The sequence below is a fragment of the Physella acuta genome, unplaced genomic scaffold, assembly GCF_028476545.2.
Source record: "Physella acuta isolate Inbredline_101_S28 unplaced genomic scaffold, ASM2847654v3 ptg002201l, whole genome shotgun sequence".
In the NCBI taxonomy this organism is placed as follows: Eukaryota; Metazoa; Mollusca; class Gastropoda; family Physidae; genus Physella; species Physella acuta.
The window spans coordinates 9752-153930 of record NW_026733701.1 but is presented as its reverse complement, the minus strand read 5'-3'; the positions used below and the strand labels follow the sequence as shown (position 1 = coordinate 153930).

Below are 144179 nucleotides of genomic sequence, written 5' to 3'. Positions count from 1 at the left end.
GTGTTGGTAACAAATTGCATCACGTTTTAAAACACATGTTGGATTCTGATAACAAAATCCAACCCCTCACTCCACCATAACTCTACTCACCTACTCACCCTTCATCCTACTATAAAACTACTTCACCTACCCTCATTCCATTAATATTATACCACCTATACTATACAGAGGCGTAGCGAGGGGGGGGGCGGGGGTGCGGACCGCACCGGGTGACACCATTTAGGGGGGTGACACCAAGGCAAAAAATAGCAAAATATATAGAGAAAAACTTGACGGGGGGTGCAAATCGAAAGTTTGGGGGGGGGGGTCGCAAATCGAAAATTTGAATGTTTGTCCCCGGAAAGGGTCGCTACGCCTCTGGGGGGTGACACCATTAAGTGCCGCACCGGGTGACACCCGACCTCGCTACGCCACTGATACTATACTACCCCCTTTCGAGGCGGGGGCAGGAGTTGCGGACCGCACCAGGTGACACCATTTATATTGTGGGGGGGGGGGGTATCAAGAAAAAAAAATTGCAAGAGATAAAGAAAAATGATTTTTTTTTGCCAGTTCAATGAATGATTAAATAGAGTTTAAAAATATTTTAAGTACATAATGACGATCCCGACAATGGTGGGGGGAGGGGGAGGGGGAGGGGCTAACAGCATCACGTAAACATGTAGACTATAGAGAAAACAATGCTAAACCCAGCTGTATTAGCAACCGACTGTAGATAAACAATATCAACAGTATTAAATGTGACCACTTCAAAAGCTTTTACCGGATGGGAGGAATGCAACTGCAAAATGTACACAGAAAAAAGAAGGGGGGGGGGGGGGTAGGGTGACACCATGAGTTGCCACACCGGGTGATACCCGCTCTAGCGTCTGCCTAACACCTCTAATCCCACTATAAATAACATCCCCCCACCCCCCACCCCTTCCCCACACACACACGAGCGCATACCTCCTAACCTTACTATAAAACTACTACACCCACTCTAACCCCACTATAACTATATTCACCCAACCATCCATTATCCCTCTATTACTCTACTCTACTCCACCCACCTCACCTCCCCCCTCTCCACTATACTTCTCTTAGCGGCAAATGAATTCTCCAACTCTCAAAGAAAAACTCGACCATTTCGCGATTGATTGCGTGAAATAGCCTGAAAGCTAGCATCAGTCAAGCCAAATCGCGAATTATTGTTGACTGATAACCGTTGAGGCAGGGGATTAATTTGGTTGAAACCTAACTCAACCTAAACACGGTTAGGTCACGTGGATTTGAAATCCTGGATTCTGATTGGCCAGGGTGTTTAAAAATCGCATTTCACACTTCACTGAGATTTAAACCACACCAAAAAAAAAAAAAAGTTAAAACCGAATTGAACTTCTACGATTACTTTGGGGTTTGACGAAAAAAAAGGTTTATTTTGTGAAAGTAGGCGGGGACTATTTAAGACATGTAGAGTTACCAAAGAAATGTGGTTAAAAAAATGACTGAAAAAAAAAGAAGAGATTAAGAGGATATTTAAAAATAAGAAAGAAAAAGTGAAATTAAAAGTGAAAGGGAGAAAAAAAAAGGGTGAATATAGATAAAAGAGGTTGTATTACTTAAATTGTGAACTACCTTTATTGACAAGTTTTTGATGGTATTAGGGTCTGAGCAGTTGGGTCACAAACCCGGGGGGAAGGGGGGGGGGGTGACGTCCGCACCAAGTAAAGCTCAGGTTCCGAAACCGAAAAGTCGCACTTTCGATTCCTCGGAAAGATGAAGTTAGATACCTTGGAAAGATGAAGTTCGATACCTCGGAAAGATGAAGTTCGATACCTTGGAAAGATGAAGTTCGATACCTCGGAAAGATGAAGTTCGATACCCTGGAAAGATGAAGTTCGATACCTCGGAAAGATGAAGTTTGATTCCTCGGAAAGATGAAGTTCGATACCTTTGGAACAGCAACCCATCTTGGAGAGAAAACTCCAAAATTAAACAACCTAGGATTGGCAATTTCATGGAAGCTAATGCAAGCAAAAAACATGGCTTAAAACAGAATCAGTGGCCTATATGGCGCCAACAAGTTGGCACGGAGTATTTAATTATCGTGGAGGGATTACGGTTTGGCGTAAACAGTAAATTAAAATAAAAGTAAGAATGAAACAGCGTTAAATGTATTGGAAGAAACAGCAATATAACACATAGCACTAGGAACAGTTCTCGATAGCAGTTTATTGTCTGGTGTATGTACGACGGTGCAGAGTCTACCCAGCTCTGTTTGGTACCTGACATGACTTGGGGAAAGTTAGAAAGAAAAAAACGGATCAACTCTTCTTCATCTGCCCCAATGGGAAGTCAGGTTTCAAATGGTACTTTTTTTAAAAGGATACAATTTTGATAATATAAACATCTGTGTTACGTCATTGTTATTAATTTAACTTAAGAATAGAGATGACACGCACATACGATGTAATTTTAGAACATGACTATTGATCAATTCTTTAAACACAAATTAGCTGTTAGCTATAACCGCTCAAGGGTTAATGTTTCATCCCCTAGGGGTAGGGGGATGGAAGCCATACCAGCGTGCCATTGTGACGGAAGTAGAGTCACGTGATACGGGAAACGACAAGAGCTGTTAGGTTGACAAGTTAGTCACAGTCCAAGACACGACCAAAATGGTACTAGATCGCGTGGTAGTGTTAACAAGCAGAAAGGAAAACCTGTTCGAATATTTCGGTGGTTGAACTCATGTTGACCTTTAATTCAGATTTGGAGATTTGACCTGGAAGAAGACACCAAGAAGATTGACACAACTGGGGACAGTTGGAGAGGCTATCCCAGAATGGTGATGCTAGTCAGCATTTTGTCCCAGGAGGGGCGACAGGCTAAACTAACCTAACATTACATTGATCAAGATTTAGGATGAGATTCGATGTCTCTTTTGAAAATGTTTGGTTCGATTGTAAAATAAGGGTTAGAGATTATGTTTGGATTTCGTTTACTCACGATCTAATGTTGGTAAATTTTACAGAAAAAAAAATATTATTATGTTCGATTGATTAGTAAGCAGGATCGTGGTTGTACGAATGTGAGCGTATGTATGCTTATGTTTATGTGCGCGTGTTAATGAGCATGTGTGAGAATATATGCTTGTTTTTAATTAATGTAGCCGGATAAATTTGACTTGGAAATTAAATTTAAAAAACTCGCTGGATTTGTAAAAACAAACACTTCCTCTAGATGGAGTTATCTCCCCTACCAACAACACGACCAGCCATTTTGACACCACCCTCTATGCTAGAGCCAAATAAAATCACACCTTTAAATGTACTCTTGTTTCAACAACTATCCTCTCCCGTGATATACTTGCCCCATCTTCTCTAGATACAATTTGACTACTCAAACATCGATTATCAAACAGAGAAGACTGTTATTACTCAACAAGACATTGATACAGGCATAAGTCTAGAACTGATTTGCATCAGGACTGAGAAACTATACTAACAATCAACTGTGCTCCAAAGCCGAAGCGATGGGGGGGGGGGGGCAGGGGGGTGGACATATGTCCCCGGGCGCAGAGCTTAGGGGGCGCCAAAATGGGTTGGAAAAAGTAATCGAAAGTTTGAAGGGGGGGGGGTGCAAATCAAAAGTTTGAGGGGTGGGGGTGCAAATCGAAAGTTTGAGGGGGGTGCAAATCAAACGTTTGAGGGAGGCGCAAATCGCCTCTGCTGTACTCATGTCTAATCTAGGTGCAATCTACAAAAAGGTCTATGCAAATTAATGTAAAATTGATTTTAGAAAATGGCCACCATTGCCAATTCAGAAAAGGTCGGTGTGATGACGTCACGATTTGCAGTCATGCGCGCTAATCTACTTCCGGATGCGACTCCCGCCTGCGGGGCTAACTGTAAAAAAACGTGTTGAGAATGTCGTCTCCAGGTTTTAAACAAAATATGCCAGGACATAAAGACGTACAAGACTGACGGTCGCCGTGTTAACATAAAATGGCCTTGTGTTCTTGATGTCGTGTTATTTATATTCAAAAGACATGGGTTTCGTTTAAATTAGAACATTCTTCTCAAGTTTATTAATATAAAAAGTAAACTCATATGATTGATGAGATAAACTTTTAAAAAATGTTTTTGGTTATTGTTTTTAATTTTGAAATTCAGAATACTTTTTATATTATAGAAAGATAATAAAGCTGTTTTTTATTTTACATTACCTTTTTTGAAGAAACGATTTTTTTTTTAAGTAGCCTATAAAACGTATGTAAATTCAGGGCCGGCGCTACCTATAAGGCGAGCTATGAGGTCGCCTAGGGCGCCATCCCTAGGGGGGGGGGCGCAAAGGTTTAATCGCTATTATCAAAAAGTACCTACTAATTAATAACTTTTATAAAGGATTAGCGATCTATTAGCGCCAAGGACGAACTATCAATTTTGCACCCCCACCCCAAAATTAGGTCTATATAGGCCTATATTTATTCGCGTTAGTGAAAATGCAACCCCACCTCCCTAATTTGGAAAGGTCGGGGCGCTTTTTACCAGTCCCTTTGCATTTTAATTTGGTGTTACATAATTGATGTAGAAAAGATTAAATAAGTTCTTAATTTAAATTTCGAACATTTCAAACGGTTATCAAATTTTAATAAGCCTTGTAAGTCTCGTTTTCTCTGATTTTGAATTAGAAATCTGTCATGTTGTATAGAGTTTTGCAATGACGCGGTGTTTAAAGTATTGAAATTTTTTGGTAAGTTTTGATGAATCGTTTAGATTTGGGAGTAACGGCGGAAGGCACTGATATGGTTTCGTATGTATAAAGTATCGAAGTGTTAAAGTGTCATAATTTTTTTCAGCTGTTTTGTAGATGAAGGTCTACTGGAATCTGATTGGTAATAGAGAAATGAGAATGCAAGTGATGAAGTATCGCAGTTCTGGAGATCGGGACTATTGATTCTTTTGGTATTAAGGTATCGCATTATATTGAGTGTTAATGTGTAGTAGTAGGTCCAGTGAAATCGTTGTTGATTTGGAGTATCGTTTGTAGAGCTTGGTGAAGTTAAGCGAGGGAGTGTCGTAGTTCTGGAGCATCGAGTCTAGTTATGTTTAGGTATCGAAGCTTGATATGTGTTTTGAAGTTTGTAGAGTTTATCGAGTAGTTGAGTTTATCGTAAGTTGGACAATTTCAATTCAGTATGGAACACACTGTAAAGAAAGGTGGGCGTTCTCTAGTTGTACAATCTTTAGTTTTTTAGGAATCTATATTACCACTCTTAAAGTATTAATAATATATAATAATAAATAGGATGGAATTTATAACTAACCGTAATCTTTGTTTTTTCTCAAATTATATATTTTTATATTTAATCAATAATTATAGCAATGTCTAAAACAGTTACCCGTGTTTGAATTTTTACTTTCTCATACAGAGTATAGAGAAAGTATTGTAATCGTGCAAAAAAAAAATTGAGATTTTTTCAAATCTCTACGTTTTACACCTCCCTGAGTCGGAAAAACATAATTTCGCAATCATGTCTGTATGTCTGTCTGTGTGTATGTGTGTGTGTATATATGTATGTGTCTGTAAACACGATACTTGAGTACCGTTACAGCTAAGTTGATAAAATTTCATATATAAGTATTATATCAAATTAGTAGATCCGTATCAATTTTGAGCGATTTCCGATAACCGGAATTTCTACTTTCAATTTTTCAAAAGCCTATAACTTGAGTACTATTTCAGATAGATAAATGAAATTTCACATGTAAGTAAAAGATCTAATTGTCTGCCTTCAGCCAAATTTTGAGTAATTTCCTTTGACCGGAAGTAGTTATTTAAGCTATTTCCGATTTCTCAAAAAACGCTTGTGAATTTATAAAGTTCTAATAATATCCCGCACTATTATGCACATTTTGTTTTGCATTCACTTGGTGTGCAATTCTTTTTTTCTACGAGATTCTATTCTATTTTAAAAAGTTTAAGTAATTAAAAATGGATTAAAAATCATGTCTATATCCCGAGTTGCAATCCTTTGTTTTTTTTTATTTAAGAATATTCGAGAAAGTTTAGGGGAGATCACTTCCTGTTTATTTTGATAGTCGTCCCTGTTTAGGGGATCCAAAATATTGACAAGAAAACAGGGTGCACAACAGAAGTTAATGCGTATGTCATCAAAATTGAATAGAAATATGTTATAATAAAGCTACAGTTTTTAGACTTTCAAACAAAAACTTCAGTTAAGTATTCAATAGGTAAAATATATTATTTTTACAAGATTACATAGGTAATACCAAAGATTCATTATAATTATTATGTAATGAAATTTAACGCGTTGTACTGTGTTTTTCAATCATATCATAGTTACACTTTGTTAATTTAGATATTCTTGTGAAAGTTGTTTCCCTTGAATTAAATTTTAGTATTTGGATTTTCAAATGGGAGATGATTCGTTGCTTTACTTAACATTCATTTCAAATTCCTGCACCTTAGGTTGACAGCTTACGTATAAATACAACTTTAAGGTATTATTTGCTATAGTAAAAAAATTATATAGGGGCTTAAGTTCTAAACAAAATAGTTTGGTAGTTTTTTTTAGCATTAATAAGTTGAAAAACAAATACATCAGTAGCCGATGTAGATTGCAATACTTAATGTTAGTATACATACAGTCTTAGTCGTAAATTAAACATCTAATTAATTGTCTTTTCATATTTTTCACCCTCTCCTAAAGGATTCATATATAACAATTTTAGGCTGGAATCTTAAACATTTATAACCTTTTATTTTTCATAAACAAAAAATCGTTACATAATCACACAATATAAACACTTTATAATTATAACTAAAGACAGTCAAGCCTAAAACAGGTAAGTTCCGTTTCGGAACTCACCTTGGGAGGGCTGCAGAGAGCCCAACACTACAAGAGTTATTTTTTTCAGTGTTTTTTTTCCAGACTTTTTTTTCTCCCGTTAGGGGTAGGGGAGCACTTAAAACTTTCTAGGGGGATGGAGGGCAATGGGCTATGCAGTGGCGTAGCCATGATCGTCTCTACGGGAGGGGGGGGGGGTTCCAATTTTTACCCGGGGACAAACTTTCGATTTGCACCCCCCCCCCCACAAACTTTCGATTTGCCCCCCCCCCCCCCCCCCCCCCCCCACAAACTTTCGATTTGCACCCCCCCCCCACAAACTTTCGATTTGCACCCCCCCCCCCTCATACTTTATATATATATATATATATATCGAGCGGTCTATGGGGGGGGGGGGGTTATGACGCCCCCCCCCCCCCCTTGTCTACGCCACTGGGGCTATGTCGTAAATTACAAAGTAGACTCCTGGATCTAGCAACAATTTCAATAAAATGAGATTACGCTTGCAAACTGGAATTGAAGGAATTAGTACAAACTTTTGGGACGAAGGAGGCAAGTAAAATTTGAATGTGATGCAATTGATAATAAATTAATACGTCACTTTTAATTAATTGTTTTCTTTCCAAATATGTTTTAGTAATTAATTTGTGTGAATGGGGGCGTTTTAAGAAGTTTTGCCGAGGGCGCTAAATAACCTTGCGCCGGCACTGTGTAAATTAAATCTCCCTAGCTGACGTTACTAAATATAACTTTAGGTGTAGGTCACTAACCTCATAGATATCAATATGACAGGGGCATCGAGCCTGGGATAATATGTGTACAGCAGTAGATCCATGTTAAGGTTTTCTCGAAGTGAAAACAAAACACAGTTTTCGTGGTGCTGGAATAAGCAGTGGCATGAGAATCAAAGCTAAAGCATGTATTTTTTAATCGCATTACGAAATAAAGATCACTATGTTTGATGTTTGTTATGATGCTGTGTGAGGAGGGTTGCGGTTTAGAGATCAGTGTTTCTTCCAGACTTTTTTCTCCGGGGGGGGGGGGGGGTGAGGCGAAAATTTAGGGGAGGCGGACTAAAATTTCCCGGGGGGCGGTCACTATTAAAAGTATATATTTTCTATATAAAATCCATTTCGTCCGGGGGGGGGGGCGGAAGAGATGGCTGAAAGAAACTCTGTTAGAGATAAATAAAGTTGGGGGAGGGAAGAACAAAATTCAGCTGAAATGGAGTCCGAAATTAGGGTGATTCGGTATGTTAAGATCAGTGGCGTAGGGGGGGGGGGATTCCAATTTTTACCCGGGGACATACTTTCGATTTGCACCCCCCCCCCTCAGACTTTTGATTTGCACCCCCACCCCCCTCAAACTTTCGATTTGCATCCTCCTCATACTTTATATATACGCCGAGGGGTCTATGGGGAGGGTTATAACCCCCCCCCTAACCCCTTGTCTACGCCACTGGTTGAGATCAACTAAAAGTATTGTGTTGTATTTTGTTCTAGAATTTTTTGCTATTTCTGTCTTTCCGCTTAATCCAGTTTTAACTTTATCTGTTGTTTAACTAGAACTTTGGTGTGTGTGTCACTGTAATACGATTCTAGCACACGGAGTATGGGGTCGTGTGGTTTAGCTGTAAAGCGCTGGACTATTAACCCGAAAATCTTGATTTCGAATCCGTTCAAAGAGACATAATTTACATACATTATATAGGCTACTTTAAAAAAAAATATTCTTAAAAGCGTAACTAAGTAAGCACACCGAAATCTGAAGAGTACCTAAATCACGTTAGGGAAAATAAAGGCGGCTGGGCATAGTGCTGAACACCCTCTCCCTTCATATGAAGGGATCACATACAAAGGTGAACTCTACTTCTCTTGACCTATTGATAGTCAATTTCAAGAAAGGAACTCTACTTTTTACGTATTTCTTTTAAAGATCGCGTACCAACTCTAACAAAGCCACCCACTGCGTAGCTTCTATGCATGCATTCATTGGTTGCTTACAACCGGAAGTTGAAATATCTTGGCGTAGAATGTCACGCCCAGCGCCCATAAGCCCTGGACGCACCTCATTGTTTTGTAAGTGTCGTCTGACTGTAAACACTAACAAAGGCGTGTCGAAAACACCGGAAACACTAACAAAAACGGTGTCGACATGACAGGAAATTTGAACCCGGTTACAGATGGGTTGAAAAATAAACATTAGGTCAAAGGTCACGTGGTGAAGTGGGTTTAATTGTGAGATCGATTGGTTTTGGCGGTGGGTGGCTTGTCATGTGACTACAACGACCTTTCAGCTTTGGAATAATACACAATATAGGCTACAGATATGTTAAATATAGTTTTTCGTTCTTTTTTTTTTTTTTTTCGCCTACGTATTTAATATCACTCACATGACATTTAATACCAAGTGAACAGCAAATGAATTTTAATACATGACATTGGGAATGTCAATACACATTGGGAATGTCAATGAACATTGGGAATGTCAATAAACATTGTTAATGTCTATAAACATTTGGAATGTGAAAAAAATCTCACCATCACTTTACTAACTTTCTCACCGAGTTAAATTGTTTTATAAAGACTTAGACCTAAACCTTACACTCTCGTATTTCATTGCTGCTGGCTTAAGGGTATATACAGTACATTTTACTAAGTTAGCTGTATAGTTTGACAGAGGGGATAGATCTGTTTTGTCAAAACAAATCCCATTGACAGTATCCTGGATAGTGTTTGACAACTGTCTTTAGATACTGTTTGATGACAAAGAAAATAATTATTCAGATATTTTTTCGTTACATTCCCTTCAATACATGGCAGATCTGAAATCGAGAGTGTGAATATTTTTTAAAAAAAATCTATTATCAATGCGTATCTTTGATTCAGACGAGACAGCGACATGAATGGCGTACTTGAAAAAACACCTTCAAGCTATGTTTGATGAAAAACTAACAGACTGTGCCCGTGACAAAAGACGGGAAATTTACTAGTAATTTCATCCTAATAAATTAGATTTGAGCCAACTTGACAGAGATCAGAAACACCGATATGTATCCAAATTTCAGCCAATCGCAAGCCAGGATTGGAGCGCGCGGATTACTCCTCGAGTGCGCATGTTTTTCTTGTCGCGAAGGGCTGTTACTCTAGGACGGGATCCGTGTTCTGAACGACGGTGGCACAGAAATCGGACATCGATACCCTAGACTGGGGGTAACAGAAGCCGCATTAGCACCGCGTCGATTGTATGGTGAGAGCGATCGCACACGATTCGGCTTTTATTGATAAATCGAGTTAAGAGAGGACGGAGCGAGGCTGTTTCAAGGGTTGGCGGTGAAATTAAAAACAAACAAGCAACAAAGGCTAGGGTTTAGAAAATAATTTTTTGTCAATAGAAGAAGGGAATATCTGATACGATTTTTTAAAAGGGAATTTATATCAGTTCCAAGTTAAAAGATGGAAAAACTAAACTAAAGGTTTATAGAAAGTAACAGGGGTAGAGGGCGTGCGGAATGGTTATTTGATAAAGATTTACTACATCTATACATTATTATCATTAGAAAAGAATTGCTATTTAGACAAAGAAAAAGAAATAAATAAATATTAAGGTTTATGAAAAGTATTAAAGAAAAAAAAAGGATTAGAGTTCAAATGACATAATTTTCAGTTTGGCGTACGCTTTATATTTTTCAAAATTTCTTCTTGTAGCATTACTATAGCTAAAATATCATTCTTGGGTGTTTTTTTTTTTTTTTTTTTTTTTTTTTTTTATTTCTAGGAATACATACAATTTGAGTGTAGTTATTACAATTCGATTTTTGCCTCGAAAATAAACGACGCTCTTTGCTTAACTCTAACAACGTGTAACCATTGCACTAGATGTAAAATTGCCTGTTTTACAAGTACATGTTGAAAATAGAAGATTAAATCGTGTATAGGGGTCGTTGACCTCACGATTCAGACAATCGAGCAACCCACGTGATTTTGTGTCCTGATTTGTTTACCTACAAAAAAAAAAATGTTTGAAGGAATGTGAGTAGTGATTTGACATTTTGAAAAGTTTATTTTCGTTTCCCACGCTGCGAGTATGTCACGAAGTCAATAGATATTTTTAGATTCTATTTTTAGATCAACACGAAAAACGTTCTTGGTCGAAATAATAAAAAAAATAACTTATTTAACAAGAACAGCTTGCTGATTAACAAAATTAAATTCACCAATAAAAAAACATGATGATTAAAGAATAATTTATGACCAGCAAATGTAATGTATTTATTGACCAAATAAGGTCTACTATTTTAGTGGATACAGTATGACTTCCGGTTAAAAAGCCAAATCGAAAGTAGAATCAAGAGCAACAGAAATGGACGGTAGAAAAAATGACTTACACATCACAGGGCAGCGATTGATCTATTATATGACCAAAAGGTGTGGTCTAAGTTCAGGTAGGTTTGTATTGATAACTTTTCACCTGAGTGCCTTCACAACCTTACATGAAAGAATAGTTTTATCAAAAGGGGAAACGAGGCGTGGGTAGGAATCTATAATGGTGTATGCTTTATTAAATAACCTTCCAAATTAAAGAAACCCAAAGATTGTTTTTAAGGCCTATTCTAGCCGAAAACAAACTTCCATCTGAAGGTTCAACTTGAATCTAAGGGGTCATCCATAAATGACGTCACACTCGTAGGGGGGAGGGGGGTCCGTAATTTTGTGACGGTGTGTGATGAGGGGGAGGGGGGTTCACATTGTGCGACATCACACTTTTGCATTATAAAAAATAAATAAACCGGGAGTAATCTCCCCTAAACTTTCTCGAATATTCTAATATAACACTACGTGGGATGTCAACTCGGAATATAGACATGATTTTTGTTTACTTAAACTTTTAAAAATAGAATAAAATCTAGTAGAAAAAAAAATGCACACCAAGCTAGCACCAAAACCAAATGTGCGTAATAGTGCGCAATATTATTAGTACTTTAAAAATTTACATTAGTTTTTTGAGAAATCGGAAGTAGCGTAAATTACTACTTCCGGTCAACGGAAATTACTCAAAATTTAAAAGAAGGTAGAGAATTAGATCTTTTACTTACATGTGAAATTTCATTTATCTATCTGAAATAGTACTCAAGTTATAGGCTTTTGAAAAATTCAAAGTAGAAAAAGTACCACTTCCGGTTGTCGGAAATCGCTCAAAAGTTGATACGGATCTACGATTTTGATATAATACTTATATATGAAATTTCATCAACCTAGCTGTAACGGTACTCAAGTTATCGTGTTTACACACGGACACACACACAGACACACAGACACACAGACACACACACACACAGACATACGGACAAGATTGCAAAATTATGTTTTTCCGTATCAGTGGGGTGTAAAACGTCGAGATCTGTAAAAATCTCGATTTTTTTTTTTTGCACGATTACAATACTTTCTCTATACTTCGTATATACGAGAAAGTAAAAAGCAAGTTTAGAAAACGTATTTTAGACGTTATTTCGCGTTTTAGATAAATGTTTTAATAGGAATTGATTAAAATACTCTATTTTGACATAGTTCAGACAAGATTTTGGAAAAATATCGATGTTTTAAGAAAAATTAAACTGCAATTTTGAGGGGAGGGGGGGGGGGTGTAGGTTGAGGGGTGACGTCATTTTAGGGGGTGGGGTCTGGCTTTTTGTGACGATGTGTGACGAAGGGGAGGGGAGGGAGGTAAAAATCGTCCAAAAAAGCGTGATGTCATTTATGGATGACCCCTAAAGGTGTTTTATCAACAATGTTGAGTCTCAAATTAACAACTACTAGCTCTATGCAAGTTAAAGGGACAGCGAAGGAGTCAAGTCCTTCAGCTAATGTTGAGAGTAAACCTAAAGAGCAGCAACCTGAAGCTAATGGTAAAAAAAAACGGTAAATGCTGGAGGGAAATAAAGCTAAGACTGAAGAAAATAAAGAGAACACTAGAGAAGGTTCTGGAGGCAGACGTGTAGCGGCCCTTCCCGACAGCCGGGGTCAAACTTTAGTTTTGCACCCCCCCCCCTTTTCAAACTTTCGATTTGCACCCCCCCCCCCTCCTCAAACTTTCGAATTGATTTGCGTCCCCCTCTCAAAATTTCCATTGGTTTTTCCAACCCATTTTGGCGCCCCCTAACGTCGGCGCCCGGGGACATATGTCCCCCCCCCCCTCGCTACGCCTCTGGCTGGAGGTGAGAGTAGTTCCAAGAAAAAAAAAACTGTAACTTCTGAGGGCGAGCCAGCAGACAGTGCCATTGATATCTCCAGGCTAGACTTGAGGGTGGGGAAGATGGTAGCTGTTGAAAAAAATCCTGTTGCTGATTCCTTGTATGTTGAACAAGTGGATTTTGGCGAAGGGGCGAAACAAAACGCGTTTTTTAAAACAAATTTTAACATATTTTACAGTAACAGAATTTACATTCAAGTGATAAGTTAATAATACTTTACATAATGGCAAATATGTGATTGAGTTACTTTTGATATGTACAAAAACCAAAAGAAAAATCCCAAAAGGGGAACAATTATAAGGCGTTAAATACAACAAATGACCCCAATTTACAAAGAATCTGAAGCTGGATTGAGTCCAAAGATGTGTATCATTCAACAATGACAACATATGAATTTATGTACAACAGAAATTCAGTTATAACCTAAAGATATCAAATTACATCTTCTTGAAGTATTCAAATTTGAAAAAAAAGGACAAAATTAATTTTGTGTCCTTGACTCAAATTTAAAGTCATGTGGCTCTAAAAAGCTGACAATAGTGAAGCTAATGGTTGCTGACTTACATATTAAATAACTGAAGAGTAAAGCGCATCCCACATAGTGGTATGCAACTTTTACTTAAGATTATGAATGAATGAGATGAAATGGTGAAAAACAACATTTCCAGATTACAGTTTAACTTTTTGATCACTTTACTTCCCTTGTAACAAAGGGTTCCGAAATTAAGACATAATTTAGATAACTTCATAATAAATATTCTAATTGAATATTACTCATTTTAATTTGGGGGTTAGAAAACTTATTGGTATTAGTTTTCTAATATATTAAATTTTTTGTTAAAAATTTTCATATAATTTTAATTTTGTTAATCGCTTTTCACTATCAATTTAATTGTTTTAAAGTTTATTAGTTTTTATCAAATTCGTTATTGCATTTATGTTTTAAATATTTTTTTTATTTACATTAGTTTTCAAATTTAAAGTTATGTCCCATGACCATCATTTTAAAACAAATTGATTATGAAAGGGAGCTAATTAATAGACATTCGCTACTTCTGCCATTTACAAATCCTCACACTCAAAGGGGGAGAACATTTGTGAAGTTGAGTAAACAGAGAGAGATGGTTCGGTTCATTAACTCTGAGAAATTTTAAGCATAATTTTAAATAAAAATTCCATTTCCTATTTTTAAAAAGCAAATTTTAATAATTAAAATTATTTAATACACAATATCATTTTTACTTTATTGTATACGAAGTATAGAGGAAGTATTGTAATCGTGCAAAAAAAAATATCCACTTTTTACATGTCCCTGAGTCGGAAAAACATAATTTTGCAAGTTTGCCCGTATGTATGTGTGTGTGTATGTATGTGTATGTGTGCGTCTGTCAACTCGATAACTTCAGTACCGTTACAGCTAGTTTGATGAAATTTCAAATATGAGTATTCTATCAAATTTGTAGTTTTGTATCAACTTTTCAGCGATTTCCGATAGCCGGAAACGGAAATTATTTTACTTTTAGTTTTTCAAAAGCCTATTACTTGAGTACTATTTCGGGTGGATAAACGAAATTTCACACATAGGTAAGAGATCTAATTTTCTGCCCTTTGTCAAATTTACGCTATTACCAAATTCTAAAAAAAAAAGCATATGAATCTATAACACGGGTTCCCAACCTGGGGGTCGCGACCCCCCTGGGGGTCGCAAAGGTCTTTCTGGGGGGTCGCCAACTGGTATACTAAACCTTAGTAATTTGAAACAAAACATAAATATTTAGAAGAATTTTTAAAAATTCGGCTTCATTAACATCACTGGAAATGTAATAGAGAAAAAACAAAGCGCACCGTACAAAGTTGTTCTCAGATACGAATCTATGAAATCTTCAAAACTAAAACGTCATTTGAGACGAGTCATTCGCAACACACCAAACAATATATGGAGTTCTTTCGTCGTTAAGAAGCTAGTTGCAAACGCCAGAGACTTGATCGAACAGGAAGTTTTCACCAGCATTAGTGCAAGCATCAAATGAAGTCGCGATAGAAAATGCAATGCAAAAAAATAGAAACAATAGGAGAAAATCTCATCAAACGCTGCATGTACGTAAATGTTAAATAACACATTTTTATCGAAATTAAGCTTTTACCCCTTTTCAAGTTGATAAATCAACAGACGTGAGTTCGTGTTCGAAGTTGCTGGTCTGTGTCTATATCGATGCGGATGATAGCAAAGAAGAGTTGCTCTTTTGTGAAGATAGCATGGAGAAAATAAATACCTTTTTTGAAACTGGATGATTAAAATGGGTTAGAACGGCTGTGGGGGTTTGTACGGATGGTGCGCCATCTATGTTTAGCTCAAAATCAGGCTTTCAGAAAACAGAAAAGATTTAGCTCCCTAACCACTGCCCTAACCAATCGACATCAAGAGTCCATTGCTAGTATAAGTCGTAAATTATATAAAATCTGGAGCCTTCAAAGAATTGAGCAAAAACATTAATATAGATCACGAGGTTCTGCTCTTCTACACTACAGTACGCTGGCTGTCAAAAGAAATGTTATTTATTGTGTTTTTGAATTGAAATCTGAAATAAATTTTTCTTGGAAGTGCAAAGGAAACAAGACTTTTTGGTATACTTAAAACGACATAGAGTGGTAGGAGAGAGTATCATGCCTAGCAGATGTGTTCGAACATCAAGATAAGCTTAACCTGAAGCTTCAGGGAAAATGAACGAATGTTATAACTTTCCATGATAATCTCGGGGCATTTTTATCAAAACTGCTAAATCGGTAAAGAAAATAAATCTTGGAAATATTGTAAATTTGAAAAACTCTGCGGTGTGGTAGATGAATCTTATTGTGAGATAAATAAAATTTTGAAAGAAGCGATTTCTGGGCAGCTTGAATCTCTTGAAAACGAACTGCATCGCTATTTCTCTGAGCTGAAAAAAGAAGAATCTGCATTTACGCATTACCCATTCTCTTCTTCCCTTGATGTTGCCTGCATTCCCGATGAATTACAAGATTAATTCTTTGATTTGCAGAATGATTCCGAGTAAGATGAAAAACTGCAGACACAATTTTGGTGTAGTATTCACCATTCATACCCAAACGTAAAATTGATTGACTTTTCGAGAATATATTTTCAACACTATTCTTCGATTAAAAACAAAATTAAGATAATTATAATGACATAGGTTGGCGTTAACAAAAAAATATTAATTAAAAAGTTAACCACAAAGGTTTAGTGAATAGTATGCAAGTTTACTCATGCTATTAAAACAGTTATCAAGAGTAGTTCATGTTGAAAGTCTACTAGAAAATCTTATTTTAGTGCTTATTAACTTCCATACTAATTTCGGCTTTTTAATTCTATGGGGGTCGCGGGTCACTTACTTTTTATAAAAGGGGGTCGCCACTCGAAAAAGGTTGGGAACCACTGATCTATAAAGTCTAAGTACTAATAAAATCCCGCATTATTATTATTATTATTAGGGGACAGACCCCCCCCCCCCCCAGAAATAAAATCTTTGCGCAGCTAAATGTTAACATTTCACAACATCCGCTTTTAGATAAAACAACTAATTTGTTGTTGTTTTTTTTTCGTCATCGACCTCTGCTAACTACCCCGCAGACGTCATCACTGTACCCCTATCTGTTACCGCGCTATCTGACCTCGACACCCCGCGTATTGAGAAATTGCGTGTTTTTGTTTCTGCCTTCACTAGCCTCAGTCATTAGCAATCCATTTTAAAAATTAGCCCTATTATTTTTCCAAAAACTGTAACATTAATTCATGCTCCTGGAATTTTCATCCCTGATTTAAAAAAAAAAATACACTTTTTAAAATATTTTATTATCCCGTCTTTAAAGCTGAAGAGCAAAGCTTGAGAATTACCGCCCCTGTCTAAAATAATATGCTTCATTGTAATTTACTGCCCCTTTCTTAAATATTGTCTTGATTTAAAATTACTGCCCCCCCTCCCCCCGACAAAACTATTGTCTTTACTGAAAACTGCTGCCCTTGACTAACATGTTTTCTTTCTTTAAAGTCATTGCACTGCCTCCAGTTTCTATGTTAAAGATTACTTTGTCTGTATAGGTAATGTATTACAGTGGCGTAGCGAGGTCGGGTGTCACCCGGTGCGGCACTTAATGGTGTCACCCCCCAGAGGCTAAGTGACCCTTCCCGGGGACAAACTTTCTAGTTTTCGATTTGCACCCCCCCCCCCTCAAACTTTCGATTTGCACCCCCCCCCCCCTTCAAACTTTCGATTTGCACCCCCCCCTCAAGTTTTTCTCTTTATATTTTGCTAATTTTTTTTGCCTTGGTGTCACCCCTCTAAATGGTGTCACCCGGTGCGGTCCGCACCTCCCGCCCCCCCCCCCCCCCCCTCGCTACGCCCCTGATGTATTATATTGCTTGTAAATAACAGTTCGTGTTAAAATATTTTTTTTCTTGAAAGTTATAACCCGTCTAGGATCTCAACTTTTAAAAAAATAAATACGGTGCCTATAGGGATTATTATGTTGCTTGAAATTTACTACCCCTGTTTAAAATATTTTCTTTAGTGAAAGTTATTGCCCCTTATCTCTCTGTAAAAATTACTGTGTCTGTATGACTTTATGGGTTTTCATGTTGTCTAAAATATTCGCTCCCTTGGAAATAACTACACTTAAATATAAACTTTCCTGAGAAATCCTGCCTATAGGGGTCGGTGTGGTCTAGTCGGTAAAGTTTAAGGCTGAGAAATCAAAAAGTCTCTGAGAAGTCTTGCCTATAGGAGTCGGCGTGGTCTAGTTGGTAAAGCTCATGGTTTCTAAACCAAAAAGTCTCGAGTTCGAAACCTCGGCGGATGAGGACAGCCACTTTTCTATGAGAGTCAATGGCCACAATGGCGCATCACCAGTTGACGCGTACACTTAATTGTGTTGGTGGCGTGGTCGAGTCGGTAAAGCTCATGGTTGTTAAAATTCGTAAAAGTCTCGAGTTCAAACCCTCTGGCAGATAAGGCTCGATCCCTTCAAATACTAAGACTGCCTATAAATCTAAAATATTCCCTTCCTGAAAATGTTCACCTAAAACATTTCCGCCCTTGAAGATATCCCCCCCCCCCCTCCCCCTGTGCTGAAAATATTATCTCTCATGAAAATAATCTGTCTAAACCATTTTCTCATTTGAAAATTATTATAGCTCTTATCTCGTTTTTTTTCTCTTTACCATCAAAATTGAGGCTATTAATACGCCATTCATATTTTTACACTTTTTTCATCCCAATTGAATAGGAATTCACTTTTAGGCTTTTATTTCACTTAATTACTGTGATTTTTTTCATGTTAATAATGTTAATTAATTTTATGACGTTTCAATTTGTGAATCAATACAATCTGACCGAAGCTCGTGGTACAATATGTGGCAGTGGTAAAATCAGATGAACTACCGTTTTGAGTTTTAGCTTTACCTTTACGACGCCATTAAACCGACGCTTCGTTCTTCTTCGCCCCTTATCATAACATAGCCTTTAGATGAAGTATAGTTTACTTGCTGATGTCACCTTTCTTTGACTCCAGTACCCTATAAGCCGGTGACCTCTTGAAAATTATCGGCCAGCTGATGTTGACTTTGTTTTGTCTCAACACCTTAACTCGCGTTTAATTAAGCGTAGTGTTTATTTCTCTCCACGAAAAGTGAGAAATATCAATATCATTTCTTCTTTTTTTTTTCATTTTTTATGTCGCTTTAAGGCTCGAATTTTAGAAAACAAAATTGATTTTAAGTTGCGTAATGCGGACAGTTAAATCATGTCAGCAACTTCCGGTTCTAAACACCGTTTCCGGTGTTACCCACGTGATCCCGTGAGAAATCTCCGAGAGGGGAGCACGGCGCGAGCCAATGAAAGAGAAATTGATTTCAAAACGAGGCTGTGTGTGTTTTTTTTTCCTGGGGACGTGGCCAGGACGCGCTGATGGGCCCGAGTCTCACGCCAATTTGGCCCCACGATTTAAACGAAACAAATTGAAACGTTTCGAGTGGAATATATTTTCTTTTTTTTTTCTTTTTTTCCGCTGTGAGACTGTTGTTTCTTTCATAATTCTGTTTGCGCCAGCTAATTTAGTTATTGCGATTCATGGGAGGGAATCAGCGATTCAAGGGAGAGCAGCACACAAAAAATGGGTCTGGAAGAATGAATCAGCACTAAAAGAAAAATGCATTGTATATTAATAAAAGTAATGGGCGTGCTATTTTAATTTGATTATATCTTAAAAACAAAAGGTTCATAAGGTAACTATACACTTCCATAATATAATAATGAAAGTATAGCGAAGTGCGTGTTTTGATGAGGGAATCAAAGAATAAGCAAGACCACAATAATCACTGCATAACATAAGAATGTGTATATTGAATACGATCTGATGTAGATGTGGACCTGACAGAGATATGTAGTTCCGGCTTTTTTATTTTATTTATATATATATATATATATATATATATATATATATATATATATATATATATATATATATATATATATATATATATATGTGTGTGTGTGTGTGTGTGCGTGTGTGTGCTTGTGTGTGTGTGTGTGACAATGCTAACCCCGCTGTATTGTCTTGAACGTCTCTGTGTCATGTGTTGTTGTGGATTTTTTTTTGCCTACACCCCATATATGATTGGAGAAAACAATTATACATATTGAAATTATTACTCTTAAATGAAAAATATACATAGTAAAGTATGCAAGAATTAATCACTATTTTTCGAAAGCTTGACAGTTGATTCCGGAATCGGAATTTTTAGCATGGCCCAAAAGCACTTAAACGTTCTCTTTTTGTTTACACTGAATCTATTTACAGATGACTATTTTAGTCCCTTAGGAATCAATATCAAATGATCGATATTGCACAGTGACTACAGCAATCATAGAACAAGATGTCCTGTCTGTATGTCAGTTGTGTTAGTGTGAGAGACGTCTGGTACTTTTAAAGACGTCTACATTGAGACTGTATAACAAATCGACACAGAAGAGTCGTCAAAACATGAACAGTCTTTTAACGTCGCGTCATGGTAATGAGATGCAAAGTTTAAAGCTTTTGATTAATTTAGTGAAAAGTAGCTCAAAAATATAAGACGAAATTCGTCCCCTTTTCATTTTTTTTTTACAAAAGTAATTTATTTTATTGAAATTTATTTTTACTTTGGTGGCAGAAAAAAAAAAAAGAATTGTATTATATCACGGTAGAGAGAGCAAAAAAATTCAATCAATTAGTTGAATGAATTTTCTTTAAAAAATGGAAAGCAATAATAAAATGTATATGACCAATACTGACTAAAACATTGTGGGTTACCGAATGGTACGTGTGATTTTTAAAAAAAAATCGTTTTAGAATTGTTCTAGAGGTGGTCTTTATCGTTGCTCATTGGAGATTGATGTGGGTATTAGAAACTATGCAAAATATGAGGTGTAGTGGTCTGTGTAAATGCTATACAACGATGTATGATAAAAAAAAACAAGTAATTAAAAAAAGTCTAGTGACAATTTTAGCGCAATTTCCTTATGTTATCTAAAAATAGCTCTGTCGTAGCGTAAATCAAGAGTAGGGTTAGTAAAACCATTGGTTAGTTATTAAAACTTTTTTTATTAATTTTTTTTCCAGTATTTTACATGTTTTATTTACAATAGAGTTACATGACTAAAAAACCATTGCGCGCCTAGCTACCGAACGTGATGTCGCAGCCATTGAACGTGATGGCGCAGCTATTGAACGTGTGGTGTGGTTGGATAAACATGCTACTAATTCGGTCCAAATTTTAATTAATTCAGAAAATTTTTTGTGACCGAACGAAATGATATTTTTGAAAACTTTCTTCGGCAATATTGTTCTAAATTATGGCAGGAATCGATTGGTAAATGTTTCAAGTCGCTAAGTGGTCTGGTTGCCGAGATATGGGCCAAAAACTGCTTTTTTTCGAGGTTTTTTGGCTTTTCCGGGAAATCCATGAAAGAAACCCGTAATTTTTTTTGGCCTATGAACATCCTCGTAACTTGCTTAACACAATTGCTTTGGAACTAGTCATCGATATTGCTTTGTTGAGGAGGAGATACGACTTAAAGCCCGGACACACATTCCCAGAAAAGACGAGTTAATAAACGCAATTCTCCAGAATGGAAATTGCGCTAAACTGTTAAAATTCTGTGCAAATTTCGTATTGGAAGGCTTATAAAAATTGGATCATATAATTTACCATTCGCAATTTACCATTTCTAATAAATTTTTACGCCGATGTACAAATCTTCTTAAACGATTGGAATTCAAACTGGCACTATTAGCCGGGGTCACCACTAATATACGGCCTAACAATCGACATAGATTTACCTCTTACCATAATCTAAACTGCTAATTCCATTAGCAAACATTAGTTCCATTTCTAAACACCTGTTGAAATAATCCGAAAACTTCCAACGCTTTTCTGCAGGCTTTGTTTTTCATTTAATCTATAACAACTTCCGTGATTAACCTATCAATTTCACTTGGCGATTAAATCTCTCATTTTCACCTAAGGCTTAACCTGTCGCTGTTACAAATCTAGCTTTTAGTGTTCAAGTTTAAAATCATAAAATGAAGTTTTAAAAATTTCATTTCGATCGCCCAAGCCGATCCAAATCTTGCCATAAATTAATCCTGGTTAAAAGTCTCCCTCTCTCCGGTCCATTTAACTTGCTTTTTCACGGGCAGATAACTCTCACTCCCCCGTGACCCCAGGACAAATCCACCGTCGTGTCAACGCTAGCCAGGGGACATCACTCTCGTGCCCCGCTTCGCACGTGCACGCTAATCCGGGCAATCAGGGAGCTCAACTAATGGCTGTTGAATGTTTATCAACACTCGAGCGCGCGCTGTTGACCTAAATGTGTTTCTAGAAATTAAGCGACACTTGCGACTAATTGTGACTAATTGTGACTAAATTAACGCATTGTTCAACGGGAAATGGTTTCTCTATGTTCTAGTTTTTACGTTCCACTTGTGATGACTACTCTAGCTATTTTCATCTCATCTAAGTTCATGGCCTAAATATTTAAGTTTTTGTTTCCTAACGTGGTGTTCCTGACTCATATTTTTTTTATAAAATATATAACATGCGCTTATTTTGTTGATATTGATGTAACAGACACACCTTTGGATAGATCTATTGTTTCAAGTTATAGAACGGACGTTCAACTTTATTTTTGCATTAACAAATTAGTAAAATGATAAGTTTTATAACTGTTATAAACTGTTATATGTCAGCGTAAGTATTGAAAGGTGTCTTCTAAAAAAAGTAAATCGTCACATCCAAATATTGATAAGATAATTAAGAATAATGTGGCGTGAACTACGTCTAAGGCTTGGATAAGGATTTGAACCCTGCTTGTTCAGGTTCATGATCCTAAGCTCTACCTTTCGACCACAGACACACATTCGAAAACGTCTTAATAAAAGCAATATAGATGCTATGTTTTGTGGTTGAGGTCCTTCAAGCTTATCTTTGTAAAGAAATGAAATTTCACATTAAAGAAATATTATCTTTAGGCTTTTAATAATCATTCTCAGATAAAGCTACCGTTATACTGTCAATTTTTCTTAAACAAATGGACTATCAGCACACTATAAACAACCACTTATACAAATGTTTACATGTATTTGCGCTTCTGAGCTTTTGATCTCAGATAAAGTATAATTTTAAGTGTAATTTACGTGTTTCTTGTATTAGTAGTACGGGTCTATGACGAATACCCTAAATACAATTCCTCGAATTGGCTTTTGCCCGAATTCGAGCAAATGTTCATTCGCGAAAACAATATTATGTCAAACGGCATTCCGAGTAAATGTCCGGCTACCCTGTGCAGATCTTTCTCTGATGTTTCTGGAGAAAAATGTCTAAGATATTACCATTGAAGTGTCGAAAATGTACGTCTAAATCAAAACTTCAATTATGCTTACAACGCTCAGTGTAATCGAAAAAAAAATATATGTAGTTATTTCCAACCGTATATTTTCTATAGAAAATTGTAAACTCAGTAACAAATCAAATTAATTTTGTTATTTTTTATTTTTATGTTACATTGTTGTTTAAAAATCTTTCATTTAACCAATGACAACTGTTTAAGAAGTATCAGTGGCGTTTCCTTGCATTGTGGAGTATTGGGCGAACGTTTAAAAAATTGTATTTCCTTCTCATTATTGTATGGTTTTTACTTTCTCGTATTGTAATCGTGCAAAAAAAAAAAAAATTTAAAAATCGAGATTTTACAAATCTCGACGTTTTACACCTCACTGATACGGAAAAACATAATTTTGAAATCCTGTCCATATGTCTGTGTGTCTGTGTGTCTGTGTGTCTGTGTGTCTGTGTGTGTGTGTAAAAACGATAACTTGAGTACCGTTACAGCTAGGTTGATGAAATTTTATATATAAGTATGTTATCAAAATCGTAGATCCAGATAAACTTTTGAGCGATTTCCGATAACCGGAAGTGGTACTTTTTCTACTTTGAATCTTTCAAAAGCCTATAACTTGAGTACTATTTCGGATAGATAAATGAAATTTCACACGTAAGTTAAAGATCTAATTCTCTACCTTTTCTTCAAATTTTGAGTAATTTCCGCTCACCGGAAGTTCTAATTTACGCTATTTCCGATTTCTCAAAAAACGTATGTAAATTTATAAAGTACTAATAATATTGCACACTATTATGCACATTTTATTTTGGCGTTCGCTTGGTGCGCAATTCTTTTTTCTATGAGAATCTATTCTATTTTTAAAAGTTTAAGTAATTAAAAATCATGTCTATATTCCAAGTTATATAAGAATATTCGAGAAAGTGTGGGGGAGATCACTCCCGGTATATTTGTTTAAGAATAACACGAATTAAAATAAGTTCTTAAACATGATTAATAAGTCTTATTTTGACCATATTTGACAAATATCTTAACAGTAAAATCAAAATGGCGACATAATAAGATGGCTCTAGTTTGTTGTGTCTGCTATTCAAATGTTGTTTACTTCCTGGAAGCAACAAATTAAATTACAACCATCAAATATATTGCTATTTCTAGCCATTTCACTTAAAGTAGTACAGAATCAAAGTTAAACCGTACGCATTTCAAGATAAACTTAACCTAAAACCATCAACAGAAAACACAACATGACTGAACGAATAAATCTTGATGTACTGCTATTTCCGCTATGGGGAAGTCCCATCTCAGTATCTGATGCGGTACAGGAGTATCGATATCACACTCGAATTCACGTATCGATCCTTACTGGATTTACCGGATCGAAGACAGCAAATCATTTTAGATATCAGATTACTGCTCTCAAACTATCCTCTCTGAAATATTTTTTTTGTGTTTTTGTTTTCATATTTTCTCAATGTTGTGGGCGTGGTGTTATTGCTTGCAGTCAGTAGCGTAGCGGGAGGGGGGGGGGGACATATCTCCCCGGGCGCCGACCTTAGGGGGCGCCAAATTGGGTTGTAAAAATAAATTGAAAGGTTGAGGGGGGTGCAAATCGAAAGTTTGAGGGGGAGGGGGGTGCAAATGGAAATCTCGAGGGGGGAGTGCAAGTCGAAAGTTTGAGGGGGGGTGCAAATCGAAAAATTTGTCCCCGTGCTCCGGGAAGGGTCGCTACGCCTCTGCTTGCAGTAACCACAGGCAAAAGTTTAGTTTATGTTTAAACACACACAGATTAAGGGTTGTTATGGTGTAAACATATAAGTGTTGTGATAACCAGTTGTACTGATCAGCAAAGTTTTAGTATCTGGTTAAATATGTACAGTCTCGTTATCTTTAATTATCTGGTTAAATACACTGTTTTATTGTTTTAAGTATCTGGTTAAATACATGGTTGAATTGTCTTAAATATCTGGTTAAATGCCCAATTTTTATTGTCTTTAGTATTTGGTTAAATACACGGTCTATGCGTCTGTTGGTGTTTGATTAAATATAGGCCTACACAATTTAAGTTTCTGTAGTTATAATACTGAAACACATTTTTGAACTACTTTTGCTAATTGTTTGGAAACAGTTTAAGCTGCAATTTAGCACAGGAGAACAACAGGTTTCGAAATTCCTGAGCACTTTGTTTGGGAACACAATTTTAGCTCAAATTAGACAGATGGTATTACACAACCCAACAAAATAACCAAACGAAACAATTCATAGTGGATCAATGAAATATAAGGGAGTAAGGAATTAGATTTATTAAGGTGATCACCAGGCTAAAATCACTTCATTCTTACCGAGTATTGAATGACGTGCTGGATCAGCACACGTATGACTAATTAGTTCTACTGAGACGCGCTATTCCCTTGTATACCGAGTTCATTAAAAGAGATGAACTCTGCTTCGTCTGCCCATTCGTCTTGGGCTTGAAAGGGAAAAGATGATATCGTGCAACTCACTATCGCCCCTGCACCGTGCCCTCCACGTAATAACCATCACAAAGACAACTTTCGCATCTAGTGTGTCATTAACGAAACGACTTTGTCGTAGGTGAAGTAGAGTATAACTTTTTTTTTTATAATCACTGTGATTAGGTCTGTAAAAGTTACAAAAAATAAAGACTGGATCCGAACACATGACCGCCAGGCTAGCAGTCTTTCTTTGTTCACTCAACCATACTATATCCTCACCCTCACACCACTAACACACCTCTCCCCTCCCCTCATACTCACATATCATTTCTTCCAAGGACACCGGTGATAATTCTTACACGTTTTGTGTCAACATTTGATCTAGAAGGGAAAATTATTAGAACTCCATCTAACCTGGTGAAATTACCATACACACCTCCCTCCCCTCCCCCAAACACACATATCAAACAAAACAAAACGAGGCCATATATTTCTTCTGCCTATCCTATATTCGTGATAACAATGGAAATCTATCCATGATTGTTGATCGTACATCGTGTTTTGTTTTAATTAAATATGTCCCCCTCGCCTTTCATTTAGCATACTTTTTTTCTAAAGCCAAAATAACAAATTATATGGACAATAAATGAATTGAAATACAATACGTGTTAATTGTTAGGATATTGTTTTACATAGATTGGAAAAAACCCAGAACAAATGAATTCCGTAATCAACTTAGAATAATGTGTACAATCGGTTTTCAGATGTATGCTGGTTACTCATTAGTCCTGGGGGGGGGGGGGGGGGGAAGGGAGGGCTTTATTTACCTACTTATAAGATGTTATCATTATGAATTAGGGCTTAACTTGTGCACTCCCCTAGCATAACACACACAAACACACACACACACACACACACTGTTAAGAACCAAAAAAACGTGCACAATTATATAACATTGAGATTTTTTTTCTACTTTAACAAACCGAACTGAATTTACCATCAAAAGATCTATTTATAACCACAATTAACCAAAATGAATATTCTCTCCTTAGAAAAAAACAACCCACACAGCCCTTTGCTAGCTATTGTTATGAGGAATTGTTGTGAGCGATTGTTGTGAGCGATTGTTGTGAGCGATTGTTGTGAGCGAATAAATAGGCGGGATAAAGAGGGAAGGTTTCCTTTTATTCTCGCCTTCAAAACCCCAAGGAAAATAATGACGCGTCACTTTCTCGACCTTTGACCTCTAGATCGAAGTGCGGGATCAAGTTCGACGATAACAATGATAAACGAGCTTTGGTCTCGTAGGAGCTCGATCACTGGGTACCAGAAATAGTTGAGTCGGGGCTCAATTGATCACACGAAATCACCACACACTGCAAGTGTGGCTACTAATTCTACGCACATACACTGTGGCACAGTGGCGTAGGTAGGGGGGGGTTAGGGGGGGTCATAACCCCCCCCCCATAGACCCGTCGGTATATATAAAAAGTATGAGGGGGGGTGCAAATCGAAAGTTTGAGGGGGGGGGGTGCAAATCGAAAGTTTGAGGGGGGGGGGGGTGCAAATCGAAAGTTTGAGGGGGGGGGGGTGCAAATCGAAAGTTTGAGGGGGGGGGGTGCAAATCGAAAGTTTGAGGGGGGGGTGCAAATCGAAAGTTTGAGGGGGGGGGGTGCAAATCGAAAGTTTGTCCCCGGGTAAAAATTGGAACCCCCCCCCCTTGAGACGATCCTGGCTACGCCACTGCTGTGGCATTGTTTTAAACTTACCACACGTTTAGGATTGTGGCTACATCACCACATAATGGAGGCGAGCGAGTTGACGAGATTCCTTCCATAATATTGTTGACATGGAATAAAAACGTGCTTTTTAGATTTAGACCGTAAAAAAAAATAAAAAATAAAAACTTAAGCCTAAAATTAATTTAGAAATTTTATATTTTTAGAATAAATGCTATAAAAGTTGCAAATCCAGAGAACTTGAAAATAATTTGTTGAGTTTAAGGCTACATTTCTATTTATTTTCATCAAGCCTAAGTTAAAACCGGATGTTTCACTTTCGTAAGACAAATATTGATTGGCTGTTCAGTAACTTAGTGATCGATAACTATTTGTTTACAAAACTTTGCAGATCAAGTTTTTAAATAACAATGCAAATTAAAAACCCCATGACCTAGTTTTCTATTTTTAGCTTACAATGTGTACAATAAAATCAATGTCGGCCTATCCAATAGCAGGATGCCATTGTTTATGTCGCCATTACACGTGAAAACCAAATTGTTTTGGCTTGTTTTTAAATTTTCAATTAGTTACCGAAAATTTTTAAAACATCAAATAGACCCAATCTTTAGTAAAGTCCGAAATAAACCAGACAGACAGGATTTTATAACCATATTAATTGTAACTACGCCGTGCCTGATTTTTAAACTAATTTATACACCTCTCAAATACCTTTGAGAGTTTTCTCGCTCGTGTCCATTTGACTGTGGCTGTATGGGAAAGCCAGCATTCACTTGGACGTGTGGTTATGTCACCATGTAATCACACTGCATGTGTGGGTATTAGTCCCACACACACCGTGGCATTGTTATGTACTTTCCACACATACAATTTAAAAATCCATGAGTTCCTAAAGTCTACGTTACATAATCAATAGTTTCATTTTGAAATCCATTTTATGCATTGTATTTTTTTTAATGGTTTTTTTTTAAAGGCCTTGAATCTGATACTTTCTGTTTCTAGAAATTTCGAATTTCTGAATCAAGAAATCATTAGTGAACGGAACACTTTTCGCCCGAAGCTCGGGCGCCCACTGTTCGCTCTAGCGGAAGTGATGTTCGTGCTCCAGTTTCAAACAGGGCTAAAGGGCAAGAAATCTGACCTAAAGGGGAAGATGAAACAGTTTTAGAGTTACCTCCCTGTGAGGTTCATCTCAGTTTGGAAATATCAACGCGTGAAGGAGATTTAAAATGGGGTTGGTGGTGTTTTTTTAATTTATAAAACAATCGAATGTTGTTGCGGTTGTTGTTTTTAACAAACTTGCTGCAGGCCGTTATGGTTAGGTTATCTCTGTTTAAAATGGCTATGGTTAGGTTATCTCTGTTGAATAGGGTTATGGTTAGCATCGCTATTTCTGTAGATTTATACGCTAACAAACACAGATTCTTCTACAAATGCTAAGCTACGTAAAAAAGTCAATCTTTATTAGTATAACTCTGAAACAATACTTAAATATTTGTGATTCAACTTACTTTAGCATTTGTTAGCTTTTCAATGTTAAGCAAAACTATTCGCTTTTGAAGCTCATATCCTCTAGGTAGTGTGTCATTCCGTTACTACGTCTCTTATTACTATACAAGCGTGGACTTTACCAGACAGGTTATAGGTAAGTTTTTAAATTGTCACATAATGGTGCTCATCTACAACATATTACCTAATTAGTGCATGTTTGCATTGCAATTATGATTTTATAAGATTTCTGTATGATTCGGTCTTTTAGCGTATAGTATGATACATATTTAACTTTGGTAGCACACACAAAAGTTGTAAGCACTAGATATTATAGAATCGATGGCATAAGATTTGGTAAACGTTGGTGTCAATAGTTAAATCAATTTATTTTATAACTAGGTGGCATTCTCATGGTGTAGTTGACCGGGAATCACGTGATTATTGTTTACACCGGAAGTAAGCATTGATCAAGTAACGCATAGGAGTTGGAGAGTACACGGCCCTACCCAAGATGGCGATCTCTGGCCCACAACTTCCGGTTTAATCGTCAAAGATGCTATTAGGGAAATAGTTGGCCAGGGCCAGCAGTGGCCAGTGTGGCTGTGCTTGACGTCGAGTTGGCCCGGGCCAGGGTTAAGAAGGGCGGGAGGTGTAAAGGAGGTAGATTACATCGATTACATGGTAATGGGAGGTAATGATTAATTGAAGGCTGTTGCTGAAGGGGGGATAATGCGGTTTAGAAATGTAGGTCTATGAACTTGTTTAACATATATAGGACTTGATGGAGGTCAGTGAAGTACGTAATGATGTGGGTATGGATGTCTGTGAAAGTTCATTGGAACACTTAAAATCTGTGATGGTTTAAGGGCCAATAAGATACGTATGGAAGTGGGTTTAGATGAATATAAACGGTCATTGGTCGAACAAGTTATCTGTGAGGGTTTATGGTCGATGAACTACGTGAACGAGTGGTCGAGTTGTCGAGCTTATGACTGCCAGCCCAAATTTATCGAGATCGGGTCCTTGGATGGAGTATGTGGGACGTACCTGAGTCAACTTAGCTCTGATCGGTACCTGGCTCAAGTTGGGGAAAGTAAACTCATAGAAAAACATATTTACCTTATGTGTATTGGGCACCAACGGAAAATGATGAAGCTGAAGTATGTATGGATGTGGGTATAGATGTCTAGTACTTCATAGGACGCCAGATATACTGTGATGGTTTTAAGATAAGTCGTAAGGAGTAGGGGTAGGGCGTGGTTACAGCAATAGAGAGCTAGGCTGCTTACCAGAATGTGTCGAGTTCGAATCCAGGTTCAAGTCAGGGGAACTTCCCTGAGTCCACCCAGCTCTGATGGGTACCTAACTCGCTATAGGTAAAGCAAAGGCGGCCGGACATAGTGCTGACCACACTATCTCCCCATTTGCCGAGGTCCCTTAAACAGATGAACTACCTCATCTGCCCCTGTGTCTTGTGCACGAACGGGAAATGATGAATAAGTTGGCAACATGAAGTATTTTTAAAGCAAACATGGGTAGTCTTTCTCAAAGTTATATACGTTAGTCGACAGCTGATCGGAAGGGGGCAGGGATGAAGAGGACGGAGGGAGAGGATAGAGGGGAGTTAGTCTGAAAAGTTCTCAAGTTTGAGGAGACAGTCAAATGAAAAATTCGTATAGAAAACAGTGGTAAACGACTTTAGTATTCAACACGTTTCTCGCGCCGAGTAATCAGAAAATTAAATTCTACGCAGACAGAAATTTGAGCATGCGCAAACAAATTATTGCGCTCACGTGTTATTGCGCCTAATTTTAAAAAGCGCACATTAAGCTCATACCATATTACAGTGCTTTACAAACATAATCATTTTAAAAAGCTTCCCATTAAGACAAAAAAAAATGTATGGATTTTCTAAAAAACGGGCGTGTCATTTTATAGAATTAGTGGCCGTTTTCGTGTGCTCCCTCTAAAGGTGTATGCATGTAGGTTAAATAAGTGCGTATCCACTTTTCAAGCAAAAAGTTGTGTACGTATTGCATGCTACGGCCAGTAGGGGGTGGGGTGGATGGTTTGATACATTTGTTGGGCGTGATTTGTGTTTATTGACTGAGTGGAGTGATCGATTAATTAAATGCATTGATTAGACCCGTGTGTTTTAATTGTTGATTTCGTGTCAACCCGGGACCACTGTCGTTTTGGTCATTTAGCCTTTTTTCCACATGTGGTCATTTAGCTCTTGTGCCGCATGGGGTCATTTAGCCTTTGTACCATATGTGGTCATTTAGCCGTTGTTTGTACCACACTTTACGCTGTATGGCTGCGATCATTTCATTTTCACTGTTCTAGATCAGAAATTTACTATCCATAGTCACAAAATATTTCCGCCATAAAAATCAATCAAAATTAATCTATAATAATCCCCTGGTGGTGATCAATTTGTAATCTTTCAGAAGTCCTAATCCTAATCCTAGCCTTCCCTTCTATTCCTCAATTTCCCCTACATTTAGTATTTAGCTCTCCTCATTATTACCTCCCTTTACTTAAGTCTAAAAATGGTTGAGAAAAGTACACCCGCCTCCGCTTCCCACACCACACCCTCACACCCCCACACACCCACAATCGCCCCTGTTTCACTTTCACTCTTCCTTTACCCCTTGGTAAAAAAAAAGTACATTACATGGGTGTGGGTGTGGGGGGAGAGAAACGATTATTGGAGTATCCAAGCAAGAGTAATTAATGATATTGATACGTGGCGATCGTTGGCCTCGAAATGAAACTGATCATCAAATAGCGATTGCGGGAAAACCCGATACAGCGTTGTTTGAGGAAGGGAAAATTAAATTTCGACTAGAGTTATCGGTGCTGGCGTTTGACGCGACGCGAAAGGGGAGGCTATTCAGATAATTTTTCAGCTCTGACGTTGAATGTTTTCACTTTAAAAAAAAAAAGAAAAGAAAAGAAAAACCTGATTACAAATATTTGCCAAAATTAATTGTTAAATTATATTTTTATATCAGTTTTAAAAAAGATGGTTGAATAATTTTTGTTACTGAAATTATCTAAAATACGAGGAAGGACTGATTGCATTCTTAGATACTAATAAGATAGCATCTTTGTTCTGTGGTTAATCAATCAGCTTATCAATTGGGGTTACGCAATCCTGTTCTGGATATAAAATAAAATATTAAATGTTAAAATTTGGGTAGTCTAAAAAACATTATGCTGAGGGAATGGGGTAGGGCAGGGGTCGGCAACCTGCGGCTCGCGAGCCGCATGCGGCTCTTTTGATATCAAGATGCGGCTCTCCAGCTCCTTGCACAAATGCTAATAATCTTAATTAAAAAATAAAATATATGAAATAAAAAAATGTTAGTGGCTCTTTAAAACCAGGGAAATTTTGAAAATTGTAACTTTTGGCTCTTCCGCTTCAAAAGGTTGCCGACCCCTGGGGTAGGGTGTGGGGGTGGGAGTGGGGCTCATAATTCCTGCTTATTTTTAAAAGGGAATGGTTATGAACGTGGACGATAAAAAAAATATCCATTTCAAGGGAGTTAACTGGTTGAACCGTTTTTATTTTGACTTTATGCACTGTTGACAATTCGATCTCGTGTGGATTGGTGGGTTCGGATCCCGTCTGGCTTAGAAGACTCTGTGTTTCCTAATACCATATTGCCTACCTGTGTGTTCTAATACCATATTACCTACCTGTGTGTCCTAATACCATATTACCTACCTGTGTTTACTAATACCATATTACCTACCTGTGTGTTCTAATACCATATTACCTACCTGTGTGTCCTAATACCATATTACCTACCTGTGTGTCATAATACCATATTACCTACCTGTGTGTCCTAATACCATATTACCTACCTGTGTGTCCTAATACCATATTACCTACCTGTATTTCCTAATACCATATTGCCTACCTGTGTGTACTAATACCATATTACCTACCTGTATTTCCTAATACCATATTACCTACCTGTGTGTCATAATACCATATTACCTACCTGTGTTTCCTAATACCATATTACGTACCCGTGTTTCATTTGGCAATCAAATAACATTTTATGTCTACGATTACGATGTTATTCACTGGATTCACTGAACAGTGTGTTTTAATTTTTCTTATTTCTTTTTTTTTTCCAGTTTCTGTTGATATGTGTAGTGAAGTTTTCTTCGGTCGTCTGAAAATGATATAATAATGCATCACAAAAATAATGTACTTATAGATCTAGTAACTAATCCAGAATATAAATCAGAATATAAATGTAACAAATATTCTTCAAAACGTCAATAAAGTTTATATTTAATTTTAAAAAAAAAAACCTCTGTGGTTTTCACTCTAGCTAAATATTTGTATGTTAAGATGAGATGTAGTCCGAAATCAAAGATTAACTGTTTTGTAGTAAATTGACGGGGTGCGGCAACGATAAACAAAGCAGCTTTTAAATAGAAGTGATTAGATTGGCGGAGCTAGGGGGTAGGGGGGGGGTTGACCAGTCGAGGTATTAAATTTTTAATTTTAAATAAGTAGATAAAACTTATGAAAATAAGGTCGAAAAAAAAAGACTCCGTCCCTGGCTTTGATATGTACAACCACGCCGCTGCAACCGTTCGATTAGTGAATCAATCAACCTGGAAATCTGATTTCCGCGAAGTACACCGCTCTTTAATTAGTGTCTAGCCAGAACACACAGTTAGGGAAGGGTTTTGTTGCGTTTAAAATACTGGCTAAAGTAAACAACGACATGCGATGAACCCAAAAAAAAAAAAAAATAATTAACGAAACAATAATTAACGAAACGATACTGTAACGAGGTAAATAATGAAACAAAAACCTTGGTAACGGAGACTGTCGCCCGTTGCCCCCAAATGCATGGAACTTAATTGCACGCGATATTTTCGAGCAAACAGTGCCTCATTTGCAGGAATGAAAAATAAACAGATCCGTGTTGACATTCGAAAGGAAACGCGATACAGCCTATGGCGTCCCCGGAAAGTAAACCAGAAGGGGGAGCGTGTGGTTAGTTGATGGAGGTCAATGCAGGAGGTCATACAGGTCACGTGGGTCTGAAAATTGTGAAACAGAGGCCATCGATGATTGTCTGTTTTTAAATTTCATTTGGTGAATTGTATTATCATTTTTTCACAGTACAGTATACAAGTTAAAGTTGTTTTTTTTATAAAAACAAAACCATAAAAATGAAATATTTCGCTTACAAATGATTTGCACATAAGTTTTGATCCTTAGTTAATTTTCCGGAAACTACCCATTTGGGTATTTGGCTTTGGTGCATTTGTCGCATTCTATCTAACGTCCATTTTGGCCATTTGTCGAATTCAGATAAACGTATATTCTGACATTTTTCACAACCAAGCATACATAAATTCGTAAAAACAGCCTTCGAAAAAACTGCCTTCGGAAAAACAGCCTTCGGACAAACAGCATTCGGGGAAGTGTTTTTCTGGCACTTATCGTAGACCATATATATTTTTTTCATAATTAAATGTGTGAATTTACACTTTTATTAGTCTTTAAAAGATATATATTTATATACATACCATATAACCAGCATATATATATATATATATATATATATATATATATATATATATATAGTGTGTGTGTGTGTGTGTGTGTGTGTGTGTGTGCCTATGTGTATATGTTACATGCTGTTTACATGCTGTTTACATGTAGTTTACTTGCTCGATGAGAATTTTAAAAAATAATGAAATCTTCACCTGCCCAGGCACGATTTCCTGCAGTAATAAACGAGCTTCATACATGTTCACGTGACATCAAAGTGACACCATTCATCAGCGGCAAATGGTGTTAAGTTATCCCAGCATTCCAATACCACGTGTTCTCTGCACCAATAATTTATATTTTGTCTCGCTGAATTTTCCTTTTTTTTTTCTAATCATAGATTGGTTTATAGGGAAATCTGGCTATTGTAAGACACGGGTCAATTCTTCATCAAAGGGGATGACGGACGGGGTATTAGGAGGACATCTCATTCATTAGAATACGCGAGACCAGAGTTATGTCCCTCAAGACCGGGCTTCATGACTTGGAATTCTGGGACTCCAGACGGTCTGAGAACGCATGAAGGCGCATGCGGGATTACTGACGCTTCTAGGGTGTCTGGTGTAAAATTATTCCGACTCGTCGGTTCTGATTGTCTTACAGAGATAAAAAATGAGATATGGTTTATTGATATATACTGAGATAAAGCATTATGGATGTTTTTCCGTTATATTGTACCAGGTAGTTTTACCTTGCCATGCTTATGTCATCGGTATGAATATTCATATATTTTATGTTTGGTGTTTAGAATGTTAACGTTAGGGTTAAGACAAGTAAACATCGCGTGTTATTTATTGCAGGTGATGACATGGGTTTAGTGAGAGAATTAATTCGCAAATTAAAGCTCCGATGCAATCTTTGATTGAAGAACTTGTGATCTTTTTGTGATTTTTGTTGGGACATTTCATTCGAGTTGAGCTGTAGTATTTGGGTAAATACGATTTATGTATTTTTTTTTAAAATCAATGCGTTTTGAGGTAAAAACTATATTTGTAACGCTCCGTTTAATGTTTGGAACAATCAATGTTTGTTTATCCTACTTTCTTTTTAAGTAGAGACTCGATTAACGCTACTAAAGAATTAAGTTCGTAACAGGGATTTTTTTTATGCTTCTCTTCGGTATCACCCCCCCCCCCCCCCACACACACACACACACAACACACACACATTAATTCCGGACTAAATATAATTTTTGTATATAAAATATCATTTATTTAGAAAATATATACTTTATCCAGCGTCCGCCATCACCTACACTATAAATCTAAGTGACCCCCCCTCTCCCCCCCCCCCCCCCCGCCCAAGAAAATGTCTCGAAAAAACGTTGTTAGGAATTGAAAGAACTCCTTCAGGTTGTACTTTACGCTGTCACCTGAGCTTTGGAGTAAAGGATGCCGTTCACTAGAACACCCATACATTTTTATTAGCTGTTACATTCATCATATATTATTTCTCTGTCATCTAGTGTTTGGGTGCCCTTACATGCAACCACTCAAATCACCCACATATCCCCACCCCACGACGCCACATCACACCGAGGCTTTCTCTCACCCCCTACGCAGTGATTATATCCCGTCCATTGCGGTTCCATCCTGTCCCGCCATATTTTCCCATCTTCCCACTGTCTTCCGGCAACAGCAGCTCATCAGCTGTGAGTCTACTTCCGTTTTGCCGTGTAAGTGTGCCGATTTCCGTGAAACTGTTGTCGGAATGAGAGTTTACAGCATTTTATTTATCTTTGGTATTCTAATGAAACCCGTTCTGTGTGTTTTGTATGATCACGTGATATTCCATCAATTTGTTTAAACAACCTTATGTAGGCCTGGGTGATAAGTTGTGTTGACACGGTTAAATGTATAAGTGTGTGCGCGTTTGTCTGTGTGTTTGTCTGCGTGTATGGGTGTGTTTGTGTGTGCGAATGTGTGAGTATGTATGTGTGTGTGTTTTTGTTTTTGTGTAAGTGTAAGTGTGCGTGTTTGTATGTATGTGTGGGTGTGTGTGTTTGTGAGTATGTGTATGTTGGTGTTTTTGTGTTTGTATATGTGGTTTATCTGTATGCGTGTGTGTTTGTGTATGTTTGTGTTTGTGAGTATGTGTATGTGTTTTGCTCTGTAGGTGTGTGTTTGTGAGTATGTGTATGTGTTTGTCTCTGTTTAGAGTAACCAGTTTTCATACTCTGAAGCTCCAGTCAACAAAGGGACTTAACCTTAGTTAGCTTGACAAAGGATCATAACTCATAAGCACAATACAAGCATTTGCTATCGTAAGGTTACTACATGTGTGTATATATATATACATATATATATATATATATATATATATATATATATATATATATATATATATATATATATATATATTTTTTTTTTTTTTTTTATTTATTTATTTATTTATTTATTTATTTATTTATTTATTTATTTATTTATTTATTTATTTATTTATTTATTTATTTATTTATTTATTTATATATTTCTTGCATATTTTGAGAACATGAATAAATGACCTAAAAACTTTGACGTACTAAAACCAACCACAAAACACGGCTCAGATGCAGTCCCATCCACGTGACCCAGTGACCTGGTGTGGCTCATTGACTGACACCCGTCCGACACCATGCGTCTAGATCGGTGACCCATCCTTCACTGTGACACATGACGTATAGGTACCATAGCAGACTGGACCCCACCCCCCACCCCCCCCCCCCCACACACACACACACGTGGGCCTATATTTAACAGTAGCAGTTTTACTCTAATAATGTCTTTTTGTCCCAGTGGTTCTAAAAATGTGTCCAAATGTACCCTGAATTTACACGACAAGTATGGCTATTTAAAGTGTTGTCAGTTTCAGATTTCCTTCAATTTTAGGACAGTGCTCACACATCCACCATTGTTAAAACATTGACCACTTAAAAACCCATCTTTTTAGTCAACACGGATGTTATCTCAAGACAGATGAGCTTATAAAGAAAAAAAAAGGAAAAAAAAACTATTCGCATTAAATCAACATATTTTAAAAAACCAAGTGAAAAATCTTTTATAGTAACAAACGTTTTATTTAACGCTATATATTTAAAAAAAAACATTTTGTTCTACCAGAATATGAATTGTTTTAGTCGATGTGGAAATACTTTCAACACATTGCGACATACAGTTTTTTTTTATTCAAAAAAAGCAAATTTAATATTGGTTTATTATTTTTATATTTATTGCATTCAAAAGCTCCCTATAGAACTATAGAGACTTTCATATTTTTTAAAAATATTTTTAAAATCTCCTCATAAAGGCTTTCATATTTTAAAATTTCGTTACAGTTACACTTCGTGCGCGCACGACAGACACAGCATCACCAGCGATACATCACGTCGGCCACAGCACTGACACAATGAAGCAAAAACAACCAATAACAAACCACGGTAAAAGCCATTAAGTTGCCATTAATGAAATGAATGTCACGGCTCATTATGTAGGTAAAATACGTGCTGGTACCAGGTAAACACGACCTCGATTGCACGCGACTAATTTAAGTAATTGCAAAAAAATAAATCTTGTCCATCAACTAGTGTGATTTATGTTCTGGAATAAATCGAAGATTTGCTTACATTTACTGGTTCGTGATTTTTTTTTCAGGCTACGGTTGGGAAGTAGAGCATGTTGCTTCTGTCCTGAAAGGTTGGAGTTTGCTTCCAGCTGATTTTTTAAAATGTACATCCGTTGTGTTGTGTGCATCATTGTTCGACTTGCTGTATTGATTGCTATGTGCATGATTGTTTGAGTTGTTATATGGATCGTTGTGTTGTGTGCATGATTGTTTGGCTTGTTTGATTTGTTTGTGCTGTCAGTTGTTAGCTTTTATTCATTAAAGTGCATATGAGTTTGTGTGTGTGTGTGAGTGTGTACGTACGTGCGTGCATGCTTGCGTGTGCATTTGTGCATGTGTGTGTGCATGTGTGTGCATGTGTGTGTGCATGTGTGCCAAACAGCGGCGACAAGTAGCTTTTTTCTTACAACTTTATCTATAATAATAGTTTCGCTGTCTGTCAAGAACGCTCTGTCTGACAAGAACGCTCTAGAGAAAACACAAGCAAAATAAAAACATGCACAGTAATTCGAAAAACGAAATATGACGTCGACACATTTAGCGTAGAGTAGAACATAATCTCAAACCAGAGAGTGCACACAGTAATATGACGTCATTGATTATCGCGTAAACATTGAAAAAAAGGAAATGTTGTCTAATCTAAATGGTTTGCGTGAAGAGTTTCTTGCATACAATTCTTCGGGTAGGGGCGAAGCCCCACCCCCCGCGTAAGAACGTCTGAGCCCCCCCCCCCCCTCCCCAACTCAAAAGAAATTTCCTCATCGATACTCTATAATAAAATTACAGCCTAATTAATGTGTCTAATCTAAAAAGTGGTTTTCTTGCAATGGGAAGGTAGACATGTTTTTTTTTTGGGGGGGTTGGGGGGGGAGGGGTGGAGGGGTGGGGGGGGGGTGGTGTGTAGGGGTGGGGGTGGTGTGTGGGGGGGGTGGGTTGGTTTCAGTGTTTCTTTCAGACTTTTTCCTCCCCGGAGAGGGGTGGGGGTACTTGAAATTTTCGGGGGCGGGGGTAGAATATTCTGGGAGGGGGCGGACACTGGAAAAAGTATATAATTATATTTCGTTGAATGGGACGGTAGACATGTTTTTTTTGGGGGGGTGGGGGGGTGGGGGGGGCGGTGTGTGGAGGGGGGTGGTGTGTGGGGGTGAGGGGTTGGGGTGGGGGTGGTGTGTGGTGGGGGGTGGGGGTGGTGTGTGGGGGTGGGGGGGTGGGGTGGGGGTGGTGTGTGGGGGGTGGGTTGGTTTTAGTTTAGAGAAAAGAGACAGCACTATCAGCCTAGCGCCCGTTGTACCCTTCCTCAACGGGCCATTTATCTAGTATTAAAATATTTGCTTTTCTGTGTGTATATATGAACATACTCATGGAAATACGTGTGTTTTTACAGGTATATTATTATTATTATAACTTCATGAAATTAGATTTACTTTTATTTCTCAGTCCTTCGTCATTACCATGTACCTAACCCTGTCCTCGTTCTATCCCATTCTCTATCCCAGTCCCTCGGCCTAAACCTATAACTCTAACACACACACACACACACACACACTCAAATAAAATTTGAAAAAAAAAAAGTCTGAAGGCTATAATTAACAGCAATCGAACGTGTAACTGACAATAATCATCCCCACATCGGTTACCCCCCCCCCCCCCCCCACACACACACCACCATCACCCACACACATCCCCGAAGAACAAAAAATATCCCCTCAACATTTGTTGAATCGTGACCACAGCCAATAAACAACCGTGATCTTCATCGCCGACTATTATCTGGCACCTGCGTGTATGCCAGTAGGGCGAGGTGAATGTGGCCTGATTTTTCTGTAGTGTCAGTTAAATCTGGCATTGGTTGCCAAATAGGATAAGAGTTTGTATTGACTTCATGTTTGTTTTGTATAATATAGGACACATGTTTTTGTTTTATCCACTTATTCGATTCCGCACACATACGCACATACATACATATACACAACACACATAGAAGCACACAGAGAAATACACAGAAACACGCATAGGAAAGCGGTGGAGAAATAGAGTATGCTGCTATAGTCCGGAAAGGCTTGAGTTTCTTTTCTAACCATCACCCTAACCTTAACCCTAACCCTTATTTCTATGTACTTCCACTGTTTTGGGTGCTTTACCGGTGTGTGTGTGTGTGTCTGTAGCTGTGTGTCTGTGTCAGAATGTCTGTCTGTGTGTATGTCTGTGTGTATGTCTGTGTGTGTCTGTGTGTGTCTGTGTTTGTGGCTGTGTGTGTGTGTGTGTGTGCTTATGTATTCATAACCTTATTCATGCAGTCCAGCTAACTATCTGTCAAACAGTTTTAAAATAACCCGACCTCGACTGAACTCACAGCCCGCGGGAGCCGGCCTTTATCTGATCCTTCCGGTAAACAATAGGACAACCGGCTCGAGCGAAGCCGGAAACGAATAACAAATATTAATTGGAGGCGTCGGTGTACACTGGACGATCACCCCCGGGGGGGAGGCGCGTGTTGGGTGAGCAGAGCAGTCAGTCTGGTCCTGTGGCGGGCAGACTTCTAGGCGTGAGTAGAGAAATACAGGTGTTTCCGGTGACTTGACCTTGAACTTCATGGTGATCCTGTCGGTGCTGTTTTCAGAATGAGGGGGATATTCAGGGCTTTCGGGTTGAAGTGACACTGAAGGATGTGGTGACCTTGATTATGTGTCGTGACCTTGAGGATGTTACTGACCCTAGAGTGACCATCACCTTAAGGGTCACACCATAAAGCCTACTTTACGCTATGAGGAGATTATTATTCATTTCTCTAGAATAGTCTAGAAGGAACTGTTTTTTCGGTCATACTTCATAGGAACCTTTTTTTTTATCCCACTGATGTGTAGATCGGCTAGTCAAAAAGGGACAGCAACATATCGAGGAGAGACAACTCCAAAATAAAAATTTGAAAAACTGCAGCTTTGTAGACTGTTCTTGACTGGAAAAAAAGTATGGAAGCAAATCCAGAAAGAAAAGCAGGCTGAAGTTGGAGTGAACGGCATTATAGCGTAAAACACGTCGACACGAAATATTTTATTATGTTGTGGCACTCACGCCCCACATTACAATGAAGATCAAAGAAGAAACCCACACATCTTTGCAGATAAGAGCAAAAATATTCCACTCACCCCACACATTTTCTACACACACTCCCTCGATTTCTCACACACCTACAAGTTATTAATCCCACAATACCAAACATCACTTTCGCCCAGCACATTTTACTTTGCCCCCCACATTAACCAACCCTCCCCACATTAACCAACCCTCCACACATTAACCAACCCTCCACACATTAACCAACTCTCCACACATTAACCAACCCTCCACACATTAACCAACCCTCCACACATTAACCAACCCTCCACACATTAACCAACCCTCCACACATTAACCAACCCTCCACACATTAACCAACCCTCCACACATTAACCAACCCTCCACACATTAACCAACCTTCCACGCATTAACCAACCCTCCACACATTAACCAAACCTCCACACATTAACCAACCCTCCACACATTAACCAACCCTCCACACATTAACCAACCCTCCACACATTAACCAACCCTCCACACATTAACCACACTACCCACACATTAACCAACCCTCCACACATTAACCAACCCTCCACACATTAACCAACCCTCCACACATTAACCAACCCTCCACACATTAACCAACCCTCCACACATTAACCAACCCTCCACACATTAACCAACCCTCCACACATTAACCAACCCTCCACACATTAACCAACCCTCCACACATTAACCAACCCTCCACACATTAACCAACCTCCACACATTAACCAACCCTCCACACATTAACCAACCCTCCACACATTAACCAACCCTCCACACATTAACCAACCCTCCACACATTAACCAACCCTCCACACATTAACCAACCCTCGACACATTAACCAACCCTCCACACATTAACCAACCCCCCACACATTAACCAACCCTCCACACATTAACCAACCCTCCACACATTAACCAACCTCCACACATTAACCAACCCTCCACACATTAACCAACCCTCCACACATTAACCAACCCTCCACACATTAACCAACCCTCGACACATTAACCAACCCTCCACACATTAACCAACCCCCCACACATTAACCAACCCTCCACACATTAACCAACCCTCCACACATTAACCAACCTCCACACATTAACCAACCCTCCACACATTAACCAACCCTCCACACATTAACCAAACCTCCACACATTAACCAACCCTCAACACATTAACCAACCCTCCACACATTAACCAACCCTCCACACATTAACCAACCCTCCACACATTAACCAACCCTCCACACAATAATCAACCCTCCACACATTAACCAACCCTCCACACATTAACCACACTACCCACACATTAACCAACCCTCCACACATTAACCAACCCTCCACACATTAACCAACCCTCCACACACTAACCAACCCTCCACACATTAACCAACCCTACACACATTAACCAACCCTCCACACATTAACCAACCTCCCACACATTAACCAACCCTCCACACTATAACCACACTAGCCACACATCTACCCACACACCACGCCCTTATCACACATCACACACATTACCACATAGTTCATACTTCACCACACACCCCACTATTTCAACCCACACACACGAACCACCTGCACACCTCACCAAACGACCTAATCCAACAGTCATCGAAACCACGCAGACACCCACCCACAGATTAAACAAAAAATATTTTAAACATTTTTTAAATCCTTTAAACGAACACAAATGTTTTAATTCCTTTTTGTTTGCGTGCCTATCACGTGGCATCTTTACAAAAAATAAAAAAACGAAACCCAACATAAAATATTTAATCTTTTTCTTGTGAAAATTAAATATTTATTTATCATGAGATCACAACGGCCTATATTTTAAGTACACCGCGTTTTTTTTTTTTTTGTTTTTTTTTTTTACATGGAACAGATATTCGCCTTTGAAGTCAGCCGACTTTATACTATTATTAAAAAAAAGGTAAATAATAAACATGTACCAATCTTCTTTACAAAGTTTAAACACGCCAGGTAAGATAGGATGAGTAATTATTTATTTTTTAACTTCAGACATCTTAATGCCGAATCATCTTCATCGATTGTTTAAAAGTCATGACAATTTTTCAAAAATTCGTTTTTTTCTAACGTGATCTAGTGTGATCACGTGACCCATCTAGCGTGATGACGTGATCGGCCTATAGATGTCGGGCCAACAGTGACGGACATTCCATGATTTAGTTCCATCCACGGAGATATCACGCGACGGAACAAAAGCACAGCGATGATGAGATAAACGACCGCGGGGTGTATTATCTCTGCTACCTCGTTATTATCTCTGCTACCTCGTTATTATCTCTTCTACCTCACTGACAGGGAAAACAAAGTGCTCGTTCTGCCCAAACAGGCAAATTCTTCTCATTTTTTTTTTAAAGCAATAACATTTTATATTAGGATCATTGTCTACCCCTCTACCCCCCCCACCCCCACAGACCGAAATAGAATTTATATAGAAAAGTTATACTTTGACTAGTCCCGCCGTCTCCCGGAAATTTGTTTACACCCCCCCCCCCCCCCCCCGGAGAAAAAAAAAGTCTGTAAAAACACTGATTAGGCTCGTTTAGAAGAAACGGTCGTTTGATAGATGAGCAAGAAGGAGGGGTGTTTGATCCCATGGCATATATATATATATATATATATATATATATATATATATATATATATATATATATATATATATATATATATATATAGACTGTGTAGACATTTGCTCGTGTATATGAGTTTAGTCAGCTAAAATATGTACTCAACATTAGTTGGGGTGAAAAAGTAGCATTGATTCAATGAAAGAAACATAGTTGCCTATGAAAGGCGTACACTCCATACATTAAACTTTTTAAAATTATTTAGATTTTTTTAATGAATACACTCAACTTAAATAAAACGTACTTTATAATATTTATGTTGATATTTACTACTTTTTAAATCTAGGTGTAAATCCGGTGCTTAATTTTATTGAGATGAGAAAGTCAGTCAAGGATAAACAATTTAAAACACCCCAACGATCAAAGTCCACAAAGCCGATTAACTTTTTTTTTAAAGTTGTGTTTAAATCAGTACTTATGTGATGTTCTGCTTTAAACTAATCCCCCCCCCCTTTAATGTTGTTTTTTGATAGGTAACATTACAACGTCATTGATAACACATTAGGTGTGTTGTTATATATGCTGATTATAAGGTGCATGTATATGGATATGCTAATCTTAGTAATGATGAATGATTGTACCATATAACACATGTAGTGATGTTCACATACATCATTTATAAGAAGATTAAGCGTGGTGTAATGTATGCTACGAGTAAGCTTTATGTATGCGGCAATACTTATTTCAGGACCGGTGAATAGTTTATGCATATACCATATGCGGAGATGTTTTCATACAATTTTTGTATTATACGAAACCCACTTCTCACAAACCAAATAAAAGGAAACAAAAATCGTCCAGGTCGAGTGCTTTCGTAAACAGATGTTTGTTCAAGAACGTCCTTTAGCAGCTGCAAACTTTGCACCTACATAAGACGGCCGTCGCATAAAGACAGACGCAATTCATAATGTAATTTTTTTTTATTAATTCAATTGTTTTAAACATTTAAATCAGTAATAATAATATATTTGATAGATTTTACACAGCATCAAAGACATGAACAATGAACATCAATTGCATATATACTAATCAAAGGGAGAAAATAAAATGGCATAATAATTAGATTAAAATAAGGTATGCAAACTAGGTTTCTCTTGACTGCTTAGTTTACTATGCTCAGTCCTTAGCTGCGGAGTCAAAAGTTCACATTGTAGCCACCCATGGACAGAAATAGAAACGACCGTGGGAGAAGTGTCTCTGTATTACACATACTGATCTATCATTCCAAAACTTTCCATGACATAAAATTGACCCTTGGCAATGAGGGCACGCTACCTTGAAATATCCGCCAGTCCGGTTGAGTGGGGGGGGGGGGGGGAAGAGTGTGTGTGTGTGTGTGTGTGAGGGGGGGGGGGTGAGGTGTGTATCTCTTTCTACCATTCAGGTTGTGCATTTTGAAACCCGGGAAACAGAAGACTGTTCTAATGTTAATTTACTTGGGGGCTGATCGAGTGATGTTTGGCTTGAGACTGTCTAAATTAAAATTAATACTTTATTTCTTTCCTGTATATTTCTTTTTTCTCAGTTAAGTGAGAGTTCCCAGTCTATGTCTTAGCTTTGCTTGAAATATTTCTTTTAGCTCGATGTCCGTGTATTTTGTGAAAAAATATCTGACTTTATTCCGAATTTGCCATATAGTCGATCTATAAATAGCCGTTGCTACTAGTCTGTTTTCGTCTTCTGTTCTTTGTCTAGTCGTGTTAATTAAATTAAGTGTGATTGCTTTATTTGTTGTGGCTGTTTGATTGGTGGTGTTTAATATTTTCGTAAGTGTTTGCTTTGCTTTCTGTACTGATATACAATCTAAATAAATGTGTTACTCAGTTTCTTGTATATTTTGTTCACACGTTTGACATGTTATTTTAACATTTTGATTTGACTTTGTATTTCGTGAAACTGGAGTGGTATTAAAAATCAGTCTGTATGCTACTTCCCTTTCTTTTGGTGTAATGCGTTTATTATGTAGGTTTCTAAATGTATCTTTAATGTCTATTGTATTGTGTTCCCTGGCCCAACTAATTCTCGTGTATAAGGGTGTCGCTTGGTGATTGGTGTTTGATTAGGATGTCGTATATTTTGTGTGTGTCTTCCCCAATAATGCTTTTGTTTCCTTGGAATATTGCTAGCGTTTCTTTATAAAAGCTGCCTATGTCATTTCCCCCATAGTGTGGTGTTATCAATGTAGTATTGTGCTAATGGATGATAATGTGGTTCTATCCTTATTCTATCCAGGTGTTTTAATCGGAAGGTGTTTATTTTAGTTTGAATGTCTTGTAGCCCTATACCTCCATTTAATTTATTTTGTATTAAGGTTTTGTGGCTAATGTTTCTAATCGTATTTTTGAAAATGAACTCTCTAATGTGCTTGTTTGTTTTTTTAATAAATGAGTTGGGTATTGTAGAGTTCGTCACTACGAAAATTATTTTTGGAGTGATATATCTGTTTACTAATGCAGCTCTGGCAAAAATGGTAGTATTGCAGTATTGGTATTTTTCCAGATTGTTATTTATTTTATTTTATAAAATTAATTATCTTGAAGCGGCCAAAGAAATCTTAATGAAAATACATCACAGTATAAGCCTTATTTAAACATTAGAAGCCTTAAGTCATTTTACGGTGTGTCTGTAAAAACAGTAATACTTGTAAAAAAAAAGGCTAAAGCCAAAACTAAAATGAGAAAGTTAACATATTATTACAAAAAAAAAATGTCCCCAATCAAAAGACAAGCAATCAGACTAAAAGATGAACGTGTAACTCTTTCATGCCTCGTTCGCATGTTGATTAACTACAGTTATTTCCCTTGGGGCACATTCTCCCAATCACTCCTTAAGCCAAATGTATGGAGTCACCTTTGAACATTTTTTCTTTCTCGATTCTGTTTAAGCTTACTGGTGATGGATCTACAAACAAATTATTTTTTTTTCTAAATTAGGACTCTAATTGATGTAGTGTAATGATAAGCTGTAGAATTCAGAGAGGTGACATCTAATTTTGTTGTCATGTGGTCTCTAGATTTGTATGTCACGTACTCTCTAGATTCTTATGTGACGTGTTCTGTACACTTCGTGTCACGTTGTGTTTAGCATCACTCACACGTAAACCCTACCGTTGATGTCACGTGCTCTCTAGTTGTTTTTTTTTTCTCGCTTGTTCGGTTCAAAGTTTCTTCCAGGCATCTCTTCGGGGGGGGGGGTGGAATGGGACTTACCCCCCCCCCCGAAAATTTTTTACCGCCCCCCCCCCCCCCCCCCCACGAACGATATGAAATTTATATAATTTATATAGAAAATATATACTTTTAACAGTGTCCGCCCCCCGAAGAAAGTTTACCGCCCCCCCCCCGAAGATTTCAAGTGCCCCCCCCCCCCCCCCCCGGAGAAAAAAGTCTGGAAGAAACACTTTATTAACACGTGAAGTCTTCTTCTTTTAGTGTTGAAAGGGATCCCCTCCATCACACTTAAGTATACGTGTCAACTGGTTATGCGGTGCGCGGACCTTTGACCACATGTGCTTTGACCATAGGGGGTTTGACCATAGGGGGTTTGACCACAGCGGACCTTTGACCATAGGAGCTTTGACCATAGGGGGTTTGACCACAGCGGGCCTTTGACCATAGCGGTGCTTTGACCATAGGGGGTTTGATCATAGGGGGTTTGACCATAGGGGGTTTGACCACATGTGTTTTCTCAGCAGAGGGTCTTTGATCACAGGTGGTCTATCAACGGGTGTTTGATCACAAGCGCTGTGTCCGGCTTTGATCATAGGTGTGATACAATATGTCTGGACAGCACGTTGTACTTTTTCGTGCAGCATCTTGTATCGCTTCTCAGCTGGGTAGCTTGCCCCTGCGACACCTTGCAAGAAAGTTGTTATTTGCCGTGTGCAGTCCATCTGTAGACCTTCAAGGAAACTATTGAAGCTTTGCACTTACAAGTGCGATTCTTCGTACACCGCCAAAAGCGTGACCCGTCCTGGCGTTCTCTGTGTAGCCAAAACTCGTGGCCACGATACAACAAAGTTCTTTTACCTTTTTTCGACGTGCTATACTCTCCGAGATTCTCCATGGTTTTGACATAGAGTAGTTTAGATTACTTGTATTTATACATGATGATTTAACATATTATTACATCATGTCGAAATTTAAAATATAATTTAGCAACTTTTAAAATTAATCCTTACCATATATGGACAGCATTGGACAAAACACCTGAGATCAAAGACCCTATGTGGACAAAACACCTATGATCAAAGCCGGACACAGCGCTTGTGATCAAACACCAGTTGATAGACCACCTGTGATCAAAGACCCTCTGCTGAGAAAACACCTGTGGTCAAACCCCCTATGGTCAAACCCCCTATGATCAAACCCCCTATGGTCAAAGCACCGCTATGGTCAAAGCCCCGCTGTGGTCAAACCCCCTATGGTCAAAGCTCCTATGGTCAAAGGTCCGCTGTGGTCAAACCCCCTATGGTCAAACCCCCTATGGTCAAAGCACCTGTGGTCAAAGGTCCTAGGACCGGTTATGCGCCATTGAGGCCATTGGCTCCGATTTCAACCAAGAACAAACTACAAGGCAGCAGTCAGTTGTTTGATTTTGGAGTTGTCTCTCCTAGAAGAGTGGCTGTCCCCAGCTAACGAGCCTTAATTTGCCTGAGGGTTTGAGCTCGAGACTTTTCGGTGTAGTAACTATGAGCTTTGCCGACGTGACCACGCATACACCCTGATGTGACGTGATATGTTTCTCCCAAGTCACGTGGTATCTACCTCTATCGTCACGTAGCGACCACGTGTCACGTAGCTTTAAGTACGACTGATGTTGACGGCACGCTACACCTAGCCTAGCGTGAATTCAATCTACGAGCCGACCCGCGGTGTATCATACGCCGCTATTTAGTTGTTGTTTTTTTCTACCTTTCAGTAATTCATAATTTGTGAATTCGACAGTACCAATGCTGCCACTGAAAATATTTACTTTACAATACTAAACACCCCTCCCCCCACCCCGTGAAAGCAGCCTCCTCTTAGTTACCTCCTCTAAGTTTAAAATCGTTTCAAACTAAATTATCTGCCCCTAACAGCCGTCACCAAACCCGGTTCTACGATTGTAAAATGTAAACATTTAGGGTGAACACAGCTCATCGAACCATGTGAAGGGGTGGGGGGGGGGGGTGGTAGCGACAGAGAGGAAGAGAGGGGATTGCAAGGCGCGTTTGCAGCTTGTTTTCTAACGGCTCCCAGAAGAGAATTATATATATAGATGCTCCTCGCGGGGGGGGGGGGATGGGGTGGGTGCGGACTGTGGACACTGGTAAAATATACGATTTCTTTAAAAAATTCTATTTTGTTCGGAACCCCCCCCCCCCTCACCCCCTCCCCCCAAATAGACGCCTGAAGAAACTCTGTCCTTAACCCTTTTGGAGGCAACAAGCTCCACAGATTTCAAACGCGCATTCGCCGAACCCGTCTTGGTAGTTTATTCGTTTACGTTGACAAAATCTGATGGTGAATCATGTGAGTCGGGGATGTATGTATTCCTGCGACAAACCATCGAGACAACTCATCGAACCCCTGGGGGTTGATCGAACCCAGGTTAAGAACCACTGGTGTATTTATAATTTATAAGAAAAATATACAGCATGTTTTTTTATACATACTTTTTGTTTATAAGTACAATGTTTTAGCAGAACTAAATCTTCTCTCTCTTTAAATATAGCAGTACGATTGTCAGTCGTTGATCAATCTCTTAATCACATTACTTGTCCTAACACCAAGATCATCACACACACACATACACACACATACTCACACAGACACACACACAGACCCATACACACAGACACACACATACACACACATAGACAGACACACACACATACACACACAGACACATACACATACACACACAGACACACAAACATTCACATATAGGCCTGCATCTTATAACTAAACTCATCAGTAGAGAGCGCTCTGAAGTGAAGTTCAAAATTCTTACTCAACCTTATTTCTTAATTAGCTTTCATCAAACTAATTTATCAAGACAAACTGTGAGATGTGAAACTTGCAACCTTCCAGGCTTTGAATGTTGTTACCGAGTGATTTCAACTCAACAGAGAGCTTTAAACCAAGATAAACCCTAATATATTAAGATTCCCCCCCCCCCAGCCACAATCCCTGCCATCCCAGAGAGTTAGTGGGGTCGTGGGGGTGGCTCACTCTATCAATGCCAGGTCCATGAGCTGACTTAATTCAAGAGTCAAGCGAATTACGTTAAGTCTAATTCTTTTTTTTTTTTATTATTTTGAAATATTTTTTTTAACTCGGTCTATGCAATTTTTACTCTATTCTTTTTTATTTTTTTATTTTTTTTAAATAAATATTCAATATGGTCTGGAACGTACAGAGAGCATCGAAGGAATTTTTGTAGAAAGCCTTTTATTTTGTAATGTATCTCTAATTCATAGAGCCCAGAGGCGTAGCGACCCCTCTCGGCTACCTGGGACAAACTTTCAATTTGGCGCCCCCCCCCCCCCCCCATATATTTTTTTATGTTTATAATTCAAAACTGTAGCTAAAATGAGCTTTTAATTTTTTTTCAAACCCATTTTGGCGCCTAGGGTTCTCGCCCGGGGACATACGTACCCTACCCACCCGCTCCCCTTCGCTACGCCTCTGATAGTGCCCCCCCCCTTCCTCCTCCCCCCCCCCCCCCCCCACAGTAATTCCAGGAATTAGCATAGAAATAGAAGCAAACACTGTTAATCAAAGTATGGACGGTCATAGTTTTTTTTTTTAAATGCCTCTTAGTAAGTCATTAAGCTAATTCTAAATTATAAATTAGATCGGTTATCACGATGACCTTGCTACGACTCGACTCGACCATTTTGATGACATCACATGGTAATAATGGTAAGCACACTAAGTAGAGAAATAGAGATCGATGTAGAAAAAAAAAGGTTTGAACCTACAAAATGTCTAGTTTTCAAACGCTTGATAGGCGCTAAACCTTCGCAAGCCTAAAAATTAGATAAGGGAGTTAATAAAATTGGTTTTGTTGTATTAGTTATTGATAGTTGTTTCCCTTTTACCTATACATATAAAATACACATTATATATATATATATATATATATATATATATATATATATATATATATATATATATATATATATATATATATATATATATATATTTATTTATTTATTTATTTATTTATTTATTTATTTATTTATTTAATTTCCGTTATTTATTTCCTAATTAGTGTTTAATTGCAGACAGACTTTCAATAAATAAGTTTTTGTAATTAGTACTAGATCTATAGGCCGCCAGCACCATGGCAGAAAATTTTCGGCCATTTTTGTTTCATTTTTAAACTCAACTCATTGAGTTAAGATTATATGCTAAACATGCTAAATATGATAGCATTAGGTTTAGAAACAAACATTTTGGCTAATTTGGTATTCATCCCCCGCCCCATGCCCTTAAGTAAACAGCGATGAGAGAAGGAAGTGCCTTTTATTCTTTGAACAACATAAAACTGGTTTAAAATTCTGGGATATTTGTGTAGTCTTCTAAAACGGAGAAGAGTACGGTCCCTTTACTTTAAGTTATTGTTTTGTTCTGAAAACAGACGGGGTTGTTTATACCGAACTGTTTCAGGGAAGCTGAAGAGTTGAGGGCGGGTGGGCTGATATGATCAACGAACTATTCTACGTAACATATAATTCCTTGTAGTTTGATTGTTATCAAAGGGAAATGAAAATGTAAGTATTAAAAAAACTTAAATTACCGGTAGCTTCCCTTAAAAATATACGGAGTGGCCTAGCGATATAGAGCTATACTGCTAACCTGAGTTTGAATCCGGGTTGAAGTCAGTAGACTGACTCTGAGTCTACCCAGCTCTGATGGGTACCTAACTCACGTAGGTGAAAGTACAGGCGGCTAGGCATAGTGCTGACCACACTATTTCTGCATATGCCGAGGTAAGAGAAACAGGTGAACTCTACTTTACTTGCCCCATAGACAGTCAGGTTTGAAAGGGAATTTAACTTTGCTGTTCCTTTAAACATTTTTAATTAATTTGTTTTTACTTCTTTAAGTTTTTATTCAGTTCTCAATGTCTCATTCTTTTTTTTTAATTATTGGCTTGTAGCAAATCCTGTAACTGAGTTTTAAGCTACCCTCAATGAAGCAATTTAAAAAAAAAAACTGTCTCTATAGTTTCGTCTCCAGTGACAATGCAAGAAATATTTTTAATCTAAATAGATAGTCATTAAAATTTATATAAAAGATTACTTAAGTTAGTAATAAACAGGGAGATAACAAAGTTAAAAAATGCTTCATCATCTATTCTACGACAGTGAACTGTTTTCACGGCTGATTTTTTTTTTCTAGACCATCGACCATTGAATAAAAATGGGCCAGATAATTGTGTTTAAAACTAATTTTTATAGAATTTTATGTATATATATATATATATATTATTTTTTTAAGCGTTTAACGTTATCTCAACGCAAGAGCGGGTAAAAGTAATAAAAATAATAAATACCCGTCGACTATCTCTCTTTTTCATTTAGCTGGTTCCCCTTAAGATCAGTCCAAGATTTTCTCCTTTTAAAAACTATACAATACTATATAGACTCTGGTTTCTCTTCACAACGCGTAATTCTTTCGCCATTGACTGAACGTGACCTAGTTTCAAGATTTGTGTTTATTTATATTTCGTGGATTGTGTTCTGTGTTTTAACTGTGACACATTTCAAACACCACAGTGAGTATGTCATCAACCATTAAACTTACCATCCCTGGCCTACCCACCAGTCTACACCTTCCAAGAACTTTAAAAGTAGAAATAAAGTTCAGAGCTTGTAGCACCATCCACGTGGATGATAGAGTTATCGAAATTGTGACTCAGGCTGTCACCAAAATAAACCCTGATGAAATTTTAAAAGTCTACAACCTAGGACGGCCCACAGAGTGGTACGTCACCCTTAAAAGTCAGGAAGTGTACACCACTCTCCACATGCGGGAATTCACCACCAATGACTACGGCATAACACAAGTGGTGTTTACCCACGTGGACAAGCCTGTGTTGTACGGTGAACTCCACTGGGTACCACCGACGTTTACCGAAGACACGGTTACAAAAATAGTAGAAAATTTCGTCATCCCCAACACCCAGATTACTGTTAAACCTCTCAGAAAAGGAGATAGATGGGCGGTAATCATCAACTCTAAGATGCCGGTTGAGAAACTACCCCATTATCTTGAAGTGGTAATGGGAGATCTTACCCACACCATGTTGCTTCTGTTTAGATGCAGAAGGCAAAACTGCCATCTATGCCACACCAGCAGACATCACCCAGGCCAATGCAGAAGAGAAGACATCAGATCAAGGGATGACATCATCTTGACGGACGACAAAAAATATGTTGATGGGAAAGCTGTAGAGGAGGTGAGAATGATGGACAGACAAGATTCGACCGAAGAAGACCCTCTAAAGCCTACCACCTCATATGCGACCGCAGTAACCAAGACAACACCCAAGACACATACAATAGAAGACACGACAACGCCATTGACACCAGAGACGCCCACGGCATCAATGCGTCAAACAACGGATAACGCTAAACACACCGGCCAGTTCGCTGCGTTCATGCAAGGAAAAGCAGCCCTAACCATGAACCCTAAAGACCACTCAGCCAGGCCAAAACACACATCAGCTGATGACAAGGTGAAGACAGGCAAGCGACCCAGCGGTGACTCACCAAAACAACACACAGGGAAAAAACCAACCACTAGATAAATACATGCGACTTTACACCAACAAGAATGGCTAGTTTGAGGAATAAAGCTAATGTAGGACAACTCACAATGATTACCATTAACATCAAGGGGGCAAAAAAGAAAGCTGACCTAATAATATCGCTCATAAACACTTTCAAAACTGACTACATCCTTCTTCAAGAAACTAATTTTAAAAATAAGTATAAGGCGGATAAATTTATAAGTAGCTTAGGCTTAGAAACAACTGAAGCATACCATAGTTTAGGAGAGAACTGCAAGGGAACGTCAATAATTAAAACATCAGACAAATACAAGACATTGCAAACATACACCGACGAGAATGGAAGACTGGTGATTATAACAGTCGGGGACAACAGCACGCAGTTCACCATTGTCAACATATAAGCCCCCGTGGTCAAATTAGAACAAAGGCTCTACTACAAGTATTTAAAACGTACCCTGAAGAAAGAGTACAAGGACAAGTCAATCATTCTGGCTGGGGATTTTAATCTAGTGATAGACAAGAAAGACTTGATAGTTCAAAACGATAGAGAAGAAATACGAATGGCAGAGGACAGAGAACAAATCCAGTCATTAAACAAAATAATAGAGCAGTTCAATCTAGTAGACACATTTAGGAAGCTACACCCACATAAGATAGAGACAACATACTGTAGCCCGTCAGGGAAAAGTTACTCAAGATTGGACAGAGTATATGTCAACACAAATAACACAATTAGGAAAGTAGTACACCTGAAAAGAACATTACAGTACACAGATCACAAGGCGACACTGGTGATGTTAAACTTACCAGTTAGCACACGTCAACGCAACACATACTGGAAACTAAACAACGCCCTTTTATCAGAACCTATATACATCGCAAATATAAAAGAAATGATAGCAAGATTCATAACCACTCAACCAAGCACTAATTCCATAGATCTTTGGGAAACTTTCAAAATTGAAGTCAAGGAAATATCCATTAGAATTGGAACATATTTGAAGAGCGAGAGACAGAATAAAGAGAAAGAATGTTTAGAGACCCTGCACATACTAAAATCATTCCATGCTAGTGAAGATGTAGTGGCAAAGTTCGAAGACGAACTGGAAGAAATTAGGAAATACAAATACAAGGGAGCCTTAGTGAGGAGTAGGTTGGACATAGCAGGAACAGAAGACCCAACACACCACAACATAATACTCGAACAAATCACTCAGAAAAACAAAAACATTCAGTGTATCGTGGACAGACACACCACAACATAAAACTAGAACAAATCACACAGAAAAACATTCAGTGTATCGTGGACAGACACACCACAACATAAAACTAGAACAAATCATGCAGAAAAACAAAAACATTCAGTGTATCGTGGACAGACACACCACAACATAAAACTCGAACAAATCACACAGAAAAACATTCAGTGTATCGTGGACAGACACACCACAACATAAAACTAGAACAAATCATGCAGAAAAACAAAAACATTCAGTGTATCGTGGACAGACACACCACAACATAAAACTAGAACAAATCATGCAGAAAAACAAAAACATTCAGTGTATCGTGGACAGACACACCACAACATAATACTCGAACAAATCACACAGAAAAACATTCAGTGTATCGTGGACAGACACACCACAACATAAAACTAGAACAAATCACACAGAAAAACAAAAACATTCAGTGTATCGTGGACAGACACACCACAACATAAAACTAGAACAAATCACACAGAAAAACAAAAACATTCAGTGTATCGTGGACAGACACACCACAACATAATACTCGAACAAATCACTCAGAAAAACAAAAACATTCAGTGTATCGTGGACAGACACACCACAACATAAAACTAGAACAAATCACGCAGAAAAACAAAAACATTCAGTGTATCGTGGACAGACACACCACAACATAAAACTAGAACAAATCACACAGAAAAACAAAAACATTCAGTGTATCGTGGACAGACACACCACAACATAATACTCGAACAAATCACTCAGAAAAACAAAAACATTCAGTGTATCGTGGACAGACACACCACAACATAAAACTAGAACAAATCACGCAGAAAAACAAAAACATTCAGTGTATCGTGGACAGACACACCACAACATAAAACTAGAACAAATCACACAGAAAAACAAAAACATTCAGTGTATCGTGGACAGACACACCACAACATAAAACTAGAACAAATCACACAGAAAAACATTCAGTGTATCGTGGACAGACACACCACAACATAAAACTAGAACAAATCATGCAGAAAAACAAAAACATTCAGTGTATCGTGGACAGACACACCACAACATAAAACTAGAACAAATCATGCAGAAAAACAAAAACATTCAGTGTATCGTGGACAACACACCACAACATAAAACTAGAACAAATCACACAGAAAAACATTCAGTGTATCGTGGACAGACACACCACAACATAAAACTAGAACAAATCATGCAGAAAAACAAAAACATTCAGTGTGTCGTGGACAGACACACCACAACATAAAACTAGAACAAATCACACAGAAAAACAAAAACATTCAGTGTATCGTGGACAGACACACCACAACATAAAACTAGAACAAATCATGCAGAAAAACAAAAACATTCAGTGTATCGTGGACAGACACACCACAACATAAAACTAGAACAAATCATGCAGAAAAACAAAAACATTCAGTGTATCGTGGACAGACACACCACAACATAATACTCGAACAAATCACACAGAAAAACAAAAACATTCAGTGTATCGTGGACAGGGACGGCCAGGAGACTACAGACGAAAGTAAAATCACTCAGGCGTTTCATCAATACTACACGCAGCTGTACAGGAAAGAGCAAACAAGGGGAGACAAGGAAGACGAGTACCTGTGTAACGCACGCCGCCTAGACGACACGGACAGAGAAAAACTGGATGAACCTATCACAATAAAGGACATCGAAGAAACAATACGACAGTTAAAAGACAACAAATCCCCTGGACCCGACGGATTAACGGCAGAATTTTACAAGTCTTTCACTGCAGAAATAGGGCAACTTTTGTTAAACACGTTCAACGACATGACAGACAAGAAAACGTGCCACGAAAATTTCAACAGATCTTTCATCTCCTTAATCCACAAGCCAAACACTGACGAAAAACAGATGAAAAACTACAGACATATATCGCTACTCAACACAGACTACAAGATTTTAACAAAAACGTTAGTCAGAAAGTTAGAGCCTTATCTCCACAAAATAGTGCACACTGACCAGCAATGCAGCATCACAGGAAGGAACATCTTAAACCATACGCACTACATTAGGGACCTCATCCAATATACACATGAAAAAGAAGCACAAGCCTTTTTACTGAGCCTTGACCAAGAAAAGGCCTTTGATAGAGTGTCTCACAGCTTTTTACTTAAAATAATAGAAGCCAATAATCTGGGGAATTACGTATGCACATGGATCGACATTATTTATAGAAATGCAGTTAGTCACCTTCAAATCAACAGATGCATCACAAGACCGTTCCAAATTAAAAAATCTGTCCGACAAGGCTGCCCTTTGTCCCCTGTGTTATATATATATATTGACATTAGAACCCCTTTTGGAAAAAATTAGACTCGACACACAGATTAGAGGAATTGACTGTCCAAACACGCAGAACAGAAAACTTTTTGCTTACGCTGACGACACGACCAAGAAGATTGGATACACCTGGGGACAGTTGGAGAGACTAGCCCTGGACAGAGACGTCTGGAAAGCTCTTGTCAGCGGCCTATGTCCCAGTAGGGACGACAGGCAAACATGACACATGACGACACGACATTTAGCCTACAGACAGAAAAATCTCTAATAGCAGTAATCAACCACTTCCAAGATTTCGGACAAGCAAGCGGCACGAAAATAAATTTAGACAAGACACAGATCATGGGCTTAGGACGATGGAAGGAGAAGCAAACTTACCCTTTGAACTTGAAAGCGACTGACAGACTGAAAATTTACGAATAATTTTTGAGAATGACCCCCATAGAAAACACGAGGAAACTTGGGAAAAGATGACTGACAAAATCAGTAGTAAACTGATCAAATATAAAAATAGCGCAACTACCATCTTCGGACGAGCGGCCATCATTAACAGATATATTTCACCCAAATTGATATATGTAGCCACAACATCAACCGTCCCTAAACTCAGGCTAAAGCCACCATTCAAGGAATCAATCAAAAAATCAGAGAATTCATTTTTAAGAACACAGTCAGAACCATTAACCACTGCACATTAATTCAAAGTAAATTACAAGGAGGGATAAACCTACATGATATTCAAACCAAAATCAACTCTCTTAGAATAAAACACGTCGGCAGAATAGTCAGCGAACCCCCAAATTATCCGCTAGCACATTACTATTTAGGACTTAGACTGAACAAAATACTCAAACATAATAATAGCACGCCGCATTTCGGAGGAGAGAAATTAAGCGCTTTCTACATTGAATGTCTAACCAGCCTGAAAGGGAATGAAAAATTCATACACGAAAACACACGGAAGACCTACTCACATCTGATAAAGAAACTAGCCACACCACTACATAACAGAATCCAATGGTGCAAAATATACAGCGATATAGACACAACAGAGACTTTTAGAAATCTTCATAGGAAATCTATCACACCCAAAGCGAGGGAGATCACATACAGACTAATTTTCAATTTGACTCCGATCTACCAAATTATGCCAGCTAACAAGAAGAGAAACACAGGTTGTGTACTGTGTGGACAAGATATCAGAGAGACAGAAACCCATTTATTCCTAACATGCCCCACAATACAGATGGCTAAACGGGCGCTAGAAGAAGAAATCAAGGGAGACAATAAGGCCCTGACTATCGACGAGGTGATAACTCTAAATAAAATACCCAAAAAGACCGAGGCCATAGAGAGAGACAAAAACAATTAACACATACATTCACAATTTGCAATTTTAGATCTTCGCTAAAAAAAAAAAAATTAACACATAAATTTTACTATATCATCCATAGGTTATTTTACATTGTTGATTTCTGAAGACGGAATAATACAATAACTGGAGATCTAAATAAAACACTTCAGGGGATATTTGAGTATTCTGCTAAAACGGAGAGGAGTACGCTCCCTTTACTTTAAGTTATTGGTTTGTTCTGAAAACAGACGGGGTTGTTTATATCGAACTGAAGAATTGAGGGCGGGTGAGTGATATGACCAACGAACTATTCTACGTAACACATAATTCCTTGTAATTTGATTGTAATCAAAGGGAAATGAAAATGTAAATATAAAAAAAAAAAACTTAAATTACCGGTAGCTTCCCTTAAAATGTACGGAGTGGCCTAGCGATATAGAGCTATACTGCTAACCTGAGTTTGAATCCGGGTTGAAGTCAGTAGACTGTCTCTGAGTCTACCCAGCTCTGATTGGTACCTAACTCACGTAGGGGAAAGTACAGGCGGCTAGCTAGGCATAGTGCTGACCACACTATTTCTGCATATGCCGAGGCAAGAGAAACAGGTGAACTCTTCTTTACTTGCACCATAGATCGTCTGGTTTGAAAGTGAATTTAACTTTGCTGTTCCGTTAAACATTTTTAATTATTTTTTTTTGTTACTTAAGTTTTTATTCTGTTCTCAATGTCTCATTCTTTTTTTTTTTATTATTGGCTTGTAGCAAATCCTGTAACTGAGTTTTAAGCTACCCTCAATGAAGCAATTTAAAAAAAAAACTTTCTCTATAGATTCGTCTCCAGATGGTCATTAATAGATGGTCATTAAAATTTATATTAAAGATTACTTAAGTTAGTAATAAACAGGGAGATAACAAAGTTAAAAAATGCTTCAACATCTATTCTACGACAGTTTTCACGGTTGTTGTTTTTTTCTTGACCATCGACCATTGAATAAAAGTAGGCCAGTCAATTGTGTTTAAAACTTATTTATAAAATTTTATGTATATATATATATATATATATTTTTTTTTAAATGTTTAACGTTATCTCAACGCAAGAGCGGGTAAAAGTAATAAAAATAATAAATACCCGTCTACCAGCTCACATTTTCGTTAAGCTTGTTCCTTTACTAGCACGTGTAATTTGGTTAAGCTTTTATTAACACATACATTTTACTATATCATCCATAGGTTATTTTACATCGTTGATTTCTGAAGACGGAAAAAAATCTACAAGAACTGGAGATCTAAATAAAACACTTCAGTCCTAAAGAGGTGCTGTTTGTGGTCATAATGAAGCGAGTATCTGTTACAGATAATACACGAAAATGGTATTACAAAAAACAGCTATAAAATTTCTTGTACCAGCCATATTATTAAAAAAATATAAAAAATAGAACACATTTTCTTTGTTTATTAAAAGAAAGCATTTGTCCGTAATGAAATCTCTCACGTATTTTAGCAGTGTGATTGGAGGGTGTTGAGATGATATATAATATGCATCTCTATTTGTGTACCGTAATGTATACTGTAATACACATTCAGTCCGGGGATCGTACCGTGTTACACTCTTCTTTAAAATGTAGCTAACGCTCGACTTCTATTAGTACTATCTAAATGCAACTAATACTTCCACCCTACACGCTGCCACAAAGGTGTAGCGACCCCTACTGGCGCCCTGGAAAAAAATTTCAATTTGCCGCCCCCCCCCCCCCCCATCCACCCATTCATTTTTTATATTTATAATTCAAAACTGCAGCTAAAATGAGCTTTTATTTTTTTTCAACCCATTTAGAAACCCCTATGGTCGGCGCCCGGGGACGTATGTACCCCCTCCCCGCCCCCCCCCCCCCCCCCCCGTCGGTACGCATTTGCGCTACCATGATCAGCGCTAACACTATCTACATTTTAACTTTCTACATCTTTCCTCTCTAACTGCTGGCCCACGCATCAGTGGTCATCTGTCCGTCTCACGTGACCGGTCAGCTCCTGCAGTTCTATTGGTCTACAATATGCTCTGTTTCTGCTTTCTTCTGCTTGACCTCTATGACGTATAATTTGCGTCATCATACGCTGTCTACGCTTGTGTTGGTTTAAGGGCGTAGGCTCCGGGGAAAAAAACGGGGGAAAAAACGTTTTAATTACTAAGCCTTTTTTTTATTTATTTGGGTATTTATAAGTTAGGGTACTTAAAGGAAAATATTTGCATGGGCTCTACTGAAAATATGGTTGCCATAGCAACGGCGGCCATCTTTGAAAAATTACCTGTTGTGGAGCTCTAAATTTTCATAGAGTAACATATAAACCGCCCATATAATCATTGATCCTTCTTGTACTAACACTAATAGAGTCAGCTGGCTAGTTTTTGTAACAAAAAAAAAAGTTGAAATATTTTTTCACATTTTGTGGTGAAAAACCATTAAATTTAGCATTAATTTGGATGAAATTTCACCATATTAAATAAAAATAATTTCTAGAGTGTTTCCTGTTACAAACTCTAGCTAACTGACTCTATTAATGTTAGTACAAGAAGAATCAATGGTTATATAGCCGATATCTTTATGTTAGTTTATGAAATTTTACAACTCCATTAAATGATGTTTTTTTCAAGATGGCCGCCGTTGCCATAGCAACCACATTTTCAAAGAGTCCCTGATGCTTGCAAATATTTTCCTTTAAGTCCCCAACTTAGATATCCACAAATAAAATAATAAAACGTTTTATTAAGAATTTTTTTTTCTGGAGCCTACCCCATTAAATAAGATCAAGGATAGAGACGTAGCAGTAGAACAGCGATGTCAGATTGTAGAGCGAATGACTGTTAACCCCTTTAGCCTTTAGGTCATGACTCACAGTAAGGAAGTAGAGGCTGTAAGCATGAGATTAATCACTCTGTTCCTTCATATGCCGAGGTCCTGGTTCGAAAAGTGAAACTTTACCTTTTTTTTTTACTTTACAAACACTGAGTATTAATTTGCACTGATGATACGTAGTGCTTCGTACAGAGTGCTTAAAATATGCAGTGAACAAGTACAAAATACAAGCGTGACATTATTGTTATACGTTAATTTAATATGAAGAAATTGAAAGTTTTCAAGTTGTCGGCATTTGGCTGCTAAGAGCTTGATTTGCTTATATATTGATGTTAGTTCTTGAAAGAGTTTTTAGTTCAGTGTGGGTTAGACAATAGTGGTCATGCGATTCATTAATTTGTAATGGAGAAAATATGTCGGAATCATTTTGTCGGGTGCCCATATATTGGGAGCCTATTTGTCTGGAGTCAGTTTGTCGTGAGCCCATTTGTCGTAAGCCCATATGTCAGGAGACTATGTCGTGAGCCTATATATCGTAAGTCAATAAGACGGAACAAATATGTCGGGCCTTTTCGATGGGTCAATTTTGACTGGGTCGTTTTGTCCAGAGTTTCTTCCAGGCATCTCTTTCGGAGAAAGTCTATTCGTTCGGGGGGGGGGGGGGGGGGGGGGAAGGGTAGACTTTCTCCTATGCCTGGAATAAACAGTGCCTGTCGCCATAGCACCCGACTCTGGCGGTTTCGGTGTTCCGCGCAAAAGAAAGTTCATAAAGCATCAGCACTTCTAGCGACGGAACAATCGGAAGTTATATTATAACAATACAAACGTCTCCCACCGGATATTTAAGTGTGTTTCCCTGAATGTTACAAGCCCCCCCCCCCCCCCAACACACACACACACATTTCTTAGAAAAATATCTTTTAGAAACATGTTGACGAGTCTTAAAATACTATGCTTTAACAACACATATAAAACTGACCGTAAGTTAATGAGTGTCTCAAATTTATAGTTTCTGAAAGTTGATTTTGGAAGCTGTTTAATTTTTTTTTAAACTAGCCTCTGATAAAGGCGCAGTACCAGGGGGAACGGCCTCGAAAAACCCCAGAAATCCCCCCCCCTCCCTCCGCGACATAAACCCCCTAGATAATAACCCCCCCCCCCCCCCCCCCCGAGTCTGTCTCCCCCCCCCCCCTGAAATGAGTAGACCTACAAGAACATGATACACCAACTAACCACCTCTGCCCCCCCCCCACCCCCTCGCCACCCAAACATTTTGTGTTCACGGTCCCTTACCACCTGCTATAATTGAGTATAATGTCATTTCATTACTGGAAACAACAAATCTAAGGACAACCCCGAGGCTTTCGTTAATAAATTAAGAAAACCTATGAAGATAAAACGTTAAGCCTAAATTAGGAGAACGAAATATTATTATTCTCAGATGGGGGTGGATCAGAAAAGGAAACTCGAATTTGTGAATTTGAAATTTGTTCCTATAGTTAGGCCTACATTATTTAATTAACTGATAGATCTAGGCCGGCACATTAATATAAATAAGTACAACGTTTATTGATTTATTTTTTTTGCTGGTGGGAATATCTTTTCTTTTACACTAATACCATTAATTAGATAGAGCAATAAAAATAACAATTAATAAGAACAATAGGGCTGTGTCAGGGATTGTTCTTGATCCGGTAAGACTTGGGCTACTTGCACTTAGATCTGGTAGGCAACAGACAGAGAAAAGCTTTATGAATATAATGATATAATTGTAATATTGTTCGTAGCCTATCCTACAGCACGTACGTTTATTAAAAAGTCGGTTATTCGGATTATAATACGCTTTTAAAATCAACATCATTTTTTTTTTCAAGCATCTGCCTAAGGCCTAACGAAGGCTACAACTGACTACAAGTGTACACAAATTAAGTTGCGAAAAACAATTAAACTTCGTTGACTCTTCTCGTAATAAAATCAGAATTCTAAGAAGTTCTGACGTCACCAGAAGCTTGTTTGTAAAATGGCTTCCTGTTGCAAATCGTGAAGTAAACTTCTGTTCTTATTTCCGCTTATTCCTATACACTGTTATTAAGTGCTTTCGGAAGCCACTTATCAGTCTGACCTAAATTGTGGTTTATTCCTGCTCATGTTCGTACGCGAATGAAAATACATGCGACGGGAGTGTGTTCGCTAATGAGAAGTTGATGCAAAACGAGGCAGAGAAGGACGAAGAAATCGTCAACGACGTTGAGTCTCTGCAAAAGGTTGACGACGAAAGTCAGAAACATTTACCTTCAGAGATACCCGTTGAAGTTGAAACAGATTATACCAGAAGAGTAATGGAGGATCTAGGTAATGCATGTTAAATATTATTTAAATTATGATTAGACCAGTTTACTAGGCCAAAATTGAGCAAGCAAGTTAGCAAGATCATAGCATCAAGTCTGTCATCAAGATCATCAGAACTGATGAACAGTTACTGATGTTTAATTTAAAATTTAAAGTTAAATGATGTAGGCCTAATCTAGATCTAGAGTTTAGTTTGTAGAGTAGAATCGAGATTTAGATCTAGCTCTTTTACTTTTTGCTCTTGTTTGTTGATTAATTAGGTTTAAATTACTAGTGTCTAGTGTTTAGTAGGCCTAGGCCTAATATTAATTATAATTATTTAGGCCTAAGCTTTAATTTTTTAATCCTCGTAAAATGAAATACTTAGTCCTACTAAAATTTAGGCCTAATTAGTCACCTTTCTCTCACATTATTAGCTTCAGCCGATTTATCCTCATCTTTAAAAAAAAATCGTTGGTCATGGTCCTAGACTAATTTTTAAATTACTGATCTGAGAATTCAGTGAATAGGCTAATTCAGGGGTCGGCAACCTTTTGAAGCAGAAGAGCCAAAAGTTACAAGTTTCAAAATTTCCCTGGTTTTAAAGAGCCACTAACATTTTTTTATTTAAAATATTTTATTTTTTTATTAAGATTATTAGTATTTGCGCAAGGAGCTGGAGAGCCGCATCTTGATATCAAAAGAGCCACATGCGGCTCGCGAGCCGCAGGTTGCCGACCCCTGGGCTAATTTCATTCTTGTTGGTTCTAATTGCTATGCCTTCATCTTATGACACATCAGCTTTTTTATTATTTTACTTTACAAGACTAGCTAACTTGTAAAATAAATAGTAAACTACATGTAATAGTAGGCCTTTGTGTGTATGGAGTATGGTGACAAATAAGCTACTAGAATCTAGATCGGTAGGCTACAGTTAGTTAAATATGTAGGCTTACCTTCCTACCTGTTTTTTGTTAAACTGAATTAAAAGTTTAACTGTAGGCATAGTATCTAGAAAGTTTAGACCTTAGCCTATATGATTTCTTTTTAGAACTTAAACTTGACCACAGTTTACTTTAGAATTTACTCAGAGTTTGTTTATTGTAAACTAGGGTAAACATACTTGTGCTAATTATTCTTTTTATTAAAAAAAAACCAAACTAAGTTAGAACTAGATCTTGTGGTAATTCGTAGTTGGATGATGATGTTGTGGGATGAATTATTGATGATTAGGAAACAAATGCCAGAAATGATACTGATTGTGTTTTGTTTCAATAATACATGCACACTCATTTATGATGTTAGGTGGGGTTTTGTAGGTGGTTGAACCAGTAATGTTTTGTTGTATAAATATCAGGAAATACTACAACTTCATATATGTATTGGCACCTTGTTTATTATGTAGGCTTTGTAGCGCTCAACTGCTACTAAAATTAATGATCTCTAATGATTGCGTAAAAAAATTAAATTTTATGCTAACCTGATAGACTATTGTATTTGGATATTAAAATTATATTAGAAAATATGGTTTGTCTAAATGCAATAACTACAGTGGAGTTGTAAAGTATCCTTAAGTTGACCAAGTGTCAAAATACGGATTTATCTTTATCGTGTGTTATATATCTAAAAATAGTACTAATGGGGTATAGTTATCACTTCTTTTACCTCCTACGACTTGACAGGTGTCCCTTGCCTGCAAGATTAGATGTTTTTTTACAAGCTTTAAGACAATTAAATCTTTGCAGCAACCATAAAATTTTGTTGACTAGTCTTTTCCAATCCATGTTTGCTTTAGCCCAGCAACCCTGACTGTTTCTCTGATATTAAATTACCTTTGAGAGCTTTTCTAAATAAAACCCTGCGCAGCATCATGTGATCATTGTTCCATATTGATAGGGCATCATAATTTTGCATCTGATAGAATACTCTTATCAGTCAAATAAAGATTTCTCAAGTTACTTTTTGGTAAAAGTAAATATTTTTAGGATTAATATAAAATAATCTTTTAAAACCCAAGGTATCAAATTATTGTTTTGTATTATATTTACATCATTTTATAGTAACAATATCAAGGTGTTGACATTATTTGTGGCAACCTCTGCTATAATATATTCATTTCACTGATTCTGATGAAAGTAAAGTAAAATCTTATCAAATTAAGTTTTACTTTTAAATTTAAAAATTTTTAACAACTACAGTTCATATCTTGCTGTCTGTTGTGTTACTACATCTAATTGGGCCATCAGTTTGTGTAAGTTCTACAATATAAACAACAGTTGATTGGTTATTTTAGAATATCACCTTGATTTTAATTGCCAGTACAGTTATGTATTGAGTCATCTCATTGACAGTTTGGTTTTTTGTTTTAGATATTTTAATTGATTGATATAACATTTTAAAATGACTTGGTTTATCTACTACATGCTTAAAGAATAGATATATGATCAGTATTTAGCCATAATAAAAGGACAAAACATTAAATCTTGTGGGAGGGGGGGAGGAATACAAACTGACCCTGTGGCAAGTTGTATTGGGATTGAATTCAGCTAATACGAGTACCCAACATTAATTGGTGGAGAAGTAAAGCTGGCATAGCTTATTATTGTGGGCACACTCACATAGCTGGCTGAGTCAAAAGCTAGATTTGTCCTATGTATCCTTCCTGCTCTGTATATCCCTTTCTGCTCATTGTATTCAGTATTTCTCTCTTATATTTTGCTTAGTCTTGAAACTTTACTGTAACTACTTCAGTAAAAGGCTGCTTTGCTACATTTGATTTTAGCAAATTAGCTTGGGTCTTGGTAGATCAAATTAAACAAATTGTTACATTGATACTTTAGAGTAATTAAAACCCTATCAAACCACTTACATGTTTGATTCACTAATTGTAGATTGTAAGCACTTTGTATACACTTTCACACTAATATTAGTGTTCATGGATTACTTTGGTTAATTAACTGATTTTAAGCGCATTCTTACATTTTTTCATGAAAAATAATCGTTTTTTTCCCACTTATATTTGTATTTTATTGAAGTAGTAATAGTGAATCTGTAATCTCGTGTTGAGGAACGGCGTGGTTGACTTGAGTGGTAGAGTTCATGATTACTGTGTCTGATATGTACTTGTCTTAGTTCTCTCATTACATGATTAGGTTAGAGATACAGATCAGTTCTTCTTCATCTATTCCATAACAGTTGATCAGACTGAATGGGGTAGATTCATATCTTTATTATAACATTTTAATGGTATACCATTTAGCTATGCGGGGAGTGTGAATGAATGCAGCTGTCTTTTAACTTATTCCAGTCTCAGAGTAATTCCAGATTAAATAAACATTTCACAGACCATTATTTTATTTTTATGAACACATAATAATAATAGATTCTATCTCCCTGGTAAAATTGCAAAGAATGACATTTAGTGGGATAGAACTTTGACCCAATTTAAAAAAAAACAACACAATCCTTCCCATACACACTGGTACAGCTCAGTACAGATGTCTGTAAAAAAAATTATGTGATTAAGTGTTTAAATAGATATGTAGCTCCACTGACATTGTTTACATTCAAATATCTGTGGAATGATACAGTGGTGGTTGTAAAATCATGCTTTTGCAAACCATGTTTATAAACTTATAGAAGTCAACTTTCAGGATACTTTAAATGAGGATCACATGAATTATAGCTGTCTTGTAATACTTTTATAATGGTTACCATTTCTGTCTGGGTTCAGGTGTAGTTGGGGAGGGGGGGATCACTGTACTCAAGCCATCAATCACTTGACCAAGCAGCCATGACCTGTAAAGTCCCACTGTATCAATGTAGGCTACCTTTCTGTGTGTGGTGGTCAAACATGGTAGACATTGTCTATCTCAACAAGGCTGGCCTAGAAATAGCCAGAACACTTGTATGGGCTGTATACTTTTTCTGTATCAAAAAGGGAGGCTTAGAAATAGCCATAACTCTTGTTTGGGCTATTATAGCCTTTGTCTCAACAAGGCTAACCTATAAATAGCTGTAACACTTGTATGATCTGTAGACTTTGTCTGCACAGAGCAGGCCTAGATATAGCCATAACACTCTTATGAGCCCTTTGAGCTCTGACCTGTCTGTAGCCAGACATTTGACACAATCAGCTGTTTGTTTGTCCATCTTAATGTTACCTGTGTCTGAGCTGGTCTGTTTATCATCCACTAGACTCAGCTGTTTCAGGGTTTATGGCAGGCATCAGAAGTGTAGCATTTCATAGGAGGCTGCTTCAAGATACATACATTATACTGGTTGAAATATACTACCAATATAGTAATATATAGCCATAACCCAGTTGGTATATCTTTACAAAGCTCCCTGTTGGTATGTCTTTACATAGACTATTGTGGTATTTCTTTACAAAGACTTTATTTATTTCTTTACACAGACTATTTGTGGTATGTATCGTTAGGGTAAAACATCAATTGTAATACATATGAAACAGAACCCAGTTGGTATATCTTTACCTAAAGTTCATTTGATATGTCTCTACTTTACCCATTAGGTATGTCATTTCATGCCCCTCCCCATTGATCTGCTTTACCTGTTTGGTCTCAATACAAGCAATGCTAATGACAAATCTCATGTATAGTAGCTAGTGCTGACATTCAGACAAGACTAGCTGTACCACCAGTTCAGTGTGGTCTCTATACAAGCAATGGTATAACAAATCCCACCTGTAGTAGCTAGTGCCGACATTTAGACAAGACTAGCCATACCACCAGTTTAGTGCTGTCTATATACAAGCAATGGTACGACAAATCCCACCTGTAGTAGCTAGTGCTGAGATTCAGACAAGACTAGCCATACCACCAATCCAGCCCACCTAGACTGAAAGAATTCATGTCCTCACTTTACAACCTACCTCTATGTAGGCCACCTGTACGTTACGTCACCTATACGTCTGTCCTCTGTTATCTGGTGATTGAATCTGGAACTCATTTAGCGACTCATTTGCAGCCAAATATTTTTTAAAAGGCCTAGTGGATATATCTTTGTTAGATTGGAGTGGGGGTCGTGTTGGGTGTTGGTACCCCCCTTCTCTGTGGTGGTCCTCGCGTTATACCCCCCCCCCCCCTCAAAGCTACCGTATTGTAACCAGCTTAAGGTTGTGACAACCACCGCCGACTGGTTGCCGCACACAAATTAGCGTCGATCCTGTTGCTGTATTCATCAACTCAAGTGGCCCGGCCAGGATTCGAACCGGCCAGTCAATATGTCAATGTTTGACAAGGCGCGTCCTCATTGTAGCCGACTTCTCGAGTGCCATTCACCTTCTAGTGGCTAGACTGCGTCACATTCGTGCGTACAGTGTCTTCTCTGTTGTCCGCATACAGATCCGTCTCACGACTTACGGCATAGAAAAACACACACTTTGAAAAGGGACATAAAAACTGTACAACGTAACTGGTTTAGTAAATACAATAACAAGTCGACTCCATTCTGTAGTTATGTAGATTCTTAGTGTTTTTATCTTGCACAGTGAAATATATTACTAATGAAATTATTTTAGTAATACTATTGTATGTGGAGTTCTCATTTTACAAAAAGTGTAATACAATGTTTGAGCTAATTTTAACACACTGTGTACTTTCCTGTATTTTAGCTATTCTAATCGTGTCTTCGAACGAACCCCAGCAGTTTCATACAGACAATCACCGAACCCTTCATTTTAGTTCTATCATCCAAATTAACAAATTCCTATCGTGATTCGGGTGTGTCTTGACCTCCGCCGAACCCTCGAGGTTCTATCGAACACAGGCTAAGAACCACTGCTTCAACACAAATTATTTGTCAGCGTGTTATGTGCCATATGACCTGTTGATTCCGACAGCCGACTTTTATTTCTGGACTTGCTTCTATAGCTTTGTCCACTCAATAACAAACTACAAGACAGCAGTTGTTTTATTTTGGAGTTTCCTCTCCTAGGTGGGTTGCTGTCCCCAACTAACGAGCCTCATCTGCCCCGGGATTCTCACTCGGCATGTTGGGAGTTAACGCTCATACTCTCTTCCACCCGAGCACGCCGTCCCCACCCCACTTAATAGCCTGATGGTGTGACTACGGTACGAGATTCACCTGTTTGGGCGTTGTTATCATCGCAGTACACGTTTCTTTAGTTGGGACCCATATCGTACAAACTAAATTGGGCGTCTTGATGGAAACAAGCCTGAGACTATAGAGTCTAAAGGTGCTTCGGTAAAAAGAAAGTGATAGCCGTCACATTCATACCCGTTGTTTTCGTAATGTCTAGCATTTAAAGCGCGTATGTTTGGGTTGTGTTGTCGCTAGCCTACCATCGACGCTTTAATGTACCACTTGGTGGGCACTCCTTTTTTTTTACATGGATGCTCAACACGAGTCAAGAGGTATCTGTTCTACTGCTCAACTTTAGGCGGGCATACGCACAGCTAATTTTAATTAACAATTATTTTGATGCATTGCCCTTCACTGTATTTGGACCTCATACATCGTTGTGCCGTATGTTTACATTACGGAATTCCCCCCCCCCCTCACACACACAGATACGTAAATAGCTGAGGTGTTGTATATTCAGGTCAACCCATGTTGAGGCTCATGATCTACTCCACGCATTGTTTTCAAGAGACAATCGATGCTACAGGGTGGGCGCACTTTGTTTAGAATAGATTTCGACAGGTCACGGTACAAAGTCCGAACCTTTATTTTATTATTTGAGCAAAATTCTTAAGTCGAGGGTAATTAAGTTATCAACCTCCTATTTAAGCACGTGCTACATTACGTCACCTCTTAGGAATCCTAACCGGGAGCTGCAGATGGCGGCAACAACTAGGGTATCGTGAAGATAAGATGGACCGGTCGTTTTATGTTCACCAGAAAGATGGGGGACTTTGTAGTCACCATAAAAATGGGGGACTCTGTAGTCCATACTTGACGACTTACATATATACTACATTTCCAAATTAAAATATTGAAGTGATTTAAATCAAAGTAACTTATTAACAACGATATTCCAAGGGACGAATTAAATGTTATTGTTGTATTGTTTGTACTGAATTAATGTTGTCAACATTAGTTTTACCCCTATCTCTATAATTATCACTTTTTTATAGACAGTCATTGAGCACATTGCCATAATTCTGCTAGAAAAAATGTCCTAACCTATCTCACATGCTAAATTAGCGATTGTAGTTGTTGCATAGTTGCATTGGTCTCCTACCAAATACCAACCAGCCTGCCGCAGTATGTTTTGTCATTTAGCGACGAGATTATTCGTGGGGTACGGCGCGGGCATGTGTGCTGACACGGGAATTTCTATTGGGGGGTTCCAACCGTTTAAACTACACGTTTTATTGGCGCCGCCTACGCTGTGAAATACTCTCTCGTCTGCTGGGTTTGATCTCATCAGTTGGCTCTTGATAAACAGACATTTATGTGGATTATCTACCGCTGGTATGTGCACGTATACTACGTATTCTATTTGTTTCTGTTATTATCAACCTTTTTTTTTCTTCTATTACATTCAGTTTTGTCGTCATTGTGTTGTAGTTGTAGCGTAGTAAAATTTAAAGTACAGCATGTTTCACGTAGGGTGTGCGGATTTGTTTACATTTTCGTGCCGTGGGTATTTCCTTTTTACGACGGTTAATGTCAGGTTTCAGTGTGCTTGTGATAGGTGTGTTGGCTGACAAACTGGATATACGGGGTGGTGGTGTGTCACTCGGGGTGTAATGTCAGGTTTCGGTGTGCTTGTGATAGGTGTGTTGGCTGACAAACTGGATATACGGGGTGGTGGTGTGTCACTCGGGGTGTAATGTCAGGTTTCGGTGTGCTTGTGATAGGTGTGTTGGCTGACAAACTGGATGTACGGGGTGGTGGTGGTGGTGTGTCACTCGGGGTGTAATGTCAGGTTTCGGTGTGCTTGTGATAGGTGTGTTGGCTGACAAACTGGATGTACGGGGTGGTGGTGTGTCACTCGGGGTGTAATGTCAGGTTTCGGTGTGCTTGTGATAGGTGTGTTGGCTGACAAACTGGATATACGGGGTGGTGGTGTGTCACTCGGGGTGTAATGTCAGGTTTCGGTGTGCTTGTGATAGGTGTGTTGGCTGACAAACTGGATGTACGGGGTGGTGGTGTGTCACTCGGGGTGTAATGTCAGGTTTTGGTGTGCTTGTGATAGGTGTGTTGACAAACTGGATGTACGGGGTGGTGGTGTGTCACTCGGGGTGTAATGTCAGGTTTCGGTGTGCTTGTGATAGGTGTGTTGGCTGACACACTGGATGTACGGGGTGGTGGTGTGTCATTCGGGGTGTAATGTCAGGTCTCGGTGTGCTTGTGATAGGTGTGTTGGCTGACACACTGGATGTACGGGGTGGTGGTGTGTCACTCGGGGTGTAATGTCAGGTCTCGGTGTGCCTGGATGTACGGGGTGGTGGTGTGTCACTCGGGGTGTAATGTCAGGTTTCGGTGTGCTTGTGATAGGTGTGTTGGCTGACAAACTGGATGTACGGGGTGGTGGTGTGTCACTCGGGGTGTAATGTCAGGTTTTGGTGTGCTTGTGATAGGTGTGTTGACAAACTGGATGTACGGGGTGGTGGTGTGTCACTCGGGGTGTAATGTCAGGTTTCGGTGTGCTTGTGATAGGTGTGTTGGCTGACACACTGGATGTACGGGGTGGTGGTGTGTCATTCGGGGTGTAATGTCAGGTCTCGGTGTGCTTGTGATAGGTGTGTTGGCTGACACACTGGATGTACGGGGTGGTGGTGTGTCACTCGGGGTGTAATGTCAGGTTTCGGTGTGCTTGTGATAGGTGTGTTGGCTGACACACTGGATGTACGGGGTGGTGGTGTGTCATTCGGGGTGTAATGTCAGGTCTCGGTGTGCTTGTGATAGGTGTGTTGGCTGACACACTGGATGTACGGGGTGGTGGTGTGTCACTCGGGGTGTAATGTCAGGTTTCGGTGTGCTTGTGATAGGTGTGTTGGCTGACAAACTGGATGTACGGGGTGGTGGTGTGTCACTCGGGGTGTAATGTCAGGTTTCGGTGTGCTTGTGATAGGTGTGTTGGCTGACAAACTGGATGTACGGGGTGGTGGTGTGTCACTCGGGGTGTAATGTCAGGTTTCGGTGTGCTTGTGATAGGTGTGTTGGCTGACAAACTGGATGTACGGGGTGGTGGTGTGTCACTCGGGGTGTAATGTCAGGTTTCGGTGTGCTTGTGATAGGTGTGTTGGCTGACAAACTGGATGTACGGGGTGGTGGTGTGTCACTCGGGGTGTAATGTCAGGTTTTGGTGTTCTTGTGATAGGTGTGTTGGCTGACACACTGGATGTACGGGGTGGTGGTGTGTCATTCGGGGTGTAATGTCAGGTCTCGGTGTGCTTGTGATAGGTGTGTTGGCTGACACACTGGATGTACGGGGTGGTGGTGTGTCACTCGGGGTGTAATGTCAGGTCTCGGTGTGCCTGGATGTACGGGGTGGTGGTGTGTCACTCGGGGTGTAATGTCAGGTTTCGGTGTGCTTGTGATAGGTGTGTTGGCTGACAAACTGGATGTACGGGGTGGTGGTGTGTCACTCGGGGTGTAATGTCAGGTTTTGGTGTGCTTGTGATAGGTGTGTTGACAAACTGGATGTACGGGGTGGTGGTGTGTCACTCGGGGTGTAATGTCAGGTTTCGGTGTGCTTGTGATAGGTGTGTTGGCTGACACACTGGATGTACGGGGTGGTGGTGTGTCATTCGGGGTGTAATGTCAGGTCTCGGTGTGCTTGTGATAGGTGTGTTGGCTGACACACTGGATGTACGGGGTGGTGGTGTGTCACTCGGGGTGTAATGTCAGGTTTCGGTGTGCTTGTGATAGGTGTGTTGGCTGACACACTGGATGTACGGGGTGGTGGTGTGTCATTCGGGGTGTAATGTCAGGTCTCGGTGTGCTTGTGATAGGTGTGTTGGCTGACACACTGGATGTACGGGGTGGTGGTGTGTCACTCGGGGTGTAATGTCAGGTTTCGGTGTGCTTGTGATAGGTGTGTTGGCTGACAAACTGGATGTACGGGGTGGTGGTGTGTCACTCGGGGTGTAATGTCAGGTTTCGGTGTGCTTGTGATAGGTGTGTTGGCTGACAAACTGGATGTACGGGGTGGTGGTGTGTCACTCGGGGTGTAATGTCAGGTTTCGGTGTGCTTGTGATAGGTGTGTTGGCTGACAAACTGGATGTACGGGGTGGTGGTGTGTCACTCGGGGTGTAATGTCAGGTTTCGGTGTGCTTGTGATAGGTGTGTTGGCTGACAAACTGGATGTACGGGGTGGTGGTGTGTCACTCGGGGTGTAATGTCAGGTTTTGGTGTTCTTGTGATAGGTGTGTTGACAAACTGGATGTACGGGGTGGTGGTGTGTCAATCGGGGTGTAATGTCAGGTTTCGGTGTGCTTGTGATAGGTGTGTTGGCTGACACACTGGATGTACGGGGTGGTGGTGTGTCATTCGGGGTGTAATGTCAGGTCTCGGTGTGCTTGTGATAGGTGTGTTGGCTGACACACTGGATGTACGGGGTGGTGGTGTGTCACTCGGGGTGTAATGTCAGGTCTCGGTGTGCTTGTGATAGGTGTGTTGGCTGACACACTGGATGTACGGGGTGGTGGTGTGTCACTCGGGGTGTAATGAGAGGTCTCGGTGTGCCTGGATGTACGGGGTGGTGGTGTGTCACTCGGGGTGTAATGTCAGGTTTCGGTGTGCTTGTGATAGGTGTGTTGGCTGACAAACTGGATGTACGGGGTGGTGGTGTGTCACTCGGGGTGTAATGTCAGGTTTCGGTGTGCTTGTGACAGGTGTGTTGGCTGACAAACTGGATGTACGGGGTGGTGGTGTGTCACTCGGGGTGTGTCCTCAGTGATAACGTGTGTCATGGGTACCAGCTCCTATAGACATTGGGGGTTTATGGCGCATATGTTGCTCTCATTGAGTACCGGCTACTCATTTTCATATACTTGTGGGGTGACATAGACTTGATTAGGCAATGTTATGTTACATCTCGACATCAGTTCTGTTGCTACAACCTACAATGTTGGTTACAATATTAATTAATTTTTGGGGCTGTGACTAACATGATTAGTCAGTTGGTTACTTACATGTTTTTTAACCGATACGTAAATAAGTGCTGAGTAGCAACAGTAGAAATGTATTAGTTAAGGACTGATTGGATCTGGTAGTGTTTCTTTCAGTCATTTTTCTTTTTCTCGGGGTGGGATTGACGACGACGAGCACGTTACATTTTCGGGGGAGGGGGGGGGGCGACGACGACACTGGTAAAAGTAGGCCTATAGTCTTTAATCTTTTTATTTCGTTATGCGTTTTATGGAGGGGGGGGGTGTACTGTCTCCTCAGTGCCCCTCACAAATTGATGACTGAAAGAAAGTGATCTTATACATCTTGTTTAAATACCGTCTTCCACGAACATTACCCTATATCACTGACAGTTGAGAACATCAAGCTGTGTGTGAGAGGGTGTGCCATGACGTCATTACTCATGTGAGCTGTATACTGTGTACTCAACACTGAAGGCTTTTTTTATTTATAAATACGACCCTGGGCTATGTCTTGTTGGCACCTGTAAAAAATGTGGCGCATAGTTGGTAGTGTTGGTGGTTGCGTGGTGGTTGGCTGGCTGGTTTGATATATAGATACTAGAACTAGATTACAATTTTTTTCGTCTATCATTTGTTGTTATCCTATAACGCACAAGATGTACCATACTTAACTTCACTGTGGTTCACCTCTCTTGAGGCAAATTAATTCAAAAACAACCAACCATCACACAGTGCCTTAGATACATAAATCCTCCAATTACTACACACAACTGCAGGAGACACATGCGGGCTTTATGTGAAATTGGTCACTGTCATACATCACATCATAGTACACACCAGTCTGTTGCTTCTCCACATTCATGTGTCTAATGGTCACACAGCCGTCAGATGTAAACACCGTAGCCCATCCCAAAGCCAAGATTGCCCACACGATTAGATCAGATTGTTGCACATTTTTGTCATGCTCCGCTGATCTCGTATACATATGCCAAGCTACATTACTTAACGTCCTTTTGGCTACACTTGGTGACCCCCAACCACGATTGAACTGTTATGTAAGGGCAAAAGTTATCTAACTTGACTTATGACTTGGTTGTCTTGCGGATTCCATTATAAACGATGGCACACTGCATTAAGTCAGGATTGAGCTACTAATGGTTGGGCGCTTGTCTTGTTGCAATAGTTGTAGTGCGACTATCGAATATTGCATGGCTCTTATCCTTATATTTTCTGTATTTTAATTTTCTGTTATGTATTGTAAGGTGTGTGTAGCCTACTCCAAATATTCTGCTGGGCTGTTTCAGTTTAGCTTAGGGACACTTGTGTTAGCCAACAGCCTTATGTAGCAGTAGCGTAGCGAGGAGGGTGGGGGGGGGTAATATGTCCCCGGGCGCCGACCTTAGGGGGCGCCAAAATGGGTTGGGAGAATAAATTGAAAGGTTGAGGGGGGTGCAAATCAAAAGTTTGAGGGGGGGGGGGGTTGCAAATCAAAAGTTCGAGGGGGGGCGGGGGGGGGGGGGCGGCGCAAATGGAAATCTCGAGGGGGGGTGCAAATCGAAATGTTTGAAGGGGGGGGGGTGCAAATCGAAAAGTTTGTCACCGGGCGCAGGGAAGGGTCGCTACGCCTCTGTTATGTAGCGACCCTCGGTCAAAGACTGCTATTTAGCATTCATATAACATTAGCCTGCAGCTGTTGCACGCTCCATCTACCATCCTAAGGGCGTACTTTACACAAGCTATTCAGTTCTGTTAATTACTGACCAACAGCGTTCTCATGGCAATGAGACCCTTTAAATTACCATTTGTGGACGAATAACGTGGGTATGTGATATGGTATTGTTGGGTGGATAGGGGCATCAGATGATTCTGTGTGGGAGAGGGCCGTGAAGATGTGGGGTTGGGGTATCAGGAAGAACGGGGGGGGGGGGGGGGGGGTTGGTATGAGCTTTGTTTTGACGGCCGAGGAGAACGTGCCCAATTTTATTGATCCAAGCCCGGTGACTCACGCGAGCCTCGTACATGCTGGCTGTTACGGAACAAGTTTTGTTGTGTCTGCCCCCACCCCGTCCCCGCGCCCTGCACCCACCCCGTCCACGCACCCGTTTGTTTCTGCATGCTGTCAACGCAGCATTACTGCTGTTGTGTGGCTGCGGTTGGTTGAAAAATTGTTGGTGTACACTGTACACCATCAGCTGGAAGTGAGCACATCAGCATCGTGAGTGGGAAAGCAATAACTTCGTGAGTGAATTTTTTTTGCATCATTGGGTGCATGCAATCTCGTAAAGAATTACTTGCATCATTGTTGCATGCAATCTTCGTGAGGACCGTCGCATCGTCTTAACTATTGTAAGGTTAGTGCCTTCAATTCTCATTGAAAAGTTTGCTTTAGAGATACAGACCCAAGGTCATTTGTTGGTTTCTACATTATTATTTGATAAGTAAAAATAGCTTGTGTTTTTAAAAAATTCCATTAACATTAACTTGCTAGGCCAGCCGTTGGTTGAACTTTTCCTTGTTTGTGTGGAAAACATTCACATTTGTCACTTTATTTAATGGCTACAGGCTGCACCCAGTCAAAAAAAATGTCACAGATCCACCCTCCCCACCCAACCACTCAATAGTGGGCCAAAATTCCTGAGTGGAAAGTTCTGAATAAACTGCAACAGATAAACAGACTGTAGCAAGGCTCTTATCTACAATGATATTTATTTGTCGGTTTTTGGTGTCTTGTTAAACTGTCTTAATGGTTGTTTTATGTTCCGTACAGGTTTTTTTTTTCAAGATGTGAATTTTCTTTATCAAAATTTTACTTTTATTCTATCTAAAATTGTGTATTTTGTTGGTGACACAACTGGAATAATGGGTGTAATGATGACACCACTAAAGTGGTGGCTTACTGGTGACAGCATTAAAATAATAAGCCTCATGCCTGATGTAAACCAGGAAGCAGGAATTAGAATTGAACGTTATCCTGTAGTGCAGCCAGCACTTCTTTACAAACACTTGTTTCCTGTCACTTGGGCGTCTCGGGTTTAGCATGGGTTGGATGTGCATTATGTCGTGTGTTGAATGTCGTGTGTAGTATGACATGGGTTGTATGTGCACTTAGTGGTGTGCTATACGTCCAGCGTGTAGTATGACATGGGTTGTACTTGCGTTATGTAGTGTGTTGTACATACAACAGACTGTGTGCACTATATGGTATGCTATACTTCCAGTGTGTAGTATGACATGGGTTGTACGTGCGTTATGTAGTGTGTGGTACATACAGAGCGTGTGCATTATATGGTGTGCTATACGTCCAGCGTGTAGTATGACATGGGTTGTATGTGCGTTATGTAGTGTGTTGTACATACTGAGCGTGTGCATTATATGGTGTGCTATACTTCCAGTGTTTATTATGACATGGGTTGTATGTGCACAATATGGTGTGTGCTATACATCGAATGTGTAACGTATGTATGTGCCCTGTCATGTGCATATGTACACACTGGTTACAACTATGTGTTACACACTTGGCTGTCTGTTAAACACATTTACTTCGCTCTTGAAACAGTCTCAACCACAGCCCTTTGATTTTCTACGCGTTTAAAGTACGCATAGTTAAATAAAAGGCGGGGCAACTCTAAGACGTGTACATAATGTCACATAATTATCGTTCTTTGTTTGGTAAGAGGTTATGTTTAGAGTAAAGGGGAAGTATTAATTAGCTTGATGTGTAGTGGCATGCAGGACAAACCTATTAGTGAAGGAACGGCTGAGGCGGTGAAGATAATGCTCATCTACAAATATCGACCCCCCTCCCCGCCTATTATCCATTTTTATTTTTTCATGTTGTATAAGAAATACCAAATCTCACATTTCCTTCATCACCAATCTCTCACATAACACCTCGTTACTTATCAGTACCGTCATCTTATGTAAGAACACCCCCCCCCACCCCCTTCAAATTCTACTGTATCTAAACTAGTACACATCGAATAATTGTTTCGCTCGTCGCGTGCATTTGTACGTGAGTTGTTTACTTAACCAGGTCCGAAGTTTACACCCCCCCTCCTCCCTTTTGTTGCATGTAGAGCGCATGGATGTGTATTGTGCGTTGAACTGCGTTGTTGTATTTGTGAAGACCGTCACATGATCCCCACGGAAGGAACGTCCAAGTACCGGGCCTTGAGTCGAGTGCTATGTTCGACTCATCTGTCCACTTGGTCAGTTGCGAGTTTAACAGGTTTTAGATTCAGCTGTAAACTTGTCAGTTTGAAATATGTATGTATTCATTTGATTATTTTATCAAATATGGTTATTTCATTATATTTTTTATTTTTTTTTTATTTTTTTTTGTTGAATTCTTGGCGTTAGTTAAGATATGTTTTTTTTTTTTTTTTTTAAATTTTAAACCCTTAAACTTTTCTTCAATTCATGACGTGATTTGAATTGGTTTATCAAGTTTTTCTTTTTTTTTTTTGGTGCGTGCGTTTTTTGCCGCCTTGACGTCATGCACGCCCGTTTGTGAGCAGCTTTACCTGAAAATTTAGATTTTTCGCACGTTAATTAGCAATTAATTAGCGGGGGTAATTACCTGGAAATGTTTCTAAACATGCGCTCTTAACGACGAGTGAGTTATACGATTTACGGATGTTTTTTTTTTTCTTCTTTACTTTGCTGAAATTACGCACGCAATGTCTGAGGAATCAAAGTCTTATTCAGCGGAGGGGAGTGCTAATTGTTGTATCGTTGTGGTGTGTGTGAGTTTGTGTGTGTGTGTGTGTGAGTACGTGAGTGTGATGGCTGATTCGTGTAGCCACTCGCTATGTTCAGTCAGCATCAGCCAGCCTATGTGGCTTGCCCTATTGTTGTAGCGATTTGTGAGCCTGATTGCAGTGTCGTGTACTGTTAGGATTGTGTGATGGTCAGCTTCAGACTGCGCGCGTTTGTGGGTTTCCAGTCACGTGATCGGCATGAGCGCACCGTCAACTCGGCTCCCCCCTCCACTTCATAGGTCGTCCGAGCCCGATTAAAGCTAGTGGGATCCTATTCCCCCCCCCCCCCCCCCCCCTCCTCCATTGACTCCCACCTTCCCCATCCCTCGGGTAGTCTCTCAGCTAGTTCTCTCCCCCCTCCCACCTCCCCCATCCCTCGGGTAGTCTCACAGCTAGTTCTCTACCCCCCCCCCCTCCCCCAACTTTCGAGTAGTCCTACGCCCATTGACTCTCCGTCCCCTCCCAAAACCAGTCTCGTGCCGCCTAGACCCAGTTAAAGCTAAGTTGTCAGGGTTGATTCCGCGTCTCCCCCCTCATAGCTCCTTGACTCCCTCCCCTCCCAGGGCCAATTTAGACCCTCCCCCCCCCCCTCCCACAAGGACCAGTCCCAGGCCGTCTAGACCAGGGGGCCATCCCGTTGATTAGCTGCATGTACCAGATCAATACAGCTGACTCATGAAGCTTCAAGTGGCGCTACAAGGGTTCTCGCGACACTGAGCTGCCGTAACTCTGTTTACACGGCCATAAAATTGTATCTTCAATACAAATCTTCGTCTAGAGCTGGGTGGAGGGGGCTATAAATTACATTTATTAATTTAACCGGTCTATCTTTTACATATGAAATAAAAATCGATAGAGGTCCATAAGTTTCTTCTTTCCCTAAACGAAATATACTTTGCGACAAAAGACATGTTAGCAATCGAAAATAATTTATAATGAAACATCGCTGTTGGGTGGGTGCTTGTTGTCTCATAGATTTACATCAACTGTTACATTACTTATTCTTGTTTAACTGCCTTGCCTGTTTACTGTCCTCCTGAGCGTTGGTTAAGCTGTACACCTTCCTCGTGATAGGCCTCATTGCACACTGGTAACTGGTGCATCTTGATGTAGGCTACACACGCCCTACACATGAGTACACACATTATAAACCTTTTTGATCAGGTTATTAGTACACCTGTATTGTACACATTGTTATAGGTGTTTTACAACATGTCCACGTTCATTGTTGTTTTTTCTTGGATGGCTGGCAACACTAAATTGCATCAAAATAGGCAGGCTTGTATTTTAGAAGAGGTTGTTTTATTAGTTGATTTTGTTATAAACAAAAAGATTCACTAAATCTATATTCTTTTTTTTAATAATAACTTAAGTAGGCCTAAAGTTCACTTTCAATACAAAGTAAAATGTTAGTTATTATGTGTGTATGGTTGGGGAATGAGTTACACTTGGATCTATAGTGGAGGCAGCCAAGCATCATTTCTAGCTAGGCTATCATATCATGCTCACATACATGCAGTGCTGTGTTAATTTTTTAACATCCTGCAACTCATGTGAAAAAAATCTCTGTAAAAATATTGCAACATTCCTACCACCCCATCAATGTGTAATTTTTTTGTTGTCAGTAATTTTCTTCCCTGTGTGCTCACCCCTTCTCCCTCCTGTCTGATTTGTGCTCACTCTTAACCCTAGAACACAGCACACACACAGCTGACATCTGGAGTCTATGGACTTTGTACATTTGATGGCTAATTTTAACTGGTTGCCTATGGTTTGCCATGATATGGACTGATAGTTAACTGGTATAATTTGTTGTTTTCTAATTGATGCAGGAGTTATTGAAATGTGAATAGCTAGACATAGTTCAACATAGTGTTTGATATTAAGGCTATAGACTGGTTGTACTATGTTTCATCAAGTGAATCAATGTAGTTTATTACCAACAATTATTCTATTACATAGATAATTAGAGCAGAACTAAAAAAAATGAAAGTTATATTTCTTGGTTAAGGTGAAGTATTTGGGTCTTGTAGATAGGAATGGTGACGCAGAGTTAACCTGAATTACTGCCACTGTGTGAGAACATCTTTGTTGTCAGTATAACGTTAAGTCGCCTGGATTCAAACAAATTGAAATTTGTGCTCTACTGCTTGACCACATCACACTGCTTGTGTTATTTATGTGTTTCTTTGTCATGTCATGTTTGCCTGTCGTCCCTACTGGGACATAGGCCGCTGACAAGAGCTTTCCAGACGTCTCTGTCCAGGGCTAGTCTCTCCAACTGTCCCCAGGTGTATCCAATCTTCTTGATGTCTTCTTCCAGGTCACGTCTCCAGGTCTTTCTTGGTCTGCCTCTCTTCCTCCTGCCTTGTGGATTCCAGGTGAGGGCCTGTCTTGTTATGCTGGATACAGGCTTCCTGAGTGTGTGGCCAATCCATTTCCATTTTCTCTGGAGGATCTCTACTTCCACTGGCAGTTGATTTGTCCGTTGCCATAGAACATCATTTCTGATGGTTTTAGGCCAGCGAATTCGCAGGATCTTTCTGAGACATGCGTTTATAAATGATTGTATTTTCTTCTTATTTATAGCAGTTATTCTCCATGTCTCGGCTCCATAGAGTAAAACAGGTTTTACTAGTGTGTTGAAGATCCGGATTTTTATTCTAAGGGTTAAATCTCCCGAACCCCAAACATTTTTTAGTTGGTTGAAGACTGCTCTTGCCTTACCCGTCCTTATTTTTATGTCTGCTTCTGTCCCACCCTGCTTATCAACAATACTTCCAAGGTAGGTGAATCTATCCACTTCTTCTAGGGCTTCTTCTGCCAGTGTTATAGGGTTGTTGTTTGATGCATTGACTTTGAGAACTTTACTTTTCCCTCTGTGGATGTTCAGACCCAGGCTTGTAGAAAAATTTGCAACCCTGTTGGTTTTATCCTGCATTTGCTGTTGTGTGTGAGAAAGGAGGGCCAGGTCGTCAGCAAAGTCCAGGTCATCCAGCTGGCTCCACAATGTCCACTGTATACCGTTTCACGTTTTCTCTGTTGACATCTTCATAACCCAGTCTATGGCCAGTAGGAACAGGAATGGTGAAAGTAGGCAACCCTGCCTTACTCCGGTCCGTACTGGGAAGGCCTCTGTAGTCTGTTGGCCATGCACTACTCTACATTTGAGACCTTCATATGAAGACATAATAATGTTGACTATTTTCTGTGGCACCCCGTAGTGTCTCAACAATTTCCACATTGACTGCCTATCCAGGCTATCAAAATCTGGACCAGAGAATGTTACTTCTGATGTCCATTATTATCCCACACCCCTGCATGTTTACTGTTCTCTCCATGTGTATGCCACTCAGTGTTACATTTTCTTCTCCCCACAGATGCCCTACTAGCAAACCTACAGAGTACGACTGCCAGCATCTCCTCGTACCAGCTCAACCAGCCCCCACAGCAGCAGTATTACCCTGGGCCGTCCAGTACCAACTACGTCCAGCAGTATGACCAGTATGATGACCAAGGGTACCCACCCCCAGCCAGTATAAACCCCCAGCAGAGAACCCGGCAGCAACAGGTGGACTATAATTTCTCTAGTGGACATTCCAGTTACGACAGGGACCAGGGCTTAAGGCAGGGATCACAACAGTATCAGGGGACACCGCAATACCCAGGGGCACAACAGTTTCAGGGGACACCACAATACCCAGGGGCTCAGCAGTACCAGGGACCACAGTACCAGGACAATCGGTTTCAAGCCCCCCAGGGTAATGGTGTTGTGACTGTGAGGAGACGGAGCTACAATTCTAGTGACGAACACTCGGGAGGGTCCACGCCCCCTCCTCTCCCACCACCTCCTCCCTCAGAGTTACTCGACAGTTTAGCCTACCCAAGAGAAGAGGTAAGAATCTAAACACCTGTACGCTTCTATTCCTGCTGGTATCTTATTGAGGGTTTCTTATCATAGCTTTTGTTCTTGTCCATCAATGCAGGTATTACTTTCCCAAGAAATGAAATTTTGTTTGCAATAAAAAAAATGGTAAAATATTAGGTTTATGCATTTTAAACTTGTTAGTCATTGTTGAATTTTAAAATTGGGTTTTTGTTTCTGTTGCGTTTTATTTTGTTTGTTTAATCATTGTTTCTGATTTAAAAAAAAAAATAATAATATTTAGTTTCCCTTGTAGTTATACGTAGCCAAGATATTTTTGTCTAAATATAACATTTAGATAAAATGTCCTTGCTACATGTGATACTAATTATTAGTTATGCATAGTTAAAAAAAATATTAAAGTAGTCTTCTATATATTTTTTAAAGTTCACTATTGTCAAAATGTATTACAGACATTTAGTCACACTTAAAATAATCAAATATAACTGCAAACTTGTTATATTTATTTTTAGTATATAATGGTAAAAGAAAGTAATTAAATATTTAGATTTAATCATGTTTCATTATATTGTTTTTGTTGAGTTTTCTGTTTAAGTATCAGAATAGTTTGTTTTTTCTCTTGTTGCATTATTCAATTTTATTTTGTTTGTAAACTTAAGCCAGACACCTTTACTCTTGTCCACAGCATCCAATCTACGAGCAGCAAACCTTTGTTGTAAGGGAAGCAACTCCTTCCTCTGTAAGGGAAACAACACCTTCCTCTGTCTCAGACAGCAGTGACCAAATCATCCAACAGAGGGCCCAGGTGAAGGGGAGAGGGGAGAGAATGTCCGCCCTGAGCAACAACCTGTCCGAGCTGGACCAGCTCCTGCAGGACCTCAACTCTGCCCAGTTCATGGCCGAGGTTGACCGCAAGAGCAGCAACAGTAAGTTGGTTCCTTTTGTTGGGGGAGGGTGGGGAAGCAAGGGGAAGCTGTTGTCTTCTGTTGTGTGTGTACTGGTTGCAGCTTGCCACTAACATGCATAATGTAGGAAGGTAATAGTGGTAGACTGTGTCAGGTTTAATGTCCATGGAAATGGATACAGAATGTAAAATGATATAAGAATAAAACACTTCTACTGAAGAAATGGGCAAACCAATCGTCCTAGAGGTAGCAATGTAGACTAATTTTAACATTGGTTTATAAAGTTGGTGACTGAGCCAAATTAAAAAAAAAACCTAATAGGCTTCATTAAACCATTTTTTTGTTATTGTTTTATATCAATAGACATTGAGCCAAATAAGAAGTAATAGATTTTTTTTATTAAGACTCATTTTGTTCCTTTACAACATTAGATATTTGAACCAAATTAAATACAATATGGTTTATTCTAGTTCACACTAACCTTATTTAAAACAATTTCTTTTTGTTTGATGATTCTCTATATTAGTCCTACATATTTTTGTTTGGTGAATCTGTATATTTGTGATGGGTTTGAAGAGAGGTTTAATACAGTATGCATGGTTTCTTATGATTCATCTCTTGCAAGTTTCATACTAATAGGTAGTTAATCTGTTAGATCTGTGAAATATGTAGTCATTTAATATAGTTGAGTTAGGTGGACATTACTTGAATATATCAGTCAACATCAATATCATAATACCGTTTCTAAACCTAGCTAGCACAATGGCTAGTTCCTTCTCTAAACCTAGCCAGCTATATGACTAGTTTCTTCTCCAAATCTAGCAAGCTATTTGAATGATGTATTATGTTCTCCAAACCTAGCTAGCAACATGACCAGTAGCTTCTCAAAAAATAACTAGCTATATGAATGATGTATTACGTTATCCAAATCAGTAGCTTCTCTAAATCCAGCTAGCACCATGTTATACCTTCTCTAAACCTAGCTAGCATTATGACGTGTTACTCCTCTAAACCTAGCTAGCACTAAACCTATTTGTGTAGAACAAGACTACCCTTGTCTAACCCACTAAGACGTGCTAGCCAGATGTACACCGTATACTACTTCCGTTACTTCCGGTTTCTGTTTTAACTGGAGCGCTCGGTGGGTTTGTGACAGGTGAGTCACGGGTGTGAAGACGTTATCAGCTGACGGTGGCGTCTTGATTCATTGGCGCAGTCTTTCTTACACCATTTTTTTACGTCTAGTCCAAACTGATACAGTACTGTAAGCTTTTAAAAAATGTGATAGTTTGTCACCAAACCAAGAATGTTTCATGGAAGTATTTAAAAGAGCGAGGTCAAGAGATTGACGTGTAGTTTACCCTTGTTGTAAACTATATGTAGTGAACGTCGGTGGAGGGAAGGCTGTCCATTTGGTGCTGTTCCCCGTGTTAAGCCAAGTTTAGTTTTATCTCTGTGGAATGCCAGATAACCTTGTTAGAGGGTTGTCTTCATTCAGTAATGTACGAGACATGTACAGCAGTAGTGTAAGTGTACAAGAGCAGCGTATTACATGGCGACCTGTTAGCTGGAGACTTACAGTACTGTTTTGTTGATATACTGGAGACTTACAGTAATATGTAGTTTATATAGAGTCCCTTTGTGTTTATATAAGTCTAACTGGACTGCTAAAAAAAAAGATGAATTACTTAGATGAGTGAACTTGATACTGTAGCTTTCTTCTACAACACCGCCAGGCTTATGCTAATGTCCACACTTGACCATCGGCTGCTAGTGTTTTCTCTTGTAGATCATCATCTGCTGTTTCAGCTTAGACTATTGCAAACTTTATTTTTACCCAACTTTGCTTTAAAAAAAAAACCCTGCTGCATGGTTCCAGTTCGGTCATCATTAAGTTGGTGCTTACATTAAAACTGTTGGCACTACCAGGATGAGTACATATGGCACGATCGCATTGGTTTGATTTTAAGAGGGCTTGTATTGATGATTAGTCTAATGGAAATATAAATAAATAAATACCAATGAGGAAACTGAAAATAAATTCATTTGAAAACGTGGCTGGACTTCGTAAAGATTGTAACGATCTGGTCTAGTAGACAGTGCTGGGAACATGCTCTCTACCAGCATTGATAGGGTTAACCTGTAGCACTAGACCCTACTATTGACAGGGATGGTAGGTTTAACCTGTGACACTAGACCCTACTGTTACAGGGATGGTAGGTTTAACCTGTCTGTACTTGTCCCAACCTGCCGACTAACGGTTTAACCCTGACCTATATTACAGTCATTACCTTCCTAAATTACTTGGAAGACCAGAGCGAAGGAAAGCCTAAAGGTGACGTCATTTTATACTCTATATTTTTTCCCCTCTCTGTCCAACGCTTGTCTTAATTTTATTTTTCGCTGCCATGTATATACAAGTGTCATCGTTATTTATCTTTGGTTTATTGCTTTCATTCTTAAACAACAGCAAGACCCAAGCTGACTTGGCTTTCTTATTAATATAGTGTGTATACAATTATATATATATATATATATATATATATATATATATATATATATATATATATATATATATATATATATATATATATATCCAGCCACACTCGTCTCACTTTGCCTGCATCAATGGCTGCTCAGGCACCCTCCCATCCCCCTCCTTCTCACACACCACATTAATTATAACCAACATGACCTATTTTACCATATCACGTGACAACCCTTCCACTTAGCTAATTAAGCGTCGGCTTTAATTAACTGAGATGGATAAATATAATCAATAAAGAAAAGAAGAAAATATTGACAAAAACATATTTTTAAAATTACAAACTGATTGTGTTTATGTTCACTACTTTGTTCTGCATGTTATTATTTTTTTTCTCTGACAGTTCTGTTGTTTCTTCACAACGTCGTAATTATTTCTCGTGTGCTGCATGATGATTTAATCTTCTGATTAGAGCCTTGATTAACATGTCTACACATTTGTTTCTTTGCTGTTACATTTTATTTCACACAAATATAGCATCTGTATTTTAAAGCAATTTATCGGGAACGGTGTCCACACTAGACTATCACAAAAGAAAGGAGGGGGGTGGTTAAGTTAATAAAAGCAACAATGTAGGCTACCCGTTTTGGAGGTTAGGACTACGATTCAGTCTTAGGTTAGGGATATGGTTTGTGTTTGAAAATTCGAGTGATTGATAATATATTAAGTTATATTTTCTCTCCAGTAAAGTAACCGCCATAGTTTTAAAATATTTAATTACAGATCCACTGTCTTAGATTTGTGTTAAAAATACCTGTTTGATAAAAAAATTAAAAATTCTTAAATATAAAAATGCAAGACGGGAACCACGTGATATTACAGTGCCTGTAAATGACTTAAGTCCGGCCCTCATAAGGTCTTGAAGCTGTCTTTTTTTGGTCTCTGCTTGCATGAGTGTATTCCGCTCACTGTCGTAACCATAGATATGTGTTGTACATTCATGTTGTGTTGTACAGCATTTTGTACAATCGCATGGGCCGTTGTGTGTATTGCAGTCAGTAATAATTCTCTAACTAAATGTGTAGTCAGATGTACACATTGCATATTATATGTATTAACTAGGGACGATTATGTATATATATATATATATATATATATATATATATATATATATATATATATATATATATATATATATATATATATATATATATATGTAGTTTGTGTTTAAACTAAAATAAATTTGCAAAGAAATGTCACTACTTCTTGCATCAAACAAAGGGATGTAACTGGTTGTATAACTTGCATTATTGAGTCCTCTCCCCTTATTCGCAGGGGGTGAACTGTACGTTCAACATTATCAGAGGCTATTTTAAGATGTTTTCGCAGTTGTTTTTTGTGTGTGTGTTGAGAAGTGGTAACAAGTTGACGGAAGTCTGGGGCAGAGAGAGGTTCTAAGTGGGGGGATGATTCATGCTTGGTTGTATGCGCTAAACTGTGTCTTTCTCAGGAGAGATGATGCATACATATTACTGAAGTGTAGTGTTTTGTTTGAACCCTTTTTGTGATTAAACTTTAGTTGCATTGTACAAATAATAACAAAGTATTGTGACGAAATTTTTTATGTTTTTTAAATTGCTAAAAATGTTAGACCTCTCGCGGTATAACGAAAATTTACTACACCGAATCCCCCCCCCCCTCCTGCCCCCCACTGTTACACTCTAATAGTTCATCGACCTGTGGACTCTAAGATGTAGGTGTGCATTGTCCTGAATTATATTTTCTTTGGGCTTTATTTTTGTAGAAACTGGTTGGAAGTCGTATATGGTCGCAATAACTTAGTATTAATTAATTAGCTGAAATACACGAATAAAGCATTGAGTAGCCTTTGGCACCGCATCATTAATAGCAGCAGTTGTAAAAGGGCTTTAGCCTTACCTTACTGGGCACAATCCCAAGGCCACATGCATTAGACCCCACTCGACACAGGGTTCCATGATCCCACTCTGTATCGTAGACCCCACTCAACACAGGGTCCCATACTGTATCGTAGACCCCATTCAACACAGGGACCATCACGTGATCCTCATCACCCTATTCTAGAGCCCAACTCATTAGCCCCCCCCCCCCCCCCCCCCCCCGGGCCCTCTAACAGCTGTCGCACAAGACGAGATCCACTTCCCTATCTGACTCACTACCCCGTATATCATTTTTTTTCGCGCGTGTGTGTGGAACGTATTTTTATCAGCCCATCTATTTTTAGATCGGTATGCGTCTTTCCTTACAATTTCTTTCTACCCCATTAGCGTCCCTCTGTATTTATAGCTTACCTCATCCCGGGTGAGTTTTTTTCTTTTTAAATTTCGCCAAGTTTCTTGGTACTCACCCCACAGGCAGTTAGTGCTGGGCTTCTTCACCCGCGGGTCTTGGTCGTCGGCTAATCACGAGCACCCAGGGGAATTCTTTTTGTGCCTGTTCGTCTTTTGATTGCTAGCACCCAGAGGAATTCTTTTTTTTTTTTGGGGCATTCTGCTAATCGTACGTACTCATCTTTTTAAAAATGTATCAAACTTATCAAACTTTTATTTAACTTAAACTGTTTTTTTACATTTGAAATTCGAAATTATTCATTAGATTATTCAGTCAATAAAAAAACTGTAATAAATTATTTACCTATTTAAAATGGATTCATTTCTAATTAGTTATTGACGCTACTTTGTGTTATTACCTAAGGTTGAAATATTAGCATGCGTTTGATATTGGCTAACATTAGTTTATGGGTCCTAGGACCTTTGACCACAGGTGCTTTGACCATAGGGGGTTTGACCATAGGGGGTTTGACCACAGCGGACCTTTGACCACAGGTGCTTTGACCATAGGGGGTTTGACCACAGCGGGGCTTTGACCATAGCGGTGCTTTGAACATAGGGGGTTTGATCATAGGGGGTTTGACCATAGGGTGTTTGACCACAGGTGTTTTCTCTGCAGAGGGTCTTTGATCACAGGTGGTCTATCAACTGGTGTTTGATCACAAGCGCTGCGTCCGTCTTTGATCATAGGTGTTTTGTCCACATAGGGTCTTTGATCTCAGGTGTTTTGTCCACATAGGGTCTTTGATCTCAGGTGGTTTGTCCAATGCTGTCCATATATGGTAAGGATTTATTTTAAAAGTTGCTAAATTATATTTTAAATTTCGACATGATGTAATAATATGTTAAATCATCATGTATAAATACAAGTCATCTAAACAACTCTATGTCAAAACCATGGGAGAATCTTGGAGAGTATAGCACGTATTATTTTTTATCCTTTATATATGCTATGTATTTTCAAGTAGGCCTACATCTACATTATTTATTTGTGAAACTTGTTATATGTCGCATTATTTGTGTTTCATTTATATTTAAAATAAATCTATGAGGCCTAGCACCAGCCTTTATGTGGAGACTAAAATATAGTTCTTGGCTTTTTTAAAATACATGTTGATTTTTACTCTCAGGAAACATGTATAAAATCGTGTTAATTGTATCACACTATGATCAAAGCCGGGCACAGCGCTTGTGACCAAACACCAGTTGATAGACCACCTGTGATCAAAGACCCTCTGCTGAGAAAACACATGTGGTCAAACCCCCTATGGTCAAACCCCCTATGGTCAAACCCCCTATGGTCAAACCCCCTATGATCAAAGCACCGCTATGGTCAAAGGCCCGCTGTGGTCAAACCCCCTATGGCCAAAGCCCCTATGGTCAAAGCTCCGCTGTGGTCAAACCCCCTATGGTCAAACCCCCTATGGTCAAAGCACCTGTGGTCAAAGGTCCGCGCACCAGTTTATGTTCCCATTCTTATATACGGGGACTGGAGTGGTGGGTATTACTATGCAGTAATACACTAATCTATGGATTCATTTTCACACATGTATAAGGATAATGTCGATGATAGATTGATAAAAAAAACACTATATGCATTCGGCGAATTTAAATAATAGTTGATACGCTTTTTTTTTATAAATTAATACGCTCATGGTCGTAAATTTCCGCCACTGTCACTAAATAAACTCCCCCCCCCCCCCCCAACACGCTGTACGGTAACACCCCTTCCCCAACACGTCACGCTAGTCCACTCAGCGATATAAGTCTACTACAGTATGCCACTTAGTAAGTTAGTGTGTGACACTTGGGATTTTTGCTGTGTGCCCCAGCGGCCTGCCTCCCTCGTATGCTATCATATTTCAGGATTCAATATCAAAATTTTGTTGAAACTCGTTTCTGTATAATTTAGCGTATAGTTTTCGCTCAATCTCAATCAGCTTTTGGGAGATGTTTGATTATTCAAATATTGGGGGAGGATCATACACTCAATTAAAAAACAAATTGAATCAGTTTATAACATATTTTAGTCAGTTGATAGCTTACTTTCGCTACATTTTTAGGGAGTACGCATTACATTTTAAATAAAATATGTACATGTGTTAAATTCCCCATTCTTTTCCAACACTGAAGCCACAGGCAGCGCACGATTTTACGTTTAGTTTTTCGGCGAATTATGATACTAAGCACTGGACCTAATTGAAACTATTAATGTTTTCATTGTTGCACAATCCCCCCCCCCCCCCCTTCCCACCACACACAACCTACCCCATGTATGGTATTATCCTGGTCTGGACAATATACCTCACCGTGGACACACCACACAACAACTGTTCACTGATACTTGAGATTCTTAATCTGTTTACTCAACACACAAACCCTACCCTGCTCGCGTGCGGGCACATTTTATCTTCTTTTTTTCCCTCTCGGAGCCCGTTGTACTTTTTTTTTGTACTATGTTTTTTTTTTTTTAATTGTAATGCGATCAGCTGTTTGCTACATTCGACAATAAGGAAAATGCGGCTATAGGGAAGATGTGTGAATGTGCAACCTAAAATTAAAAATCAAGTAATTTGACCAAAAACATTTTTTAAAAGCACACATTTTTCTTCGTTTTCTTAAGCCAAGGGAGACTACTTGTTTTAAACGTTGGCTCTTTTTAAACCAAGGGGAGGTTACTTGTTTCTCCTCGCCTTTGCCTAGAGTGTAGAGAGTAATGAATCATTCTTGTTTAAATACGTAGACTAGGTCAGTATAGTGGGGTGCAGGTAAGGAAGGAAAGGGGAGAGGGTGGTGTGTTGTTTGCCCGTGGTTCCAGTGTTCAATGCGCGTGATTTGGGGGGAGTGGAGCTCCAGCTGTAGGTATACACACACGCACGCGCGCACACACCTGGTACCTGTTGGCAGGAAGGTCGCCAGGCCTAGATACCACTGTCAAGATGATGGAGCAGAGTTATTCTTATTTTACTGGTAAGGTGGTGCTCTGTTGCTGGACATGGATAGGTTAGGTCCATGTGTGGTGTATGTGTGGTGTTTGGCTGTATGTCTGGTGTATGGCTGTATGTATAATGTATGGCTGTATTTGTTTGGCTGTTGTGTGGTGTATGGCTGTATGTATGGTGTATTGCTATATGTGTGGTGTATGGCTATATGTGTGGTGTATGGCTGCATATGTTGTGTATGGCTGTATGTGTAGTGTATGGCTGTATGTGTGGTGTATGGCTGTATGTGTGGTGTATGTATGGTGTATGGCTGTATGTGTGGTGTATGTGTGGTGTATGTATGGTGTATGGCTGTATGTGTGGTGTATGGCTATATGTGTGGTGTATGGCTGTATGTGTGGTGTATGTATGGTGTATGGCTGTATGTGTGGTGTATGTATGGTGTATGGCTGTATGTGTGGTGTATGTGTGGTGTATGACTGTATGTGTGGTGTATGGCTATATGTGTGGTGTATGGCTGTATGTGTGATGTATGTGTGATGTGTGGCTGTATGTGTGATGTATGGCTGTATGTGTGGTGTATGTGTGGTGTATGGCTGTATGTGTGGTGTATGGCTGTAAGTCTGGTGTATGGCTGTAAGTCTGGTGTATGGCTGTATGTGTGGTGTATATATGGGTGTATGCACATTACATATATGGCTGTATGTGTGGTGTATGTGTGGTATATGGCTGTATGTGTGGTGTATATATGGGTGTATGCACATTATATGTGTGGTGTATATATTTCTGTGTGAGTGGTGTATGTTTGGTGTATGGATGGCTTTATGTATGATGTATTTGTCATGTATGTAGTTGTATGTGTATTGTGTATATATTGCTGTATGTTTGGTGTGTGTATGGTTGTGTATTCTGGGGTGTATAATCTGGTATGTGAGTATGTGTGAAGACTTAGAAAATGAATAACATAAGCCACACTGAACTAAATGTTACATGTATTATTGAATTCCAAATATGTAATACGTCTTAGTGAGTCTTAGAAAAAAATTACTTAATTATATTAATATCTTCTGAATTTAAAGATTTTTTTAGTATTCCTAGATGCATTATTATAACATTTCAAAGAATAGTAACTTTATAACTACATTGTAGTAAATTAGTTAATTTAAAACATTTTCCAGTTCTTTTTTCTCTATTTTGTTAACTGAATGTGTGTTAAGCTATTCCTTCAGTATTTTTTTCTGTGCGGAGTAAGTTGTCTAAAAATAGCCATCCCTTGAACTGGTTCCTCTGAGTTTACCTTAAGAAATAGTTGCCCTCCTTCCTCTGTTTGTGTTGAGTCAGTCCAAGCATGAGGCAGATTTCACCCAAACCAGTTGGGTTGCCAGGTGGGCCAACACACACAGGAAACTTTCCAAGTCACCTTCTTCAAATTACCAATTTTTTTTTCTGAAAATTTCTAAAGTCACCATGTGCAAATTACCAATTTTTTTTTCTGAAAATTTCTAAAGTCAGTTTGTTCAAATTACTAGTTTTTCCTATACATTTTTCATGTTACCACTTTTTACCCTCAGAATTTTTATAGTTCGCTGGATCATAATAATACTTTTCCCCTAACAATTTTGTATAGTGGGTTTGTTCAAAGAGTGTCTTTTTTTCCTGAGGTTTCCTTTTTTTTTCTTCTTTAGATTTAAGCCTTACCTTGTTTAACTCAGGCCATTTTCACATTAGAACTCCTTAGATTGTTTAGTTTAAAGCCCCATTAGATGGGAGCTGCAGTTCAATTAAAAATTTAAAAAATGCACTAGAAAAGAGATGTTCAGCTGAATACCCATTAAATAGAAGCTGCTGTTTAATTAAAAATTTAAAAAATGCACTAGAAAAGAGATGTTCAGCTGAATACCCATTAAATAGAAGCTGCTGTTTAATTAAAAATCCGCTAGATGGGAAGTATTGTTTAGTAAAAAAAATATATTCCATTAGATTACAGGTGCTGAACACTGTGAGCAGGCTTAGGTTTAATCAAGGTTCAAAGTGAAAACATAATTCTTCTTAATTAGTCTTTCTTTTCCCAGGTACTACTCATCATAAGCAGGTTGCAAGTGCTTGACACTATAGTTAAATCCATCATTTTGTAGTAGTTACTGCCCCTGGTTGTAGCAGTTGTTGCCCCTGGTTATATCAGTTGTTGCCCCTGGTTATAGCAGTTGTTGCCCCTGGTTGTAGCAGTTGTAGCCCCTGGTTGTAGCAGTTGTTGCCCCTGGTTGTAGCAGTTGTTGCCCCTGGTTGTAGCAGTTGTTGCCCCAGGTTGTAGCAGTTATTGCCCCTGGTTGCAGCAGTTATTGCCCCTGGTTGTAGCAGTTGTTGCCCCTGGTTGTAGCAGTTGTTGCCCCTGGTTGTAGCAGTTATTGCCCCTGGTTGTAGCAGTTATTGCCCCTGGTTGTAGCAGTTGTTGCCCCTGGTTGTAGCAGTTATTGCCCCTGGTTGTAGCAGTTGTTGCCCCAGGTTGTAGCAGTTATTGCCCCTGATTGTAGCAGTTGTTGCCCCTGGTTGTAGCAGTTGTTGCCCCAGGTTGTAGCAGTTATTGCCCCTGATTGTAGCAGTTGTTGCCCCTGGTTGTAGCAGTTGTTGCCCCTGGTTGTAGCAGTTGTTGCCCCTGGTATGTTAGATTGACAACCTGAATTGAGCATGCCCTTTAAGACTCCTGCATTTTAAGTCTTTTGCTTGAGTATGTTGGGCGGATATGTGGTAATAACCGGATGAATCAAAGACTTAAGATCTTTGATCTTACTAGCTGTGTATGTTGGTTAGGTATGTGGTAATAGCCTAATGAATCAAAGACTTGAGATCCATCTATACTGATATTTTTGACGTTATTAGATAGATAATTCTTTACTATGGAGGCTGTAACATTGAAACAGATGTAATGTTAGTTTAAAACAAACAGGCTAATTTATGTTAGGTGGTGAGTTAATAGCATGTATTTTTGTGGTCTGTTTTAATACCTGTAGTGTACTTATGTTTTGTTTTTTTTTTAAATTAAAATTCAGTGTGTTTATTGTTTTGAATTTATTGATGTTGACATTCAGAACGTTATTTAGCATGGTATTTTTATAAGCGTATAACATAACAGAGGTTTGTACTAAGATTTGTAAACATAGGTCTCACTTATACTGGTCAGGGTGGGTAGAAGCTTATTTCAGGCAACTGTTTGAATGAGTTTTATATTTAACTTTCAGTGAAGGAAGTCAGTATTGCCAATGGTGGGTATTTCTATTTCATGCAGCTGTTATAATAAGTTTTATATTTAACTTTCAGTGAAGGAAGTCAGTATTGTCAATGGTGGGTATGAGAAGCAAGCCCCACAAGTTGCCCCCAAGCCCTCTGGCAAGCCTGTCCAGCGAACATCTGTGGACAACTTGTTGGACCAGCTTGAAGGTGTTGGACCAGCACCTGGCAGGTATGACACCATCTGTCACATCTCTTATTGAACTTATTGTTGCGCTGCTCTATACCCTTTATCAAATCCCTTATTTAACAGATTGGTATACAAGTCTAGACATCTAGTTTTTCCAGAGTTTAAAAAAAAATGTTTGTGCATTGTTTTCAGGTTCCCAGTAGACCCACATTACCAGGAACTAAGTTCAGTCACCACCAACCATTCCCACTATCTTCATGGTCCCACTGCTGTCTCGTATCCAGCTTCTTCATCCACCTCATCCACTTCATCATACCAGCATCCACAGACTGCGTCCACAGCCACAAAGGAACTGGATGAGCTGATGATGTCACTGTCAGAATTCAAGGTGGGTGGTAGGCACCTGTTACCTCAGGTGGTAGGCACCTGTTACCTCAGGTGGTAGGCACCTGTTGCCTCAGGTGGTAGGCACCTGTTACCTCAGGTGGTAGGCACCTGTTGCCTCAGGTGGTAGGCACCTGTTACCTCAGGTGGTAGGCACCTGTTGCCTCAGTGGTAGTATCACATTACACCTGCTACATGTGACCTAGATTCCTGATGCCTGTTACCCCAGTGGTAGTATCACATTACAACTGCTACAGGTGGTAGTATTCATATTACACCTGCTACAGGTGGTAGTATTCACATTACACCTGCTACAGGTGGTAGTATTCACATTACACCTGCTACAGGTGGTAGTATTCACATTACACCTGCTACAGGTGGCAGTATTCACATTACACCTGCTACAGGTGGTAGTATTCACATTACACCTGCTACAGGTGGTAGTATTCACATTACACCTGCTACAGGTGGTAGTATTCACATTACACCTGCTACAGGTGGTAGTATTCACATTTCACCTGCTACAGGTGACCTAGTCTCACCAGACCTGTTACCTCATGTGGTGATGTTGTAAACATTATGCCAAGCCACCTATGCTTCAGATACCCTTCAGAACTGGGTGGATTCAGGGACCTCCTGCAGTTCTGAGTCATGACCGAAATCTGAACTTGAGACCTTAAGGCTACTAGCCGAGTGCTCTACTTCTTGACCTCACCACCCCTCTAAATACATACTCTATCTTTACTTTACTAAAACTGCTATTTGTTTTCCAGCTCCAAAACAAAACTGAGGTAGAGGAACCAGCCTATGCCAAGCCACTAAAGAGCAGATCCTTGTCCAGCAACAGTCCCACCAGCCCCGCGGCACCTCTGCAGCTTATCCCACAGGAGCGTCAACAGTACCATCAGCAGCAGCAGCAAAATGTAAGCCTGCGTGTAGTTGTGCTCAGTTATGTGGTGGTGTGTTCAGTTGTTTGATGCTGTGGTTAGTCTTGTTTAGATGGTGCATATCCATACTTGGTTTTATTGTCTTCTTTATACATGAAGTCATTTTGAAATGTTTTAGTCTATTTGAATCACCTGTTTCTATGACTAGTGTATCTTTTAAAAGAGATTGTATATCTATCTAGCCCCCTATACTTCCTTTAGTGTGAGTCAGGTACCCATCAGAGCAGAGTGGACTTAATCTAGGATCTGAACTCAAGATTTTAGTAATCACTCATGTGCACTACCTCCCAGCCACAGCATTACATTTATTTTAAAAGTTACTTACCTATCAATACACTAATGATGATGTGGTACAAGTTGAGCCTTTATTAGAGTGTGTTCATGCAGCTTTTCTCTCCTCCTCCCTGTTATTAGATCCAACGAGAGAACGGTCAGCGAGAGAACGGTCAGCTAGAGAGCATGCTGGGAGATTTACAGTCAGACATGAACAGGCAGGGTGTGAACATCAAACAGAAGGGGGTGTGTGCTGCCTGCCAGAAGTCCATTGTAGGACAGGTAACATCAGTTGAATACACCTGTAGAATATTTTAGGACTTGATACTCTACATTATTTTAATTGACATAACTTCTACTTATTCTTCGTTTTTAATTTTACTGCTGGAAGGGATCCCCCTCCAACAGAATATAGGATACATGTCAACTGGTTATGCGCCATTGAGGCCATTGACTCCGATTTCAGCCTGCTTTTCTTTTTGGATTTGCTTCCATAGCCTTTGTTTAACCAAGAACAAACTACAAGGCAGCAGTTGTTTGATTGTGGAGTTGTCTCTCCTAGAAGAGTGGCTGTCCCCAGCTAACGAACCTCATCTGCCCGAGGGTTTGAACTCGAGACTTTTTGGTTTAGCAACCTTGAGCTTTACCGACTTGACCACGCCTACCCCATTGACATAACAAATCTTCACACTTTTCACTTTGAATCTGCTCATCAAAAAGTTCTTTTGTGTCTTCAATTACACAAAGATTCCATTTTTATTTTCTGTTTCCTTTAATTTTTCATTAGCCATACTATTAAAAATACAACATTGGAAAACAAAAGATTATTCAAAGCATATTTTCCTTAATGTTGCTGTTACATTTGTGTTCAATTTACTTGTAGGTTATTGCAGCCCTGGGTCGGACTTGGCATGTAGAACATTTTGTTTGTGCCCACTGTGAAGAGCCCTTAGGTACACGTAACTTCTATGAGAGAGATGGTATGGCTTACTGTGAGAGGGACTACCACCAGCTGTTTGCACCTAGGTGTGCCTATTGTAATGGACCCATTGTTGATGTAAGTCACTGTAACACCTAGGTGTGCTTATTGTAATGGACCCATTGTTGATGTAAGTCTCTGTAACATTTATGTCAGTTTTTTGCAAGTGGCCTAATGTCAATGTCCTTGTTCAGTGGTTTATTTTTTTCTGGCCAAAATTGTGGTTGGATGGAAGAAATGAGGGTTCTTACATTTTGATGGGAGAAAATTGTTCTTATTGGAAATTTAAGAACATTTTTAGCCTCCTGGAAACGTTTTATTTAAGAATTTTATTTAATTTTTGTTTTATCGGTTGTATCGTTGATGTATGTATAGTGTTGTTGAGCGTCACAGCTTATAACTGCTATCTAGATAATTTCATGCTTTATTTCAAATGTGTTTCTCTATTTACCTAAAATTATTTTAGAACTTTTTACCTCATTTAGACAGTTATTGCATACATGTATAATTATTCAAACAAAATGCTGCAAAAAAATACAATTGTTTAAACAATAATGTCGAAATGTATAGCTATTTTAACAATAGTTTCTCAGGCTGAAGAATATAACTTTTTAAACAAAAGATGCATAAATATATAAGTATTTAGACAGTGTCTATTTAAACAATTGTTTCAGAAATGTATCACTGCCCTAGAGAAGATGTGGCACCCGGAACATTTCTTCTGTGCCCAGTGTGGGCGACCATTTGGTGAGGAAGATTTTCATGAGAAGAATGGGAAGGCCTACTGCAGGTATGGATTACTTCCCTTTACTGCCAGACCTTTATGTGGGCTGCTGTACTTTTAATTCTGTTTGTGTTCTGTTGTTTGTAATCTTTCATGTTAGTTTAATGGGTGACTGGAAAGATGCACAAAGAGGCATTTTTGCTTCATTAAATCGTGCATTTATAGACATTAGCAAAGAATGATTACATTTAGGCCTACATTGTAGCATAATAAAGCACTTCTCCATTCAATGTGTCAAAATTAAAGTGTATTTGTATAAATTGTTGGTATTTGCATATTTTTCTGTTTGTGCTTTTTTCTGGGAGCCATTTTAATGTAGCATTTACTGTTCTGATGTTTGATGTTGTTCTTATGTCCAGTGTAGTTTTAATATCTGATGATGTTCTAATATCTGCTGTACTAACCCACCAGAGAGGACTACTTCCAAATGTTTGCACCAAAGTGTGGAGACTGTACTCAGCCTATCATGTTCTAATGTCCAATGTACTGTTTGAATGTGTGATGTTGTTATCATGTTCTAATATCTGCTGTACTGCTCTAATATCTGCTGTACTGCCCCACCAGAGAGGACTACTTCCAAATGTTTGCACCAAAGTGTGGAGACTGTACTCAGCCTATCATGTTCTAATGTCCAATGTACTGTTTGAATGTGTGATGTTGTTATCATGTTCTAATATCTGCTGTACTGCTCTAATATCTGCTGTACTAACCCACCAGAGAGGACTACTTCCAAATGTTTGCACCAAAGTGTGGAGACTGTACTCAGCCTATCATGTTCTAATGTCCAATGTACTGTTTGAATGTGTGATGTTGTTATCATGTTCTAATATCTGCTGTACTGCTCTAATATCTGCTGTACTAACCCACCAGAGAGGACTACTTCCAAATGTTTGCACCAAAGTGTGGAGACTGTACTCAGCCTATCATGTTCTAATGTCCAATGTACTGTTTGAATGTGTGATGTTGTTATCATGTTCTAATATCTGCTGTACTGCTCTAATATCTGCTGTACTAACCCACCAGAGAGGACTACTTCCAAATGTTTGCACCAAAGTGTGGAGACTGTACTCAGCCTATCATGTTCTAATGTCCAATGTACTGTTTGAATGTGTGATGTTGTTATCATGTTCTAATATCTGCTGTACTGCTCTAATATCTGCTGTACTGCCCCACCAGAGAGGACTACTTCCAAATGTTTGCACCAAAGTGTGGAGACTGTACTCAGCCTATCATGTTCTAATGTCCAATGTCCTGTTTGAATGTCTGCCATTGTTATGTTCTAATATCTCCTGTACTGCCCCACCAGAGAGGACTACTTCCAAATGTTTGCACCAAAGTGTGGAGGCTGTGCTCAGCCTATCATGGAGAACTACATATCAGCCCTCAACAGACAGTGGCACCCAGAGTGTTTTGTGTGTTGGGTAAGTTCCCTGCATTCATTCATGTCTACTTCCTTGTTCTATAATATACAGTACATTGGTGTAAATCCTGTATTGTTAGCTTATATAGAAAACTTGTCATAAACCTAGCTGTTGAGGCTCCATTTGTAAACTTTTATGGTACCCATGGTGTTAAAAGTAAAGCTTCACAATACTTAAATTAAATAGGCCGCTTATAAGTATTTTTTATTATATTCCGAATGGGATGGCGTGGTTGAATGGTAGAGCATACTACTCTAACCTGAGAGTCTTGAGATTGAATTTTGGTTCAAGTCAGTAAAATGTAATTTAGTCCACCCAGCTCTTAATTAGTACCTGACTTGCATTAGGGAAAGTTAAAGGCAGCTGGGCATAGTGCTGACCACGCAATCCCTTAATGCCTAGGTCATAAAACAGGTTAACTCAACTCTACTTCCCTTCCACCTTGGACTATCAGGTTAAAAAGGGAACTTGATTTTCTATTTAGAACATTGTGTTCAGATAGTTGGTTATTATATTGTGCTGTAAATCTGCTCTGTAAAAATTAGTTTCTGATAACAACAAAAACTTAAGACATGAGCACCTTTCTGTAATTGTTTTCTTGTGTTTCAGGAATGTCGCAGCACCTTTGGAGTGGGTAGTTTCTTCGACTATGAAGGCCTGCCGTACTGCGAGATGCACTACCACGCCAAGAAAGGCTCCCTGTGTGCGAGCTGTGAGAAGCCCATCACCGGGCGTTGCATCACCGCCATGTTCAAGAAGTTTCACCCCGAGCATTTTGTCTGTGCCTTCTGCTTGAAACAGCTGAACAAGGGAACGTTCAAAGAACAGAATGACAAGCCGTATTGCCATCCTTGCTTTGTCAAGTTGTTTGGTTAGCGCCGCCATACACAACTTTCATATTTTTTACTGGTGAAGAAATACGGCTAATTAGCCTAATAGGTAAATGCTTTTTACAATTGAAAATTAACTGCATTATTCTGCTTCTTAAGATACTTTATATAATTTTTTATGATTGTTTTTTTTTAATATAACTAACTTTAACACACAAAAATTCATCAGATGTTGAAAGAGCTGTTTTATTGGCTAGTGTTTGTTTTCTTCAAAATAAGACAAATATTATGTATAGAATTTTACATTTTCATGTATGAAAGTAACTGTTAAGTTAAAAATTGTTTTTTGGGTTTTAAGTTCTAACAAGATGTGAAGAAAAAGAAAATATTTCTTTAAGAACGCACTTGTAACTTGGTACAAGTTGAAGCAGTAAAAACATGTAGCTGCTTATGTGTAAAGTATTATCAATTTTCTAGTTCATGTTTTTGTAGACCTACTGTGATTTCTAATTTTAAGACCAGACAAATGAGCTTCAACTATTTATTGAGTGAGTACTGGACCACAGTGGATGGTGTGTTGAGTTGTGCATGTTGGTTTCATCATATTTACAGGTGTGCATAGAACTGTTTACTATTTGTGTTTCTTAGTGCTGAACATGCCATCTTGAGGCTAGTCCACCACCTAATCTGCTCAATCTCTCTGCTCCTTTCTCTCTTGCTACATTAAACACAAGGGCAGTTATTTTAGGATATCACACCAGAAGCTAATGATTAGATTTTGTAAATTTAAACTTATAAACGATGACTTTATCTGAGTATAATAAAATGTTTCATATGAATGCTTAACAACAACCATGATATTAATATATGTGACTGGATTCTGATTTATGTTGTCACCTTATAAATTATGATATTGCTGCTTTAAATGAAGACCAATTTTTATAGGAAATTTTTATCATTCAAATATTCTTTATTAAATAAATTAATACATGTGCTTCTATTATACATTGACGATTGTCAATGAAATCTGATATTCTTGTTAGATTTATAAGTTAAGAATACATATTTTGTCTTGTCTTGTTCCTATTAAGGAAACATAATACGAATTTGTCACTGTAATTCTGTTGACGACATGTATTTTGATGATGTGAGCGCAGACTAGCATTTGGTAGCTTACTCTCTCAGTCAAATAATGGGGAATATAGTTTCATTTGACATCCTACCTTGCCATGTGTACATATTGCTTTGTGTTAAATAAAGAAATAATCTCCATTACTTTTATGTACACGTCAAACAGTTTTAAGCTCAGAGGTGTAAGAATATTTGACAAGAGGTGTAAGAATATTTGAAGGACTATTACTTTTTTTACCATTGGAAGTTTAGAGGTGGGAGTTATTTGCTTTAGTTTATTGCTTCTGTGATAGTGGTTTCATATGCCAGATACATTTTTATATTAACTAACCAAATACAAGATTATAAATGCTTAAATTGGATAGATATGTTTTTATAATACAGAACCAAAAAGAAAAGAAATTTAATAATTTCAAATGGGGCAAAAAAAAGAATTTCTTTTGTTTTGTATCTTTGTTGGTATGCAGCTGGTGAAAGTGTGCTTTTTAAAGACACTTCTTTTGGAAACTGTGTACTTCTGGAGTGTACAGCCCTGTTTTAAGTAACTATTATGTTAGTTTTTGCAGTTGTTTTGTATATAAAGGGTACATCTACTTAAAGTACTTTGGTTTGATTAGCACCTGTAGATAATTAATGTGCCTTGCATTGTCTGGGTCTTAATTTCATTCATCAGGAAATGTCCTGGATAACATGTTGATGTTCTAACATTTGGTGTCAGTCTGTTAATATTGAGCAGATCATAGAGATATTTTTACTTTACTTAAAACTTGTTAATGAATAGGAAAAACAGACCCATTGTGCATCAGATTTGGCCATTGTAGAAAATGTTAGATTCAAGCGAACCCTCCAAGACTCAGCCACTGTTGTCTGCAGCATGTTAATATCTAACCGTTGATATCTTATACCATGTATGCCCATGTAACGCCTGTCTGTACATATTCAATAGAACATATTGCACTTTATATCCATTCATCGTTGACTTAAGTTTTTTTTAGTGTGTGCTTCTGATGTGAGGCTTTTGTGGGATATCAGAATCAAAATAAGGGAATTATTTATGTTTGGGTCATAACCGGATTTATTGCGGCAGTATTTGTACTTCACAAATTTGGATTCAGAATTTGAAAAAAAGTCATTTCATTTCCTCAACTGGCAGCTTCTATCTGCTGAGTTGTTGCTCTTTTTGAGACTTGATCTGCTGTACAGTGATTCCAACCCTAGGCTAGCAACCCAAATTGGAAGGTTCAGACAATACTAGTTGATCCATTGATTGGAAGATTGCAACTTGAGTCTACCAAACCCAATGATGAGAATATTCACACAAGACCCCCAACACAAGACCCACACACAATACTCCACAGTTCGACCACACATTATAACAAGTCCCATGTCAGTGTTGATACACAATTTTATTGTAATTTTTAAGAGGAAAAAAAAAATGGTGTGCATGACAAAGTAGAATGTTATCATAATTATAAGAAAGGGGAGGGGAGGAAAAGGCCAGATAATAAGCAGAAACTGAAAATTAAAAAACAAGTAATGGACCAAAAATTAAAATAGATGATGTGGTTTTATATTTACAACAAACAAGACTTGCGCCTATTTAGTCCACTCTAGATAGCCTGGGTTAAGGCTAACTAAACCACTTAGTTAGCTTTAAACGTGTGGCTAGGTAGCGTGAACGATGTGGTCAGTTTAATTAACCTAGTTATTTACAATTAGGATGCTTGTTTTATTCTGAACAACTGAAATGGAGCAGAGAAAAAAGTATTTCAATTCCCATTAGCAATAAAAAGATTGCGTACATTCAGGACTTAAGCGAATTGATTGGGGTGATGTAAATAAAATATTTAGAAAAAAAATTTAGTTAAAAAATATTTCAGTTGCCTCAATAGATTTGGCACTCAGTTCTCACATGTAAAAAAAAAGAACTGTATAAACTACATTTACCCTTGTTTTAAAATAAAATACAAAATTGGAACTACTCTTTTTCTCACTATTAAAACTACTTTTTAAAAAACCTCTCATAATTGCATATTTGATACTACTATTTTACATAACAACTAAAGACGCAGGAAAAAGACTAGCATGTTTCTTCCATACAAAAATATTTGACTTGTGCAAAGTGGAAATAAAAAAAAAACATGCTGTACGTTTGTGTTCATTGTAATCAACATATTTCAATATTGTGACACTTCAATAAACTGTTTATTTGACAAGTCACTCAAAAAAAATGACATTTTTGGTGAGTTGAAAATGTTTATAAAAAAAAAATTACAAATTTTACAGCTCAAAATATCCTTCTTCAAAATTCATTTTTTTTTTCATTCTTTTGCAACGAATGTGAAACAGGTGCAAGTCAAATCAGATCATGGTGTGAGGTTCATATTAAAATAATTTAATAGGAAGACAACAACAACTGCTTTTCCTGGTCGAACTACCTACAAAAAACTGACCTATCACACACAGGCATGTGGAGAATCAGTTCAAACAATAGTTGTCTACCTTTACATTAATTGCAACACTGGTTGTGGAAATTGCTTTCATGTAGTTAACCTGGTTGATATTTTTAACACGCGGAAAAAATTCTCAACTTATGCATCCAAAATTAATGGTGGCATTTAACTCAACTTACACACCTAAGCTCATGATTAATTTTTTGTATATATTATTAAAAATGATTGTTTATCTTAGTTAAAAGCAAGTAAAATTTTAAGTAGTTGTAAATATCTTTAATAAAAGCAGCGCTGAAAAAAAATTACTAGCTGATATTTACATTTACCCAAGTTTTGCAGAATTTAAAAAAAAAATGATAAAATTAATTTCAAAGGTGAGTAGTGGAATAATGAGGTGGAGATTATTGGAGAAAAATCATTTTCATAACATTTACGCAAAATAGTTTTATCAGCAAAAATAAAGTTACACTTATTTCTCATCCATTTCCAGTTTGTCATTTTAAAATACACTTAAAGCAATTGGGGATTGTAAGGTTGATAAAATATAAAGCCTTGCATGAAAATAATTCATTGGTTATAATATCCATGGAAAAAATAAAGAATGCAAACAAATGGACTGAAATATTTTGTGGAGACAGTACCGTTAAATTAAGCCTGAAGCTGATATTACTTTAATTAAATTTTTTGGTAATCAACTTCTTTTAAATAAGTTTAGTACTGACAGTAACAAAAAAAAAATAAAACATGCAAATCAATTTCTATATTTAAAAAAAACTATTTTGATCTAGATATGTCATCAAATTTTCTAACCTTTTAGAGCTTAATGATTATTTAAGACTTTTTAGTTTATAGAAATAGCTATGGCTGCAACAAAATCAGGCAGATCAATAAAAATCTAGCATGACTTGGTCCACTAGTTCAAAGATTAAGCTGATAAACACACAAGCATAAGTTCCAAATTCTTATTTTTCGTACCCTTAAAGCTTTCCTAATCTACTCATGACAATTTTCCATTTCATCTAAAAATTCTAATTTTAAATAAAGCTTTTTTTTTTTTAAAATAAATAAATTCCATTGCATTTAGAAACTGATAGAAAAAAAAAAGATTTTTTTTTGAGGTCAGAAGTTGAAACAAGAGAGAATACTTGAAACAACAAGACAATGATAGTAAAGTAGTACAACACTGACTATTGCTTATTTCTTGGTATGTGGATCAACAACAGATACAAGTGGAAAATAAATAAACACTTTTCAGATCTTACCTTTACGTTGTCTCGCTTTACATGTACGCATTATATAAATATATACAAGATCTTCGGAATTTAACATCTAATTTAAATTAGCTTTCATGATTTGTGGAAATAAATGAAAACTGACAACACTTCTAAAAATAAATAAAATTCAAGTTTGTAAGGGGTGACATAAAAAAAAATTTAGATTTTATGAAAGCATCACAGAAATATAATTTCAAATAGAACTCTTTAACTCTACAATTTGTACTAGATAAATACTATTTCTGTCTATCACAAGTAAAAATAATGTATGATATTTTGTTAATCTATTTAAATAATGTAGAATTTTAGGATTATCTTCGAAAATTAAATTTGGGATAGTTTAAAACATTTTGGCATAATAACCAAAAAAAAAATATAAATTAAAAAAAATAGGAAGGGTGTGCCATTAAAAATTTGCATAGTAAAGAAAATGATTTTAAAAAATAAATTAATTAAAAAAAAAACATTCATAAAATCCCACACCTGATAACCTTTGAGACATGAAAACAAACCAAAAAAAAAAAAAAACAAGCTAAATCTACTGAGATCAATCCAAGTGTGTGTGCCTTCATAAGCACACAACCAATGGAAGTTTTCGCTACTTTGTACTTTATAAAAAAAAAACAAAGCTGAAAACAAATTCCATTATGATTGTACCCTCATAAGTACATGGTTATTGTGATATTTGTTTTTCTTCCCATAATAAGTTTATATCTTGTAAGTACAGGTTTAATTGAGAAAGAAAAAACATCAGCAAATTTCTGAATTACAACAATTATAATTTTTAAAAATGCTTCCTGATTAATAAATAGCATTGGAAATGCAGACCTTTTTTTTTAAAAATAAATACAAGCAGTTTATGCTCCTCATCCAATCCACTAAAAACTATAGCTAGGCTACAGAAAGACTTTTTGGTCCAGTTATTCCAATGTGTTTCCAACATTTAAAAGAACATTCTCCTATTCTGTTTTATGATTTTTCCAATAATTCCAACTATTAAAATGAAAACTATCAATATGAACATTTAATTTAAATGTTTCATAATCAATTATACCATTATACATGATTCATAAAAAGTACTTATTGTAACCCTGAAAATTTGAACTCTGAATGTCTCAAGGTTGATTTTAAATCAATTTTTAATGTGTTAAATTTATATTCATCTGTTTTAATATTATATAATACATACTTCTCTCATAGGCTAAATGATTATGATTAAAGCAAAGTAGATATTAGCATACATCTCATCCACAACAAAACATGAGGAAAAATTAATTTGTGAAAAACATGATATAACAGTAATAATTACCGATTGTATTAATTATTGTATTTATAATGTGGTTAAAAATACATATAAAAAGATAATCAAATATATCAGATGTAAATATGTACAGTGTGATTAAGTCATGTGATTATTAAGTGTGAATTTGTTCTTTAAGGTCCAATGCCAGATACAAGATACAATAAACCTGAAGCTTGGTTTAATAAATAATGAAATAAAAAGGGAAATTTAAAACACGAATCAGTTATAGAACATGGAGAGAAAAATTTTACCGAATTAAAATCCAGATAGATTTTTATTCCACTCAAACCAGAAAACAAACAGCACAAAGTTATGGAAATAAATGGACCAGGAGTGAGACAGATTGTTTATCTATTCAATTGATTTCTTAGATTGATATGTACTATTTGATAAAAAGTCTTTTTTTTTTAAATTAAAAAAAAAAAACAATAGCTCAAAACAAGTTTCATAAAGAAACTTCAATATTTCTCTTGGATCAAATAAAATATTAAAATAGTTTTGGATATGTAAATTTTAGTTTAATTAGTAAAATATATTAATCATTTTATTAACAACTTTTCTTTCACCCATAGTTACGCATGTGTTTGTTGAAAGTAGTGTGTGTTATTTAATGTTGAAATTTTTAGAAACGATTATTTAGATCTTTAAAAAAAAAAACTTTTATAAAACTCGTCATTTACATCTGGCTTTCCCAAAATGGTTTATATTTGAAACCCAATCCAACTCTGTGCAGCGATACGATTTTAAAATTTGACTGATAAAAAAGAAAGAAATCTAGTCCTGTGTTTAAATACATGAGTTCCCTCCCTGTACACCCTGTTGTGATTTCTGTGTTGTGGTGTCAAGCAGTGGCATAGCTCTACATTTCACTGGGGCTGACCCTCCACCTTTGTACATTTTCACAAATCTGAACATGTTCCATTCAATGGCTGACAGCCCTGCTACTTCCAACCACGCTAACACCACCGCGCCTTTGTAACAATGAGGTGAAAAATAATTGATATCACAAAGAAGAACCAGAGTTAACACTTTCAATATAAAAAACCATAACAACATGAATGTATACAATTCAGAAGAATGACCAATCATAAACGTAAAAGAAATATAAAATAGGGGGGACATGTTTTAAGTCCAATGGCCTGTTGATCAAACTATTACTTTCACCATGCCCATCTCAAATAGAACCCAACAACCAATATGTGATTAATATGTTTTAAATGTAACTCAAGACAAAAAAAGTTTTTCTGCGAGTGCACACAATTCCTTGCACTATATTTATAATAGCATGCATTCATTTTATATTAACATTTAAAAATGGAAAAAAATATTGCTTTAAGATAACTTTAATTTTTTTTTCTTTTGCGCATAGAACATGACACTAGTGCACAAAGGTAAAAGATTGTCTTAAATAAATTTGCACCTAATATTTTGTATTTGATTGAGAACTTTAAAAAAAAATTTTAAGTTGATATTCCCTTTTAACATAGTTTCTTTGAAAGGAAATATTCAGTATAAATTTATATTAAATTTCTGAATGCTTTCTAGCTAGATTTAAACCAGTTTCTGTCCCTACAAGTGTGAGTATGCTATCACCTAAAAAATCATGTGCAATTTTTTAATGTTTTTTTTTGTGACATGAGTAAGTGGCAGCGCACTCTTATATGATACATTAGTATTTACACAGGTAGAGTAAGTCAATCAGAAAATGGAGGTGCATGGAAGCCTTCAATGTAAGATACTTGTAAATACAAAACAAAGCAGATTAAATCTTTGTACTCAGATCACAATTTGTTAAACAAGATTCAAAGGGAGATTACTACTGTTAAATGAGTTTGTGCAGAGGAAGTCAACTTTTGTTTCACTTTTAAAAGCTAAATGAGTAGCTACTGACATTTTAAATGAGGTTCTATCAGATCAAAGAAGAGGTAAAAGTTTAAATGTTTATAAAACCAACTCTGAAAAGGGATATTTTTTTTAAAAGTGTAAATATTTATAAAATCAAGTCTGATAAAATATATTTTTTTTTCACACATCTGCAAGACAATTAAACTAGATGATGATTTGGACCACAGAATGGAAATTTAAGAGCGAGTCCCCGGGAAATTTAAAAAAAAAACTAACCTACAAGATGTTTCTCCCTGAGATGAGTTACATTTCTAAAGGTTTCAATGTCGCCCAGACATTTCGTGTCAACTTCCTAGGACGGTACATTGGCTGTCATGGTCGCAATAAGTGATCGAGTGGAGGGGGTGGGGGAGGAAATAATTCACGACTAGTTACTGGTCAAAATGGCTGTACTACATGACATACTACATCACAATTTCACAAACATGGCCAGTTCTTGTTTTTAAATTACCCTGTAAGTTTTTCACCAAACAAATTATAGAGGTGTCATTGCATGTTCTCTTTGATGAAATATATTTTCCTCAATATCAAACAGGCATTGAAGGAGATTTTTTCAAAAATGCAGAAGCTGATTAGAAATTAAATTCTGGATTAAATGATTGAAATTCAGAATCGGAAATTAAAAATTTGAATGTAAGAATAATATATAAAAAAAAATTAATAAAAACAGTTCTTACTGCAATAATAAAACAAAATAAAAATGTGTTTTTTAAAATAAAATCAAAGGTTAAGTATTTTAAAACCTTAATCAAAAATTGAATAATATTGTTAAATATGTGGAACTTTAAAACAAAAAGATTTACTTTATAAGCATAGCAGTTAAATGTATTTAAAGGTAAAGCATTAATATCAAACATAACTGGTTACATTAGGGTAAGAGCATTTACAATGTAGGTGTCCATTAAATACACAATGATTACACATTTATAAGTTATTAGTTTTGCATATGGATTTTATTTTATTACAATTATGTAAATAAACACAAATTGGAATTGTGTGCTAGTATTTACTACTGGCTTATTACCACAAGATGTGGTACCGGGTAGTGTAGATTAAAATAAAATTTATATCAGGATAAAAAAAAATTTCATTTGTTTATCATCACTTAGTAAACATACATCACAATTTTAATTTTTTTTTTAAATTTTCAACTCCAAAATGTTGGGTAAATATAGTTTTATCTGAACAATATAAAATATGAATTAATTTATGCTTCATAAAGAACACAATAAAAATACCCAAAGTGGGCTGAGACAATCGGCAAATGAACAAATGAAGGTGACTGCATGGGAACGTAATCATTTTAAAACAAAAATACTCATTTGTATACTGAAAATTTAGAATATTTTATTATAAAATAACCGTCAAAATGTAGTCGACAATTACACTTAAGAATGTTTAAAATTAAATCCAACATTGAAAGTTATTACTTTAAAAATATCGTTGCTCCAAAATAAATAAGACCACAGTCATTGAAAAAATACATTGGTTTAAAAATTTGTCACAGTATAGAAATGGGTAGAGTTTGCTGATTTTTAAAATTGCCTCCACTTGCGATTTTTCCTTGGGTAGCATGTTCGGATGCTACAAAAACTGGACTTGCACTTGCTGCTTACTGCCCCTGTCCAGTGGTCACACTGGACTCGTGCGGCAGGTAAATGTCTTTAAAAATTGCGTCCTGCCAACAGAGCACTAGCTAGACTGGGATTCTGGAACAGGAAGAAAAACATAACGATCAATTAGTAATAATTATTTAAATAATTAATTTTTTCACGGTTTAGAGTTGCATGTGAAAAAAAGAATTCAGCTACATCCAGTCAAATCATTGTCTGTTCTTCGAAAGTTAAAATAATTATCCTTTCTTTTGAATAAGAGCTTTAAAGATAATCTAAAAATTACCCATAGCATTGTTTTTAAAGCACTCAGAGATGGATTCTAAAATAAACCGTCTTCATATAACTTTAATGATTAAAATATACACATAATAAGAATAAAAATTAACTACAGAGGACTAATTATTTAAAGGGTTGTTAGGAATTTTGATTATTTATATTTTTTAAATATCAAAGAGGTTTAACATGCTGTAAAGAATAATTGTAAAATTTTCTACATTTGCTAAGTATGGGCACTACAGTTAATTTTTTTTTTTTTTTCTTGCATTAGGTGGACTACAGTATTTCTAAGTGTAAGCTGATAGTGTCTGTGAAATACATGCTGTCATTGTTAGATTTTTAAAAATATAGATCAAGGTATTCTGAAACAATTTTTTTTTCAACTACTATAGGAACAGCATTCATTAATTGAAATGGAAGATATTCTGAAATAAAACTATTTTAAAAAACTAAAGGAACAGCATACATTTGTTTAGTTGGAAAAGATAAATAATTCCTGACACTAATTGTAGTAATTTAATAAAACATGCAAAATGTTTGCTTTGTAAAAATATAGAAAAGGTCTCAGTTTGGCAAACAATATCAAATACAAGGTGAAACTAACCATACTAAATCAAAACTTTTAAGATTCATATTATAAAAAATAGAATATATTGCCAAACCAAAAATGCTAATAAAAAAATATAAAAAAATAACCTATTTTATTTTTTAATTGTTTTAAAAAAAAATGTGTAAACAGGAAAGAAAATTTTATATGACAACAATAATGAAGGAATTTCCTATAAAACTAGGTCATCTAACAAAGCAAAATTTGATGGCTATAAAACTAGAGGACGAACTACAAGACTTCTATTAGATTTTTAGGCATCCCAAAGCCGCTATAAACTAGTAGCATCTAAAGAAATGAACACAACTGCTACACGGCTGTCTACGAGAGATGTATTATGGGATTGTTAACACTAATGCTTCTAGTGCTGGTACCTTTGTATTCTTCAAATCTTTTTACAACCTATTTTATCATTGATCCTCCGTCAGTGAAACCCAGCATTAAATGTGGTGGCTACAAGTCCCTGGCAATGACAAATGGTACACAAAAAACATGAGAGCTAAACTGGCAAATGGTTTGTTTTACTTAACTCCAGCTGTGGCTTAACTCCCTTGTTTTTCAAAATAAAGTCATTGTATTTTTGAACAGTTATTTCACCAGTAACCACAATTGATTAATTTCCAGTTGTAAATGAACATAATTACATGTCTTATAAAGACAAAAGAATTCATTCATGTTATTGTCAGTAAATATATTTAATTTGTATCTTTAAGTTAATTAATTTCCAACTGTAGATGAATATAATTACTTGTCTTATAAAGGCAAAAAATTTATTCATATTACTGTCACTAAATATATTTAATTTTAATTTTAGTTAATGTATTTCCAATAGAAGATGAATATAATTACTTGTCTTATAAAAAAGAATAATTTATTCAGTAAATATCTATAATTTTAATCTGGAAAAAATGGAGAGCTTCCTAAAAAAAAAAACCTTAACTGGTAAAAATGATTTATTTTATTGAGAAAAAATGAAAATCATTTGAAGATGATTGCGTCCAGAAATAAGCAAACAAAAAACTTACCCTGCCCAATCCAAAAGCAGTGAAAGCCCCAGGCTGAGGGGAGGTGGCGGCGTTGTGCTGGATGTACGTGACGCTCTCCTGTGAGTACATGTCCATTGGGGTGGGGGGAGAGTTGGTGTATGCCCTGTTCATGGGGGAGGTAGTGGTCGGGTAAGATCCATATCCTCCAAGCACTGTAGCCCCTAAACAGAAAATGTTTTAGTCACCGGTCAAACAAAACGTGTAGGAACAGATTGTCTGACTGTAGCCCCTAAACAGAAAATGTTTTAGTCACCGGTCAAACAAAACCTGTAGGAACAGATTGTCTGACTGTAGCCCCTAAACAGAAAATGTTTTAGTCACCGGTCAAACAAAACCTGTAGGAACAGATTGTCTGACTGTAGCCCCTAAACAGAAAATGCTTTAGTCACCGGTCAAACAAAACCTGTAGGAACAGATTGTCTGACTGTAGCCCCTAAACAGAAAATGTTTTAGTCACCGGTCAAACAAAACGTGTAGGAACAGATTGTCTGACTGTAGCCCCTAAAATGTTTTAGTCACCAGTCAAACAAAACGTGTAGGAACAGACTGTCTGATTGATTGTAACTGTGAGGACAAGGGCTGTGGAAGCAAATCCAGGAAGAAAAGTAGGCTTAAGTCTGAGTCAACAGGCCATAACATGTAGACACCTATGACTTCAGTTGGAGGAAATCCCCACCAGTATGATAGTTGAGAACACAGAAGATGATTTCTCATTATACACATCAAGCAAGATGTGTAGGAAGAGATTTTTTTTATACATATTCACACAAAAAAATATTTGTAGTAACTGTGATTGTTATTTTACAAAGAAAAGTGTTATTTTTCCTATTAGTCCTCACTCTATGTTAAAGGCAAATGGTACAGTCAATTTTTCTCTCTTTTAGCAGCTTTGACAAATATTTCTATAAAAAAAAGCTACCAATCAAATAAGCTTGTACAAGGGAAAAGGCAACAGAACAAATTAACTCTCTGCACCATACTATGGCTATTTGACTATTGGGCTTTTCTTAAATTTGCTGAAGAATTCATGAAAGGCAAAAACCTTATTTGTAAATCTAGACTTAACCTGAACAAAATAAAAACTTTTTTGTGAAGACAGATTTTACCTGAATACAACTCAAATCAATATTTGGGAAGACAGATTTTACCTGAATACAACTTAAATCAAGACATTCTTTTACCTGACCAAAATGAAAACATTTGTGAAGCGATTCCAGACTTTACCTGATCACAACATCACCTGCTAAGTTGCTTCAGTTGTCTGTTGTAAGATGAGATTATCCACCATAATCTTTTATTTTTAAGATTACCAAGCAAAAACAGACTAGATTAATCCAATTTAATTTTTTCACCTGGACTAAATTTTATAATTTCTGATTAGGTTACATTTTAATTTCAAAATTATTTTGTATTTTGTGGCAGCTTTCTGTGTGGTTTAAACTTTACAGATGTAATGGATCTTGTTGTTTATTTTTTCCTAAAAAAAGTCTTTAAGGTAATCCATCTTCAATGTCTCTGTTAATTTTGAATATTATTTTCACAGTTATTTGAGCTTCCTTAAACAAGTAGTTTGACTGAGTTGTGATCCTCTCAGTATTGTCTCGAAGGCCAGAGCAGGTGGGAACCAGACATTTTCTTTGCTTGTGGTGAATTGTAACTGGCATGCTTTTTTTTTGTTCAGATATTTTAACTTAGAAATTTTTTATCATATTTTAAAATTTTTTTATTAATATTTCTGATTGTTATATGTGAAATAGCTACTAGCACATTCAGATAATTTATAATGAAATTTATAACAGTTTTGTTCTAAATTTTTATTGTTAGACAATTATGTTTAAAAATCTTTACACATATTCCTGATTTTTTTTTTTCTAGTGAGCCATGTTGATTTCAATATATTTTAATTTGAAAATAACATTGGCATGCTTTATATTTTCACACTTTGATTATTGGAAATAGTTTTTATTCCATCTTTCATTCTCTTCAGCTTTAAGATGGTTTAACACATCATATCTACGTCAATTTTTTATCATGTATGCCACAATAATGACTGGAAAGTAGTTTTCAAACTGTTAGTTCTTGCATATTTTTTGTTTTAGTCTTTAGCATCCACGTATGCTATTGGAGGTAAACTTTTTAAAACTCAGATCTGATGTTCTTTTAGAAAAATTCTCTGCGATTCTCCTCTTTTTTAAAACATATAAACTTCATCATATAAATATATTATGCTTTAAATGAATAGAATTTAGAATATAATGAGAAAGAAAGGTAGAGTTCAAGCTAATACAGTTGAATGAGAGACAGAAAGAAAGAATATCAAAAGTGATGGTCTAAGTAACACATGCAGAGCTAGGAAACTAATGGAACACAAGTGAGACAACAAACACAAAGAGCAGACTAACTAACATAAAACTACTAGAGGCAACTAAAGATTATACACATTATATTCTAACGATATCAGTGCTAAATAATTATGTAGGTCTACAGTGCAAATAACATACATTTTCAAATTTATCCGTTATAGAATGAAATTATTAGTCTTTGCATTTTCTTAATATTTAATTATCAATGATAAATACTTTTTAAAAAAATGATTCTGCTTGTTTTAAATTTGTTAACTTTGTTGATGACTGTTGGCAGTGTTAGTTTACGATCTACAAAAGCTGTTTCTAAAAACTAGTTCACGTTTTCTTTTGTGTGGTAAAATCTATGAACAAAATGTCTTGAGTGAGTCTATGCCGACAGAGAAGTTGACAACTAAACATGACATTTGACAGACGACATGACATGGAATGACACAACATTGAAGCACCCACCAACAGTGTGACCGGCAGCTCTGGACATCAGCTCCCTCTGCTGGTGTGTGGCGGTGGCTAGGGTTAGGGCTGTGGTCCCACTATCGTTACGTGGGGTCAGGGTCTGGGGGGCGGGGAGGGCCAGTGGGGCGGACACTACTGGATTAGCACCAAAGTCTGCATAGGCTGCACCAGCATTGGCCATCATGGCGCGCTCAGTACCAGCAGCTGACAAAGGGAGGTAACCATAGCCAGGGACTAAAATGGACAAAAGGGAGAGAAAAAAAAAGAAAAAAAATAAGAGTTATCTTTTCATCATAATATCAAATTAATTTATATTTTTTTTTTCACTATTAAAAAGCTCAGTGGTAGAGCGCTTAAATTTGGTCCCTGGCTCTGGCATTGCATGGATGGTCAAACCCTGGATTGCACAAACACACACCATTGAGGTTCCAACTTTTTTGGTGGAAAAAGCACATTTAAATGCTTTTTTTTAGTTATTATATTTTAGTTGTATTGACACTAGCAAGATAGACAAGGGGAGGGAAAAACTGCCTGGACAGGGTGCTCCGATGCAAGGGTAAATACAAGGAAACACAGCAGTGATGTCCCATGAAAACGAAGGATGAAATGGGATTAAAATTTTAATTACAGAAAACAGTTAACGACATGTTGACTGTTGGGGAAACAAAGAAAAAAAAAACAAGTTGCTTAGATGGACGACAGATTAAAAAAATAAACAGCTAAAGAAATAGTGAGGTAGTAGTTATAAAAATATCTAGACCTCTACTAGGAATGCCATGCATTGATGATTTGTGTTAGATATCTACAAGCATCTACTACTGAATTTTTTTTTTTCTATTTGCATCAAATTCAATACGAATTTTGGAGCCAAGGGCTGCAAAGGAAATTACGAAAAAAAAAAAGACAACTACTCCAATGGAATGTTTTGTTGTGTTAATTAGGTGTGTTGTCGCAATTTTGATTTAGCCATTCCATGCAATAAGCCAGAGAGATAGAGATACTGGTTTAGAAAATTTTCAAGGGAAGTAAACAATCTGAGATGTTTTCATTTCCCATTTTGGTAACTTTACCTGAAAATCTCTAGCCCAGTCATCTAAGTTATCGGGTTTTATATAGCTTAGATTAAATATATATATATATATCTTATAATATATAACATTTTTAAGATATATCATATTTATTAGATTTATACAGGAACCAGGAAAACAATTTAATACTAAAAATGATTTCGAACTGATTTTGTTTTTAAATCATAAACTGAGCTGATAAAGATTAAGTTAACTGGACTTCACCATTGATTTCGGAGGAGGAAATTAAAAAAGTTTTCCTCTAAAATTGGAATTTTAAAAAATCTTATTCTATTTTCCTGGTTCTAAAAAATTACAAGGCAAACTTGTGTGAATAAATTTACAAAAAAATAAATTATTTAGCTTTGCTTCATTCTCCCCCTATCCAATATTTTCAACATGTGTGCCTTGCTTAGTTCTATGGGTTATGATTTAAAGATGAACCAGCACGGCCAAATAATTTTTTCTATGGCAGTGTGTGGACAGTGAGACAAACAAGACAATTAGGTTGATCTAAATATCTAAACATCTAAAACTTTTAAGCCAGTTTCATAAAAAATGTACATAACAATCATACAGTATATTACAATACAATCTAATATAACCTAAGGTTATTTTTAACTAATTAATTCCTAAGTGCCATTTAACAACAGCTAGAGTACAATAGAAAAATAAAAGATGACTAGATTTGTAAATTATAGGAATAAGATTTTTTTTTTCAATAACTTTTGAAAAATGTAAAACGAAAAAGAAAGAATAAAAACCAAGGCATTATAAAAATAATGTGTTAAAAAAAAATAACAACAAAAACCAAAGGTAATATTACCAACAACAAATAAAAAGAACAACATATTCTAAAAGTAATCATGTCACAATTTCTAATAATAGGCACATACAAAAGTTAATACAAAACAAGAATTAAAGTTAATAAAACAATTATTCACATCAGCATGCCTGCCTTGCTATTTTACATATCACTTGAATATTGAATGTTAGTTTAGATAATTAAAGTTAGTACTTTTCAATTCTGCAATTCTTTATAATCTTTCTATTTGTGTGTTGTATAACAAATTGTCAAAATTAGTACTTATTTTCAAAAGTTCTTAAGAATACTTAAAATTAATTGATTCAGACTTCCTTCACTATGTATGTATTTGAATGATTTTTACTTTTACAAATATCTTACTTTTAAACTTATATGATAATTCATATTTGGCTCAACAATTTAAAGATTTAGTACTGCAAAATTGTAAACATAAAATAAATTCAAATATTTAACTATGTTACAAAAGTAAAAAGTATTATGAATTTGTTTTTCTCCATACAAGTGATTAAAAAGCAATTGCAAATAATTTCTGGAGACCTTTGTTAAGATGTACCAACCACCAGATGCTAAACTAGACAAAATCTGAGCTAAATTGACTTAGTGTACACGGAAAAACCAAGGGAGGGAATACATGGCCTATTCTAAGAAAATGAATAAAATGGTTAATCTGGTGCTATAAAAAAAAGAATTGTGAATACAGTTCCCTCCCTTACCAGGCACAGGGTTGGCCAGAGTGAAGAATGAAGTGTTACATGGGTTAGGTGGTCTGGCCACCTGCATACAAGGTGTTGAGGCGGCGTATTGCGCTGGTCGAGGAATTTGTGGCCCTACGGTGGAGCCACAGGCAAAGACGGGGGTTGCCTGCGTCAGTGTTAGCCCAGGCGGCGCCGACCCCTGGGACATGGCAGTGCTGGTGCTACTTGCCGTGGACGTCAACCCCACGCTGGGAATCATGGTAGGGCCCAGGCTGACTGCGTAGCAACGATTGAGAAAAATAGGTGGTCCAGTGAGATTAACACTAAACGCCAAGAACTAGATCTACATATAGTTAACAAGTTGACAAACTAACCTCTAATATCACCAAAAACATAAACAGACATCTTCACCTACCAATAGAAAGTGAATGTTAAGTCCTTTAACACAGTGAATAAAGGAAAAAAAATCAAAATGAAGTAAAAAATCAAACAAAATTCTAAATGATTGAAATACAAACATGTCACAAAAATTGATTTTAGTTAAGCATGCAGCTGTCTATTACAATACACATGAGCTAAACTACAAATTCATACTACGTGAAAACAAAAAACACTTGTATTTAATCTTTCATATTTGGGTACTTTAACTTGAAAGAAACTGTTAAGTAATCTCTTATCTAATTTATTTCAACTCAAATACATGCTATTAAAGTTAAAGTAAAAAAAAACATGTTTGACTTGAATTAACTGGATCATTTAGAAGTCCGTAAAAATGTATAATATAGACAATACATTTTAAAATTAAAATTTTAAAATTAAAATCTATGAAGTTTTTTTCATCTAAATTTTAAACAATGTATTATAGAATTGAACATATCACTAAATAACCAGTGCTAGTAATTTCAGTGAATGAAAAAAAAAAAGCACTACCTAAGATATTTGATTGAAGATAAATAGTTATAAATAAACATTGTTGTTACTAGCTACCAATACAATCTAATTTTAAAAGATGCACAAATTTTGCAGTCTACACAGCTAAAAATAGTTTTCTAGGTCAGCAAGGCATGCATTTACTAGCCAGTTCTTAGTACAAGTATTAAACCATGTCAAATTCTACAAGCACAACTAAACTCTAACATAAAATGTATAACTACTTTTAAAAAAGTGGAGTATGAGAATAGTTTATGAAAGTAAAAGAGAAAGATGTAATAATCACATTTCTATTATATGATGAAGCTTATATTTCAAATAATTTTTATCACAGAGGCTCTCAACCTTTTTGTTCTATTCCCTAGCATAAATTCTTTTTCTTCAGTACCCTGTAATGCTGTTGATGTAAGCAGGTTATAATGAAATGTAAACAAAAATATATGTTCAAATTACCCTGTGTGTTCTTATGTGTGTGTGTGTGTGTGCTATGGGTTGAGAACCACTGACAATAGAGTCAGAGAAAACAATCATTGAACAAGACATTGCACAGACAATCATTGAAACTTAGATTGCGAAAACAATTTCAAGAAACATTGAAAACTTTTATTCATGTTTCCCTTCCATTCAGCTCAATTCAAATACACAAAAGAGCAAGAAAAAGGTTCACGAAAAAAATCAACAACATTCAACATTTCATCATAAAATTGATATCAATTCTTTTAAAAAAGGTATATAAAAGTGCATTTTTATATAATAAAAAAGTATTCACTACAGCAATATCATTTTAATACACCTTATTTTATTTCAAAACTTTCCTTAGTATCACTCCAATAGTAGGGTTCATATAGTCCTAGACATTTTTCTAATTAAAAAGTCATTAGTCTTTACTATAAATATAGATTTACCACTTGAAAAAAAAATTAATTAGTAAATGGTTAGGAGAATCTAGTCTGTTCTACTTTTTGAGTTGACAAAAAAATGCCTGAGATTTAAATTTTATACAGTAAAAGAATGGATGTGACAATAAGCACATTACTAAGCTGACACATGAAAATTGCAAAAAAATAAATTGCACACTATGGAAGAGGGGAGCAAACTACATTGTTATGTGGGATCAAGTTGAAAATCAAAACAAAAAAATATAACATAGGAATGGGAAGCCAGTTAATATCTTTTTATATATTTTTTTAAAAATATTGTTTGTGGCAAATTGAAGCACAAAAAAAATATACATACAACTGCAGTGTAGATTTGTTTCTACACTTGACATGGGGGTTTAAAAACCAAATTACTTTTCTTGAAATGGTTGCCTTCCATTAAAAGAAAACTTGCCAGTCATTCAAACACACATAGAAATAATTTAAATTTTAAAAGATATGTACATGCATGCATTATTCAAAAATAAATAGTACAATGTCAATAATCATATAAGAAAAAAATGCTGTGAATATTAAAGACAAATTAAGAATGATGAAACAGAAATATACTTTATTTCATTGTTAAGTCCTGCCTGATTGATTCAAAGGTTTAAAAAAATCTGAACATATAAACAAGCATATAAGAATAATAAAAATGGCATTTGTAAATGTATATAGTTTGGCTTGTGTTTGATTTCAGTTTGGTTTGGATGTAAGCGCATGCAAGTATGACAAAGTAAAAGGAAGTTTAAAAGGCAATAAATTGGTGAGAATAGCTGAGTGAATTAAAAAAATGTACACATATCAAAAGCTGCAGAATGTTATTATCATTTTGTCCTTAAAGCACTAACCAATACAAATTTTGAATTTTTAAAATCTTCATCATCTTAACCAAACTAGTAGTCAGCAATCTTTATTTAAAATATATAACCAATGAATGACTATTTATTTGGTTTTAAAAAAAATTCCCAGGCCATAAGATGCTTATTTTAGTTCTCGAATGGTAAACATTATACTAAAACAATTGCTACATGTGTTTCAATTAATAAACAGTTTTTATACTTGATTAAAAGAGAAACATGTATTCTTCACTAAAAGATTTGAAGTAAGCCAACCCCTAAACTTGGCAGTTTTATTTAAATGTGAAGTAAAAAAAAAAAATTTGTGCTGACTACTTTTTGATCGACTGGATCACTCAAAACATATTTAAGGGTGATTAAAGTCAGTTCTTTTGAATTTTAAGTAAAATTTGTAACTATTCGCCCATTTTTATTTACTGATAATAGCTAACCATATAAGGAAGTCAGCCAATGATTTTATAATATAAACTATAGACACGTGAATGTTAATTCACAAGCCTGACTAGTGGTGGTTGTTGTACTACAGTTAAGTAGTTCTTTCAGTCTAATATTTTTAATGTCAATGGAAAAAAAAATGTTTTTAGTGGGTTAAAATTTTATTCAATCAGAAGCTGGTTTCATTATGTAGCTAGCTATTCCTTTTTTTTATATCTGACAAAAATCAATTCATGTGTTTTGAGATTAGTGAAAACAATTCTATTTATAAACCTAAAGTTTGGATCAAACAGTGAATATACAGAAAATATGTGTGATTTGTAAAATATTAAAAATATTATACAAACTTGTTTTGCAACATGCATAATTTATGTTCAAGGAAAAGTTAAGATGAACACCATGGTCCATTTAAATATTTTGTTCATAATTTAAATGTTGCTTCTCTTCATTTGAAACTAATCTAAACTAAAACTAATCCTCTTAAATTTTAGATTTAAAAAAAAAAAACAGTACGTTTTTTTGTCCTCTAAATATTAAATTAACAATTAATTGTAAACATGTTCGATATTCTAAAACTATATGCTAAGCCCATTTGAATAAAAAAATATTACAATTTCTACCTAAAATTTGAAAAAAAATGCTTAAAAGAAAAATTGAGGGCAGAGAGTACACAAGTTTACATAGTGGCCAACAGAAGGCTTTGATTGTTTAAACATTGATTAAATACACATTTACATGAGGTAAGTTTTAGAGGGGGCAGAGAACAGCAATACATTTTGATATCACAGGAATCGTCACTGAACTTTTCATTGAATGTTTCTACCTCTACAATAAAATTTGTATCATTGCCATTTTACAAGCACGACGGAGGTGTTCATTATTTACAGAATAAAATTGGTAAATTGCTAGTTATTCTAAAAATTTGATAATTTAAAACAAAAAATGCCTTTAGCTAGCTATGATGAGCTTTTGTAATACTTAAAAAAAAATATTTAAATACTGTATGTAAAATAAATAAAATTATATTAATAATGTAGAATATCCTAAACTTTTGTTTTAAAATACTGAAATGACTACAAAAATAAATAGGTATTATTTTTTTTCTGTAACCAATATAAACAAACAGGAAACTGGTATTTCATTAGATATGCCCTTTTTAATGCAAGTTTATTATTGCTTCAGTAAAAGAGGACACAGTGAAGTAACTGACTTCTCTCATGACAAACGGTCAACAGGCTCATCAGTTGAGTTCAACACTTTGAAAGATGCATTAGTACCATCAAATGTTAAATGGCTTGAAAAATATAAATAGAATAGTTTATAAATAAAGATCGATAATGAATTTATTTCCTTTTTGAAAAGCAGTTTTGCTTGAAACATCAATTTTGGTGAAGTACAAGTTGAGATAGTGAAATAGAATATATTTATCAAAATATATATATATTGATATTTGATCGACTTAGTCTGGCAAATATATTGTAAAAAAATATGTTTTGCTTTCAGAAAAGTAGGACATTTTAATTTTTTTAATGAACTCTGTTATAAAGAAGTCTAACGAGAAAATAATTTGTTACCTTCATTATTAATATAAGAAGCATAAAGAAATAATTTGTCTTCTAAGGTTTTACTTAATGTAAAAACAATATATAAATGAGCAGAAATGAATTTACAAAGCAACTAAAATTTCAGTAATCTACTCCAGTCTGTATCAATGTAATGACTAATTTCCTAATCCTTCTGCTTTTATCTAAGAAATACTACTGCAATTCTTGAATAATAGATTATCTGTTGACTACAATATACTACACAATAAAATAAATTCATGAGAGTGATATTAAAAAAAAAAAAAATAACTGGTATAAAAAAGTCACAGGGTTGAAAAAACTGGATTGTCTGCCCAAGTGAACAAGCCGGCAGAGTTACACATCTTGCGAAGACAAAAAAGATAGCACAATGAAAAGTTGAATCATTTTATAATACAGGGTATCACAAAGTAGATGGGTGATGAGACATTGAGTACAAATATTACATTAAACAATACATAGAGTTTGTTATTGGTGTGGGACATGCTGCAAATAATTTAGAAATTTAATTAAAATACAATACAACCAGCGAATCAGATGTTTTAGAAAAAAAAATTACCTTAAAGATAAGCAGTGTCATAATTTTTATTAATTATTGTATGTTTAATTATTTTTCTAAAAGTATTTTAAATACTAATGCATTTTATTTCGCAGTATATATGTATAAATTGCAACATTTGTTAAAAAATTTCAAATTCAATAAATAAGTTGGAGATCATTTTAAAACATCTGTGGAATCTACATACAAATTAACTTTAAGCCATTTCCATTGATATTATTTAAGTTAAGTGTTAAAATAAAAAAAAATTTTGGGGCTAAAATATTCAAATAAAGTAGTTTATAATTGTCAAAATGTATTTACAATAGTATTCCTATGTAAAAAAAAACATTGTTGGGCAAAAGAAAAGCTGAAAAATAAAATTATATTCAGAACAATTCCAGAGATTTTATTTGGACTTATTTCAGTGCTACTGGTGTATTCTGTGGCCCAGTGCTCCTGGGCAAGTTGGAAGAGGAGTCACACTGACCCAAGCCTCACAGAAACACCAGTCAAAGAAAACCACAAGACAATGGTGAACATAACCATTCAAATAGTTGACAAATGTAAACCTTCTGAGGGGAGAGTGACACAGAACATTGAGCTTCTGTTAATGTGACACGGCTGTTGTTTATGAAATAGATAACCTCAGGTGATGAAAAGTTAATTAAGGAATTAATTAATTAATTGGTGTGTAGAGATAAACAGGCAGTTGTGAGGGTATATTTAATGAGGTTTTAGCTTCCTTAAACAACATATTGGAAGAAGTTGAAAAATGAAATAAATAAAACATAATTGCTACCCTGATTCCAAATATAAAAGTAAAATATTTACACATCAAAAAATACTTTTAAAAGGCAGTACTCAACAGGGTATTGCTTTCTTGTCAATTTTGGCCCAGCTAACTTTAGAATTATATAAGTTTTAATGCAGTTTTGCATGTCAAATTTGATGGACATATCTAAAACTAAAATAAATAATGAAATACAATATAAATGCAATGGTTCGGATAATAAACATTAAAATTACTATTTTCCTTGGTAAAAACGTAAATTTAAAAAAAAATTTTACCAAAGCTGAATCTCTAACTAAAAAGACTGTTGAAAGTATCTGATTTAATAAATTTGTTAAAACTATTTCACTTCAAATAAACATGAGTAATATTGAAATTAGGCAAAAATAACAATGGCACTAAAAAAGCAGTTTTCTTCATGTAAAAGGAAAATCAATATATTTTTGAAGCATTATATACGGGAGAAAACTTAAAAAGCTACACTCAGCACTACATGCATTGGCTAGCTAATCGCACACTTGATTTAGACGCATCTTATTTCTGTTTAACATGAATTGAACTATTTACCTATTCTCGGTGATGGTTTAAAATAAAATCATGTTTTTAATAAGTTTAGGATATTTAATCCATTTTTATTAGTTTTAAAAATTATTACATTAATTTTAAATTTTATGTTTGGTATACAAAAAAACTAGTCAAAGTCTAGAAAAAACATAAGCCTAAATTTTGAACGCTGAAAGTTTTACATTAATAATGAAATTCTTTTCATCAGAATTATTTTTATAAAAATACTTATTAAAATTGTCATGATTCAGGCACAAAAGTCCGCTGCTTCTTTAAATTCAAATATTTTTTGCAACTGATACTTCGTGGTTTAAAACCTTTTTTGTTTGTTTTAAATTACATTATGTATAGAAATGATTTACATGAAATAAAAATTAAAAAGCTGGAAGATTTTCCTAGCGCATAGCCAGGTCACATTTTGCATTGAGTATGTCTTGCAAGTGTAGGTGACCCTACATTTACAAAATATTTATATGTATATGTATATATATATATATATAAAATAATATATAAACGACGAACAATTATTATATGTACAGAGCTTGGAGAACTAAATGAAGGGGAAGTAGCTGAATCAAATGTTGTAGAATATCTTGCAGCTTTTCTGACAAATACTGCTGCATGAACTTTAAGAATTTCAAATTAGATTTATTTTTAGTTTTGGACTGTTATAAACTGTAAAAGCAGTGAAAAAAAATAATAATGGACATTTATAATTTCAGTGACTTTTTTAAGCAAATACATGTCCTTTATTATAGATATGGAAAAAAAAGGGAAACAACTAAATAAATTATTTTTGTCTTGCTGTTGAAAGAGTTCTCTGTTTCAGGTTGAGTCTTCAATTCTTGATCATCCGTTTCTCTCTTCTGTAAATCTGAAGTTTTCTAATGCCAGCTCCTTCTGCTCTGTTCTCTCAATCTGCTTCAGAAATTCCACCTGCCTATGGGACCTGCTGAGAGAAGTATTCAGAAGCCTAAATGGGCTTCCGGGTACCATGAGGTCAGATGCAAAAGCTCCATACCTGTCGGGTATGTGATGTAGCCAGGGGTCATTGGGGGAAAGCCTGCTCTCCCGTAGGCCGCCGCCGCAGCAAATCCTGGGAAGCCCGGGTGCATGTAGCCTGTAGAAGAAGAAGAGTGGATGGAAGGAAGTTAGAACTTAATTCAACTCTTTTTACATAGCATGTTTGAAATATCAGAGTTAACAGAAAATCAGACAAAATTCAAGTAATTTAAAAAAATAAAGAATTAGATTGATTAATTCAAACAATTTTAAATAATTAAAATATCATCAACACATAAAAAAAAATTATGTAAATTAAGGGAGATAATTAAAAAAATAATTATTAAAATAAGAAATTCGGTCATAAAGTATAAATGCATTAGCTTTGTCATAATTAATTATATTCATTCAATATACTATGTTGTTGAAAACAATTTGTTGAAATACATTTTTTAAATGAGTAAAGCAGGGATCTCAACTAAATTATTTTTTTATATTATTTGGAAGTAATTAGTTTGATTTTTCACTTCATGCAAATACATGCAACAAGATTTGAATCACATAATTATATTAAATGTTTTTTAATGTCTTCTTTTCATCTTAGAAACATAATCCAAAATGAAAGATTGGAATAAATTTCAACAAGAAAAGAAATGTTTTGACATTTGAAACTTCAACAGTTTCTAAATGTAATGTAATGAATAATAAAGAAATGTATTTTAGAAGCTAATATCTCATTGTGGTAAGGTAAAACAATTATAGCTGTTTTCTATATATAGTAGGCTTAATTATAAATCTATGAATAATATTCTATAGTTAAACTAAGCTGGGCATGCAACAAAAAAGCCGTAATAAAGCAAATGCTAGAGATATATTTTCTTATAACAAATTTGTGTTATGAAAATCAACATCTTTCAAGATACTGATTTGAATTTATGACTTTTTCGGTAAACAAATTGTGGATTTGTAATTAACTTACCTAATGCATTTAACACTCAGGTTTTACTTATATATTAAAACAAACTATGACAAAGCATGATTGTATTTCAACTTATTAAATTTAGTCCAAAAACTGTAACAAAATAATGTAAACATTTTAAGGAAATTCCTTTAGCTATATACTAGTAAATAAAATAAATATTCTAATTTTTCACATAAGTTAATGAACACAATGAGTTGTGAATATTATATTGAAAAATGTTAAATATTAAATTGATAAATTTAAACTTTTAAAAACTTGTTGCTAAAAGTCTCAAAAAATGTTATGAAATGTAATATTAAATTTGTACCAGGTTAGTCAAGCAAACAAATAATGCAAATAAAGTAGACTAATTCTGATTTTTATTGCTTGAAAAATCAACTTATTATTTCTAGTATGTGAATATATTACACTAATTCCTATTCAAGAACATAATGAAATGAAATGTATGTGTAATACTTTTTTTATATAAAAATAATAACTGACCTAAAAGTTTATACACATTTTTAATCTCTACTTATAAAAAAGTGAAAGTTGATAGTTGTGCTTATTATAGAACAGCAGCTCCCCTATATAAAAAATTGTAAAGAGAAAAAAAATGAAACTTGGAAAGAAATCATATTTAAACATTTCTCAGTTCAAGCTGAAAAAATCACTTACATATTTCTGGAATAAGGGCTTCTTCGCCAATCAAGGAATCTGTATAGAATATCGCGCCATCCTCAGTCACTAAAGAATGAATGAGAGAGGAAGGTAGCTAGACTCACAGTACATATGTTAGATAAGTACTGAATAACTACTCATCCACCTTAATTACCTCATGTCTTTGTATTCTTAATTGAAAATATTCCACAATTTTCTACTATTTAAAAAAAATAAAACTATCAGTAACTGAGATTAAGCTAAAATTTTTATTTAAAACTTTTAATTCATTGCAATCTGAGTATTAACTAATTTAAAAAAATTTAGCTATACTTGTTACTAACTGAAAATACATTATTTGAATTAAAAATTAAAAAAAAATGTTTTTAGAAAAATAATTAACAATAAACAAAAATATATTATCTTTGATATGAAATTATAGAATATTCTGATGAAAAAGTGTGCTAAGCTAATTTATAACATGAGTAAAGTTATAAAACAAAATGTCAGACAGCGATTGGATAAGCCTAATTCATTATAGGCCTCTATTTCATTTCAGATTGTGTTGCTAGCCTCTGAGACAGGAGTTTGGTTTGATCAGGAAAAAATATTCCTTACATATATATAATGAAACATCAGAAAGAGGTAAGACGCATACTTATTCCTATCATAATAATTAACCTATTTTTTCAAAAAAGTCGGCCGCAAAATGTCAATCTTATTTTACTAAATACATGAATTAAAAAAAAATTAAATGTAAATTTAAAAGTTCGACATGTAAATGGATAAAATTTAAAATTTGCTGTAGTAAATTGTATTGACAGTTAAATCTCCCACTAGATGCTTTTTAATTAAAGCTGCACAACGTTAATAAAATCCCAAATAGGTAATTTGTTAGTAATTAACACTTACATACACTATCTACTGAAAACTTACAGAGCAATAAAAAAACTCAATTTCTGTCCATTAAATATAAAAATGTATACGTTGAAAAAATGTTTCAACACTTTTTATGCAATTTAAAAGATTTTGTTGAAGTGGAGATAAGGAACATGGAGGCAACTGTTGCATCACAAAAAACTGGTAATATAAAAAAATACAACAGTAATTCACAAAAAGTATTCCTAAGCTAAGTTTATGCAGAGAAACCACCACCAACGCTAAATGATATATTAATGTTAAGCCACTCACTACACGATATAATAAATATATTTATTTATTTATGAGCATTTATATCTTGCCTCCTTTATATAATTTGATTTTCTATTTTCTTTATTTGGATTTTTTTTTAAATTAAATCTCATTTAAAGTTCAGAGAAAAAGTGACTTAAAAATCTTGTCTGTAAAAATATACATAATTTATATTTGTTTCGGTTTTCTAATCACACTTTTAAAAAAACAGGTGCAGACAACCCAATATCAGCAAAGCAAACTGAGTTTTCATCATCATTGTTTTTTTCCTCAAATAAGAATATAAAGCTTCTCAAAAATGGCAGTGCCGACACAAAAAACGTTGCAGCTACAGCAGTTATTACTTTATTAATAGAAACTATCTCTACCTAACGAATTTCTATATATATAAGCATGCGCCTACACTCTTTTAGATGATGCTCATTACCATAAAAATGTGAATAAAAAACAGGTTATAAAAGTACAGAGGCTACACATCACAATAACATAGGACTTCCAACACATCATAACATTTGCTTTGATAGTCCACCCACCATCACAGAAAAAAAAACAGGAAATATTAACCCCCCTTTTTAACTGAAATAAGTTGTGTTAAAAAATTAAGTCTACCCAATAATAAAATTTTCCTGTAATGAAATTGGTTCCTAATTTTATTATTTGTAATAATTTTGAAAAATGCTTTTTTTTTTAGTTAAGTAAAAAAAAAAAAACCAAAATTTTTTTTGCTTAGAGAGTGGGAACAATTTTAAAAAGTCCACACAATGCTAGAGAAATTAATTCAATTTGGACTAATGAAAAAAAAAACCTCTAGGAAAATTAGGGGCCCAACAGGCATCTTTTTGTGAGCTAGAAATGTAATTAAATGACCAATTATATCTGAGTATGGATATACCATTTTATAGTGGAGTGGGGAAATAACATCCTATAGCAAAAAATGAAAATAACATCGTATAGCGGAGCACGGAAGTAAAATCATATAGCGGTGTATGGAAATACGAAAGCTGTGTATGGAAATACAACAGCTGTGTATGGAAATACGAGAGCTGTGTATGGCAATACGTCCTATCAAAGCAAACAGTCAATGCTGGAGGGTAGCCCTATAGTGAAATAGAGGGCGCATATACGTCATAGGGCAAATATCACGCTGTACTGACCAAGGGCACCTCGAGCAATGCCGCGACCTCTGGCTAGTGGGTTTGTAGGGGCCATCACTTCTTTGGGTTGAGCCTTTTTGCATTCAACCTGGGAATGTAAAACATGAATCTTGTTTGAAGCTTGCATTCAACACATAAATAACACATGTATTCAACAGGTAAATATGTATTCCAAAAGTAAATGACACATGTATTTAACAGTAAATATGTATTCCAAAAGTAAATAAATGTATTGAACAGGTAAATAAAACATGTATTCAAAAAGTAAATAAAACATGTATTCAAGAGATAAACATAACATGTATTCACCAAGTAAATAAAACATGTTTTCAACAGGCAATCAAAATATCTATTCAACAAACGAATCAAAATATATATACTCCTTAATTAGACAATTCAAATTTGTATTCATTAATTGTAACAACTTTTAAACAATATAAAACATGTATTCATTAAAGCACAACATAAAACTACTGAATCAATTCCAGCCTGCCTGTTTATGTAATCTACAATAACAATACCTGTACCAAATAATAATCCTAGCCCAAATCATAAATCAAACTTTAATGATAGAAATGTTTTTAGACATACAGAAATTCATATTGTTTTATATAAGCAATCAAGTCATTTTTTTTTTTAATTTCACAGGTTAATATCTCACAGTGACTTGAATGTTTTATAAAAACTTATTTGATCAAAGACTAAGTAATGTAGCAATGCAGTAAAGTTGTAAGCAATTTTCTATCATTCATTCTATTTCACAATGTTAAACAGAAACACATTTTTGTAGTATCTAAAAAAAAAAAATTAACACAAAATTAAAAAATTATACAAAGTTACAAATTACTGATGTAAAAGAATACTATCTCAAAGTAAGATGTTTAAGTGCTCACCATTTTACTGTTGATCTCATGAAAATGAATCTCAACAACCTTTTCAACAACATCTTCAGATTCAAATGTGATAAACCCAAAGCCTGAAATGAAAAGAAAACAAAAATTTTACTTTTCTAAATTTCCTTTGTCTTTGTGAGAAATCTAATAATATACATTTGATTTGACTTCCTAAAAATTGATATAACCCTATAAATTATAAATTTATAGGCTAAATTTAAAATTTGTATAAGTAGGATTGCTAAATTTGTATAAGTAGGCCTATATTTAATATTTAGAGCACTATATTAGATATTAGATAATCGTATCTATGAAATAATATACTAACGAACCAGGATGGATTGTTTAAGATCAAATATGAAAGAACATATGTATTAGATAATTCAAGCATGTATTATATTTATCTCTATGTGTAGCGTGTTAGAATGGTAGGCAAAAACAAGGATGAATGAGAAAGGTGATGGTTAAGGATTTACGTAGCAAACATTGGTTAACACTTTGTGTTTTTATTATTGAAGAGTGATGTAGTGTGGAGGGGTTGATGGAGTGGGGAAGGGGTGGGGGGGGGGGGGCATCTGCTACTTGTCCCAAATTGGCAACAAGCAAATAACTGTAATTAATGTTCCCATCCTCTACCCCCCTCCCCCACCCCCTCCCTGACTCTCGTAATCGCTCTTCTCCATACTGTTGTTTTTGGTCTTCACTCTACTCTCCCTCCCACCCACCCACCCCTCCCCCGTTCCATTCTCGTGCCCGCCTGTCAATTCCTTCACTGATTTATGGCCAGGCCAAGTGTATTAAAACACCAGCGATTTGTCAAACTGCCTGCTACAATGCATGCTATTACCGCTTATGTCCTCATGCTGAGGTGAATTTCACCCCCCCCCCCCCATCACTTGTATCCTCACGTACCCAATAGTTACACACCGTAATCGTCTTGTTCAGTTGGTGAGTTGTTATGTGTACTATTTTGTCACCATGGTAACTGAGTATAATAGTAGAGTTTTAAAGAAATAGATCTAGGCCAACTGCTGTCTTGAATTCATTACTGAAGCTAGCCCTTGTCAAAACACACAACTAACACAGCGGCAAAGCTTTCATAAGTAGCCTACAGATACTAAACGATATATGTCGAGAGTAGGCCTATAAATAATTAGATCTATGTTTACGTTTTTAAGAAGGCTTACATGTTTTATACATAAAAGTGACCACCAGTATATTATAATTTATACAAAGGCACGTAATATCTTCTAAATGAGTGTGACAATGGTTATATTTTCAAAGCCGCGGAGCAGCTAATCACTAAAAAAATACGCTAAGCTACTAAATTAACTAATGTCGGAAAAACAGTTCACAAAGCGAGTTGGTTCATTATCTCTTAAAAGGTTTTTCAAATAACTGGTACTGAGTGGATTAAAACAACTTGTCAATTTCTGGTGTAGTAGGGGGTTTAGACAACTTGTCAATATCTGGTGCAATAGGGGTTTAGACAACTTGTCAATATCTGGTGCAGCAGGGGGTTTAGACAACTTGTCAATATGTGGTTCTGGTATATAGCAAATATAACACGTTAAAAGGAATCCCTCCGTAGGAGACTAGAAAAGATGTGCGTGGGTTTGGTCCGGGTTATTAGGGCCTACTTTTGTTAACGTGCAAAAATAAAACACAAAGTTTGTATAAGAAACAGTCGCTGGTTGCATGTTATTGCCCATCTACTCAGAGTAGACCTATCACGTGTGCTGTCTAATTCAGTATTACATTCAAATTCTCAACTCACCCCCCCCCCACACACACACACGCATGCACACACACCACACATACACCTTCATTTCGAATGAACTATTAAAGACAATTTAAACACACGCTCCAGATAATGGTTGTCTATTTTAAATCAGGCTTGTGCTTGTTGTCTGAACTAAAGTATAAAAGTAATAGGAGGCAACACTTTATAAAAATTGTGAATGCGAGGGTAACAACTATCCATTACTAATACTAGATCTATATCTTCTTGACCTAACTTCATGAACTGGTACCTATGTAGATGTATGTAGATATAGTATGTTCGGTAACATTCCTCTCTACGCCCGATAGGATGCTCTATCCACCTTCTCTCATTCCAGAGTAGTGGACTATTTATTCACTCGCTCACTCACCCTACCAACCCACCCACCCACCCACCCACTCGCTCACTGACTCACATACCTCACATACACACACATCGCCCTAGTGAACTCACACTTTTATTCTGGATCATAGAGTCTAGACTCTAGATCTAGATCTCTCTAGATCTATATACTGCGCTTGCAATCGGAAAACTCCATGTCACAATGTTTGCAAAAAAGTTCAGTACACATTGTTTAGAATTGCTGTTTCAAATGTAGGCCAATAGCGCGCGCTTGTATAAATAAGTAGCCAATAGGAACCTCGGACACATGAACGCGCATTAGAATATTTGAAAACTAAAATTGAAACCACAAATCTGATTGGTTTTGAGCCTAAACTAATGATCACCAGCATACTGAAAGACGCAATTTTCTTTGACAAAATGTTTGGAATAGATTTTTTTTTAAAAAAACATTAACCACAAAGCCTTAATAAAAATAAAATATTTTTCCCCCAGAATTTCTTCCCCATCGAAATAGGAGCCATTCACCACCAGGACGGGCGCTATGTTTATTTAGGGGTGTAGCGTAACGTTATCAGGAAATTAGCAGCTCATTAGTGGAATATTGCCGCGGGCAAACACAAAAATTCTACAGTTATCCACAGTTATCCACCTCATTTTGAGCGAATATCCGCTCAGACTATCCTAATTAAAATTTTTGGCGGGGGGGAAAAAAACAGTACGCGAAGGATCAAATCGAGATAAAAATTATACTGCATTATTTATTGGTAAAAATGCCACGTCAAAAAAACGTGAACTATTTACGACACGATCTGTTGTTGAGTGCCTAAGGTGACGGGCTGATGCTCACATAAGTCAGCAGCAGATAAGGGCCATTAACTCATCACTGTAAGCCGACAACAAGCAGACGCCATTCACACTTAGAGATTATGCTAAAATTATAACATAACATATATTACTTGACGCTTTATTTTTTCAAAAAATTATATCTAAAAACAAGTTTATCCAGTAGTCAATCTCTGTTATTATTTTACGATTTTACGTTGTTTTTTTTCCAATGGATATTGATGGATGTTCCAATGCAAAATCGTAGAAAAAATTATTTCCAAAAATATAAAAAAAATAATAATAATAATCTCAGTTTTGCAGAATATTATTAATTACGGCCTAGAAATGGAAGGGCGAATCACAAAAAACGGGAGAAAAATAGAAGAAAATCGTTGAGTTATAATTCATAAAATGTGGGAATCCAGTGAATGGAAATGCCGCAATGGGGTACGATCCATCTTGGGCTGTCACCCCTAGATGACTAAAAAATGGGTTGACACGCTTGCAAGTCCGTGAGTAGGGAGACTTTACTAAAGGGGGTGGAAGATTAGTCAAAGGAGGCGGGCCTAAAACATTAGAAATCTATTCTAGAAGAATAAAACTGTTTTGTTTTTTATTATCGTCAGCAATGTTTGTGTCTTGTACATTTGTTTTACTTAAATTATTAGACCACGGTAAAAATCATATAGATAGCTTTATCTCAGACCATGGTATATGCCTATTTAAAAAAAAAAAACATTTACAAAATGAGTTTAAAAAATGGCATTTGTGGATTGCATTTCCTGGCAACGGAGCGGCGAGATTAGGATCACTGACGTCATTTCTACAGCTAATCCGTCGAGTTTCTGAGAGCTCAACTCACTAAGAACCTTGTGTGTCCTATAAATAAGCCAGTCCTGAAAATATACCGATATAGTTTTGTATACGTATGTTACAAACCCCTCACTTGTAAATAGGTCTAACAGTGGGGAAGGAGGGGGGCGGGTTTGGGGGACTAAACAAGTAGACTAACGGCGGATATTAACAACGAGCACCTTACTTAATTGTAGCAACTTATTGATACTATTTTACAATTTTTAACATTATGTTTTTAACATTGTGTGTAAATTATGTGTTCACGTTTTTTTTTCAACACGCCACATCAGTTTAACACTTCGTTTTTAAAACTCGTCCGTATATGACGTCATTCAGTTTTACTACGTCACATATAACCGCCATAAATGACGTCACTTTGCTTATTCACTCTACAGCAGTAGACAACATTTTTTTTTGCGTTTTATTTATTTTTTTTATTAACTTTTAACATTATGAAATAGTATTCAATTTAATTTCAATTTATTCAATTACGGTAACAATAGTAGGCAGGAAGGCCTTTTTTCACATTGGCCGTTTTAGAATAAACAAATAAAACAACAATTCAATAACAGCATTAAAAAAAGCAATTGCATAGTAACGACTATAGTAGGCTACGTCACACCCCCCCCCCCCCCCCACACACACACACACAAATGTTTATAAAATAAAAATAGTCTAAACACTCTACTTTTCCTCCTGTGTGTTATTTGATTTACGGAATACTAAGAAAATTTGATCTAGGTTAACTTTTTATGTAACAAGACCGCAATGGTATTCCATACATCTTGAAGCTCTCCGCTCTGGAAGATTAGAAAGATAATTTCTTGCAGCGTGCGGCTTCGTTAATTTTAGATCGGGTATTCCCGTTAGAAATGAAACTGAATTAAAGAAAACTGTAAATAATAAAAATACTTCATTAAAATGGGGTTTGTGTGGAGAGTGTTACAAGGGAGACAAGACGTTATTTTTTACAAGTGATGACAAAGTGTAGGGCCTACATCATTATCGCACCAAAAAAAAAAATACCACCCATTGCTTCGTTTATAGCCAAAATATTATGTTTAAAGAAATTTCTTTTTTTTTTCCTTTGTCAAACACGAAGACAGCAGAATGGAGAACCAGAAGAAAATGATGCACTTTTCTTAGCTGTCCTGCTAGGCTGGAACAAACGGGAGTACGCACACAGCCCCCAGGAACGAGAACTCTGGCAAGAAGATAAACAATGTCTAGAGCTTCTCGATTACATCCCCTTGGCAGGTATTCGCCTCTTGTTCCGTATCTCTTCATCCCACATAGAAGAAAAAAATCGCATTCCACAAGGTTTAAAAAATATATACAAGCATCTTTCAGATTTGAATTTAAAAAAATTAAAACAGAAGTAATTACAAAAAGATGTTAATCTGGGTAATAAAAAAAAATATAGCGTATTTATAATTTCAAGGTTTGGATTCTTTCTAAATTAGCCAAAAGCCAAAGAAGGCGTGTGCAAAATGTTAATTAATCAAAGACAACAATTTTGGCTTTATTTCTATTACCGTTTTCTATTTAATCCCCGTAAGCATTTTCTAATTAATGAAATAACACTACGGTTGTAGAAAATAAATTACACATATGATGTTCATTCGTATTAGGTTACATCTCTGGGTTATGCTGTTTCTGATTTGTAAACACATGTTTTTTGTTATCACATATTATTTAGAAAATCTGCTTCAGGGATATTTAATTTAACAAAGCAGGAACATATACATACATATATATATATATATATATATATATATATATATATATATATATATATATCACGGAGCTACATAATGCACGTTAAATTATTGTATTTAATCTAGGGTACAACATACGATGATGTGAGAGCCTTTGCCTTGGACCACCCGTGATTAATTACATCAAATTCTTGATGATGTAATTAATGGCAGCTGTATTGCGCACACAATCTTCTCATTGAAGCACCTTGATACTCCGCTATGTGATACGTGCATGGTTAAAAGATCTGGCTGCTATATTTCTAGTGTAATTGCCATAGTCTATCTTCATTATATCTTTAGTAAAGGTGAACTATCTTTACGTCTGTGATTACATAAAGGAGATGATAGGTGAGTAGTTGATTTACTCTTGATCGCACTACAACAAAATATAAGTTTATTTTTACCAGCGACTTGCAAAGAAATACTAGCCGGTTAGATATTGTAAAATTGCGGGTTTTTAAGATAAAAGCAGCCAGTTTGCTAGTTATGTAAGGCCAGCCATATACAATCTAGAAACTTTAATGAGTTTAAAAAGAATAGACGTGTGTGTGTGTGTGAGGTGTGATTGTGGGAGGGGGGGGGGGGGTCTCGGTAATCACACATAAGAGCATTGGTCTAGAAAAAACTAGGATTATATCCTCCATTACGCGCCGCTGGGTTAGTTTTTCGACGAGTGTTTGATCGTTATCGTTCATCACCCTCAAACGCTAACTAAAACTTGTTGCAATTTTTTAAAAGCCGTTCCAACAGGATAGAAACATCATTCCACACTTTGACGTAATGCAAGAGGATAAAAAAGAATTTAAAACGAAACGAAAACAAAACGACTAAAAACTATGACGGGGATTTGCGCCGGGAAACAAACATGAGGGAAACATTTAAAATGTGTTTCGTTTTTTTTTTAAAGTTTATCGCCTTATTTGTTTTCTAAGTAAACAAGAGAGTTGTATTTTTGGATTTTGGATGTAAGATTGTTAGTAGAACATCGCATCCTGTGACAAACACATGTGATTTGTTTACATTTTAACTGAATTGTTATTTTTCTAAAACTGGCTGAAAATATTCTAAAAATATCTCTAGATAGAAAAAAAAATTGAAGTTAACATAAACGAATAACATTTTAAAAACTAAATATATTTTTAAAAAAACAAACAACAATAAACAAGCATGGTGTCTTAGAGTTTCTTTAAACTATATTGAAATAACATCAAATAATAATTCTAATTATTTTATAAATTTTAGTATACCTTTTTATTTATTGGCCCGTAGTGCCAATGATAAAAACTAGTTGATCGATATTTGATCACAAATCTGACCCTTCCAGTAATCTAACCCATTGTTATGGACGCCATCATGATTTATTCATTATGACGTCGGTTTTTTCGCCATCAGAAAGTGCTAATTAATTATATTATCAAAATAAGCCCTCATTATTTTTAAACATTTCATTATATTAAATCATGACAACCAAAAATTAATTTAATCCATATTTAATTGGGTTGTATGAAACATCTGATCATTTAATGAAGTGGGTCCACTTGTTTTAATTAACATAACTAAATACACCACTCAGTCGATGAGAGATTAACAGGGAGGAAAAAAAAATCCCATTCTAGCGCGAACCTAGTTTTAATATTACAGGAACAACAGTGAACTCTTCTGAGGTCTGGAAGAAACGAATACTAACTCCAACATGTGGAATTGTTATCAGAAAGAAAATGAATGTAGGTACCATCTGCCACATACGGCTTTGTCAAAATGAACGCGATTCTAGTTCATATTTAGTCAACATAAGCAAGATTATAAATCCCTCTTCAGGTATAGTCATACTGAACATGATTTTAGACGCCCATGAAGTTTTGTTAAAATACACACGCATTTTATTAATTTTAACCTCACATATACCTTGCCGAAGATAACAACATTATAGACTTGTTTTCTAATAGTAAAGTGACTATAGAATTTTCTACATAATATTGAGCTTCTTGCAGCGAACAGTGTTTTAGGCAATGCTTAATTTGCTTGATGACAAAAACATTTAAAATATTCAACTCTCTTGTTTAAAATTTAAAACAAAACCTGACGTAATACAATTATGTAGAATAACAATTACTAATAACTCTTGCATAATAATTATTATTTTTTTAAATCTAAAAATATAATTCAACAAATTCAATAATGGCAATTTTTCCCCCCAGTGTTTAATAATATTTCAAAATGAAAATATAAAAAAAAAAATGTAGAGATTTTAATAGCCAATAATTGGAGGATACGGCCAGAGGCAATCTTCAGCTCCAGTGGGTAGCTCTTCTGTTTATTCCAACAAAAACAAACATCCCATTACCAAACTACACAACATTAACAAAGGGAGGCGAACGAGACGACCTTTGTAAACAAATACACAACTTTCCTAGACGAGTTATGGATCTTTGTTCCAAGTTTACTAAAGAATTTACTCGAAAAGTGCGCTTAATTCACTCGGCATTATAAAATTTCCCCTTAATCCTAATCGATAAACTGTCAGCAATAAACGAATAATTAAATATTTATAAAGCAATTTTTGTTGATCAGAAATATGCTTGACCTTGTAACACTTACAGCAAATTGCATTAAGTTCCCAGCGCTAACTGTATTAAAAATAAGCTATAAAGTCGCTTGAAAAAAAAATTAGACATGAAGTTTAACGTTTGATCGATTTAATAACCGTGGTTGTACTACAGAAAGGATGGTGTTAGCATTTGGTGTGGTAGGATGTGAGTTCAATCACGTGACTTGAAACTTGTTCTTGTTCCTTGAAATGTTTGCGGTGTTAAGGTCTGTGTAAAAACTGAATTCAAACAAAGAATCAAGAAAGTAGGCGGAAGGCTGATTGCATGATAGTTAATTAAGAAAAGTCCCGAGTTCGAATCCGATGGCTGAAAAAGGCCCGTACGAGAGAAATATCTAAAGCCAAACAACAGTGGAGTTTGAGATTGTTTTTTTGGATGGACAATGGGTATGGAAACAAATTCAGAAAAAAAATGCAGCCTAAATTGCAGATTTAAAAAAAAAAGTTGATAAGTAATATTTTATTAAGTTGGAGCAGTTCCCTACATTATTGAAATCAAGAACGAAGAAGAATATTCTGGAACTCGGTTAAGTACAGATCGACTGTTAGAGAAACATATGAGGACTCTGTAAGGACAAGCCCCCAATTTGTTACTGTGGTCATGTGTAGCCCAACACTTAGAGAAGGCACCAATCATCACGTCATACCGTTTTAGTACTTCAACAAAAAAGAGGGTTCTCACTCATTATCAGAAGGACCCCGTGTCATTTTGAAAGCGGCCCCCTGTATCGCTATTAAAGTGGCCCAGTGTCATTATCAGTGGCCCTCGTCTCATTATTAAAGTGGCCCCTGTGTCATTATCAGAATGGCCATTCAACCAGACGGGTAGCCGTTGGCCATCCAACAGACGAATAGCTATGATAGAATATCTATGTCATTTTTTCAATACCCTACACGTCCCCTCCACACCTCACCCATCCCTTCCATACCGCTCTCGTTTTCTCTAAGTCTGGAATAGTAGCCTCGTTAAGAAATATTTTTTCCACCCCCCCCCCCCTACCCCCATTTCTCCGTTACCCCAAGAAAGGGTGTAATTTTCATCAAAACACTAGTCTCAGCACTTGAGGCCCAGCCCGTGGCTATAGACGATTCCGTTGTGTTTTAGGGCTCCAATTAAAAGCGCCAATCGACAGGTGCCCGTCCTGGGGAGAGACAGCCCAAAGAAAATGCTAACTTTACTGTAATGAACCTCAGACCGGTGGGTTGGGGGGGGGGTGGGGACGTTGGATGAGCTGATTTTTTTTTATACATATACATTGAGATGCTTAGGGGAAACGCGAAGTTTAATGAGGAAGAGGAAAGGAGGATTGAGTGAGGGAAGGAGGATTGAGTGAGGGAAGGATTAAGTGAGAGGGGCGGATGGCTAGGGGAGGGGGTGAGTGAAGGAGGGGGTTGGTTAAATTAAAACAGGCGGTATAGTTGGATGGGACAGGATTGACCAAACACAGTCCTAGCGAAGTCTATTGTTGTAGATTTTAATTGGCGGGAAACATTGCCTGAATCGTCTGGGGTTGGATGACGTCACCAAGCGTGGAAGTCAATACGGAGTTTTTAATTATTTGTTGAAATTGTTCTTCACAACTGAAGTCAATAAGAAAAGAAAAAAAATGTAACATCGTTCATGATTTCCAAAACTTTAAAACTTGATCGCTTCGGCTTGTCATAACGCTTATCTCAGTAACATCAAACAACCGAAAAATATGACAAATTGGTATTCCATAAAAAAAAAAGTTTCCATCACTCAAGGCAAATCGCATTCACAGAAAAGTGTAAGCTGACGCTGAATGGGCTTAGGACGTCATCGTAAGGAGACGACTTTGGCTGAGGCAGCTCTCAACGTAGCCTCGCCCTGTGTCACACGTCACACGTCACCACGTCCAGCCCACCTGAAGGGGGTCAACGAGGCAGCATCCTTAGGGGAGGGTGTGTGGGAGGGGGTAACCCTTTCGTTTGACTGGATTTTAGAGATCTCTTTAATACCCGTCAATATAAAAATCTGCGTTGTTGTAAAAAACAAAAACAAAGTAGGAATTTAAAACAAGTGCAACAGTAACTATTCTCATGCACGATTGCTATCTTAGAAAGGTTGGTATACTCAGATACATATATTGTGTAGTCCAGATACACAGATATTGTGTAGTCCAGATACACATATATTGTGTAGTTCAGATACAAAGATATTGTGTAGTCCAGATACACATATATTGTGTAGTCCAGATACACAGATATTGTGTAGTCCAGATACACAGATATTGTGTAGTCCAGATACATAGATGGTATTCTCCAGATACTCAGATATTGTATAGTCCAGATACATAGATATTGTATAAAACAGAATCATAGACATAATATCTTTTAATGACTCCTGGTACGTGATGAAAGCTCAGCATGTTCTATTTATAGCTTCAGACAATTGCTTTACTTGTGTCTATTGGATGCGAATATTTACCTTTTTATTTGCGCATCTCAATATTTAAGAAACTATTCTAAATTGGTTAATGAAAGAACATAAATAACTCTACAACAATAGGAAGAAATGCTAAAAGTTTCAAGAAATGCGTGGAAGTTTCTAGGAGCGTCGCCTCCCCTTTTAAAGAAACATGAAGTAACTATTAGTCATCGAAGGGAAATAACTCTAAGAAAACCACAAAACCCAGAAATCACTCAAATTATGTCATATACGTTATATTATTATTTCGCTTTAAGAACACCATTAAGACATTTATTTGCCCAACTTATTTGTCCATTTCATCAGCATTATCGTGTTTCATTACCATCTCAAAATCCCATAAGATCGGCGCCAAAACCTTAAAATTTAAACATTTTATTCTGTCTATATAAACATAATGTTATTATATTACCAAGTCATTATTCTATATAAACAGTGTGACTTTATTCAGCCACTTCATCTGTCCACAACAGTACCACCATCATCATGCACTATCGTGATCTGAATACTCCATAAAAACGGCATCAGTATAATACCCTAAGTCTACCTCGTTATATCAGTGACATCGCCGTTGGCCTATACACCAACCCCCTTGTCCCTATTAACCTACAGTCCAGTAATTTTCTCCCATACATCAATACCCAGTAACCTAAATCCATCCTAACAACTCCCTTTTCTACTAAGAAAAAAACTCAAATTTAATATACTCTCCCTTTAACGATTCGGGTAGTTTATCTCCCCTTACTCTCTACGCTTCCCTGATTCTTTCTTTCGCGTAATCCTTAAATTTTTCATAACATCGTCTTCCCAGCATCCCAGTGTCTTCTCAGACACCCCCCCTCACCCCATATCTTCACATCGCTCATCCCTAGTTATTTCCCCTTAAGCCTCTTCCACCCCACCCCCCAATACATACAATCAATAGAAAGTCCCCTGCTAAGGGGAGTGAACGCAGCTCAAACTTTTCCCGAGGTCAGATTTAGGGATGAACATTTCATCTTTTTATCCGATTGTCTCGATTCACCCTCGCCAGTAACTCTCGGGGCTTGGGAGGGGGGGGGGGGTGGAGTGGTGGGAGAGGAAGGGGGGGGGGGTAAATGCCAGCCCGTCAGCTGTCGTTGGTGCCAGGGTGTCAAAGCATGTCCGTTTTCTGCCATTTGTCGTCGTGAAATGTCCATTTTCTGCCATTTTGTCGTCTTGAAATGTCCATTTTCTGCCATTTGTCGTTGTGAAATGTCCATTTTCTGCCATTTGTCGTCGTGATTTTTCTGCAATTTGTCGTCGTGAAATGTCTATTTTCTGCCAGTGGGTGTAGAGAAAAGACCATTTTCTGCCACTTTGTCGTAGTTTCGAGATGTATTATTGTGGTAGTGAGTGAAATGTCTTATTTTTGCGACAGAATGTCGTTAAATGTGCGTGTTCTGGGATTGACACGTTGTTATACATTGGCTACATTCTAATGGTGTGTCACCAAAACGGTGTCACCAAGCCAATGTGTCACCAAGCCAGTGTCACCAAGCCAGTGTGTCACCAACAAGGTGTTTCAAGACATTCATCATTTGCAACCAATAACAATCATAGTTATTCTTTCAAAGACCACTCAATGCCTTTTATCCTAACTAATTTCCTTAAACTTTTAAACAAGTCTACTATGCTGTATGATGGAATAATGCTCGTTTTGCAGAAAATAAAAATAAAAATAAAATGGGTAAAGGCAAAAAAGACAAGACAATGAGATTGCCAACAATGTGAAGCTACATCTAAGAGAGACGAATGGAAAAGTCTGGATACAATTGTCTGCAGACAGACTTACACGCAGACAGACATTTCTCAAGGCCAATCTAACGTGGTTTCTGCTTGAAAAGATTTCTACAAATCGCTTCAGACGTCTTATTTAAAATAAAAAAAATAAAAAAACGATTTTTTTCTTTCCAAAATTTGGTGTTGAATTGAACAATTGCTTCACGTAAGCCCACTGTATTTTTTAAACGGAATCTTTAAGAATAGTATGTATAAATGCATCAATATTCACCATTTTATTTTAATTTGGGGACCATTTAATACATTATATAATGTAGACATTAAAAAAATAGTTTTGTCGCACTTCTTGTGAGGTAGATATGTATTCTACAATATAGAAACATAGAGGATTCGCATTTTAGATAAAATTTGATATACGTCCCGTTATTTGCATAATGACATCAATGCTTTATACGTATATGGTAATAAAAGTAAGGCTTTACGTATAAAAAGTGACGTGTGAGCCTTGAAATGTTCATCTGGAAGGGAAAGGTGAATGTGCGAGTTGAAAGTAAACAATGTGAATGTGACTTCTCTTGGGGAAAGTGAACGTGAGACTTCACATCAGGATACATTTATGGGACGGAAGTCGTGAGATGTGATATTACTTGGACAGGAAAGGAGAGTTCATATATGGGACAATACATAGTGAGACTTTACATATGCGACAAGGTGTATCTGATATGTGGCTATGGTAATAAAAAGTGAGACTTCACATATGTGACAAGACATATGGTATCAATAGTGATAATTCACATGTGGCAAGGTATACTAAAAAGTGATACTTGTCCCCTGGTACTAGAGATATTTAGTATTAAATGTGAGACTACACATATGTGGTTTCGGTACTAAAAAGTGAGACTTCATATCTGAGACAAGATATATCTGGTATTAAAAGTGAGACTTCACACATGTGACTTCGGTACTAAAAAGTGAGACTTCATAGCTGGGACAAAATATATCTGGTATTAAAAGTGAGACTTCACACATGTGACTTCGGTACTAAAAAGTGAGACTTCATATATGGGACAAAATATATCTGGTATTAACAAGGAGACTTGAAATCCAACACACGGAAATTATAAAAAAAATCTTGTTGCCAATTTTCGCATAAGATGCTGGGGATGGATATTGCATTTGTTTCAGGGAAGAATAAAAAATAAATGGCATCAAAATAGAGA

General features: G+C 36.7%; 2 protein-coding genes across 6 annotated transcripts; one reads left to right on the top strand and one right to left on the bottom strand.

Annotated features, from left to right (window-relative positions):
• The first annotated feature begins 63278 nt into the window (after nt 1-63278).
• On the top strand, nt 63279-103173 carry LOC131932538 (leupaxin). Of its 5 annotated transcripts, XM_059289458.1 has the most exons (13): nt 63279-63627; nt 82835-83349; nt 84026-84266; nt 86530-86580; nt 95357-95498; nt 95649-95844; nt 96614-96763; nt 97202-97342; nt 97944-98086; nt 98139-98169; nt 98714-98829; nt 100130-100244; nt 100854-103173. In XM_059289458.1, exons 1-13 carry the CDS (start codon nt 63480-63482, stop codon nt 101118-101120), a joined length of 2256 nt encoding a protein of 751 aa, XP_059145441.1. In that variant the 5' UTR covers nt 63279-63479; the 3' UTR covers nt 101121-103173. The 5 variants fall into 5 exon arrangements, with proteins under 5 accessions (XP_059145441.1, XP_059145440.1, XP_059145444.1 ...); XM_059289457.1 differs by lacking the exon at nt 98139-98169 and having other exon boundaries at nt 97944-98117; XM_059289461.1 differs by lacking the exons at nt 100130-100244; nt 100854-103173 and adding an exon at nt 99235-100092.
• Nucleotides 103174-103592: 419 nt separating this feature from the next.
• Nucleotides 103593-130656, bottom strand: LOC131932537 (RNA-binding protein Musashi homolog 1; the record flags this gene model as incomplete). Its single annotated transcript, XM_059289456.1, has 8 exons — nt 103593-110849; nt 112665-112846; nt 115502-115738; nt 118111-118368; nt 125734-125832; nt 127354-127422; nt 129681-129768; nt 130574-130656. Coding segments are annotated over 8 exons (1061 nt in total), but the record flags the coding sequence as incomplete, so codon positions are not given.
• Nucleotides 130657-144179: the final 13523 nt, after the last annotated feature.

What these genes read in the sequence shown, in the direction of transcription:
- LOC131932538 (XM_059289458.1), top strand. Translation starts at nt 63,480, where the DNA reads ATGCAAAACGAGGCAGAGAAGGACGAAGAAATCGTCAACGACGTTGAG. An exon ending in TGTCACTGTCAGAATTCAAG is followed by an intron (nt 95,845 to 96,613) that starts GTGGGTGGTAGG and finishes TTTGTTTTCCAG; the next exon opens with CTCCAAAACAAAACTGAGGT. An exon ending in AGAAGTCCATTGTAGGACAG is followed by an intron (nt 97,343 to 97,943) that starts GTAACATCAGTT and finishes ATTTACTTGTAG; the next exon opens with GTTATTGCAGCCCTGGGTCG.